The sequence below is a fragment of the Taurulus bubalis genome, assembly GCF_910589615.1.
Source record: "Taurulus bubalis genome assembly, chromosome: 16".
NCBI classification, from domain to species: domain Eukaryota; kingdom Metazoa; phylum Chordata; class Actinopteri; order Perciformes; family Cottidae; genus Taurulus; species Taurulus bubalis.
In genome coordinates this window covers 16,639,685-16,783,863 of record NC_136604.1, presented here as the reverse complement: position 1 = coordinate 16,783,863, position 144,179 = coordinate 16,639,685, and the positions used below count along the sequence as shown (strand labels likewise).

At 43.0% G+C, this 144,179-nt stretch overlaps 6 protein-coding genes across 6 annotated transcripts; 1 reads left to right on the top strand and 5 right to left on the bottom strand.

Moving 5' to 3' along the window:
• Window positions 1–2,103: 2,103 nt before the first annotated feature.
• On the bottom strand, window positions 2,104–5,639 carry tbxta (T-box transcription factor Ta; the record flags this gene model as incomplete). The annotated part of the gene is made up of 8 exons (XM_079231521.1): window positions 2,104–3,026; window positions 3,355–3,475; window positions 3,644–3,817; window positions 3,946–4,007; window positions 4,091–4,152; window positions 4,240–4,374; window positions 4,819–5,083; window positions 5,455–5,639. The coding sequence occupies 8 exons, from the start codon at window positions 5,637–5,639 to the stop codon at window positions 2,768–2,770; spliced, it is 1,263 nt and encodes a 420-aa protein (XP_079087647.1). The 3' UTR covers window positions 2,104–2,767.
• A 34,276-nt stretch (window positions 5,640–39,915) lies between these two features.
• On the top strand, window positions 39,916–90,600 carry arid1ab (AT-rich interactive domain 1Ab; the record flags this gene model as incomplete). The annotated part of the gene is made up of 20 exons (XM_079232176.1): window positions 39,916–40,815; window positions 58,630–58,905; window positions 62,450–63,172; window positions 63,880–63,996; window positions 77,681–77,921; window positions 79,440–79,529; window positions 80,468–80,638; window positions 81,116–81,419; window positions 82,018–82,163; window positions 82,260–82,360; window positions 82,458–82,667; window positions 82,787–82,991; window positions 84,879–85,011; window positions 85,611–85,786; window positions 85,872–86,001; window positions 86,179–86,298; window positions 86,451–86,547; window positions 86,745–87,564; window positions 88,038–88,168; window positions 88,284–90,600. 20 exons carry the CDS (start codon window positions 39,916–39,918, stop codon window positions 90,198–90,200), a joined length of 7,008 nt encoding a protein of 2,335 aa, XP_079088302.1. The 3' UTR covers window positions 90,201–90,600.
• Window positions 90,601–99,727: 9,127 nt separating this feature from the next.
• Window positions 99,728–104,351, bottom strand: LOC306748511 (sodium-dependent neutral amino acid transporter B(0)AT3-like; the record flags this gene model as incomplete). Its single annotated transcript, XM_079231685.1, has 12 exons — window positions 99,728–99,943; window positions 100,435–100,597; window positions 100,703–100,862; window positions 100,962–101,166; window positions 101,358–101,514; window positions 101,606–101,734; window positions 101,820–101,932; window positions 102,018–102,128; window positions 102,243–102,424; window positions 102,996–103,133; window positions 103,241–103,381; window positions 104,210–104,351. 12 exons carry the CDS (start codon window positions 104,349–104,351, stop codon window positions 99,728–99,730), a joined length of 1,857 nt encoding a protein of 618 aa, XP_079087811.1.
• Window positions 104,352–107,340: 2,989 nt separating this feature from the next.
• On the bottom strand, window positions 107,341–113,266 carry LOC306748900 (sodium-dependent neutral amino acid transporter B(0)AT1-like; the record flags this gene model as incomplete). Its single annotated transcript, XM_079232131.1, has 12 exons — window positions 107,341–107,481; window positions 107,682–107,844; window positions 108,038–108,197; window positions 108,286–108,490; window positions 108,579–108,735; window positions 108,913–109,041; window positions 109,136–109,248; window positions 109,326–109,436; window positions 109,527–109,708; window positions 109,808–109,945; window positions 110,025–110,165; window positions 113,068–113,266. The coding sequence occupies 12 exons, from the start codon at window positions 113,264–113,266 to the stop codon at window positions 107,341–107,343; spliced, it is 1,839 nt and encodes a 612-aa protein (XP_079088257.1).
• Window positions 113,267–116,016: 2,750 nt separating this feature from the next.
• Window positions 116,017–121,533, bottom strand: LOC306748510 (sodium-dependent neutral amino acid transporter B(0)AT1-like; the record flags this gene model as incomplete). Its single annotated transcript, XM_079231684.1, has 12 exons — window positions 116,017–116,175; window positions 116,300–116,462; window positions 116,686–116,845; window positions 116,978–117,182; window positions 117,266–117,422; window positions 118,797–118,925; window positions 119,069–119,181; window positions 119,259–119,369; window positions 119,460–119,641; window positions 119,746–119,883; window positions 119,963–120,103; window positions 121,335–121,533. 12 exons carry the CDS (start codon window positions 121,531–121,533, stop codon window positions 116,017–116,019), a joined length of 1,857 nt encoding a protein of 618 aa, XP_079087810.1.
• A 2,647-nt stretch (window positions 121,534–124,180) lies between these two features.
• On the bottom strand, window positions 124,181–143,082 carry LOC306748508 (uncharacterized protein; the record flags this gene model as incomplete). Its single annotated transcript, XM_079231682.1, is given in 24 exon segments — window positions 124,181–124,339; window positions 124,463–124,625; window positions 124,829–124,988; window positions 125,120–125,331; window positions 125,333–125,563; window positions 127,575–127,703; window positions 127,847–127,959; window positions 128,039–128,149; window positions 128,236–128,417; window positions 128,522–128,659; window positions 128,734–128,874; window positions 129,833–130,047; window positions 131,969–132,120; window positions 132,239–132,401; window positions 136,867–137,026; window positions 137,163–137,367; window positions 137,450–137,606; window positions 138,517–138,645; window positions 138,785–138,897; window positions 138,975–139,085; window positions 140,312–140,493; window positions 140,597–140,734; window positions 140,817–140,957; window positions 142,884–143,082. Coding segments are annotated over 24 exon segments (3,804 nt in total).
• Window positions 143,083–144,179: the final 1,097 nt, after the last annotated feature.

The window sequence follows — 144,179 nt, the reverse complement described above, 5'->3', positions numbered from 1 at the left end:
TGGTTTGTCATACAAAACATACTGTATGAGGGAGATGTGATACTATTTTATACATTAAACTACCCAAGTAGAATGACTCCACCAACTACAATATTTAAGTGCTGCTGTACCAGCAAATCACCTGTAATAAGATATTAATAACAATGGAAGAAAATTATACAATAATGAAACACTAAGAAAAGATAGCACAAGAAATGATTGTGCAAGAGATTGTTCCAAGACAGACAACAGAAGAAAAAGAACATAGAGTAAGAATAAGAGAGCGATTCATATAAGGTATAAAAAGTAATACTAATACCAGTACAAAATAGAATAGCAATAAGAGTAAAATCAATTTAGTAGAATAAATAAGCTCAAATAAAAAAACTAAATTACAACAACATGAGTGAGTAAAATAGTGTATAGGAGGTAATAGATGTAATACAATACAAGTAATTATAATGTAAGTAAGAGACGCTAAAAAGGACTTCTGCCTTCTTCCATGAAGAAATAAATACACTCAAGGTTATTTTTTCTCATCTGAATGGATATCCATAATCTCAAAAGTGAAATATCGCATCTCATTTGACAGTTTAAACAAGGCATCTACTGCATGTTGTTTCAGCTAACGGAGGACAAATCCTAAATTTGGAAAGGCAGTAAAGTGGAGGTATTCCGAGATGTCGGCGTTTCATGAGGGGACCTTTGCTCCGCTGTGATCGGCCCCGCCAGCTGCAGGTCACATTGCTGCTTCATTACTGTTTGCCCGTGGCCCCGTGACCCTCCAGCCTTCATTTGCACCTCGGTGAGGACCACTCCATCACTGCTTGGGGGCCGAGCCTCTGTGGGCCCGACACACACATCACACCCCTGACATCATGAGTGCACGGCCGAGCCACCGGCCTCAGGTATGAGGTGGGGACAGAGCCGATTCAACCATAAAGTACTTAAACTGTTTCTTTTGGATGTTTGGCCTCTGTGTTTTCTCTCTCTTGTCATTTGGGCTCTGTACTGCAAATGCTGATTTATATTATTACCGAATAATAATATGTATTCCTCTTGCGTGCACTTTTACCATAACATCGTATGTTTTGGTAAATTTGGAAAAATACTATATATATTTTTCCTTATACATTTTAACAAATGTAATAGGGTTAAACACATTTTTTTGTAAACTACAACCTCCAGTCAGTGAGAATCAAAATGTAAATAATCACCATTATATACAAAAGTCTGTTCATTTCGAGCATCATTTCAAGACCGTATGCATATGATTCTTTCTCTTGACAGATCCTTTCTTCATTTAACTTTTACACATTATTTGACTCTGCTCATAACAAATATATAGTATACATTATATGACATGTTAACAAAGTGTATAAAGTAGTGTTGTGGAAATAAAAAGGTTGGTAAACTGAGTAGAGTTTTGTTTGAATCCACTATGTTCTCGCTAATAAAGCAAAGCTGACTTTGGAGCAATAGCTCCTCTTAGTTTATTGCGTTCAATCCCAGGTGTTGGCATTTTGGGTTCGTATTCAGTGCCTTTGACTTTCCTCACATGCAGATCTGAATGTGTTGGCCGTACGTCGCACCATAACGCAGATTGTAACGAAAGGGTGCCAGTGATGGAAACGTACCCCGACCGATTTCTTAAAGTGGACATTTCTCCATCACCTCTCATTTCAATTACATGTCAGAGAAGCCACATTCACTTAGCGCGGCTGTGCGGAAGCTGTTATTTAGAGTGAGCTTGTACTGCAGGGCCAAAAGTTTGATGAGGTTTGCTGCACGAGGGCAACATGAGAGTCACAACTCGACTCTAAACCCGTGGGCTCCAAATGAGAGTATAAGAAATGATATTGATGTTCTTCTTCTTGATTAAACCAGTGGCCCTTGTTTTCCCTTTGACCTGACACATTGTACGACCTTAGTGTTAATGTACATGATGTTTTATGTTTTCGTTTTCTCTCTCTCTGTGTATTAAAAGCTTTGTGTCAAGAAGATAGCTAATAGTTGATACCTTATATAGTACTTAAAGGTAAACAAATCCTTGAGTTACAATTATTTGACAAGATATGCAACAAGCAAGACCAAATTTGAGAAAACAAACATTTTTTAATTTATTATTAAATGACATAAATAAAACTCACAGCGAGTTCAAATACAAATAGATAGTTATGTACATGTGTTTGTCTTGACAACACCCTGCCAGGATACAGAAGGCACTTGGAACATTTATTGCAATCAGAAAAGGCACATTTATATGGAAAACACAGGACGTTAATTTATTCTATTTACACACATATACACATTTATGTTAGCAGAACCATTTTTTCATCTTATATATTTCAGAATAAAAACAATAATATAAAGGATTGCTTAGTTGAGTTTGGTTGTGTGGCACTAAAGGGAGTTTTAAAAAGGTGTAATAGACATGTTATGAATGGGTAATAAGCATGTTGGGACGTACTAAGAGCAGAGAGGGAGTTCTGATCATGCAACTATTCTAAGGCGTGTTATTCTAGTTTGATATTGTCCATCATGGAGATGATTGTCGTTCAAGTTCTGTCTTCGCACATCAACTGCTCAGCATGACTCCAGCCTATAACCGAACACCTTTTTTTTTTATCAGAGGCTATGGAATGACTAATCAAAGTTTGTTTCACAAACAGGAGCCAGAAGAGATCCTTGCAGGTGTCACGTTTCATCTTCTCCAGGACCTTTTATGTGTGTCTTTAGTCCTGCTGTTAAAGCCTAGAGACGGCCGCGAGGCAGCAGACTTTATATCTCAGTAGCTCTGAGCCACAGGTGCCCAGGACGCGGTCAGCCTGGCGATGGAGCTCTCGAACTGGGCTTCCCCGACCCCAACCTCGCTCAGGCTGGGGTCATACATGGAGGATGGCGAGGAGACGGGCAGCGAGGAGGTCAGGCCTGTGTATGAGGAGCCCCTCAGGAACTGTGAGCTCAAACCTCCGGGTATGGAGCCTGAGGCCGAGCCTGAGGGGGTGAGGGTGGTGCCGGCTACTGACCAGAGGCTGGGGTACTGACTGTGGATGAGAGGGACAAGAGGGTTCTGTTATTGACATGGCACTTAATATTGTTTACTCAAAAAACAGAGGGTTCAAAGATGGCCGCCACAGCAGGGATCATTGAGCCAACCCAGCCCATAAAATGTACCCAAGACTATTTCCATGTGGACAAGGAGCATCAAAGACACTGAAGCACATGAACAAATAAGATAATACTGCAAAATCAAAATGCTTTTATGCTGATGATATTATTTATTTGATTGAAAATAGAGCAAGACATTCTGGAGCCGTACAAACAATGCAAATGCTCGGCACTGGTTAATCTGCGCCTGGTTAAGAGGCCTACCTGGAATTAGATGTGGAGTTGGTGTGGGACAGAGGGCCCATGCCCGTGGAGTTGGGGATCTGGAGAGCAGACCAGCTGTCATGAGAGGGCAGCGTCCCTGAAGTGTTGTCCATGTAGTTGTCTGAAAAAATAAGAAACAGACTACAACTTAATGCAAATTCTCTCATTTACTGTTTGTTTTTTTCCGAACATGAGGCCGTGGGACATCTGTTGAATGCGTATAGCTGCATAAGATGGGGTCAGAAAGAGACACTGAGGGGGCCGGTACGGATGGTCCGAGTGGACTTACTTGTGCTGGAGGTGCGGTGGGGGTAGTGGCTGGGGTACGGAGCCGCTCTGTGGCTCCTCAGGCTGGAGTATCGCTCGCAGTAGGAGCCGGAGGAGTGGCCCGCTGAGCCACTGAACTGAGGAGGACTGCTGCTGGGGCAGATGGGACTCTGTCCTGGGAGGAACCAACCTCCAACTGTGAAATGAAACAGAATGAAGTCATATAACACATCACAGATCTCTTAGTGAAAATACAGAAAGCATCACTATTTTATCATTTTTTCATTTCCCATATCCAGTAAAGTCTAAAGAAAGGAAACTCACGCTGAGAGTAGCCAGACTGTTGGCTGTCTGCACTGTGATCGGGGATGTCTTTATGGTCGCTCCTGCAATCAAAAACAATATTAGATACCGTGCCGTCAGCCCAAAAACGTGATCATTTGAGGAATATCGAGGTTCAAGCCTTCACCTTTCTTTGGCATCCAAGAAGGCTTTAGCGAAGGGATTGTGCTTTATCTTCAGAGCGGTGATCTGTGAGGAGGACATGGCAGCTGTGAGAATTTCAATCAATATTGGAGACACGTGTGTGTTAATAAGGTTTCTTCTTGCGCGGCTGACCTCTTCATTCTGGTAAGCGGTGACAGCGATGAACTGTGTTTCGGGGAAAGACTGGCTGCTGATCATCTTCTGGATGCCTCCGACCTTCACGATGTGTATCCTCGGCTCATATTTGTGCAGAGAATTCAGCATGATCTACAGAAAAAAATCACAATCAATGTTACGATTTATAATTATAATAAAAAGCAGGACTAATGCTACACACACAGTCAGTTTGATACTTTTCTCAGATCAAGAGAAGTAGCAGCAGTTAAGTGATATTTATCCATTGCTTCCTAGAATTAAGTTACTTTCACCACATATAAACTATCCACATAGTTGTCATATTTCATAATACTGAAACAAATCCTACAGTTATTAAAACACGTACAATGTAGTGTTTATTTCATATTCCAGAGGTAAAGTTAAAATAATATTTGAATATAAGATAGCCTCTTTAATAAATTAATACATCTTGTTTTTTTCTGCCCAAATGTCGCACAGCTGAAATATGATAAAAACAGTGTCAGAAACGCTTTTCATATCTCCATAGTTTATGATATTCCTCGCGGATGCATCCTGCATATTAACACTCCTCACCTGTCCGCCCCCGTTGAGTTTATTGGAGAGTTTCACTTTGCTGAAGGAGACGGGCGCTTTCATCCAGTGCGCTCCGAAGTTCGGGGAGTCCGGGTGGATGTAGACGCAGCTGGGGCTTTGGGGCTCCGGTTTGCCACCGGGGACCCACTCCCCGTTCACGTATTTCCACCGGTTGTTGTCCGCGGCCACGAAATCCAGCAGCACCGAGTACATGGCGTTGGGGTCGAGGCCGCTGACGCTGGCCCTGAGCACCGGAAACATCCTCCTGGGAAACAACAAGGACGGAACGTGTAAGCATGTATACACGGCGTTTGTCAGAGCATTTCGCCAAGATTTTAAGCACATACTTGTACACATTTAACTCAATCACATATCCAAGTTTCGTTAGTTTTTGAAAACGTCCCATGGCCTCCAAGGCCTCAGGAGCAGCACTTTTGACAGAGCACTTACGCGCAAGGCGGGGTGATATCGAAATAAAATTAATACAGCTTTTAAAATCACCAACATTTTATAAAATAGCTTCTACACTCATCACACTAAAAACTCCCGTGCGTAAAAAGCGCGTAAATGTGCCTGGCCCGTGCGTAAACGGCACCACCTCGGCATCTCCAAAGGCTGCTGCTTCATCGGACCTACCTTCCAGTTTTGGTGACAATCATCTCGTTGGTTAACTCTTTGAACTTGTTCCACAAATCCGCATCATCCAGGGTCAGTTTAATATCCCTCTCGGACGCGTCGCCCTTCTCGCTGCCCTTCTGGAACTCGCTCTCCACGGCGCTGAGGAGATGCTCCAGGCGCTGGTCAGTGTTGGAAGAAGTCATTATTTCCAAGTAGAGTAGTAGATAGATCTAGATCCAAGATGTGTAGTGCAGGGGCTCACAGAGACACCGCTGACAGAAGGGAAGGCCCGAGTGATACTGCTTTCTAAACCTTGAGGCCTCATCATTTAAGGGCCCCCAGGGACCTCATGGGGATGAGGGGCGTGGCCTGTGCGCACACATCTCGCCTCTTTGACCGGGTTCAACGTCTCCAAACGCCGCCCCCACACCGGGCTGAGCATCTCTCCACAATATAACAGTTTCTTAGAATTAAACATTTTCTAAGAAACCAAAACTCCAAACTCTATAATATATATATATATATATATATATATATATATATATATTTCAGATTTTATGGACGTTAAAATAATGCATTTGCTATAGCCTTTGGAACAAACGTTGGGATTATTTATAATTTGATACCTACAAATCTATTACAGTCTTTTGCAGTTGATGCCCTACTCATTCAAAGCTTTGCTTTCAGACAAAAGAAGGGAAGCGAGGGCACAGAGCCGTGCCTTTGAACTCAGTTGTATATTTGCAAATAGTGCTAATCTTTTGTTGTCTCAAATCCACATGTGTTTACTGAGTATGGGCCATTAGGGCAGACTCTGTGTTCCTGTTGTGCCAAAGTGTGGACGGCACACAAGTGATGCCCAGATTTGCATAATGGGCCCGCATGACTCCCCTCCGAGACTCTGATATTAAACATTTCAGCCAGTTGGAGGCTGAGTGCTCGGCAGAAGCTGTTTCTACCAAACCAAAGATGTGGAAAAAGTCTCTCTGTCTCACAACCTTCACCAGGAAAGCGTCTCTGTTTACTGGATACATCTCAGGCAGAAAGGGGGACTGTAGTGTCGTGGAATATTGACGCAGAATTCTGCAATTAAATGTGACTTTTTTAAATAGATTCCTGTCCTGTTTATTCTCGTACTTTCCTCAAAGTACAAACACATATTACCTTTCTATTCAACAGACATGTCGGAGGGAAGTATTTAATTGTTATGGAGAGAATATAGTTCATCTGTTTAACAGTTTGCATCCTACTCTTATAGTGTCTCTCGGTTTTCCTTCAAAGTGAATATGCACACAACTGGAAAAAGATCATGAAAATGTTACTACATTTATTTGACAATTACAGGAATATATATTTTGTATTATTCAGCACAAATTAAAACAGTGTGAGTAACAACTTAGCAAATTAAGATGTTATAAACAAAACCTGTGGAGAGTTTATACATTATTATGCATTGTTACAGATGTATTACCCTACCCAGGAATTAGCTTCACCTCAATCTGCATCTACTTTAGCATGCTACCTACACACTGATGCATCCGTAACAATGATAATAGCACTGCAAGGGGACATTTTGCTGCATCATGAGCATGTTTTACTTTTAAATACTTTAAGTGCATTGTGTTGCTCATACTTCTACATATGTGAAATATGTAATGAAGTATTTTTACTTGATTATATAAAAAAAAATGCAAAGTGGATCTGAGCACTCTGCAATGCAACCTTTGTGCCTTTTTTTTTATTTGAGAAAATGTGCATTGTTAATTTAACCTTATATTAAAATAGATAAATGAGCTTCACCTCGGTCTGCCGTATAATCAAAATATATCATATGCTTATGTATTTATTTATAAAATAAACTAATATATTAATTTGTGAAAAGTTTAGTTTGAACATCAAATGAAAAAATAATAATTCAGGCTACCTGCAAAGATTAAAATCGCCAAATTTTGACTGAGAAAGTTTCCACTGGACATGGATGATAAGTCCTGTGTTGTAATAGCATGTCTACATAGCACCGCCTCCACAGGCCACGGCCATCACCTGCATTACAGTATTCATTATAATGCTCCCCATTGATCCCAAGAAAGGTTTTAATGTTTCACATCTGAGCCTTCTGTCTTTCTCGCCTCCGATTCCGCTGTCTGTGATGTACTTGGAATTGAGTGAGGGCTTTGGAGCGCGACTCCACTTTACTGCACTACTTCCTCCAGTTCTACAGAGGCCATAAATGTAAAGGGGTTCTCTCACACCTTTCCATCCCGTATCATTCAGCAGTCTCTTCCTTCTCCCCCAGTGTGTGTGTGTGTGTGTGTTTTTAAATTTTGGCGACTGGGAGAAGGCCACAGAGAGTGTTAAAAAAGCGGCTGCATACAGGACCAAACCCCCGCAGACCAGGCGGGCCTAAAGGCTCCGCTGACCCCCGACATGACAGTCAGCCTCACAGGGAGCCGCCTCATAACTCCACATTAAGATGGAATTCACTCATCGTGCCTGCTTGATAAATCAGAGATGTCTGTAGCTGCAGCAACACAACACTCTTGGCTGAACCTCAGCTGTGTGTTGTGTTTGTCAGGTGTTGCCTGGTGAGAATTGTGAAAGCAGAAAGCAACACAAAACATCCGCACAGTTGGACTGACGGCGTGCAGGAGGAGCGTCTCCGTCCCGCGCTGTGAGCGAACGTCTGCTCTGAAAAGTGGAGTTTACTTGAAAAACCAGCCGAGGGTTTTCCCCCGTGGGCTTTTCTCCCGCTGGCCGCCCGGCGAGCTGAGGGTTAACCGACGCAGGCCTCGCTCTGGCATCGGCACACACTCACCTAGGTGAGAAATATTGCAGAGGTCTGGTGCTTCACAAAGGGACAGTTATAACGATGCATATTTTCCAGAAGACTTCGCCGGGCCTAAATAAGTAAACACAAGGAGGTGGATGAGTCAGCCCTGGGAAGAAAACACACTCACACACACACATGTACAAACAAACTCATAAAGTCTTTTTTTATTATTTTGTATTATGATATGACATAAGCGAGTTACTGAACAAAACAACACAATAACTGAAGCTCCAAGGACCGAAACTAAGAAAAGTCTCAGAGGTGTAAGCAGCCTGAAGGGATATAATGCATCGAAGAGTGTGTTTGAAAATAAAGACCAAGCAGCTTCGTGATGGATAATTTATTTAAAATGTGAAATATGGAAGACAAACAGTGAGTAGGGTACACAAACATCCCAACACTTCTACAGGTGCTGGATTTAACAAAAAATCCAATCTAAGTAAGAAAGAAACAGAAGATCCACATGTTGTGGTAAAAGCAGGCCACCGTTTTTAAACTGTGCAACGTTTCACTCGATCAGAGAGCTTCGTCGTTATGACATCATCATCATCATCATCATCATCTCAACGCAGAGCAGCGACATGTAGACACAAACACTTTCAGAACTCAGGGGATTGAGATCTGCAGGACTGAGAGTCGATCTACCCTCGAGTTGTCCAAAGGACGAGGACGTCAACAACCGCCTTTTATAAAAGAGATGCTTTCTATATTTTTACCCCTTAATACTTCAATTTTGATGTCAAATCTTTTTCTGTAAGTGGTTATAGATACAACAATTGTCTTTTTCAAAGTATGAATGACAGACTTTCCTTTTACGAATATCTTGGTTTATTTCTGTTGATGAAACATCACACGGGTTCCGTTTTTGTTTTTGTTGTCTTTTTGGGCGAGTAATATATTCCTTTTTTTTCTCCACTTTGTATTTTTCTTTGTAGTAGTTTCCATTTTTGGGTTGATTTATAAACTCTTATGTATTATGTTTTACGTGATTTATGTTTTATATTTGACAATTTGTTCATGTTTTATTTTATATGTGCCTTGTGTTTGTTTGTGTGTGCCGTGTTTTATATTGATCTTGATGTTTCTACTTCATTGGCTCTGTCCCTCATGTACAGCTCTGCTCTGATTGGGCCAACTTGAGAGTAGATTGACTCTAAATCCGTCAGATCTCAATCACCTGAGTGCTGAATGTGTCTGAGTCTCTATATTGCTCGCTCTGCTTTGTGATGCTGATTTGGTATCAGGCCTAATGAAGATGGATTGAAACGGTTTAAATTGCTGCGAGCTTTTAAGACAGTGTGCGGATATTTAGTTTGGATTTTGGCCAAAATGTGAAAGACCAAAACAACGTTTCATGAGTGCTCCACTTCTTTCTGTCCATCCTGAGAGAAGGATCCCTCCTCTGTGCCGGTGTGAGGGTCCTGAGACCGAGGATGACGAATGTGGACGGATTGTAAAGTGATTTTGTATTAATGTGATTTTGGGCTACACAAATAAATGTAGTTAAAAACAAATGTAATGACATAGTCTTGCTTTTAGTAAAAGTATTAATACCCTAGTTTAAAGGCATGTCATCACAAGTACACATACTTAATTCAGAATCCTAATTATTATTACTTATTATTGAAATAAAAGTAAATAAGTAAAAGTACTCATTGCAGTGTTGTATAGTAATGAAGCTAATACATACTTTAAGGCAGTTTCATCCATAACAATCCATTATAATTAGTACAAATGTTGCATTCAAGATTAAAGTTAATATAAATCCCTCTAGTAGAAGGTAGACAACACTGCAAATATTCAAATTTAATATCTTTGTTCAATTCATCCGAGAGTGTGTTTTGATGTCTGTGACCTTTGACCTGTGTTGTTTTTCTTTAAATTATTAATGTTGCATTGTGTGCAGCCAAAGACAGAAAGACAGAGCGGGTGAAACAACCAGCAGCTACCACTTTCTCACATCCTATAGTAAGCCTACCAGTAAACACACACACACACACACACACACACACACACACACACACACACACACACACACACACACACACACACACACACAGCCCCAGCCCTCCGTGATGTGGATTGGGCCCTGAGCTTCGTCTGTCACTTTTGCGTTTCCACTTCAAGTTCAGGAAATCTAAACTTTCCTCTTCTAATCACCCGTCCCTTTGAAAGGGATAAAAAGAATTAGTGGGGACGGTAATTGCCCCCCCCCCCCACACACACACACACACACACCTCGGCCCCCCCGGGCCCTCATCTGGGTGCCCTGCAGTAGACCTTGTGGGACCTTTGGCATGCTAATGACAGGAGGCTCAACTTTGACACTACAGGGACTGAGCCAGCCAGATCTGGAGAAACAGAAATGCTGAGGAGAACACGGCGAGGACAAGTTGTGAGGTCGCCACCAAGATGTGTCAGTTCAGAAAATGAACTAGAAAGAAAAAATGAAGGAGACTGTATTGAACTGTATTATGAAGCAAGGCATTGCTGATGTGAAGGAGTAAAGGTTGAAGCTTGTCAGGTTTCTAGAAACAACTTTAAAACAGGAGGGAATTGATGACAAATGGGAGAAGTTTGAAAATACCCTCAAGGAACTTCTTTCCATTGGACATATTCATTTTGACTGCCGAGTAAAAAAAAAAGAAGAAAACATAAACAGCTTGGCTGGATTCAACAGATTAAAAAGAAAAGCCTTGAAAAGGTAGTGGAGTAGACAAAGCAGCATGGAAATATTCAAGTTAACTACAAGTCAGGGTTGTTTTATCAAAGCTGTGTTTAGTGTTTGCATTTGGGCCAGTGTGTTATGTTCATATCATGATAAAAATGAATCCAAAGCAAAGCAGAAGAAAAAAGCAAAATAATACACCAAGATTAAGTAGGGCCGGTATGACTCCTATATAATCAGTTTGATACCCAAAGGTTGTCTTATCTGGTTAATGTGTCCTAATATGTTTAATCATTCACAGTTTATCTCAGTAATGCACTACAGGTTTTATTCATGGACGTATCCAGAGCTCCGCTTTGCTTTTACCCTTTGATTCATATAAATTCTGTACTATATACGGGAACCAAAACATTGTGACTGATTCATGGTTCCCCCCGTAGTAGATAGTGAAGTTATATTTCACATTAATTTTCTTCCTCGCAGGTTTGTTTTCGCCTGTTTCCTCTTCTCTTTTTCCACAGCGATCGCTGCTGCTGCCTGATGTAAATATGAGCAGCTGAGGTCAGCAGACACCAGTGTGTGAGAAAACACAGTTAAACCTCCGTGCTGCTGCAGCCCCCAGCTGTGTGCACATGCACCCACACACACACACGCACACACACACACACACACACACACACACACACACACACACACACACACACACACACACACACACACACATTAACAGTAGACCCCGTTGAGTGAGATCAGCCTATCTCTTTCTGACGTGAAGAGGGCTTGTGGCTGTGCTGGGAAGATCGAAAGACATTAGCAAATATTAGCAGATATCAATCATAACCGTTGGGTGGATCTTCATAACCCGGCCCCGCTGTCTGCTCGGGAAGGTCTTCTTATAACCGCCTCCGTCTGCTATAGGACGCTCTTTCTGCTCTGACCTGGGTGGCTGGGTTTTTTAGTGGGAGGGTTGAATGGGCAGGGTGGTGGTGGTGGTGGGAGGGGGTGGGGGGTGAGATCAAAAGGAGCGAGGCCAGTTTCCACTGACAAACAGTAAGTGTTAAAGACAGAGGATTAATGATAGGTGCAGCCAGGAACATTATTTACCCAGAGTCAGAGGACGTGTGACTTCAGAGCTCATCACCCTCTTCCTCTGGCGGCACTTCCTCTCTCTATAAATGCACAATTAAAATGAGATGTTCACACAACACCGTGTCACCTTCAAATGCATTACCAATGAGCCATCAGCGTCTTACTTGCTTACCACTTTGCCAAGCCGTAATATGGATGACTAATTAACCGGGAAAAGTATGTGTTAAATGAATACGCTGCTAAAAGAGCAAAATAAGTGCTTGTTATTTACTACAGGTGCCACTGTGAGACGTTAGATGCACTTTGTGTTGCCGTTGCAGCCACAACGTTTCTATCTGAACCTGTGGTTGTCAACATAGGGGTCGGGGCACCGTTAAGAGACGCAAGATAGATCTGCAGGGTTATGAGATGATTAAGAGATTACCTCATTACCTTGTCATTATAATGGAGGAGTATGGGGCCGTAGTTGCCTGTTCAATAGAGCCAAAAAGATAACAAAGACAAAACTTTGCATCAAAAGTTGCAACTATTGTTTATTATAGTCTGTTGCTGAGATTGTGATAGATAGATAGATAGATAGATAGATAGATAGATAGATAGATAGATAGATAGATAGATAGATAGATAGATAGATAGATAGATAGGGAATTTTTTTTCCGCTACAGCAGCATGTATACATACAATTTATGTGCGTTTTGCCATGCGTATACTGTACGACTATCAATCGTTTGCACAGGTGACTCTCAAAAAAGAGCTCTGGATCACCTGATTATGCCGAGGGTTAAATAGATGCAGCAACAGTAACAATTGGCTGCAAATAGCTGTCGTTTCTTTGAAAACGATTGGGATCCACTGATCCAGGTGTTAAACATTCTTGTCTGAATGGAAGCTTTTTAAAGGACAAGTTCAACCAAATATGTCTTTCTCTGTTCTTGTGGCCATGTAGATTGCTGTACCCCCCCCCCCCCCCCCCCCCAGAGCAGTGTAAGGTAAAGCTCGTTTCCTGTTCTACTGGAAGGAAGCACCGTTGCTTGTGAGGAGCTAGACCTCTACGGGTGTCCAGGGGCCCCAGAGAGGCCGCCAGCGTCTGCCTGCAGAGTCTGGGGGACAAGCAGGACTATAGTGATGGGGGTCGGGGGGCTCCACTGCACCGTAAACTGGAGGGGGGTAAACAAAGGGGGTCGGGCAGCTTTTACTGCCTTCCCACGCCAAGCAGCAGCAGCAGCTGACTGGAAAGTGTTACCTGGGATATGCCGAGTCGCCCCCTCCACCAGCAGACAGCCAATCTGAATGCAGGCACAGCGACCCAGGTGTACAAACAGCAAACAGTGGGGCCACATCAAAGGCTCTCATTAAAAGACAATAGAAGCGGCCCTCCTCCTCATCTCCCCGGCCTCCCACCCACTCAAGGCCAGTCTGCCAGGGCTTTGACCACAACACACGGCCCTTCCAGCTGCAATAGCCCCCCTGACCCCCCCCCCCCACACACACACCAGCACACTGCCCCCTACTGCCCAGTGTGGTGGTGAGAGGGGAGGATTCAGGCTGCATTCAGGCTCCAGGCCCGTTATGACAAGTAAATTATCAAGGACCGTGATCAATGATAAGGACCATTATCAAGTACTTTTCATTAACCCATCACTGTGACATCAGTTATAATGGGAACAGTGTGTTAAAATGCCTAATTTATACAGCTACTTACCTTGAAGGTGATATTATACTATTGAATATAATCTCATGTTTCAAAGCCTGATGAATCTGATTCCACTGTGCAATAGAGCTCCATTGTAAAACATCTCAATGTTGCTTCATCTGCTGCTGTTAATACTCACGAGAACAAATGTAGAATGTAGAATATTTTTGCTTAAAATTACAGTAGTTTTAGGAAATGTCTCCACAGAAAGTATATATTTGAGAACCTGTTTTTAAAAGTGCATGTCTTCATGGGGCTGAGAAAAAAATTCTGAATATTGCCTTTAGCCCTTTTATATCTTTTAGCCCATTTACTTCATATGATCTATGCTTAAAATCAAAGCTTACTGTATTATTATGCAACCCACACCGCAATACCATTCAAGGCTTCCATTGGTTTCTATTCCACTTCTATCAGCGAGCAGACTCGTGAAATTGGTGTGTAATCAATCACAGCGAATATGAAGTCCACATAAATGTCAAAGTTGCATTATTGAGGTTGTGTATTTTACTGTGCCTTTCATGAGCCAGCTCATAGATTTACAAATCATGTGGAAATAAATGGAAATCAACGGCTGCCTAGAAAAAAGAACAATTGTATAACAAACCTTTCAAATGGTCAGAAAAAAAGTAAAATATACCTCAATTGTTGATAAAAGAGCAAACACATACAAATACACTCTCATGGTCCTTCCAACATGATGAGAAAGGAAGGATGTATTCTCCTCATCCTTCATTTTAATACAGTGGTTTCTCATATTATTTTTTACTATTATTACATGTATCTGATTGTTTCTCAGATGTACAATGTACCTGTTGTTTTCTTGAGGGTTTTCCCTCTCAAGTCAGTGGAAAATAAATCTTCCTCACAGGTTAAATATAGAATAAACTTGAGAGCTCCATTCCTATTATCACAATATCTACCTCATATGAGCTCAGTGTCATTTCCAGATGCGCAGAGGCCTGACAGATGTGCCGTTTAGGCTTATGATACACAAAGTAAACACCTTCTTCGTAAAGTTATGACAATTTGCTACAATAACTTCTTGTTTAGCAGCAATCATTGTAGGAAAACACCTTCAAATCTGTTACAGCAGTGCTTACGCGTCCCCATCTCCATATAAACGACACCATTGAGCGTCTCTTGTGCAAACTTTGAACGTTAAATTGGTTCCCAGGAGTCACTGGGGATTACTTGCGCAGGCATTTCTGCACCAGTCAGAAGATGTGTGACGCGGGAAGACGTCATCACTCATCCCAGCAAAAAGCAAAACAACACACACACACACACACACATTTTAAGAGCAGCCCCCTAAAGGCCTGCGCTGCGCCGTTAGATGTGAGCTGGCCTGGGAACAGCCTATCTGGACTCCACAGACAGCAGCAGCCTCCAGCTTTGATGGGGAAGCCTCTTTGTAGTTGGCCTGGAGATGGCTTGTAAGTCAGTAAAAGTGAGGGCTAAATGGCTCCCTAACAGGAAGCAGTTTACACGGTGACGCTCAACCTGACTGTGGCCCTCTATTGTCCCGAGCCCCATGTCCCACTTCATTACCATTTCCATAAGAAAGGAACAGTAATTGCCCCTTTTCTTCTGCTGCCCCTTCATCTTCGAGTGTTTCTTCTTCTTTCTTTTTTTTTTTTTTTTTACCCCCCTTCCCTTTTTCTCTTGCTCAATCCCTCTCTATCAGGCTCTAAACAGGCTGGAAAACACATTTGATACACTTTATAATTTACATTGCAGATTATTTAACACCAGATGTTTTCTTATACTCTCTCATCTCCATTTTTTAAAGTACATGTTTGACAAAATGAAAATGGTGTCAATTAATATTTCCAATAATATCATTTCCTGTGGCCCCACGACCTTCCAAAAGTACTCAAAAGGTCCAAAGTATCAGATCAGTGTTTGTGCTGGAGGTCCTGAGACTCTCCTGACCTTTGACCTGACCTTAGACGGAGGACATGTCTGCTTGGGCAACTGACTGATCAATGCAGAGGATTACTGCCTCCATGGGCTCCTTGTAAAGACACAACGAGAAAAGAGAAATGACATGCCTTGTTATTATTCATCGTGTTCTTACTTTGATTTGTTATTTTAGCACACTATTGCCATACTCATGTATTTAATTCCCCTGATGCCATTTATGCGTCAATGAAGCAGCCCATTTTCACGTGTATTCTATACATCATATGTGCTAATGAGAAGAAGAAAAAACATTTGCTGCATTTGTCTCTCCAAAACATCCCCAACATAATGGCTTATTCACTGAAGGAAGTTTGAGTTTTTCTCAACATTTTAAGGAGGATTTAATCTTCTGAAAAAAAAATCTAAATCACTACATTTGGAGAAATATGGTTTTCTTTGCAGAGTGATGAATAACACAAAAAAATGCCCTTTTCTCTTTGTAGTTTTGTCTGTAATGTAAATGCATCAATACGTTATTGTACTGGAATGCTTTCCCGCTGATGCTTTTTTAATTTGAGAATTCAGCCCCCATCTATCACAGATGTGTGCTGAGTGCATTTATTCATTATTATCTGTCTGTAAATCATCCAAGAAAATATATGGAATCTTTCGCCCTGTAGGGAGACTGGAGCCCTGCCGGGAAGAAAATAGACGATAGAACCGATAGAATAAAGCAAATGCCTGGAATCAACACTTGAGACAAGGTGGCCAGAGGGGATACACACTCATTCTCACTTTCACACTGCGCCCCCATCGCCGGCCCTTCTTTGCCTCACTTTGAACTTCCGAGGTGACGAAAGGGTAAATGCAGCGACAACAGAATTAATCTATGCGGAGAGAACGATCAACAGCCTCCGTGTGTCTGTAATCCTATCAGGAGCAGCGGGGATACATGCAAACAACCAAAGTCAAACATGTCGTTTCACACTGGCTCCTGGTAGGATACCTGGATCCACTCTCAGAGCCCACTCCTGAGACGACGGAGGATTTGAAAGGCGAAGAGTCGTCCGGCTTATACAGGGGTTCGTGTCATTTTGTGCGTGAGATTTAAAACGCTCGTGATGAGGGAAAAAAATTTGGGCGGAAACACTCGCGTCTCCTCAGTTTCCTCGAGGCCCTCCATGGGAAGGCCGCAGGTAGTGCTGCTGTCGAGGGCCGGGGAGGGGCCACCGGACCCCCTCGGTGGAGGAACTGTTTTAATCATGGCCCCATGTGGACCCCGACAAAAGAGCCAGGTCGGAATCACCGTCTGCTCTTTTGTTGCAGGGGGAGCCACCGAGGCTGGGATTGGGCTGCAGGGCCCAGTCGCTGCTCCCATCACCACAGCAGGCCTCCTGTTTATTTGCTTTGGAGATTGTTTTATCCCAGGTGACAGTAAAGGTAGCAGGTTCCCGGGATGATGTATTGCACTGTAATCGTCGGCCGGTAACGGTTGTGAGCAGAGCCGCCTCACACGCTACATATTAACGGCCTTCATTCGGTCACATTCGGAAATATTACAGTTGTTATTATTGATTACACGTGAAGCACACGCGTCTTGATGTGTAATCTAGACATTCATGAGCAATGTGTATTCAGACGTAGTTCATTTCTCAGAGTCTATATTACAGCAGCATATATTATGTTGACATAACCCCCAGATGTTTGCAAAGTATATTATTATTATGTATTTATTGATGCATTGTTTTGGTTTTAATTCAATTTACTTTATCTGTTGATATTAATAATACAAGATTTGAGTTGAGTATTTAAAAACCTGAGATAAAGTTCAACACAGCTGATGATTATGAATATCCAATTATATTGCAAATGTATAAATATGATCTAAAAATACATTTAAAATATAATTATATAATTGAAACCATTAGTAGTGTTTGATTAGTTGTTTATCACAATATTTGTCAATTTTGACAATAAAGAATTATTAATTAAATATTAAGTTTTTGTATTAACATAAATGTTGACAACTTAGCAAACTCCACCCAGGTGTAGTTGAAAGCTAAAGTAAAGTGCACATTGAAGATATATATAGTTGTTAATGTCAAGATCAAGAATGAAGTTTTATAATGTTTCAATTATTTAAAAGGAATTATTATAACAAGTTACTTGACAATGAAAACATTGATTAGTCACATGCATTTAAGCTCTGGTCTCATCCTTACATGTCTTAAAAGTCAGCCTCTTAAACATTTTCTATATTCTGTATCTCTTCCTCTTCAACATTTATTAGAAGTTTTACAATGCTTACATTGAATAAAAATATTATAATTCATGTTTTTTTCTTCATGACACCACCATTACATCAAATAGAGACATTTGAACTGTGAATGTCAAAACCCATACAGTCTACGGTCAAAACAACCTAATGATGCACCCCCAACAGGGCAACAGTTTGTTGCATCACCAAGACAAATGATGGCGGATTAATATTGATCACCGAGTTCTTCTAAACGTGAACATGGCCTCTGCTGACTCTCTTGTCGATCCTCTGCTTTGAAGCGACACAGCTGCCGATACCCTTTCAACGTTTGGTGACATTTTCATTGATCCTTGCAGTGATCTCTGGCTAAATGGCTCCCCATGGTTTTTATTACAGAGGAGGAAAACATCTGTACAAATGAAGGGCTCGGAGAGGAAAAGTCTACTTAGAGCTCAGATACAGCTATCTGTGCGCAAAATTTCCGTAAAAACGGGTAAAAAACTCAGAAGGAAGATTTGAACAAGAAGTCTGATCACATGTTGTCCTGGCGGCTGCTGCTTGCTGTGACATCATGCTAATTTGCAATTGGTCTGCCTATTGAGTTTTCACTATATGGACCAGTTTAAATAAAGCATGGTCACCCTCTGGTGGCCACAGCAGTCACCGCCGTAGTCCATGTAGCAGTGGATGTATCCTCTCGCATTAACCTTCTATTTTACTGTATGCCGTGTTGGATAAAATAATGTAATCTCCTCTGAATGTAAACTCAAACAATGCACAATGGGTTTCGTTTTTTTTTTTTTTTCAACAGCATGCACAAGATGGGTGATGAATAAGCCACAAATCATATAGAGAGGTGACAAAAACGCACGTCTCCACAGTTTCACTTTCCCAGGCCTGCTTTTGTTGCCATGAATATTACACTGAGAATCAAATTACAGGCACCGGCTTTGTGAATGATTGATATAATGCAACAGCATGCAGTAAAAATGACTACGGCATGTTTTATTCATGAGGTGGGGTTAAATAAACAATAAAATCTCGGCGGAAACGTGAACACCAAAAGAACAATAGATTCATGAGAATAGCAAACACATTAGATAGTTGTATTATCGTTCACTGTTAACGTTATTGCATGAAAATGTGTAAATTTAGTCTGCATGTAATTTGAATTCTGATGTCAGCAGCAGCGGAGACAAAAATATCCCTCTCCGCTTTGAAGATTTGGACTTCGGAGAGACACATTTGTGAACACATCTCATCAGGCTTTATGGAATTTAGATAAGTGAGTTTGCATTCATGTTGGCCCTCTTTTCCTCTTCCCCGCTCTCTGAATTGGACACTTTCATTTGCACCAGTGTCTTTCACTCTCTCCAAACCATGACAAACAGATGCATTAGCTACCCTAATTGCCGAGATTACCAATGAGATGCCTTATGAGTTACCAGGGTTGCCTCCTAGAAAATGAAAGCCCCGGACCAATTTGCATGGGCGGTAATTGAATCGGCCGCAGTGAGGGAGAGAGGGGACGTGCCACGCATTACAGTCCAATTGGCTTCCCTGAGAGTGTGGCATGAAAAGCCATTTTCGAGCACTGGGTGCCAAGGGTTTGCTCTCTCATTCATGTAGAGTCCACTTCTCTGCAGACTTTCCCATCCACTTCAGTGTTTCAACCCCCGGACCGGTTGATGGCTGTTGAATGGGGTTGCGTTCGGAGGCCCTGGCTCTTATGGGGAAATGACCAATCACTCCTTCATCTGGTGAACAGTCACGGAAGAGAGAGACAGAGAGAGAGGGAGGGGGATGACAGTCTGTGGGAATGTGGAATAAGATTAACTATTGCTGCACAATTCTCTAAAGTGTATGTGGGGGCAGCAGTGTGGTATCAGCGTGTGCAGAATGATTGGACAGACGAGATGAACAGCTACACACACATACACGCCGACATTTTTATTCCCTGTTAATGCGATATACTATAATACACTTTTTTTACACAGGAATCCCTGCGTGCTGCAACTGATGCGTTTTCCAAATGTTATTCATTGACATTTTGATGCATTGACATATTTGTTTTGCTCCAATCTTTCATGTTTGTCTTATTTGCATGTTTTGTATCCTTTTTCCTTCGTCTCATATCATAATTATGCTGACATAATAATCTCAAAAAGCTTGTCTCGTACCTTTTATTCAATTATTCTGTTCAACATTTTTTTTTATGAATTGACGTTCACATATATGATGTGGCCAAAAGTTGGTGGAGGCACGCACTTTTGATCTGAGGCGGGTTTGGACCCCTTTGTTTTCATGAAGAGAAATCTTTATGTTACAGCATACACTCATATTTGAAACAATATGCACGCTTCCATCTTTATGATAACAGTTTGGGGACGGCCCAAAAAGTAACGGTCAAAGAGACGGTCCTGGGTCCACATCAAGCCAACTTCTCCAAAGAGACAACTTTGCCTTCATCGATATTAAGGAAGGAGACGCATTTATTACTTCATGTTCCAACTTCTGGCAAAAGATTAATATTTGCAACTTGCAAGTGATCACATGATTAATCACGTGTATACCCACAGCAGGAACAGCCAATCAGAGACAAGGATTGACCTTACAGCTGCCATATTGTTCATGTTATCCTGAAACATAAAGTACGTAAAGAATGTTGAAGTTCTTAAGATATCGTCAATAGAAGATAAGATCTAAAAATCGGATCCAATATCATAAACTAAAATGTTCAAATAAAATCTGTCTCTGCAGCCATATAGGATCTACTCGTATTTGTATCTTTTACTCTAAAGCTGGGGTATGTTTTTGGTTTTATTGTATAAAAATTCCATAACAACCCTTCGGCATATTGTAAAACAAGTGATACCCCAGGGTATGCTGCTTTCTGGAAAAAGTAAAAAAAATCCTGTAACACATTTATTTTCAAACAGCATCCCGATCTTCATTGTGATCCATATCCCGTTTTATAGCGGCAGTTCTATGAGAACTACCGCCTTGTGATCTTTGCAAACTTGTGGGCTCGTAAAGCCTTTGAGCGGACGCACCGCGCTGCGAGGCCCTAGTTAGTACAATATCGGTGAAGCGTTTCAGAGATGGAGGGAAAATGCTGCGGCTCCTTGCTCACGCAGAAGGCCAAACTATTAGAGAGATGGAGGGAAAAAAGTTTATACTTCTGCAAGCCGGCTAAATGTTTTGCCCAATGGTGCCAACAATATACCGCTGCTACCTAACCCCAGCTTTATGTCCAACATTATACTTTCAGCAGATCCAAAAATATGCATCCAGACCTCAACCCATCCAACACCTTTGGGATTAAGTGAAACACCGACTGTGAGCCTGACCCGCAGCCAAGGCTGTTAACAGCAGCAGAATCATACTAATAGTTTTGGATGGTGTAATGTTCATATTTTCTACATACTTTTGGGCATTTACTTTAAACCCCATTAGCTGTGAGCTTATACTCAACTTTTCTTCACTGTATCCCGCAACGTCCCAGTCTCAGACGAGGAACTGTGTCCTTCCCATCCGCTGCCTCTGCATCTCCTTTGTCTTCAGACCACAGTAAAGAGAAACAACTTGTTTATTTTTAGTGCTGGCCTCAAATGGGAATGAGGCCGATTACACTTCCAAGATTGACAATTTTATGCTGCCAAATTAAAAGAACCCTCTGAATTAGCGAGATAATTGCATGCAATCTCCCTTTAATGGACCTGTCAGTGATTACTGGCTGCCTCGACCAACGCTATCAGTGGCAGGGGAGGGGAGTGTGCTGAAATGAAATGTCAATCATATTAGCATAAATGAGTAAATTAGTGCGAGTAGCTCATTGTCAGAGCGAATCAGTCCTGACGTGTCACCCTCCAACCCACGGTGGGGACTGACTGACACTGTGAGGAAGGCAGGATGAAGGAGAGAGAGAGAGAGAGAGAGAGAGAGAGAGAGAGAGAGAGAGAGAGAGAGAGAGAGAGAGACAAAGACATTACATGTGAGCACATGCTGACAGCTTATGAGATGTACAGTCATTATCTTCTACTGGTGAGGCGCAGCGTTGTGACAAAGAACTCATTTCTCTTCATCTGCCCGTGTGTTCATTCGGGCGGTGCTGTGTGCAGGCTTTCACAACGCCACTACTGGACAGGAAGACATTAAAGGAAGTTCTGAAGAGGGCTTTTCAGGGCAGTTCCCCAATATTTGCTGAAGATGAGTCTCTTCTCCTACATACCCCTCTTTGTTTCTCACAGAGGAATTTCTCAATCACGACCTCACCTTGTAATAGAATCAAGAGGGGCTTCCCTCTCTGACTGCAACCCAACGTGCGTCCATGTGGGTTTGGATCGTGATTTACTTAAATAAGTTACTTTAAGTCTCAAATATTGATGATTTCAGCATTTTGGCTGGGTTTTTTTTGTGTGTGTTTTTTTTCTTCACTTCTGTTTTTGAGATAAGGCAGCAAAAACAGAAGTAAAACGCCTCAACAGTTTTTACAGTAACTTAATTTGTTCTCATGCCTTGTCAAAACATGTTTTTCTTTAAAGCTGCATTCATGGATTTGTTGGCCACTTGAAACTACAACATTTGGCTTGTGTTGCATTTATGTCATAATGTCCAAGTTTGAATATGTGACTTAAAAAACATTGGGCCTCCAGGCTGTGTTTACTAGATCAGAGATATCAAGGATTTGCTACAACTATATCTCCATCATGGTGGGAAGAATCACAAGTCAACACCTCTAAATTTACACATCAAGCAGAAACATGCTGCAAACAAATTCATCTGTCGTGTTTTTAGCCACGTAACGTTCACATTCCTTTGAGTTCTGTTTTAGACTCTCAAAGAAATATCTAGCTCTCAAGCTTCTAAATGTTAGCAATGCTGGTTGACATTTTGGGCAGGTAGAGAGGAGGTTTATCAGAACCTGAAAACAACTACCTGATGAAAACATGACTGATTAAAAGTCAGTCTGAAAACCCAAACAATGAGCGAAAAGAGGCTATAACGCTTCGTATCGCCCATGGGAAAAGAAAAAAGTTGCACAATAATTCTCTGTGGGTTTGTCATTATGGGCGACACTTTTCAAATTCAAGTCATTCGATTAACATAAAAATGTTGACTGTATCCGTTTCGAGAACATCGTCAACTTCCCATGAGGACACAACTGAAAAGTTGGAGTACTCACAAGACACTTCCTGCCTGGTGAACGCCAACGTCTCTCAAACTCCCTGCTCTCCCAGTTTGTTGCATTCGCTTTCTGTTTTCAACCTCTTTAATCGCAAATTGAGATAATGACATAAATGACTCAACAAAGATGCTCCAGAGCCCTAGAAGACATTACACAACCGGGTAGCACTCATCACGACAAGTAAAACACAAGTCAAGTTGCTGCAGCTCTCCTTTAAGACATTTCTTTAAAGAAGTTTGACAAAGCGAACACTTAATCAAGTTTTTATTATATTTTTTGGCTTCTGGTGAACAAAATATCTATACACTCTAACTTCCATCCCTTTGCTTCTGTCTTTCTCACACATACACTCAGCCTCCTTCCCTTACAATTTCCCACAGGCACTGGGAACAGAGTGTAAATCAAGACAAAATTCCTCCAGTTCGACAATTCATTTGTCCACAGGCTTGTTAGGCAGGAAGAAGGAGGAGAGGGAGCGCGTGTCAATAAATCATCTGACGCCCGGCTATATTTATGCCCACAGCAATGAGTTTAACAAGGAGAGCAGTCCTTGAAGCAATATCCTAAGTGGCACTTCATCCCTGTCTCCTTCTTCACCCCCTTCCCTCCATCCTCCCCCTCCTCCCTTCTCATCCCTCAGGAGCCTTCTGATTGTGAAGTGGCAGAAGATGCTTCAGCTATATAGCGCGCAGACACAGAGAAGACGGACCCCAGACACCCGCTGCCGTCTCTCAGGCTAAAATTATCCCATGAGCCAGAGATTTGGAGAACTTCATTTCCTTGTTCATAATTAAACTGCTCAACCTTAATCTGACCCAGTCATTCTCCTGCTGGAGCCGAGCCGAGGCTTCCTGCGGCGCTTATTGAGCTCTACTTATTGAAAGGATCAGAATACATCCACCACTTCAGCTGCCAAGTGTGGGTCACCCTATTCAATTATTATTTTATTTATTTATTTTTGTGCCATTCACAGTGTAAGGAGACGATAGATCTTGGAGATCCTGCCGGTCGGTTGCTTTCACATATGAGTGAGGAGCGAGTGCCGGGTTCAGGAAAGGTGACTGGGGAGTTCTGCCTCGACCGTGCACAATATCACTGCACAATCATACTCAGTGCATAATACTGTACCTATACAGGAAGAGAAAAAAGCCACAAAGCAAAAAGACCTTTCCCTGTCTCACCCTGCATTATGCCTGCCACCCCACTAGGTGGCAATCTTCAACCAGCCCTCTTCAGCGCCCTTCTTTCCCACACTCTCCCACCCACTTCTGCTTTAATTACTGGCTTGAAAGAGGGAGCTGTTTGTTCTGTTCTCTCCTCATGGCCCATCATCATTCCTCTGATTGAGATAGCCACTCTTGTTTTTGCTGTCAAAGCCGTTCCCAAATAAAGAACAGCCCGGGTAAATCATTTGAAAACGGAGCTCGTTGCAGTGAACCGGCACTGGAAATAGCAGCTTTCCTCTTGACCTTCTTCGCCAATTATTTTTTTTCCCTTTCAAAGCGTTCTTGTTATGAAGAATGAAAGAAAATGAGGGAATCAAAAGCGCATCTCCGCTGTTTTTTTCATCCCCTGTTTGAATACACCAGCTCATTGTTTCCACTCCAAGAAAAGGACAGCTACTTGTTATTCATTTTGCAGGTAAACCAAAGGTGTCACAACCACCAGGCAGCGTCGACTGCTGCTGCTGCACCTTTTGACCCGTGTGAGCACTAGACAACATCTGAGACGAACGGGAGCATGTAGGTTATCACACACTTTCAGCAGCTGTGACAGAGAGATAGCCTGGAAGTGTGTCTGACACCGTGGCAGTATTAGTAGATTTGTCAGTGTCACCCCCGCTCCCCCAGCTGGGTTTAATATCATGAGGGGGTGGTGGTGGTGGGGGAGAGGAGAGGAGAGGAGAGAGAAGTGTGAACCCTACAACTGTGTGGGAAGGGAAACAACAGCAGCCAGATGATCAGCTCTGTTTCCATTGTGGTGCCCCCTTTATGAAGCTGATTTAGTGTGAGCCCAGAAGTGTGTCTTGTGCCGGGGCTACATGATTTGAGTCGGGGTGGAGAATGGGATACAAGCACGGGTCCTTACAAAAAGCCCCCCGCGTTCGGGTCGCAGTGGTGAGCCTCTGACCTCTCCCTCTCAATGGGTATTGTGTGGCCCCGTGGATCTGAGGGTAAAACAATCCATATAGGTTTAACAGGCATGAAGCAGGACGAATAAAGCTGGGGGGACACTGGAAGGATAGGCTGTCGTCCGAGCCTAAAGGGCCTTTGCCCCTCAGTGTGCCGCGGGGTCAAGGGCAGTGGGGTAATCCGCGGCGGGGGGGGGGGGGCGAAAAGGTCACCGGCGTTCAGACGGGAGGCCGGCTGAAGCCAACTCACCTGAATCAACCTGGAGCCGCGATCACGTGTGCGGCTTTTTGGCCTCGGCTCTAATTAGTCGTATTCCTTTGAGTGCGTTGTAATCCATCTCAGTTTTATAGTCTTCTGGTTGTGAATAGCCATGTCTACATGGACAGCAAGGAATGGCCGGCATTCAGCCCCCAGACAAGGGGATTATATGCTATGACCTGCTTTACAGCACAAACAACAGCTTCTTCTTTGTTTTTCATTCGTCATCTCAAAGTTTCATTCATCCCAGCTTTGTGGAAGTGTTTTTTGTTTGTGAGTACAGTGAAGACGCGGCCAAGCATTGCGCTCAGTGTGCGTCCGTGTATCACCATTCCTGTGCTCTTTAGTGTAACCTAGTTTTTTTATTGTTTTCTTTTTTTTTGTCATTCTGGTCTAAAAAAATCAATCTACAGCTGAATTCCAGGATTAGCCCCTGTGTCAAATTAATTCAGTTTTACCGGGCTTTGGAACAGATGGCTGTTTCATTCGGGACTCGGGGTAGTTTTGTTGCTTGGCAATCTCCAGCCAAACCAAATCAAAGACCATAAACTGTCACTTAGGGGCAGTGGAATCTGGTTTTGCGTGCAGTCCGACTGCAAAATCATCCGTCATCATCATACGACCACATCAAGCTACCGCTCACAACCTTGTCAGAAATTAATTGATGGTTAAGATACAAAGCCGACGTCGAGGTGCTTCTTTTGGGTATAGCTCCCAAGAAGAAACACAAAAGGGAGGCTATGACAAATTTAGAGCGGGAAAACTCGCTATAAATCCCGATGTTATGGGAATATTTTAGTGACATAGGTGATAAAATATATAAGACAAAGCCACTGCACACCCACATTTGAGTGGCACAGATGTACTTTAAAGGCCCTGCAGGAATATGATTGGAATATCATGGAGTGTCTTTTTATTGGAGAGCCTTATTTTTGATAGCTCACCTACTTCATCCAGGGTTTGGTTTCCAGAATTCATCAAACTACTCAGAAATTAAATGATTTCAGCACCGAATAGCTACGGTTTAGCTTTAAATGTCAGCTGAAGGGCATGTTGACTTTGTAAGAATAAGAATTAAAATAATATTCTATTCAATATCCACTATATTACATGATATCTTATACAGCTATGAAACATGACATATCCCCGTTAATAAAGGGGCATTTTGTTTATACATGCGTACATGCAGTAAGCACTATTTTATTAGCACTTAATGTAGTGGGCATTGATTTTGGAAATAATTTGTTATGTAGCCTGTTTTGTTGAGTGAATTGATATTTCTCCACTCTGAAATGTGTGAGTCATTATATTATTATGTGATAACTGTGTTCATTATATTCAGCAAACTTGATGCATGCTCTAAAATGGAATATGAACTCCAGTGTGGGTGCTGTGGGCCTGCTTGCTTTATAGGGCTTTTCCACTCTCTCTCTCTCTCTCTCTCTCTCTCTCTCTCTCTCTCTCTCTCTCTCTCTCTCTCTCTCTATCTATTCTGCCTCTTGTGTCTCTCGGCCTCTCTCGCTCATTTAGTCAAGGCGGGAGTTTACAGGAACAGCAGGCAGGCAGGGCCTTGTCACACCGCGGAACAACACAGGAATGTATTGTATGCGTTAGAAAGACAGGACAGCTGGGGCGAAATAGTGCGCCAAGTTCCATAAACCTGGACTGCAGGTGTTGGGACGCATTCTGGTAACTTGCCCGCGAAAGGACAATCGGAATTAAGTATTACAGTTTGTTTTTCGCGACGTTACGTGTCTCCTTGCGTGTCGTTTCGTGCTGTAAAACAAGAGTCACATACAAGCACACGCAAGTGAGCCGCGGAAGGATCCTTAAGGTTGCCAGTGAGTGGTGCGGCGCTGAAAGCACACACAGTAAATTGAGGCTTGGGCTGCGTGCAAAACCCGGACTGGAGTTTGATTTTAATCTGAAGCAAAAACACATTTTAAAAGTGGAAAGATAGACGAGAAAAGTGTGATAATGTTTAACTGTGCCGCAAAGATATATTTGACTAACATTTAGATGGGAAAATGATTCGTATTTTAAAACATATTTGCTGTTTTTAGCCTCTGTGTGTGCTAATGAAGTGCCTGTGTGTTGGAGGGAGCGGTTGCTGTACTATGACCTCTATCTAGACGTGACAATCTCTGTCTCAACTGTGAGAGCCCAGACACCAGCTACACAGAGACTGGAACTGGTTATACTGGTGGTCGGTTACCTGGGACTTCAAGGGCCAGTTTGCAGTCCACACAATGTCCCACAGAAATAAAAGCCGGACGGTTTGTCTGGATCAACCACTGCATACACCTCTGAAAACTCTGCACCAGCTCGGCAGACATGTTGTGGAAAAGTTAGCGTGATGTTAGCACATGCTATAACACATGGTGATGCAGTGAATAGTTTTAAAAACAGATATCTACTCATTAGATATTCTTCATATAGATACATGCATTTCTCTATATGAATGCCACACTGCTTTGGAAAAAGACGGAATTTATAATTTCACTTAATTTACTTCACAATCAATGTGTGAAGACTTGCTTTGCCTTCACTCTACTTAACCCTTGTTATTGTAATTTGTGAATTTCAATATTAACCTAGTTTTGCCCCATTATGCTGCTGCTGCAGCAGTCCACTTTCATGTCAAGGATTTTATGGTCAAACAGAAGTGTCAGTCATTAATTTTGCATGGCATAATCAAGTTTAAATGCATGCCGAGCTGCTCAGGCAGGCATATGACAAAACCAGAGCCAGTTTGGCTGAAGAGCATGTTGAAGGCCAGGTCTGCGTGACCACAGACATGTTTAGATCTACCATATCTAGACGGCGGCCCTCATACCGTACAATCTCTCCAGCCCGCCTGCCCTGGAATGCCGCCACTGACAGCGATTCTTCTCTGAAACAACAGGGAATTATTTGGAAAAGGGTGGCAAAATCAACACACCGTCTGTCAATTATCCCCCTGCTATTCTGGGTCCTTTGGCTACACTGTGTGTTCGGAGCATCAAAGACCCGTCGGAGACGTCGGCCTAAAGGGAGGCAATGCACAGTTTAATCAAACATTTGGGTACCTCTGTGTTTAGTGTCATGTGCCACCGTTTCAAAGAAATGACAAATTAAGAAAAACCATGGGGGGAAGTCACCCCCATTGGAGCAAGGATACTTCAAACCCATGCACATGTGCCTGTTCACACTTCTTTTTTTGTTTTTAAGACAGAGGAATCTGCATTAAGGTGCAAATTGGTTGAAATGCAATCAAGAACATTTTTTGGGTGCACTTAAAAGAGATAAAATCCTCTCATCCGGTTCTGCTTCACAGAGAGCCATCATTTCTGTCACCCCCGAGGATGAATGTGACGCCATAGCCAAGAAAAAAATATGTATTTTTGTTTATATTATTCCTTAGATCTGATGTGCCAGCGCTTGTTGTCAAGTGTCAAACAGTTACAAAGAGTTACATGACATTTGATAAGAGATCGGGAGGAAATGTTAGAGTCGCTGCGCTGCTGTTTTGATTCGGACTCCATCACTCAGTGTGTTTATTATTGGGACTGTGTGCTTCTGCCTGGCCTGATAATACCCTTTTTCTACCCAGGCCCTTTCTTGAATATAACGTCTGGTTGACACAAAGTGCTGCCACGCGGATGGGGGTTCACCCATCCCTTGAAAGCCCAGCTGTCAGTGGTTACATAATAGCAGAGCCTTGTTGGGCTCGCCGGACGGCTTTGTGCGCCTGTCACTGAATGTGATTGTGGGAAAGATTAAGCGGCGGATGAGAAGCCACAGTTAAGGGGTTCCTACCTGGTCTCCAGCAGAGACGACAGAACAAACAGAATCGGAGGTTTTGGAGAAAGCTTTAATGGGGCTCGGCAAGAACCGTTTCCCCCTTCTCACAGGGCACATTGTGTCGATGCACAGTGCCTCTTGCTTACATGCTTGATGTTTTATGTATTGGCTCGCTAAAGACCTCCAAGGGAGAATGTCAGCTGAACTGAGCACATGGATTTGAAGCTGTAAAAAAAATCATCTGCACAGATTCAAAAACCAAAGGCTGTGCTGAAATTCTGTAGCCCACAGCTACAATCAATAACTGCTTATGAAATATCATGTAATGTAATGAATTCACCCAAAAGGGGGGGGGGGGGGCGCTCATCTGAAATCACAACCCAACAGTTACAGTCAAGACAATGACATGCATGGGATTCCAGTAAACATGATTTAATAATACATGTGTTATTGAGCTTGAAACCATAAAAATCATGGATAGTTAGTGGGTGGAGGTATGGGGGGTGGGGGGGATTTATTGTAGGGAGACCTGATTTCCCTAGGGCTCGTGCTGTTAATTTAGTGTATTATGCCACTGTTGATCCAAAGAGGGGGGGTACTTTTCTCTCTCCCAGAGAGAGAGAGGGTCCGGCCGGTACAGGGCCAAGGTATTTGACTGCATCCCTTCAAAGGCTCCATCTGCGGGCTGACAGGCGTCCCTTAGGCCACTTGATGAGACTCTGCTTCCTCCTCCTCGACTCTCTCGGTCTCCCTCTTCCTGTAAGTCCACGCCAGCTTTTTCCTCTCTCCGCTGCTTATAACAGAGAGCCGAGCCTTACATTAAATCTGTGTTTCTGCATAACCGGCCTTGTATGTTTTTCTTTTTTTTCTTCTTTTTTCTCTCTCAGTCTGCTCGGCCCTCCTCTGTCTCTCTCTCTCCTCTTTCTCTTGCAGTGGAAGCAACGCAAGCCAAGCCTCCCGGTGCCTCACTATCAGCGCTTTCTGCACAACCTGAATTCTTCCAACACAACAGCAAATAAACAGTGTTGCAGAAAGGGAGGGGGTACTGTGTACAGCACGACAGTGCCATTTAAAGCTGTGGCTATGGAAACCCCTCTGTCTTCCCCCTTAATACGTGTTCACGTTGCTGGGTTTGACCGACAGATAAAGGCACACTGGGGGAAGAGCCTCTTTTAAAATGCATTGTTTTCAGCACCTCCCCCCTTTTTATTTTCTCTTAAAATAGGCTCTCTGGCAGGTTAAAATGAGGCAGAATAAATTACTTAAGCTTTATTTTGTCCTTTCTTTCCCCACTGTCTTGATTTGTACCGTTGCAGGGCAGATATTGCTCTCCTCGGTGCCTGAAATTAAACATTTCTGTTGTCCCTGCCTATGTTCCTAGAGCTCTTTTTATTGGAACAAACTCAGTGAGGATTGTGTATATATATGTCGCCCGCTGCTATCAAACGAGGGATATCAAAATCTCATGGAGAGTCATTCAGCCAAATCTTTCTGTTAAAAAGGTTCATGCCAGAGGCCTGTCACACTGGGTTAATAGTTGAGGGTATATTGTGTATTTATTTTACTTTTCCTCGTGAGTATAAAGGTGAAGAAACTTTATGTTAAGGACACTTTTATTTTGTTGTGAATCCATATTATAAAATCTGTTCTTCCTTATTGATTTTTCCCAGTCCAAACAGACAGTGGAGGATAAAGGTGGCTACAACAGGAATCAGTCCACGATGTTGCACCTTTTCGGGTTGTTTTTAAGTGATTTCCATTCTTTCGCCTCGTCTCACGCGGCGACTGAAAGCTTTTTAATGAATCACTTTCAGTTTGTAATGCTTCTGTAACCTAATGCTAAGTTGTGTTTGGGCCAGTTGTCTGGAGGAGACAAGCCATACTACAGAGACACATGCCAAACAAAACCCTTGGTTGGCACTATGATGTGGGCATTATGCCTTTGCCAGCCTTCACTCTGTAGGGCCTGTGCCAACCTTTTATAAATGCCCTATTTGGCAAGAGCTGTGCCCAGCAGTGTCTCTTAAGGTTCTGGTTCAAATACCCTCTTCAAATGTGAACCTGATCCAAATCCTAAATGATCCAAATGATGCGTTCCAAATTGTAAGCTCTCATATCATATTCAGAGAAAACCGTGGATTATGTTTTATCAACTCGACTGGCAACAGATGGAGAAAAACTGGAAAGTCATATGCACGGCCTCGTTTTACTTTATTGTCACACATTATAGTAGATTTTGTTCGTTAATCTCAGCATCCTACTGCCTCTCCATGCGTGAAGAAAAAGGTGGCAGCTGCAGCACATCGGCGTTCACGGTTTGTTTTCTTGGTTATTCAGCTTGGAGGTGTGTCACCAAGAATTGCAGCAAAAGAGCAATTACGGCTGAATGTCCTCTCTTTCATCAGCATTTCAATGCAAGGATTTGAGATCCGACCCCCAGCCAGTGCCACTCCTATCTTCAAACTTGCCCTCGAGCCAATTATCAGTCCCATAGAATGGTTTCTGCCCTCAAAAGCCTTGTAGTCCCCTATCTTTCAGCCTCCCCACCGAGTTAAGATAAAGTTTTGTTTTCACAGTTGACTCGTGGGTGGTGCTGGACCCCCTTCAGCCCCTAACCCACTGTCTCGGCTTAGATGCAAAAGGTCATTCCTGAAGTGTGCTGCCCCACATGGGGACAATTCCCATCACAACTGAGGGGCCCTTGGGTCGTATTCGTGGCCATATAGGTGCCTTCACTTGGAGGCCCTGTCTGCAAATATAGCTCCCGTCCCACAAAACCCATTTCAGCCTGTTGACACCATGCAAAGATTGTGTTTTATATGCTAAAGTTGATCCTCCAAGCAGAACTCTCTGTTGCTGTTTCAACACCGACTCCGCCACCTATCTCACATCAAACTGCTATGCTAATGTATTCAAATTTCTCTTCATCGTTGCCCTTTTATAAGTTAAGGCACTCATGCTTGAAACAACACAAACATCAGCCTCCGTAAGAGGGAAGAGTTCAGGCACAACAAAAGGCGCATCTGTAAACAATAGGCTAAAATAGTGGGACAAGAAAATGATTCAGACGGTAACAGCTGAAATACATCCAATTTCAATGTATGAGAAGATTGGTCTCTTGAGCATCTCAGGGGCCCAGGGAGTGAATTACATCAGCCGTTTTTCAATATAATGCCTTGCATCAACATACTGATATTACACACAGAAAATGGTTTCGCCATAAAATGCTCCTTTAGTTTCTACATAGACTCTATTTTCCTTGCTGGATAAGTACAGCTGCTTGCTATTCTTTTTTCTTTTTTTTTCATATCCATTCATTCGCATCCAATTCATCTTCTCAGCCTGCCACAGTTCATATTGATATATGCTCAGGGGCTGTTCTGTAACAGGTAACTTAATCACTCCGTCTTCAACATGTCAATTTCGTCCATCTCTCTGCCAGCCCACTCTGCTGTTCATCATGTCTGCATTACAGTTAGCTATTTCACCTCAAAACAAACGCAGGTCCCCTGACTGCCACCATTGATTGCCAACCTATGGCTTCTGAATCACTAATTCAAACGCGCATATTTGGTTCAATTATAGTTTTAAATATTCATAGCCTGGTCTATCTTTCTATCTTGAATGAACTGCATGAGCAGAATCCAAAGAACCTTTCTAACAACCTCATATGGAGGGCAGCATCTTAAACATAATACTCAATTGTCTTTTATTGTCACCTTATTATTCTGAAAAATATAAATATATTCTTTAATGACTTGTGATCTGCACCCACACAAGTTATTTTATGAAGCATTTTGAAGTTGTGGCTCAGGGGGAAGAGAGGCCCATCCTTATTACCTTAAAACAAAGGGTTGGTGGTTCGATCCCTGGATCCTACTGGTCGCATGTCGGAATAGCGAGCTGTAGACACTAAACCCCAAATACACAGCAGCCCATTGCTACCAAAATACTTAGGATGGGTTAAAGGCAGAGTAAAATTGTATGTACTGTATGTACCTGTATAATTAAGTTTCAATCAAGTGTTTGTGAACACAATACAAAGTTTGTAGAGATGATAAGTGTTCAAGATTTTTTTAAATAGATAAAAAGATAAAAATGAATAATCACCTATTAAATGGTTTATTTGATAAGGGGACAGTGCACATTAATAAAAACATTTCAGTAAAAGCACCAGAGTTAGCCAAGAGGCTTATTTTCATCTGTAGTCCCAAGAGGCAGATGTTAAAAAATAAACCTAAAATATTCTACAAAAATTCTACAAAATATAATATAACCACCACCACAAAAATATAATATAACCACCACCACATTTGAAAAAAATAATTATACATATTCAAAAACAAATTAAAGTTGACTATGATAAAATATATTGCGAGTCATTTTCATGTCCATTCCGCCAATATCTGTGATTATATTTCACAATGCCAATTGCAGGGCCACTTTTTGTGATTGGCTCAGAGGGTTGGCTATATTACTTGATTGACAGGCAAATACTTTGTTATGACAAGTGGTATTGAGAAATAAAAAGTCAGAAAAAAACTTTTTGAAAAGGAAAAAAATCTGGATAAAAGAAAACATAGCATTAAATGAGCTGAGTTTGAAAGATTATCTTGAATTATTTCTTATTTTATATTAGCCTACATATTTTGTCTGTATTTACAATCTACTCATATTATCATTGATTATATAATTTAATTTAAAAGTAGCCGTATGTATAGTGATATTTTTGCAAAGCTCTGGAAAGGCTTTATTAATGAAAGAAAAATCAAAGAAATTAAGACAATTGCCGCGATTGGGAACCAATCTAGTTAGCTGACAGTTGGCAAGCTAACTAGCTCAAAGAAACTTTCACCCTGCCCAATATTGATTTATGATAAATGATTCAGGCGGGGAATCAAAAGCACAAGGAGGAAGAGGAAGGCGGTAACTGACTTAGTGCATGTTCCTTGCTTGCTTGTTAGCCCTTAGCTTGACAGCTAGCACCACCTGTTTACAAAGACTTAAGGAAGACTTTTCATATATGTTATGGCCCAAAAGATGTTAACAGAAATGATGAAAATATATTTAAAGATCTATTGCATTAAAATCACAGTGAAGTGGATGAATACATACAGGAGCTGATGTTCTCCCATGTGGGGCCAATAAACGTATTTTTCTCTCCTCTTTATTTTAGGTTCTGACAAGATTCTGTGTGTGATTTGCAGGGATGGGACTGTTTGTCAGGCGAGGAGGAGCTCACATACTGGGCTCTGTGACCCACAATGGAGCAGTTCCCAGTATGCTCGCAGTGATGAGTCTCCTCACTATAGAAATGATTCCCAGCACAGTTTCTTTTCATGCCCACTGGAAAACGGAGGGAGCACTTCTCTGTCCTTGCAGGGTGCACGCCATAGTTTTGACTGCTCTTTACTTCACCTGGCTTTGATGAGATTGGGGTCCTTCCTTCACTTCACTTGAACACGCTGCAAGAAAACACACACACACAGACACACAAGGTAGATACAGCTCCAGTGTAACCTGAATATGTCCCATCAGCTTTGATTTGAAAGCCTGTTTTGGGGCATCAAGGTCTCTCGGTCTATTTTCACCGAAAGAGCAGAAGAGAGGCTTTCTCTCCTTGGGAGATAACAATACAAGGAGAAAGGAGCAACTGATTGAATGTCTGCTAAGCAGTTCAGGGTGAGCTGTGGCTCTTGAAAAGTTTGATCCCATTGGATCAAATCAGGTAAGAACAATGGCTGAAAGATTAATCTGAAATATGACCTTATAAGGCAGTGAAATAATTCCACAAGTGCTTTTTAATATCCTTTCATCTATCAAAGCTGTACGTCTGGATTAAACGTACGCTGCGGCCCTGACTGTGACGAGAGACTATGTGTTTTTTGTTTGTTTTTCTAAGGCCAATAGTAAACCGATTGTCCACATTTATTAAGGAACTGCAGGAGGAAACCACGTGGGGCTTTTTTTATTGCACATTCCTTATTCCTGCACTGTTTACAAAGTGGTGGGTGTGTGTTTGTCAGGTGTAAGTTTAAACGGCGTGTTCCACACACGCACACACAGTGTCTGGGAACAAGCCGGATGCCCATTGCACTTCGCAAAGTGGCACTTCCTTCCTCTACACACTCCAGACTATGCGTTGAACTGCTGCCTGGCAACCATCTGGACGAGACCCAACTGTGGCGATTGTGTATGTGTGTGTGTGTGTGTGTGTGTGTGTGTGTAAGGACAACGTCACTGTGGGATTACCACTGATGTTTGGCCCAAGTATGCCTTAATGACGGACTCTTGACGGTCATAAATTCTCAGTGTGTACGTTATTGTCAGGTATGAGCTGTGTTTGGCTGTTGCACACGTGGGTGTGCATGCCGTGCAACCGCGCATGTGTGTGTGTGTGTCTGTCTGAATTCAACTCCACTCTTGTTAGAAAATTCCACGCCACATTATTGGGTTGTCTTGGTGATTGCATGGCTCCATTCCCAGACTGGATCCCAAGGGATTAAAAGAAAAGAAAAACTCCTGAATGATCAGTCATCAGTTAACATGCTCAACAAAAGTGACACTTTTACTGTTCAAAGCTGAGATTAATTGAAGAAAGTTACTACATTAAAAATGCATATTTAAGAAAATCAAAGGCTTACATAAATTAAGAGAGATGGAATATTTTGGCTTAGTTAAACTAGTTAAATATTTATGGCCCTAGCCTGTCCATTGATATTGGTGTTTTGCATTCATAACTCTGTGACATGAATAATGACCTCTCTCCCCAACTCTTTACATCTCTACACGTAGTTTGTCACCACAGCTCTCATTGTTACTTTCTTTTCTCAAATATCAATTTAATAATGATTACAAGAGAAAAAAGGACCACCGGACGAAGTACAAGCTGCTACCTTGGTGACGGCCGGTGGAAGCCGCGGCATCGGGCCGAAGGTGATGCATCATGGTCATCCTCGCAGAGAGGCGGCAGTGGGGCACAAGTAAATACTCTTAAATCATCATCCTGGGACAGAATGGGAGGGAGGGGGGGGTGTCACATGATCTCTCTCTCTCTCTCTCTCTCTCTCTCTGACACACACACTATATCAACTGTCAGATTAAAAAGCCCAAATGTGACAGATTCCAGGCAGAATTTGTTCCACAATCTGGAAGTGAATTCAGATTTTCTTCTTTGTTTGAATGATTCTCAATAAGACAAAAGACAGGCACGGGGCACCATACTATGAGACCATGTGGGAATTGTGAATCTTATGCCACATGAGCCAGACAAGATTATGACAGAGAAATTCTGTGAGAGATTTTCATGGTAACACTTTTTCATCAAGTCATGGGTGACTGATGGGTGTTAACAGTTATAGTACAGTGACGCCATATGCAAAACAATTGTAATATTGACTGTAAACTAATGTCGGCACCCTTTTTCCGATTCAGCTTCAGCATTTCACAGTAAAGGGCCCTGCTTTTCAAGTCATATCAATGGCAACAACCACAGTGTCCCTAATAATTCTGTGTTAAGGAGGTCCTCTTGCTTGCTGTCGAGCTTGTCTGGACATGCAGAATTGCATTTTAGAGCACACCATATCCTTGTAAAACAAGAATCACATAAATAAATGCATGAAACTCTTAGCTGCACAGGAGGTCTTTAGCATCATGTTGTTGCTCTCCCACAGAGATGTAACATATGATCTTGGTGCTTTTAAGTCACTTTGCAGCTGCACAGAGACCTGCAGACAGCTGAACAGCATATACATATTTTTCAAGGTGAGCGCTGAAAATACAGCACATTTTTTTAAAGCCATGTCTAAAATAAGACCCGCAAAACTGAGTATTGAAAGCAGATTGCAGGGCTCTGTTTTTAAAAAATAGGAAAGAAGGAAGAAGAGAGACTGCACCCCTTGATAATAAACAGCAAGTTTATGCTAAAAAGAAAAAGAAGCTCCCTACCCCCTCCTCCCTTACAGCCTAGTCTCTGCGCTTTCTGCTACACGCACATACACATGCACACACACGTACACACACTCCTCCCATTTAGCCTATATAAGCAGACAGCAGCTGAGCTGACCCCCTCCACCCTGCATACTCTCCTTTATTAAACATACAAAAGCTGTCTTTGCAGCTTTAAAATACATGTGGATATTTTTGTTGGTTTCTAAGTAAAACTTAAAGTAAAAGAGGATCTCTTTTCCACAGACAGTGTGAGCAGTGTGAGCAGAAAGCCCCGCATTATAGAGAGAAAGGGCTGAGCAGAGCAGAGAGCTGCTGCTTCCCATCCCCCACATTCACATAGCAAAGTTCTGCTGCTTTTGCAAGCGGTGATGCTGCCTTCGCGTGCTCAACCCGAGGCTCGGAAACGCACAATGTCGCAGCATTCTGGTGCTTGGAAACAACACACTTTATGCTGAAATATAAAAGGGAACTTGTTCTCTCAGCTTGTTTCTTGATTTCTTTGTGTATCTCAGAGCTATTTATCTAAATGAAAAGCATGGAATAGCCCATGTCTAATGTACTATACTAGAAAAGAAACAAATAGAAAATAATATGTCATGCCCTCTTATTCCTCAAGAATTGGGTGCATATACTGATGATGTATTTACCCTTCATACTTTTGTATAATTTTATTAGCATATATACGTCACATGATCTTGTGTTGAACATATCAGTTGTGACTATAGCACTGTTTTACTAAATTATATAATAATCTATATGCTTACATGTTACTTATTACATTATTGTTTGCTGCTGAATTATAAGATGTCTGTGTGGAACTATCAGTGGTTTCTAGTTTACCTTTACATTAGTGTCTAATGCCATTTGTGTGTTTTGATGTATGTATCACAGAGCTCTCGGACGCTGCAACCAACTTTGCCACATCTCACCGGCAAAATAAGGCAGGCTGTGGTCGACAACGTCAGACTTTTCCTTCCACTGGTTTAATTTGATCCTGTTATGTGTCATTCGTTTCTGACTCAGGGCGTGATTCTAAGAGTTCCGACCGCACATGAAGGCAACACGAAGGCTGCTGCTTCTGCTGCTGCTGCTAGGAGAGCGCGAGGCAGGCAGGCAGAGAGCACGAAGAAAGGGGGTGGGGAGCGCGCGCGCGGAGAGAGAGGGAGAGAGAGAGTGTGGTGGAGAGACATAGAGTGTCTATTCCTATTAATTGTATGAGGCGACTTTATGCTTTCTCCAAATCTCCTCTCGCTCTCGTGCGTTGGCACGAGATTTCGCTTTTAACAGACAACATCTGATGTGTTGGGTTTCAGTGGCCTGTATCTACGCTGTCACTTTTCCACCACCACTGTTTCTCTTTTTGTATCTTCACTTCCTGCTCTGTGACTGGCTCAGTCCATCCCCCATCCTTCTTCCCTTTCTACCCTCTCTCTCTTTCCCTCTCTTTCTCTCGCACACACACACACACACACACGCACACACTGCACAGGTTGTGATTTCATGCTTTCCTCTTACTTTCCTCCGCTGTACTGACTCCTCTCTCATTTGCTGTTAGTCGACACATGGAAGCAGTCACTTCCCACCCATTAGCCCACTCTTAACAGAAGATGACATTGTAGCCCTATTTTTCGTCCCCTCCACTCCTTTTACGAGCTAATCAGATAAAGTGCACAGATGAATGTAACACAGAGGAACACACAGCTCGTGCATTAAGCTGTTCTTGTAATCAGAACAGTTGTGACATGACTTCAAGGCATAATGGTATGGGGGGAAAACAATGAAAGGAAACTATTTTAATTCTTTAATAGTATAAAACCGTAGACACAAAGTCTGTGGCGTTTAGCAGCCTTGTATGTGAAAACATGTGGCTATTTTAAAACACGATTGGACTGAAGTTAAATATGTCAGACTCCCTGATTCTGTTTACTTCAAAGGACAGACATGGCTATTGGGCTTTGGGACTTCCTAAGTGTATGCCCTTGCAAATGGCACAAGAGCACACATTATACACACACAGCGTGGGTTTAAATATATCTATTCGGGAGAGAGAAGAAAAAAATCCCCATGTGCATGCATGTGCTTTAATATATATATTTTTGGACACCCCCCATATGCAATACTTAATTAGTCTCAGAATGAACAGTGCTTTACATTAACAACAGGGCTTTTGTAGTACGTCGACATTGTTGGATGCACGAGCTCAGTTTAAGGCGCATTAAGACCGACAATAATGTCTCTTCTTGGGTATAAACAATGTTGTTATTGGAGAGGGCAGTCCGGATCCAGTTTTCACCGCGCACTCCGCTCCGGGTTTTCGTTTTCTCTCGACATGTCGGTAAGATGGCTGTGTCTCGCGGAGCCTCGTGCTGGTTTGGTTGATTTCTAGCTCGCGCTCTCGTTCTGTAACAGAAGCCCCCCCCTCCAACACACACACACACTCACTTGTGTCGGCGAAAATTCATTTCCCTGGCTCTGTATTTATATATTTTTTCTTTCACGAAACTTTCCCCTCTCTGTTTTTGAGTTTAAACGGAGTCGCGGTGGATTACCGGATACCGGTCCGGGCGGAGGGCAAAGGGGGGAATGAACCGGGACAGCGGGTACGTTGTTACAAGTATAATTGTATTTATATTCAATGGTTATTCGGAGTTTGATTGTGAGTGAGTCGCCGTGCTGAGAGCGAGGTAGAGAACGAGTGGGGGAGAGAGAGAGAGAGGGATATCATGGCCGCTCAGGTCGCTAGCGTCGCCACTCTCAACACTAGCCCGCCATCCGAACTCAAAAAGCCGGATCGGGACCCGCAGGAGGAGTCGGTACCGGGAGAGAAACAGCATGAAAATAAGGAACCGGGACCTGACGGCGGATCTCCCGGCCAGAAGGAGCTGCAGGACGGGACCGATGCTTCAAATGCTGGGGGAGGAGGGGATCCTGACATGAAGAACGGCAACGGGAATTTGCCGAGGGTAAATAATAATAGCAGTAATCAGAATGATTCAGGCGGGCCCGAGGGGAATAACCATCCCGGAATGGGACACCACCACCCGGGCCCCTTTCCTCCACCTCCTTACGGTTACAACCAGCACTACAGCCGGGCCCCTTTTCATCAACATGGCGGACAACAAAGCCCTGGCATGGCAGCTGCATCGGGGCCGGGCATGATGGACTCGTACCCCCCTAATTCACACGAACACGGCTACCCCAACCACTATAACAACTACAGCCCTTTCCAGAACAGGACTTCTTATCAGGGCCAAGGATACGGGGCCATGAATTCCCCGCGTAACAACCAGCCTCCGGCGGCTGGGGGGCAGCCAGGCAAGCAGCAGCCAGCAGGAGGAACCACTGCTATGGCTGCCTCTTACAATAATCAGAGGTATAACGTGGGAACCCAACAACCTACGTCCACGCCAACTTTAAATCAGCTTTTGACATCCCCTAGCTCCGCGAGGAGCTACCCGAATTACCCCCAAGGAGACTATAACAATCAGGAAGGGGCCAGCAAGGGGCCAGGAGACATGGGCAGCAGTCAGTATGGTGGGGTCCATCCGGGTTGGCAACAAAGGGCCCACCATCAGCCTCCCATGAGCCCGGGAAACACTGGACAACCTCCCAACAGAAATCAGGTAAACTCCACTTACTGCACCGTCACAGCTCGACTGAGTTAAAGTCACCAAATAGCTCAGAAAAAGCACAGCAGAGTTGCATATTGCATTGGACCAGCCATTGTCTATGTAGCAAGAGCTCTAAAATGGCTGCCTCTCTCTTTCTCCCAATACCACCCCCCTGCAACAGTGTTTAGGCAGAGAAAGAAGCCACATATTCTGCTAGAAACAACTTCCCCGAGTTGTTGGTGTTTGTGTGTGTGTCCCCGCTGGGTACAGGGCAAGAGTTTGACTAAGTAGAGCAGGAGTTTGTCAGGAGAAAGTGTGCGTGTGTGTGTGTGTGCGTGGAGAGGGAGATAAGGCGATACGTCTTCGCAGTGCTTCTTCAGCCTCATTGTAGCTTTTAAGTGCTGTGTAACCTGTTTTATTTCTGTGCGAATCCGCGGCGAAATAGCGCCTTTTTTTTTGGTGTTGTGCTCCGATTCAGTGCTATCAAAGTTGTGTCAATAGCTGTCAAGGAGCAACACAAAAAAAAGAGATGCAAATGAACCCCGCGATAGCCGTTAAGTAGCATTTGCATAATCATTAAGAAGAAGGAAAAATACCCCTCTTTTCGGTTAAAAAAGAGCCGCTGCACGGTGTCTCACAGTCCGCCGAGTGGCAACAAATGCATCCGCTGTAAAGTGTTTACTCGGATCAAAGTGCGATTGTGGCCGCGATTGATTCATCTCGACGGAGGTTTTTTTTTTTTTTTTTTTCCTTCATTCATTTCGGGGCTCGGTTCGGCTCCGGTCGGCCGTTTCCCTCGCGGCTCTGCTCGCATGTGCCGGCTTGTAAACACGGCCCCGCTGGTTTGGAGTTGGCAAAGTGCAGATTGCCTTTGCTTTGGGATTTGAATTATGGAGGTAAAAATCCTGCTGTCAGAGCCAGGAGACAGTTGGTCTTAGGTTGACATGCGAGCCGAGATCTGATTGGCTCCCCCATCCCTCGGCTCTCGGCCATTTATAATTGCATCTAATGGAGGGCTGCAGAAAAAGAAAAAACAGCCCCCCTTCTGCCCGGTTATGTGTTCCTCCACCGTGTATTTTCTTCATTTTTTTTTTTAAAAAGGAGAAAAAAGATGTATTCTTATAATATCATAATTTTTCTGTGTGTGCATAAATGCATCTGGATGTTCTCCCATATCAACAGGAGTATACACCAGAAACCACAGTATTTATTTCACAATATTAACTGGCTGGTTGTATCTATTTAAAGCATTTTGAGAACACATTTTGTTCAGTTCCACCCACTGCAGTAATTTGCATGATGACTGTACTCATGAAGCTCCACCATTGTTTTGATATGTTTGAGTCTCACTCGTAGACTGAATCACATCTCTACTGTCATTTTTAGCTGCTGACCTCAGACACGCTCAAGTTTTTTCTTATCCCCCCCCCTTCTCTTTGCTGTTGGGTACACTGTGTGCACGGCTCGTTCAAGTTGGCTGACTCTGGTACAGCAGATAGAGTAGGTGTGGCCATGGAGCCTCGTTGTACAACTGTGTTCTCCACTGTTTCCAGATCAGGAGTTGAGGAGACTCGCACGCTCCAATGTCTTGTGGCCATGTGAGAGGGTTTGACTGGCTACAGTTGTGTTTACAAGCAACCAAGGTGTCAGCAGAGTGTCACTGCATTTTTCTTTTCTTTTTTTTGCCAGGTTACATTAGCTTAATTTGCTTCCACATGCTGAGAGCGTTACCATGTCAACAGTGCTCACCTACATTTCTCTCGCTCGCGCTCTCTCTCTCTCTCTCTGATAAACAGCCACATGCGTGGTGTTTTTGCGCTCCATTTAAGTCATTGCCTATGTCATGTGTCATAGGCAACATATGTTGAGTGTGCAGCGCTACCTTTTTCAGGAAAAAGGACTATTTTAAGATGGATAGATACGACTATGTTAAGAGTCACGCCGCTGTACACGGCATTGTCCCAAGTAAGATATTCCTTTATTAGTCCCTCTCGCTGTGGTATGCAAAACATATTTGTATTCACTTGTCTTAATGACACATTTTGCATGTATTCTCTCAAAATAGGAAAATGATGTTTTGGCATTGCATGTTCCCGCAATTTTGGCAAATGTTGTGCGAGGCATCTACTAGTCAAAGATGATCAAACTATCATAACAAAGATTGTGCTTAGACATGGGACGATATGAAAACTTCATGTCACAATTATCATGGCCAAAAAACAGCTATTACAATGTCACTAAACCGTACGGACATCACTTAACCTTACGTTTGACACAACTATTTGTTATTGCATAACAGGACATGTTTTTCTTTTGCTAATATCCTTTTTAGTGAATAATCATAAAGCCCCCTGCATAAATATAGGATACTTGTATTTATAAATAGTATTATTGTCTCCGACTGCTCTTTTTGTTACATGCCAACTTCTGTATTTTTTATTTCTCCACCGTGTTTGTGAGCTACTCAGCTTTTTCAAGTAAACCCGTGCCGATACTCGCGGTTATCCCGATTATGGAAATTCACCGCAATCGACCCATTCTGAGTTTTATTTATCCCAATCCAAAGTAAAATTCTATATAGGCATGCTGTGCGTGTTAATTATATTGTTTTTTTCCTGCAATATGGTAGACGTACATCACTTTGCTACTTTAATTCCAGCAAAAGGGAGGTCGTCAGGGACAGAATGTTTATCTAGAGAAGTGACGCCACCACGTGTTGCTTTAAACTTTAAGGCGCAGGCGTTGATTGCTGCTTCACAACAAGGTACACTTGGGTAAGGAAGCTGCACAACACGTTCTATATGCCAGCAAAAGGATTAGGTTCAACATGTTTTCAACTAAATGTTCAGATATTCTGCGACTTGACGTCAGCGGCTGTAAACATCAGGATCGTATTCAACAACAAGGATGATGAGCGATTTGAAAAAAAAGAGAAGAAACATTTCCCGGATAGGAAATGTCATGTCTGGTTCTGTACTGCTGCTCAATGCTGCTTTGAAAGTTTTTTTCTATAAATTGGTCACCTCCTGTCTGCAGAGAAGTGTCCATACTCTCCTTACATTTAGGTACATTGGGTACATTGACAGCATCTTGGTTGGTGCAGGTGAAGCACTTTGCTCAGATGAAGCTCCTTTTAGGCCATCAACACAGGCACATTTTCTTTTACAGTCAACCTTTACAAATCTATTTTCATGCTGTGAAGTGGATTTGTTTTTACATCACTTCAGTCAATATTACCTATGATGCACTTCTTTGAAACCACAGTTTTTTGTGACACTCCTGAGATGACCACACGTCTGGGCAATATATCTGTATTATATTCATATTGTGATACGAGACTAGATATTGTCTTAGAGTATAAATATTGTACTGCGGCATACGTGTTGTCTTTCCCGGCTGCATTACAATGATGTCATTTTCAGACTGTTCTAACTGTTATATTATTTACCTTCACCCACTTAGTCATTATATCCACAATACTGATGATTATTCATAAAATATCTAAAATATTTATTGAAACAACCAATGGTCAACCCTAAAATATCGTCGCAATATCGACATTGAGGCATTTGTTAAAAGTTATTGTGATATTTAATTTTCTCCATTATTGCACAGTGCGACACACAGGGGTTATGGTCTTATTTATTATTACTAATTACTTATTTTAATGATATATTTCATTTATTTAATACATTTGAGTTAATAAATGCTAATTTGTTATGTCTCATTAGAATCAGTGTTTCTAAGTTGCACATATAATGTTACATTTGTTTCATTTCTTAACTCTGAGCTTAGGATGTGGACCAACATTCATCTCATTGAAAAAATTGCATAAGCACTGTGCAGTCAAATAATCATTTTTTTCTAAATTGTGAACAAAACAATAGCGGACATATTTCTTTAGTATTTCAGATGTCAAATTAGCGTCTGACGTGACATTTCCTGTCTTTGCTGGAACGTCTAAACGTTGTAGAGTAGCATGCAAATAACTGCTGTCCCGTTTCCTGACTTTATGGGTATAATGCTCGCTGGACGTGACAGATTGTTAATGACAGCCCGGTATTCCCATTTAAAGCACACATGCATAAGTTAAGGCGGAAACAGTGTTAGCGTAGTTTGTAGTAGGCTTTGTCTCCTTTAAGCCATACACTCGTATAGCAAAAAACGTCTCAACAATAACACTTTTGCATAACTAGATTGCCATGCAGTCTACTCGTTGCGCAAGTAGAAGACGAGTGCATGGGAAGGTAATTGGGCATTTTGGTTGTTAAGCACACTTAAAGGTAGAAAGAACTGTATTTGTGCAGAAGGCAAAAGGGCAGTGTCGAAATCTCATCAGTGTCACTGAATCAGGATGAATTTGAAATGCCTCTAAACCGGGGCTTTTGCAGGAGTTTAGTCTTGTGTCAGCGGTGCAGGTCCAGAGAACACATTACTTTAAATGGATATGATCCCGGGCTTGGTACCTGGACGACGGGACCTCTCATACACACATGGACAGATGGATGAAGTGAAAAGTTTCCACACGGTTTGTCTTGTGTGTTTGATGTTTGACTGACAGCGTTGGCGAGATTTTCACAGACAACCCTCTGCAGAAGCGCTGCCTATGATTAAGGGCTGCTGGCTATATTTTAGCAGAGTTTATTAAATGCTTCAACTCGCCAGTCATTAACAGCGGCGCGATTGGCCTTTTTAATTGGTGGAAATATCGCCGGTAATGATTCGATGGATGGTTTTGATAGAGCCGTTCACCTGCCTGGGGCCACCTGCTGAAGATGAATTAACGTGTTAATTGAGTGGTGGGCGAGGGGTAATATTACGGGGTTTTATTATACCTCGCACACAAACAAATCCTCTGACGTGGACCGTGGTGGGGTTGTTTTGGATGGTATAACGCCAGGTGTTTCCTCCGCCGAGCACATGGGAGTGAGCCATTAGGGATGCCCCCTCGGCTCTGCAAAGCTGACTTCCCAAATTGAGTTTGAATTCAATCATAATCGAAGACACTTTGGAAACATTTCTTTGAGAAAGTCCCACAGTTGAAAACATAATGGAAAAACCCCAAACCCAGGGTGTTAAAGTGGCTGCCGCTAATAGACGCACAGCTCCGCTGCTGATGTACAAGGGAAGCCCCGCTGCAAATTGGAAAGTAGCGCATAAATAAACTGTTTCAGGAGGGCTTCACTGTGTCAAAAAACTGTGGAGTAATGAAGATGGAATATGTTTAACTGAGCAAACACCTTGCCTGTCTCCGCATTGTTATTCAAAAGTAAAACTAATTGGAGCATTAAACAGACTACTGTGCTCCTATTTAACACACTAAAGCGTCGCTAACTTTGTCGTTTGAGGATGTACTGGACATTTTATTTGAGATCTCACAATTTAAATTTCTTAAAGCCCAACATAAAGTCTTTAAATGCCTTGGTCTGCCAAGACATAATACTCCGAATAATACTCCAAAGAAGTGTCATTTTAAAAATTAACAAATGATTGATTGATTTTTTTTTTTTTTTTTAACAATACATTAACCGAGTAATCATTTCAGCCGTCTGCACAGCTTCTGGTTTTAGCTTCTCAAATATGTAGATTTTATGCTTTTCCATGCCACATATGATGATAATGAAATGATAAATGAATCGGCAACTGTTAGTTCGGTAATAGATTGATGCTTAACTAATTCATTGTTGAGTTATGTGAAAGCATGCATGCTAAATACTTCCTGGTTTCAGTTCATCCAATGTGAGGACTTGCTGTTTCAGTTTTATATCAAACTGTGGCGATGAGCCCTTTTTTCAATATTGTTTTGTCATTTCATAGATTAAACAATCGGGAAAATAATCTGCAGAGCAGGCCTAATCAATAATGAATGCAATCATACATTGCAGCCTTGGTGGTTATTGATACGCAACAACTTCCAGCTATCGTTTCTCTGTTCGGTGGGTTGGTGGCGCGCAGAAGAGGAAGCCCGACCGTTCAAAAAGGAAGTTCACTCTCAGCTCTTTAGTCTGCACTGCTGAGTAATGATTCTCCACAGGCCACATGGACAGCATGCTGCCTCCCGGCAAGTGTGTGTGTGTGTGCGTGCGTGCGTGCGTGCGTGCGTGCGTGCGTGCGTGCGTGCGTGCGTGCGTGTGTGTGTGTGTGTGTGTGTGTGTGTGAGACTGGATTGTGTGTGTGTTTGTGTATGAGGGAGAAACGGTGTCAGTGATACCCGGGGGAGGGGGGGTTGGGTGTTTTTGTGAATGATCTTCGTCTGCCCCTGACAGCTGTGTGTATTTGTGTATAAAGTGCAGCAGTTACTTGGTAGTCGTTGCGTGTGTGTGTGTGTGTGTGTGTGTGTGTGTGTGTGTGTGTGTGTGTGTGTTTGCCGCTGCCTCAAAAGCCCCCCTGACCTGCTCTTACTCCACGTGTCACCAGCCATCCGTCTTTCTTTTATAACGTCGCCCCTTTTCATCCCGCTGACGGCCACAGACAGCGACTACGTTTACATGCACACTAATATTCCACTATTGTTCCTAATTAGATAAGGGTCACGCAAACCGCACTGTGCATTTTGGAAAGTAATGTCTTACTGAGGCATTATTCAGAGTGTACCATTTTTTTCCCCTGACTAAAACGTGAGATATGCCAAAGTCATTACAGTTTTCGGAGCATTCTTTGGACATGTGTACAGTATTTAAAATATGCGTCTCAATTGAGGTTTTTCCCACAGTTGGAAAAAGAAAGGAAATTTAAGTTTAGGATGTGCGTCGCAGGGACATTTTACATTAATCGGAGTATGCACTTCTGAATGTAAACGGGAATATTGGTGGAATATTCCTTCTTTTTTTTATTAGCCATGTAACAGCTTGACTGTTGTGTTTTTTTGGAATATGTAGAAATAACGGAATATTTCTGTGCACGTCAGCGTTGCATTTTCCAACCCAAGACTTAACTGCTTTTCCCTCTGTAGCATCATTCATGAGACCCCTTAATTATTCCTATTAATTTGTCACAGAACACATCAGAAGAAAATGACTGAGCAAGAAGCTGGCTGCCATGCAAATGCTGATCAATTTGACCGAGTGCCTCAGGGTTTTATTGACTTCCACAAACTATAGCAAGTTACTGTATTCAGACAATATTTGGTTTGGGGGAAATATTTGGTTTAATGACTGAAATAGTTGATTTACATCCCTGGCGGTGACAATTGCGTATCGGAATAATTGTAAGCCCAGTGTTACACATTGAGAGAAAATACACAGAGAAAAACAAGTTCCTCGGTGGACAAATGTCAAACTTGGGCTGTTGCGTCAGGGCACGCTGGTATGTAAAGGTAATTCATTTCTTTTGACATTTACCTTCTAAAATGCTCCAGATTAGCATAGTAATATCCTTCTCCGAGCCTGTGTGGGACTACAGACTTCATTTACATGACGTATGGTGTGTGTGTTTTTATAGAATAAAGTGGTTAACCTTTAAATTGGTGCAGTTGCTGATAGTACAGGGTAGAGAATGATGCTTCCTCCCAGCTCCCATACAGCTCTCACCTTTGCTCTCTGCGGGGCACACACACACATACACACACACAAGAGTTGAGTTATGGAACTCAATTATGAGGTCTGTTGTGGATTGTGTCCTCTAGTCACAAACTTGCTTTGTCTAATGTGGTTTTCACCATTTCAGCCTTTTTTATTTTATTTTTATTTTTAAAGGCTAATCAAACCAAAGCTGTGGAGTGCATTTAGGGAAGGCATGGGCTGGTTTAAAAAAAAAGATGTCATATTAGCAAAGCAATGGTGGCTCAATACTCAAATCTTGAATTCAGTGTTAGTTTCAAGATCTTTCCACGAGCAGAATAGGAAAACAGTAATTAGGGCAGAAATGGTTAATATATTTATGGATTCATTGATTAACAGTAAATAAATGTTGATGTGTAAGTTGTTTTGGGATGTATTAATGCTAATCCCAACGCTTTCCAACGCAAGTGTATATCAATGTGAACTGAATCCTGCCTTTAGTAATATGCTGATCAGTTGATTGACAGAAAAGTAATTGGCAACTATTTTGGTAATTGCTCAATTGTTTGTCTTTTTTTTTTAGTTTAATTTTTTAACAAAAATGCCAAATATTCACTGGTTCCAGCTTCACAAATTGGAATATTTTCTGTTGGTCTTCAATGATAAAAACTAAATATCATTGGGTTTTGGACTGTTTGATGAAGAACAAAACAAACTACTTCAATGTGTCCATTTTGTTTTTTGGAGATTATTTAATAATAATATTTAATATATAAATCATAGACCGATCTATAAAATGACAAATTGATGGAAGGATGAATCAATGATGAAAATAATCTGTTACGGCCCGAGACTTGTTCAATCAACAGAAAATCAATGTGTAACGATATTCTTAACTTCGTAAGCAAAAATGTCCCCCAAGACGCCAACGGTCAAACAAGACGTTGGAACTTTTCACTCTACTGTAATAGGTTATTGACCAAGCAACCAATCAAGAAAATAAAAGGTACGTTAATCAATAAGGAATTTAATTCTTAATTGTGACCCAAATTTAATTTGGGTTTTGGACTCTTTATTAGATCAAACTTGTTAGGGGCACTTTTTTAAAACTATTTTCCCAGACATTAAAATCACAAAGGTTGACAATTGATTAGTTGACTTCACCTAAAAAAATAATTACAAAACCATTCGACTAGTTGGAAAATGTTCAGTCCAAAATGAACTTTTCAGCTCTTTCGATAAACGTATACGTGCCAGTGCTTATTTTTAACTGGCCTGAATAATTAATGCTAATTTTTCATAGATTTAGGCCACTGTTTACACAAGTATAAACGCCACCTCTCTCTGTGCTACAGTGTACCAGGTTAGCAGCCTGATTGATACCATTGTGTGGTTTTGATTTGGTCGGCACATGAAAACAAAAAAAACAAAAGAAAGCTACAGCGAATAGGCCGTTTAGTGCTATTGTTTATGGCTTGTGTGACAGGTGACTATTTTATCCACCAAAGACGAATTTGAACAGTGTTCGCCGCCTGTCTGACGCTCACTTTCTCTCTCGTCGAGATACTTGAAAGTGTGGCGGTAGAAAAAGCAACGTGGTCCTCTTCTCAACCTGAAGAAAGAGTGCAAATAAAAATAAACAAACCCAACGATCTGTTCCTCATTTGTCTTGTTTGTCTGTTTTGGAAATTAAAAGACTGCGCCACCGTGATGCGCACATTTATTATTCCATTTAAATGACTAGTCTGTGATTCAGATTATGAGCAAGCATGTTTTCCCTCTGGCTGTGTGTGTGTGTGTGTGTGTGTGTGTGTGTGTGTGTGTGTGTGTGTGTGCGTGTGTGTGTGCGTGCGCGCAGAGCAGTGTGTCTGACGTCAGTGTTAGCGTTTTGACTCTGACCATGAGGCAGGCAGTGACCCAGCCAGGTCCTTAAGTGGCTTCGCCTCATTCAGCAGCCAGGGTATTTTTGGCATAGTAGTGAGTGACACACTTATCGTAATGGGTCGTCCAGGGTGCCAATGGTCAGCCTGAATAAGCATCCTCCGAGCCTCGGCAACGCGATGTAACGGATCGCCGTATTGCCTCGGAAGCTGACGGGAGAGTCGCTGCCCGCTAACACATCAAGTGGCTTATCGCCGAGCGGAGGCCGCTTTTTCCTCCCGCGAGCGGCGGGCCCCGGCGAAGCGCTCGTGTAACCTGAGCGGCACTGCCGCTCCTGCACTGTACTAACATTGTGGCCTTTAACCAGCCACGTGCTGTTTATTATGGGATGGCAGTCGACCGTAACTGTAAACACTCTTTGCGAAAGGTAATGCGTTTCAACAATTAGCTGTGGAGCATCACAGTGGAAATGGATATTCAGTATACAGTTGAGTTGAAGAATTGGTACGCGACTTACGATGAAAAGAGGTCAAATACAGAAACCGGTCATTCATTCATGTTTTAATATGATAGCTTAGTTTTGTTGCTAATACTGAAACAATACTTCTTCTTTTTTTTAATACATTAATTAAGACAACTCCCCTTTTTTCCGTTCCCATTCCATAAGAAAATCAAAGCACTTAAACATGAAATAGGTTCTGACAAACAGGAACTTTTCCTTCTACCAAATAGTCTCAAATGAGCAACATTTTGATACTATTTAGATTTTTACTATCGGTACCTAAAATGTTCTTCTACAAAAAGGTTTTCCACCCTCTAAAATTGTGATTATTTCTCGTTCAATTGTGAACATATTTCGCCTTCTTAACAAACGGGGGAGAAGATAAACCCTTCCAGTCTGCAGGTGATTATACGTCACTCTTGAGTTTACCATTATTCCTTCTGCTTAACGAGGAACATCTGGTTAGTCTTCTACCGCTTCCCACCACAATGTGTGCTCTTACCCACTGGCACCGCTCTCAGCCCCTACCTGAGCTCCAAACACCCCATCTCACTCCTGGGAATCAGCCACTGTCACCTGGAAATATAAGTTTGGCCTGACAGGTTGACAGCCGGCAGCCAGGGCGGATGTTCACTCTCTTGTACCGCCAACCTGAACATCACACTGACAGGTCAGGCAGCAGCAGACGGCCCTCTTTTTTATCTTCTTTTTTTCTTCTTTATATCGGGCAATAACTGGACGGTCTCAGGCAAGTTTCTCTGATTTACCCAACAGGAGATTCTTCTTCTTCTTCTTCACAAAACACACTGGGCTTGTCAGTACAGTCCTGGAATCCAGTTGACACCTTGCAGCTGTGTTGTTATTCATCAGTAAACGTTTATTCATCAGTAAACGTTCACTCTCCTGCTAATCGCCACCGTCAAATGGGTAACGAATCAACTCAGGGAAATCTTTTTTTGTGTGTGGAGTTTTTAAGTAAATTACACATACTGATCTAAAATGCAATTTATCGTTTTTTGTTTTTATCTTGCAATGTTGCGTTACTGCATGTCCTTTCAGAAATGAATGCCCAATACAATATAGCTGTTTCTTTAACTTTTTTTGTGATTGGGATTCACTGAAACTGATATTGGGCCAATACTGTATCCAGGGAAATTGGGACGATCTATTCATTCAATTCTATGACTGTGTGTGTGTGTGTGTGTGTGTGTGTGTGTGTGTGTGTGTGTGTGTGTGCGCTACGTCAGGCTGCATAGTGGAGGGAGCCAACAACAAACAGAGAGAGAGATAGACACAGCGGTCAAAATCCCAAACTGCCGAGGTCAAGATATTCTGACATTTGGCCTCCTGGCACGGGTCAAATTTGTACACAGTGTGAGCATGAAAGTTCATTCCTCACCTTGGAAACGGTAGTTGGACACAGAGATTGTTTTCTTTAAGGGGAAACTTTCACTGCATCTCTCAATATTCCTCAGAGGATTGAGTTTGCTCCAGTTTATTATTATTTTTGTCAAACTACACTGCTTTTCAACTGAATCAAAAGTTTTTTGTCGACGCTGGTGTCTGTTTCTGCTTGGATGATTGCTGGAATGTCAGTGAAAAAGGAAAGCTATAAAAATAATCCACTTGTCCTTAAAGATTTTCTACAATACCTCTGCCATCAATTTACTCTAACCAGATCTTTGGAGCATGACAACTGCTTGTTGTTGGGAACAAGGTGCTCAGAAAATGCAAAAGACCATTTCGGCAGCATTGTTTTCCATCTTTAAATCATGCAGATGCAGAGTAGTGTTTTTCTTTTTTGTTGCTTCTGTTGTTCTTATTAGCCTCGTTTTTTCTCCCTCGTCTCTCAAGAGATGTGAAAAACGATTTTGTCATCCAAGTGTGCGAGTTCCCATCTCCCGCTCCTCCCTAAACATCTTTTGAGTTCTTTGGAACAGCTGGGGGAACATCTGGGTGAGTAGGGTGTAGTTTCCTCTGCTCGGTGTGGATGATCGCACCAGCAGGCGAAGGACCCCCCCCCCCCCCCTTCTTGCTTTTATCCAGAGTCATGCAGCGGTCGGCTAAAAGTCGTAGCTTCTCCGATTGATGCAGTGGGAAGACAGATTTATTGCTTAATTGAGAATATGGCTGTTTCCTCCCCATAGCGTATTGGGTTCTTGTTTACTCAAGCTCAGATCTCTTGTCCTGTACTCTAGTTCAGATCTTTCCCCAAATACACCAGTTGGCCACTTCTAGCTGGATACTAGAGCGTTCTTAAGAACCACATTTGATAAAGTAGTCTATGGATCGTTTTAATGCTACGAACAGTAAGAGTACCTGCTGGGATTCCACTGTGTGTTTTGCCCTCGGTGCATTTTGATGTGGTGGTTATTCATCAAGAAGGGAAATGCTCACTCAATGTGCAATATGAACAAAATTAATTGCTAAAGTAATAGGAATTGGTCATTAGTTAAGACGAAGTCGGTAAAGGCGGCATGTCAGGGCTGAAATATAAAATTCACGGGTGGCATTCAATACTTTTTGCACACAGTTCCCTTAAGTGCTGGTAAGAAATCAATACTAGTGCTGCTATGGTACCTAAGTTCTGGTATCAAAACAATACTGTTTTAATGGTGTCTAAACGGAAATGATGATTTAGATTTTTAAATTCTGTTCCCACCTAACAGCCATGCAGGAAGCCCTGGTAATCAAATGCAATCGAAAAGATTGCAAAGTCAGGAACCATCTGATCAAAGAATAAGTAAAGAAGACCACCAAAACAGAAAATTAGCATTCTGACAAAGTAATCGATAAAGTTGTTTTTAAAGCAAAAATATAGCATGTTAGAGAGAATTTAGTCGGCCATTTCCTGTCTTAAAGTTTTGGATTGTTCAGATCTCACGAGACCATAAAAGTGAATACGGCTGGTTTTCTCTAAAGATCATTTTTAAGTCACTCTACTTTTTAAGTCTTGAAGACGTGCAGACATGTGAGCAGGACTCTTCGCACAGCTGGGAAAACCTCAGCGGAGAAAGTGGCCGAGGAACACCGCCGCTTGTCCGTATCTCACCCCTTGAGTTGACACTGGCGGTTAAGTATAGGACATCCTGTGCCTCTCTTACATGTGATGTGTGCGACTCCGCCACCATGCGAGGGCGGCCTCCGTCGGCGTGTGTTAGCGCGGGTGTGTTGTGTGTCAAAGGGCTTTAACGCAGAACAATGGTGTGTGCGCCGAGGCCATGTGGCCGTGTGGCGGATTAAATTAGCAGCAGTTGTTTATCGTCCGTCCCCCCCAGTCCATCTGCTTCGCTCGGCCCCGTATACTCTAGTTCTGCTCTCAGGCACTGCTCCAGACACCACCCTCCCCAGCCCCTTTACAAATCCCTATCCCCATGTCACACACGCACATGCACACGCACACAAACGCAGTTTTGAATAAGTGCAATATCCACCAGCAGCCCAGTCATGACACAATATACTCAGTTCAACCTCTTCTGCCAAGAGTGCTCTGGCTTTCCTCTATGCAGATTAGCCATGTGCTAATTGTGGTTATTTATTTATTTTTATGGAGACGAGGGAGGAGGAAAAAAAAAGGGAGGGGAAGAGTTTCCTCCAGAAATTGATTAGATGACAGAGCAGAAAAAAAGAGAGTGAGGTGAGTTGCCAACCAGTGTGCATATCTGAGACGACGTCGTTTTCTCTGGAAAGTTTGTTATAAGTCTGTTTTAAGCTCTGACTGAGTCGACATGTCGGAAACAATTTGGCCTTTTTAGTAAAAAAAAAAATCTTGATTTTAATTAATGGTTGGTCCCTGAATTGATTCTCCGAAAGGTTTTTAATGGAAGTGGATGTGTGGCCCTATCCTCAGTTTATTGGGATCTCTAATAATCTTTGCTAAAATCTGTTTCCTAATTAAAATTATTAAGGATTTTAATTTAATTTAATTTGTTCACGAGTGGGGACAGGGAAGATGTTGGCTCAAAACACAGTATTGGATATTTTTCAAAGTGACTGAACTTTCTATCTAATCAGCTTTTCAGCTGAGACTGTTTTCATAAACATGCTTTTTTCACTTTTGAAAAGTTATAACAGGCTGAATTGCTTTGTTTTATTTATCAAACTGACTGGGCATTCTCCAAAAGTCTAATTTAGCTAGATTCATCAACTATTGAGGAAACAAAGTACCATGTTGTTGGGCCTATATTAGTACAACACATTGCATGCTTTGGACTGTGACTCCATACATGTATATGTTGAGATGTCGACATGATTTATTTTTATCATTGGGAAAAACAAGTGAATTGAGTTACATGAAAACTACATGAGATATTTATTTATTTTATTATTAATTGGGTTAAGTTGAACAACACACTCCACTAAATAGCTCACAGCAATGTTAGCTGTACCCAGGGGAAGAGGGAGAGTGATTGTATCTGTATCAGTTTTTTTATTGACCAAGACAAACAAGATCAGTAAGTAACAAAACCTGCAGAGTTATTAATACAAACGATTGATTTACTCTGCCTTTTTATTATAGATTTTGAATCACGGTTTTTAGTTCAATTTGGGATTCTTACGCTGGTTTCTCGCTGCCGACAGTAAAGTTAGCCATTGGTAGCCATAATGCTAACGATATATAAATGGATAGAGCTCTCTTCAACTATGTAATCACCTTAAACCAATATGTTTGTTTGGAAACCCATGCAGTGTGTTGCTGGTGGCTCGCAGGAAAATGGAAAGCGGTGGAAAAAAATACCACTTGGATGTCATTTTTGTTCAACCCTGTACCTGCAATATTAAAAAAAAGTACTACTTTCATAATAGTTACATTGGTTGTGAATAAACTCTTAGCTCAGACTTGTGGAACAACGTGGGGGAATATATTCAGACGTCTAAGGCCTTCACTTCACTCACAGAGGCTTCTGACTTACACAAGATGCTAGAGGTTGTTTGGTATGGTTAAAACACACAGACACACACTCCATAGCCAAAGCTCTCTGGGATCTTGGACGATGTGTAATGGTGTGTCAGATGTGAACAACGTAAGCAATGGAAGGAAAATGCTGGTAAACAGATCAATGAAGGCCCGAGCAGCAGACCTGCCACAGCTATATCCCAGCCTGCAGCACACGGATGTGTTAACATGATCGAATAAGGTCGAGGAGTAAAAGAAAAACCAGAAAAACAAGACCCCTCGTGCAGCTTTATCATCCTGGACTCCTGGACTTATATATGCTCGGCTATTTAGAAAAGAGTTTAGTTAATTAGAATAGCAGTGGCTAAATTCTCCCCCCACCCCAATCTGATCCCCTTGTCCGATGACTACTGTCTCAATCTTTACAGTCGCCCTTAAGGGAGACACGAGAGAGGCAGGACGAGTGGTTTGTTTTTGGGATCGTCAGCACGGATTCTCCACGTGGCTCGGGGAGCTGGAAACCCTGATTGTAGTCTACTTCCAGCCCCCCCCCCCACCCCCCACCCCCCCACCCCCCCCACCCCCCCCACCCCACCCACCCCACCCCACCCCCGCGCTGGACCGACGCCTGAGCTGTCGGGCTTTCTTAATGGAAAAGCGGGTATACAGCTTGGTGAAGAAATATCCTCACCGCTGGCGAAGTATCGACTAAAATTGGCGAGAAAAGGGTTGATTGTTTTATGGCTCGGTCATCGGTGGGAGATTTTTGTCTAAATGAGGAATAGATTTCTACCTTTTTAGTGTTGCTGTTCTGTAGTTTGTTAGCACATTAGTCATTTTTCATGTGGATTGGAGGACGTAAGCGGGTGATTCAGGCCTCGATTGCGCACTTTGCGGATGACACAAGAGGCCCTGTCTAACTGCTTAAGCAGCTCATTAGGAAAGAGCTACAGCGCATCTCTATCCAGTGAGAAGTTTTTATTGGTATTGCCATAGTTGGACAAATACACCTGTTTTTGAAATGGATTGGATGACTGGTGTCTGCTTCACCAGTCCTCTTTAGGCTGGGATGTGTGCGGACACGCATGAAGGCAAGATGTCAGGTGGGGGGTGGGGAGGGAGGGATGGTGTCCTTCCTTGCAGTCTGGGGTTAAAAGTGCATTAGAGGTCACAGGAGAGTGCCCACCGGGGCCTGTTACCTCTCCCCCCCACGGTGCGGTTGGTAATTACCCTAGGGAACGTAGTAACCCCCCCCCCCCACCTCTCGCTTTCCCTCCTTTCCGCCACACACACACACAACATAACACACACACATATACTCTCCTGAACCTGGAGGAGCTCAGGAGAGTGTGGCCTGGGGGAAGCTAGAGGGAAAACCTGGAGTGGAATATGTTATCTTGGATAATGCCGGTTGACCGCCTTGACAGCCTGTTGATCCCTCCCTCCTCCTCCCTCTCCCTCAACACCTACAGTCTCCCTCCAACACACACACGCATATACATATTTTCTCACACACACGCACACAACACTCTCCTGCTGAGCCACCCCCACCTGACCTCGTCTTTCTCATTGCAGCACTGTCATTCATAGAGTGCCAAAGCCTGCTGCTTTATTAAAGCCCAGGAAGAGCAAGTTCTGGCCCAGGTTCAAACAGCAGTGCAGCTGGGACCTGTTACATTTTCGGCAGACTGCCCTCTCCGTCTCGCTGGCTATAAATAGCCCTGGTGGTTGTCTCCCTTAACCAAGGAAAATAGTTTTTTTTGGGAGGGTGGTGGTGGAGGGGAGGGAAGAAAACACACACACACACACACACACACACACACACACACACACACACACACACACACACGGATTAATAACCGTGGGAAGCAATGAAAGCTTTGTGTCTGCTGCCCGAGGTCAGCAGGCCAGGAGGTGTTGCTACTTCAAAGACCCCATTGTCGCGCGCACTTTCAGACGCCGCTGCGGTGGGTTTTGATGGGAACACACAGGCGGCCAGCGGTGTGACGAGTTGATGGCATCACGTTGCGCCACCCACTCCCAGCCCTGGCGTTTAAGTTTTTATCCATTTATTTTTCTAGCAGTTGACCAGGACATTATAGTTCCAACTTTTTTTATTGTGTTTATTTTTTTGTTACACTGGAGGGGTGTTGTGTTTTGGTGGGGGGATTCCACCAGGCTCATCTCTTATGTATACGCACACACACACAGCATTAGACACTTAATGACCTTGGCTACAGCTGTTGACAGGCGAGGCTACCTCATTATGAACCCGCTCTGCTATTCGTTTCCCTCCACGGCTCTCCAGCCAGAAAGTCCGTCTGGCGCAGTAACATTGCCGCGTGGATCTCCCTGAGTCCAAGCCGGGCCAAGGTCAGCCCCCACCACCCTGGCCTCCATCCTGACGGGGCTCCAGCTGAGGGGTGGGCCAGGTCCAGCCACCGCAGACACTTCCACTTCCTTAAGCTTGTTTTCATAGAAACCCTCCCCGACGTCTCCGCCGTAACAGTATCCACCCACTGGCACAATGATCTCCTGGGCAGGGAAACGCTCCTGGCGGATATAGTGGGCTCATTCATTCATTCATGGCCAATTTTTTCCCTTTCTAGTAAGAAAGTAAATCCACTACTGCTTTTTTTTTTTTTCTTTTCTAACCTCCCCCTTCTACTTTTTTGTTCCATATTTGCGTGATTATACTGTGACTGGTTTACGAGACGATGCTTCATTTGTGTTCATTGCTGAGTAATGCCTTTTCAAGAATATCCACTGAAAACTAAAGCTTCCAAAAATAACAATGTCTTTCTCATGTTTTCCTGTCACATCACTGGAGTCTGAAGAGTATCTGTTACATCATTAGAGTTTTTTTCTTTTTATAGCTTGTTGTGTGACTGCGCAGCAATAGACCCACACCATAACAATCAAACCCCAAATCAAACCCAAATTACCTCCTCAAGTCCCTTTTTTTTGTCCAGTTTCAGAGCCAGTCCATCCATCCACTGTTTCAGCTCACTGAAACATTGCAAATTATGTCTGTCTCTGTCCTCCAGCCTCCAAGCCCAATGGACCAGGTCGGGAAGATGCGCGGGCAGTCATATGGAGGAGGACCCAACCCATACTCGCAGCAGCAGCAGCAGCAACAACAACAGCAGCAGCAGCAGCAGCAGCAGCAACAACAGCAGCAAGGGGCTCCCGCAGGGCCCGGACCCCAGCAGGGAGGCTCTTACCCAGGGCAGGTCTACGGACCCACGGGCCCTCAGAGGTATCCTATGGCGATGCAGAACCGAACACCTGGCGCTATGGGCGGCATGCAGTACGGACAGCAGGTCAGTAATGATACATTTCGACGACCGTCCTCGCATTATCATTGTCACCTAGCACAACTTTCTCTTTGACGCTACAGATTGACTTTAAAAGGCCAGATACGTTCTGTGATGGACGACATTTCTGTGTTGTGGAACTTTAAATCACAGCTTAAAGCCTGTTTCTGAGATAAATGGGATGAACTTTTGAAAGCTATTAACCACGTCATTGTTTAGATAAGGAGTTCTTCTTTTGGCTAAATCTGAGAATTTTGCTGACATTTATTGAAAAGATTGTCTGTTGCTTTCCCCATCTTAAAGCGTGGGCAGGTAACTTTAGAGAAAACGGCAAGAGTAAGCTAGATTTTTAAGAATCAACGGATTTAAAAACATTTTTTTATGATAGTCGCCACCCTTTCAGGCTCCCATCTAAATCTACTCCCCACATTTCTTCATTATGAATGTCAACGTATTAAAATAAACAACCTCGCAGCTTGTGGAAGAGTGCTGTGCAGAGTGGGTGCAGGCAGGGAAACCATGCCGATCCTTTTGTTTGAGCCAAATGAAATGATCGGCTTATACGTTTTTTAAATTTATTTATTGATTACATTTTTTTATTGATTGCTTTCAGGATGTAAAAAGTATTTAAACAAAAAAAGGTTTCTAAAATACTTAGAATCAATATTTAAAACCTTTCTAATTGCAGCAAAATAGAGTAAAATGAAAGTTGCAGCATGTGACCAGGGTTATGTCTTGAACCAGAGACATGACCAAGCTTAACAGATGAAGTCAAATCTATCTGACAAATTATCATCATGAGCTTTACAATGACCAAATATTAAGTGTAATGAGAATGTGAAATGATGGTTTGTCCAGCCCCTTCAATAAAAAAAGTACTGTTCAATATTGACAGGGAGGCACTTTTAATAAAAGAAACCACGTGGTGGAGCTGGGTGAGCTGAATAAATGATGGGTTTGCATCACGAGACTCGAGCCTCATTTCTGTTGTTGACAAAAAAAAATCTAAATCAGGTGAAACCCGTAGGCTATAAAAAATAAAAAGACCTCCTGCCTCAGGAGAGGACATTTAACGGGGTCGCTTTGAGTGCCTGTGGTACTTAGTCATGATGCAGGGCATGACTTGAAGTCCAGCCCGCAAGTCCATAAGTATTTTTATATTCCTGTTAGTTGAGGCAGTAGAGTGTTTGTTTGGCCGGTGACTTGCTGCTACAGGAATGGTGGAAATGGTAGCGTACAGTAGATGAAGTGACGTAATTTAGCAAACTCATCGAAAGTTGTGCATGGGGAAGTTTGCAGGCATCCAAAGCCAGAAAGAGTACTCAAGATAAGGATATGTTGGGGTGTAATCTGATTATTCTATTTATTTTTTTAAAGGCTCGTCATGCTTTTAGCTCGAGGAGGAGCCGATAGATGTAGCTGTACTGAAAGCTTTGGTTTGACATTTTGGGAAATGCACTTATTCCTTATTGAGTAAATCAACAGCGCTGTAATCGTTCCGTTGTCTGTCAAAGAATTTGGAGCTACAAGAAGGTTAGCATAGCATTGACTGGAAACGGGGGGAAACTGCTAACCAGGTTCTGTCCAGAATTTTTTCAACGAATGAGCTGCTTGCTGTAGTTTAGTATTTAGCAGACGGGTATGAAAGAGGTATTGATCTTCACATCTTCTCCACAAGAAAGCAAATACGGGTATATCCAGCTTGATTAACTATTCCTTCGCGGCCTCTCTAGTCGAGAGAGCACCATAGATTTATTTAATTTATATATTTTGTGTTATTTATTAATTTCACAGGGACAGTGAACAGCTTCTTAGCTGCACCAGACTATGAGCTAATTACCATCTGCAGTCCCTGAGCAGGAAGCAGAGAACATCTCTGAAAATCTGAAAATGTTTGTATAAAAACACAATAACGAGACGGTACATATTCGTCAAACAGTGGCAAGATTCAGACACCGCAACAATATTTCGCAACATTAAGACGCATTAAGTGTTTGCGGTTACGTGGGATGGGTACGTGATTGTGTTGGTTTCAGTCATGATTTCATCTTGAAAATTTTAATTTAAAATCGGCAAAGCTATAGCACTTTTTCTATCTTGGTACTGAGCACAGTGCACGATGTCCAGCGCCACACATGCAAGTTTTATCTCGTAGTTCCTGCTTGAGAAACTGCATGACAAAAGTATCTTCTTCACTACCAGTAAATTTACATTTAGCATTTCATTGAATTAGGAGCCTGAAAATAGTAAACCCCTTTATATTTTTCGATGGCGTATCAGAGTTTTAACCGATTCTGAATTTAATCGTGACATCAAGAATCGGAATAGAAGCAAACCGTTGGATTTTTTTCAAGATTCCATCAACATGATCCAAAAGTACAAAACAATAAATACAATGTTGCATCTCTCGAAGAGAGCGAGCCATCAATTTTTCACCGTCGGGTTTGTTTTCTCGCTCAAAAGTGAAACTCGTGTGCACGGGCACAGTGGGCAGCGCTTTCTGACAGCGTCGTCCAATTGAAAACAGCAAAACATAGTTTGCCATCGCTACTTACTCTTAGCTATGGATAAGACCCTTGAACTCTCTCAGCCAGGCAGTCCGTCTTAACAGACAAATGCATGCAGGGAATCCCGTCGAGTGAAGCCTTTTCTTCCTCGTTCGCTGTCTGTGGTCTTGTGCCCATTGTGTGGTGTGATTATCTCATACTGGCCTGCCTGGTGTCTGACCGTGGACTCGATAAGTGCCCTGCAGAGAAGAAAACGGCTTTCCCTCCTTTTGTCAGACGGATACAACACGGCCACTTCACGTTGTTTTAAATGTGTGGCAATTCTTCGCTGTCTTGTATTTTCTTTGAATTCTTGAGTAGCTGAGAACAGCCCCCCTCCCCCCCAGCAAAAAAAATAACACGTGGCTTTTCTTTCCCCTCTGTTTTTTTTATTTTTTATTACTGTGTTTCCTCACAAGGTCAGTGCTTTCTCCTTCCATGCTCCTTGAGGGTAATGAAACAAAATCGCTGTATTGAAAGGCTTTCCGCTCGCAGGATCGGGTAGAATATGAAAAGCCTCGTATTGAAGTTCAAGGAGATGAAGTCAAAACTCAATTTTTATTTTCACAGCGGTAATTTGAAGCGATACACGGCAGAACACTTTGACTGATCAGGTTATATAGCGAGGAACACAGTCGCATCTTACAGACCAAACAGTTGTCTCTCTCTTTTAATCAGTGAGTAAGATGAAGAGATGCTCTGATTACTCCGCTGAGAATGAAAGGTAAAAGAAAATCAAAGAAGTTACTTAAGACATTGGGTTATTTATATGTATTTTTACAGGGGTAAAAAGGATCCTGTCAGTATTCCGGTTGTAATTGGTATTCCACAGAGAGGCTCAGGATAATAAACCTCTGGTAAAATCTAAGTAAAAGAAAGGTGTTTATTTTTCGAGGCATATCAACTGTGCTGGGTTATATTTACATATATTCACTCGCATATCTGTTCGCCCCTTTTTCTAAAGGTGAGCTAGTTTTGACCAATCTTTCTGTTTTCACATCTAGATGTCAGCTTATGGACAACAGGGGCCTGGTGGCTACAGCCAGCAGAGCCAGGGCTACTATGGTCAGCACGGCGCCCCCCCTCACCCTGGCCAGCAGCAGCAGCAGCCTCCATACGCTGGTCAACCCCAGGGCAGTTCTGGAGCTCCCTACCCCCAACAGGGCCACCCTGCGCAGCCCTCTGGCCAACACGGGCAGCCTGGAACCCCCTACCAACAATCCCAAGGTCCACACGGTCCTTCTCCAGGTCAGCCCCCCTATAGCCAGCCCCCACAGTCTCAGCCAGGACAGCCTCCCTACGTCCCTCCCCAGCAGCAGCAGCAGCAGCAGCAGCAGCCTCAACAGCAGCAGGGACCGGGTCCCCAAAATCAGCAGGGCCCCCAGGGCCAGCCTGGCTATCAACAACCCCCTGGACCGGGCCAGACGCCACAGCAGCAAACCCCGCAGCAGCAGCAGCAGCCGCAACCGCAGCCACAACCGCAACCGCAGCCGCAGCAGGGACCTCCACAACAGCAACAGCAGCAACAACAACAGCAACAGCAGCAGCAACAACAGCAACAGCAGCAGCAACAACAACAACCAGGAGGTCCATCTCCTCAAGCCCAGCAACCTCCAGGTCACGGCCAGCAGGGTCAGCCGTCACCTTACTCTCAGACACCTCCACTGCAGCAACCACCACAACAGCAGCAGCAGTCACCATATCAGAGGTTCCCGCCTCCTCCACAGGTAATGACACCACACAGAACTTAGTTTTTTTGCACTGTAGCTTTAATGAGATGTGTCGGGGCCCATCTATGTTTCCATTACTGTTTGCAGCAGGAGGTTCCTGAGCTGACACATGCTCTTTATGTTTGCTGCACTTTATCAGTACCGTAAGATGCATCCGTGCCGCCTCTACAATGTCAATGCAAACCGCAAACGGTCTGCAGCTGCTTCACAGTAAACACATTCCCGCCTCTCCTTGTTTCATCATGCCTTTTTTGTTTATATTTGACTTTGTCGTGGAACAGGCAGTTCAACTCATTATGCACCCAGTTGTCCATAGTGTAACCGGTCCACAAAATGATTTGAATATCTAGAAATGCTTGTTAACTGAGTAGTAAGAACAGTAGGATTATACGGGAGAAGAGCTTTGCTGTTTATTTTAGGATGTTGGTGGTAAAACACAAAGATAAAATGAAGATGAAGCCACAAGTGAGCTACTCAGGCAAATAGCTGTAAATTAAGCAAGGACTTCTCCTATTGTGACACAGAAATGCCACACAGGAAGTATTCAAATCACAGTTTCTCATGGCATGACACATTTAACCAGCCCAGTGGAGATCTGTGGTACTGCTGTACTTTGCAAAGAGCCAATGAGCAGTAAAGGCTCGGGATCTGTTTTTCATGTTTTGAAAGCCATTGTTTTCTCTACTTCTTGTCCCCGTAATCAGGAACTCTCCCAGGATTCCTTTAGCTCCCAGTCCAGCGCTCCTCCTTCCAACCAGCCCATGGCTTCCAACAAGAGCAGTCAAGAAGACAGCATGCAGGGCCGGCCATCCAGTCTGCCGGTGAGCCCTCCGTCTCTTCATCTATACTTCTGACTTGTAGCTCATTGTAGCTGGGTTTCATGGTCCACCGGCCTCCTTGGGCACCAACCACCGTCATGGGCTGCCTGGTTAATGTGTTTTTATGGTGTTCAGACAACGGCAAAGATCCCACTAATATGTTAAAACCATTCATTTCTGAGTTGTTTTTAATCTTGACCAGTTGGTAATGGGCTTCAAATTCAGCCATGGCCAGAAAAGACAATAATTGCAATAATAGCTTCTTTTTTTTTTTTTTTTTTTTTTTTGTTGAAGGTGAGCAACGGACTTAAAGCTGGGGTAGGCTGTTTTTTTTTCTTTTTTAATATAGAAATAAAAAAATAAATAATAATATAGTCCTCATCCACAGTTTTCCAATCTCTGTACTAATCCACTCCCATCACTACAATTTGTTGAAAGGTTATTATGATTTTCTTACCCAATGATGCTGCCACCCCCCAAAAGAAAACGTGGCAGATCTCAGCTTCAACTTGGATTCTGAATTTGTAGACCCTTTTATGTGTCAAGATTTTGACAACCAGCATGTTACCCCTCGAAACATCCGATGAAAGGTAGCACTGTTACCACCAGAACAGATTAATCTCATTCAGATGTTTTCTAGATCAGCACACAGGTTCAAATCATCGGTTGCTTTTTGTTAACTCTAAATAGTTTTTGTTATTTATTCACCCGTTTTGTGCCAAGAGAACAAAGAAATTATTTTTTTAAGTTACTGAACTCCTTCATTACATTATTTTCAAATGAAATCATACAAATGTATGAAACAGCCTTTATTAAAACCTCTGTATAAAATCTGCTTCAAATGCATTTTTATCTGCTATACAACTACTTACTCAATGAGCAGAATTTTTCGGCACTGCCCAGTCCAACACAACGCATTATTTTTGTGATAAGTTATTTAATAATGATAATTAATAAATATAAACAAGGGCTATCTTCCACCTCTTGTATTTTTCATACAGAATAAAACCTTATTGTGTTTCCATTGAGCACACACTAGAGAGGAACATGGACGGATCTTTTTACAAAACACAAATTGGCCTCTTTGGCCTACTTCTTAGTGAGATGCATGACAAAAAAAAAGAAAAAAGATGAGCATCAGTGCCTTGTTGCAGCTCGCTTACATCGTGCCAGATTCGCGTCCAGCCGGTGGCTTCTTCTTCAAATCAGCAGCTGAATATGCTTAATACTGATTTCAGAGTCCAACCGTGAATAAACATAAACACAACATTTAGCCAGCGCAAAAATGATGCGACACAACATCGGCCACTGCCATCAGTGAATGTCATCTCATTTGCCGATGGGCAGCTGCCAGTCATCAAGGCAAACATCAGCTGATAAATCTCTGCATGCCTAAAATACACAGTTCAAGTCTGATTCCTGGTGTCACAAAAACAAATAAAAAAAATAATTGCTCAAGCAGTTGATTTCTCAAAATTGTTGCCCAATAATGGCATCATCTGGCACCTGGATTTGTTCTGTAATGCAGCAAACATCACCCTGCAGCAGTAAGATTAACAGCAGTTAAACCTAAGAAAACATACTAAAAAAACATTGAAATGTCGGTTACAAATTTGGTTATTGCTGCTGTGCAATTGACTGACTACCAAACACTTGTATTCAGGTGCACCACCTTTTTACAGTAATGTGATGGCCATTTTATGTATTTGAATAGCTATAACTACAGTCTGTATTGCATGCTTTACTAGAGAACGGGGAATATTCAGTACTAGGCAGACTAGTGGATTGCCAGCTTTGTTTACTGTTTCTGTTGCCATGCCTGCTGAATCACTGACGTTATTCAGAGCATACGATTCCAACTAATCCTAAAATACTGTAAATACTTTGAAATCAATTGGCATATATGTTTTTGACCCAATATCTGTATATTATTCACTTAAATTTGGACCCCTTCTCTGCTGCCTCAGACTTCAGCTTACACACAACAAGCTGATGCCGAGAGTGAGTAAAGCTCGCTCAAGCAGTGCAGGTTTCTCCTGACTTGAAAAAAACATTTCTGCCAGGAAAGGGATTGTTGGAAGTGAAGTAAATCTGCTGTCTGATTGCCCTCTGGCTAAGATAAAGGTGAGAGAACCCCCTTCCCCTCCCCGACTCTCACCCCCCCCCATCCTCCCTGTTAAAGAGGTGTCTCGCTATAACACGTTGCAGTTTCCATGGCAGTGTTTATAGGTCAGACTTCGCAGCTAACCTCATTCTGGGCCTCAGGGAAGGAGAGTGAGAAATGAGATCATTAATGAGAGAGAATGAAAGTGAGAGAGCGGAGTCGGCGAGGAAGGGAGGGAGGTGGTGGTGGTGGGAGGGGTGGGGGGGGGAGTGCAAGCAAATAACTTCAAATAGTGTGAGTGATTGGTTGGAGTGGGAAATTCTGAGAGGGAGGGATGAGAGGCAGCGCTGTCTATGCCAGTAGGGGATGCCCTCAGGATGTGTTTCCCTCCTCATTTATTTATTTCTCTTATTTATTTATACATCTCTCTGCGGGCTCAGCCATTGGCCGAGCAGGCCAGGCCGGGGCTATTTTTATTTATTTCCCTCCGACTTCTCGGGGATTCCCTATTGGAGCCTCGTGATTGGCTGTGAGATTAATCTGGCTAAGGTAGAGATGAACCAATCTCCTTCTCCTTCCCTCAGCACCCCCGTGGAGTACACATAACACTGTGTTGAGATTAGTCCATGCTAGCTGCGAGTGTAACCCTGACAGCCGGTGTCAAAGCAGCTGAATTGACTCCTACAGGTGTTCCCGAGTAGATACGCATCAGTAGCATCTGTTGTGTCGGGGAATTAAGCTGTTTTGATAGCCCGACTTGCACCGCACAAAATGTAGGAGAAATGTTTCTGATAGACTGAGAAGTTGCTCTTTGCCAGTTGAGAAGAGGATCCGTGGCTGTGAAAGCTAAATTAAACCGTAATCCTGTGGCATATCTGTCGCCGTACTCTGAATTAGTAGCAGGGCTCGTTGTCAGAACCCATCACCCTTTGTCAAGTATCATAGACTTCAGCAGGGTAAAGACGCTACTGAGGCAACTCTCCATTCAATACCACGCGAGTCTGACTTTACTTCACTAAGCGTTGACACAAACAGACTTGGAGAGGGAAACGTAGTGTTAAACTCGTAAATCCCAAGTGTCTACATTTGTTAGGGTTGAAGTCTGTGTCTGCTCTGTGACGGATGTCGAACGCGCTCCACAAAACTTTTTTCATTTAGGTGCACCTGCACGCAACTTGGGTGCACCGGAAAAATAAATTCACCGGGCCTTTTGTTGCTGCAGTAAAGCATTTTAAGTGTCACATTTAGCAAAGAAGCATGTTTTCTAAATCACCTGACAGGATGTGCGAGACAGATCTACAGGTTTAATTAGACGGAGTAAAGGCATTTATTTCGTAAGCACCTGCAGCGATTTGTAGAGACGCGTTTGTTTTAATCTGCCTCCGTACATGTTTGAATCCTGATCCAACGGCGGCTGAGAGGTAGGCGCCATTCAGCTACTTTAGTAGCGTTCGCACAGAACCAGCCAGACATCACCTCATCCACAGCACAGATGGGTCTGTTTGAGCCAGGTGCTTAAAACCCAGCGTCTGTTAGGCCGCCGTTGAGGTGGGAATAAGGAGTACAGGAGGCTCAGCGCATGCTGGAAGGCGCAGGTAGGAAAGCAACAGTGAGCTTGAGAAAAGGGCTGTGGATAATAGGTGGAGGAGGAGGAAGAGGAGGAGGAGGAGGAGGAGAAGGAGGGAAACAGGCAGCCAGGCAGCCAGACAGCCAGAGTGGAACTAGCTGAGCAGGTTGAGCTGGTTCCTGGCTCCAGGACACAAATGCAGTTTAACTGCTGAGTATTTACCACGCTGTCGGTTCCCCAGGGCTGTTATGGTCTTCATAGAAACCTCTTTGCAACTTACAGTGAGTACAGCACAATAAACAAAAAAATTGGAAAGTACAAGTCTGTGGAGTCTTACAATAATAACTAACCACAATAATGTCATTTCTAGAAAAGGAAATGAATTAAGCACTAAGGGGACGGAGAGAGGGGAGACTTTTTTCTTTTTGTGTACTCTTCGCTTTCAAATGTGTCACATTATTGACTGAGTATTTAATGAATAACCATAGTTGCTGATTAAAGGGGCACTCCACCAATTTCACACATGAATGAATTTACTCTTCAGGAGGAGTTCAGATTCAGACAACTTTGTTTATTTCAAGAAGGGCAATTCATTTATCACCCAGTCCATGTACACGGCTTCAAAACTCACAGGCAAGAAATGTGTCGGAGGCAACGGATCAACACACGTGTGTCGGTAAATAGATGGGCGGCAGTGAATACAATGAATTATTTTGCTATAGTTTCACACACACTAAGTTTAAAAGAAGATTTTTTTTTTAAGGACATGACCTGGTGCTTTGTTCTAGGGGGAACATTGTATTTTTCTGTGGCTCTGGAGAAAAAATAACCCCGACGATGTCACATGGGTAATCTCCGTTTGGGCTCGAGATTTTAAATTTTTGGTACAAAGCCTGCGTTTCAAAACGGGAGGTGTGGCGTTTGTAACGCGAGTGTTGAGGAGGAAGGGAGGGATCTAGTGAAATAAACTAATGTTGCATTATGGGCAATGTAGGATCCTGTGTTGGTGGAGTTCAACACAGCTGATGCTTACATTTTCACCATTCATCTTGAAATCTGTCCCTCACAACGTTACGGAAGTACAATACCTAATCGCTTGAGTACCCCTTTAATGACCAAACCAGTTGATCACATTCAGTGTGGTTCTGCTCAATTGATGTAGTGAATCCAGTGTATTCTATTTTGGAGGAGAATTATATTACCCTATGGTATGAAAGCTCCTTGCGGCTTATACAACCGGCCTACCGCCTCTATTGTGGCTTCAGCAGAAGTAAAGCAGGCCAGAGTCTTTGCTGTCACTGACTGGCTTTCATACTCCCTGGAAGTGACACTTCCTCTCCATGTCAACCCCTGGGAATGGGAATAACTACCAGACCACCACCAACTTCCCTCCCACCTTTCCCCTTCTCTTTAAAAAAAAAGAGAAGAAAACTCTCCTTGTCCTTTTTCACGTCTTTTGTACACCCTTTTCTCCACTGTGGGACTAATCCCACTCAGAGCCGCCCACTGGTTGTGATGCTCCTCTTTCCTGATGTGTCTGAATGTGCTCCAGACCGACAGACAGAGAGAAAGGTCACATGTTGTTCACACACTCACGCCCGAGTTTGTTTTTCTGTCTTGCATCCTCATGTTCATCCCGCCTTTCTAAATACGGGGCTTTATCTTGAGGGGTTTTTATCTTTAAAGGAAAGGGCTAAGGGTTTATATTGTGTACTTCATTGTCACATATTTATATTCACCTTAAAACAATGTTGTAATGGAGTAAACTCAATACCTTTTTTTTAATTTGTATTTACTTTAAATGAACAACTTGTGTATAATATGTGGCCGATAAGAGGCTTCTATTCTGGGTATTTTTAATGATGAAAGGCATACAGCAATGCTTTTTCTATTGTATGCCTCATGTTTTCTTGATTTGACTGGAGGTCCTAGTTTTCTCACCTTTTTTAAATGTATCACTAGATCTTAAATGTATCACTAGATCTTTGCCTATCAGGACCCCACCCCTCGCATGAATCCAGTCTTATCCAGTGCGTTTGCAAAGCTAAGGGACCACCCACGTCACAACAACAGGCACCCCCAACAACCCCCCCCCCCCCCCCCCTTAATGACCTTTAATGTTATGTGCCAAGCCTCCTGATCTGGAACCGAGGGATCTTCCAGTCTTGGTGCTGATCAACTCTGAGTCCCCCCGCCCCCTCCGCCCTGCAATCCCCATTCCCCGCTCAGCCCAGCCCAGCTCTGCTCTCCTGCTGCAGCTAAGCTTGTTTTTGCGACATAGCTCTGGAGCAATCAGCCTGACAAGGCCGGCCCACTTTTTTTTTTCCTCTCCTACACAGCCCAACCCCCTCCGTGCCTTTCTCAATATTACACTCTGTTTTTTTTGCTGCATTTCTCTCCTTTTTTCTGTTTTTATAAATATATATATTTTTTCACACTGCCTCTTTCTCGTTCCTCTTTCTGCCTATATTCTCGTTTTCTCTTTCCATCGCCTGCGCCCTCCTCCTCCCCCTCCTCCTCCTCTTCCTCTTGCCTTCCTCGCTCTCTCTCCTCTCAGTAAATCAGCTTTCATAACGCTGTGCAGCGCAGCCTTGTTTTGCGAGCCTCTGACGCTGACGGTATTCAGAGTCCGGGGCCAGTTTCCTGTTGCTATTCTGGGGCCCTTGCTTCCTGTGTGTATATGTCTTATTCAGATTCCAGGGTGCCTCTCACTCGCTCTCACCCCCTCCCTCCCTCCCTCCTCCTAGCTTGTCTGTTTCTCTCCCCTGCTCCCGCTCTGTCTCACCCTTTTCTTTCCTCTATGTGATTTTTAATTAATGTACTTGAGAAAATTCAATCTGCTGACAAAGTGTGTTGTTTTGCATTTGCTTCAGTGAATTGTTTCTCAGCCTTCTAAAACCCAAGCACTGTTTTGCTCTTGTGAGCGCGCACACACACACACACACACACACACACACACACACACACACACACACACTCAGAGAGAGAACACTCTCCCTCTCCCTTTTGCTCTCTCCGCTCACTCACTCCACTCTCGCACACACACTCTCCCATGCCCCTCCCCTCTGCCTCCATTTCTGCTGGGCTGAGCTAGTTTTGCAGCACAAAGACTGTGGCTGACTGCAGCACTGTTTGTCCTCTGCTTTCTCCTGCTCTCGCTGGAACAAGCTGCTGAGCCTGGATGGATGAAACCAGCCCCACAATGAAATTAACTCACACTCTATGAAATAACCTCTACATTATTACCCTCACCCCCCTCTCCCCAGTTAATTCCCTGCTAGTTTCGGTTGCTTTGGTAGCGCCCCCTAGACGTGCTGTTTGTGTGTGTTTGTGACTTTAGGAGGGGAGGGGCGTCGCTGCTCTGGAAAGCAGGCAGACTGGCTGTAGGGGTCTGGAGACTCCCTCCCCACCTCTCTTCTCCAGCCCCCTCGCCCTCCGTATCCCCGCACCCCTCACCTCGGGCCGGGCAGCTGCCTGCCTCACTCGGGCATCTGTGCTCTGCCCTGGGACTCCCTGCTACTATTGTGATCTCTACAAAAGGCCCCCCACACACACACACACCATCTCCCCATTATTCACAGCAATCAGACTCCCCGCCCTCCTCCCCTCCATCACCTCCCTTCATCTACTGTGTGTTAGCTACACACAGACTGCTGCAGTGTTTGTGTGCCTTGCACACCCCCCTTTTTTTTGTTACCCCCAACAGAGAAGCTCAATTAGGCAAATGCGGAGCGTTTAAAAAAGAACTCCCTACGTATTGATTAAGATTCATAGTTGTCCTTTATTTTCTTTTTTTTGACTGTGAGTCTGCATCACAGAGGAATGTTAAAGCAGACCAGTATTGATCAGCGTCAAATGAATTGTGTTTTCCGTGCCTGGGCAATACGAGACTCTTTTTCAGAATTAGGCTGGTTCACTCTTTCATCTTGTACTTTTTCTTTTTTTGACTCTGTTATTATCCTTCCCACGTGGCTGCTGGTGATGAAGTAGCGGTGTAATGCTGATCTCCGGGGAGCTGGAGGGTAGCTCGTCGTCACAGACATCGTGTCTGTGGCGCTGATACTCCAGACGAGATATTTAACCCCAACAGGGCGCTCCCAGGCTCTAAGCCTGCTGGCTTGGTCGCTATCCATGTTTGCTGTTTTCCTGCATTGAAGGGAAATGAGATAACAGAACTCTAGAGATGTTAATTTCATCCACTGAGTAGTTTTTGAGCCATCTGCCCAACGGCTCGTGTTTACGTCATCGCGTGGATTGGTTCAGAGTTGATGGCGCACCTATAGGTTGCTCCTTCTGTGTATAGAGAGTTTCTCGTCAGCCCTGTGCTCTATGTGAAGCCTGTAATGGCTGCTGCTGCTGCTGTATGAGGTAGGGGCCTGCCTTGCTTCTCCTCCTTCCTCCAGTTCTTCCCTCATAGTGGGATGGGAGTGCCCCCTTATGGTTGAGCTCAGCCCTGCAAACCTCGTGCTGGGGCTGGAGCTGCCTCTCTCCAAGCCATCAGTGGACTTCCCAGAAGCTCCTCGTAGCTCGGCGCGGCCCCCGGGTGCAAGTAGGACCCTTTGGGCAGGTGGCTGAGGCGTCACCCACCTGTCCGTCTGTCTTGTGCAACGTTTTTCTGCTGTCGTCCCATGACACTGCAGCATGGAGCCATTACAGGTGTTTTCCGTAGACTAGAAGGCCTAAATAAAATTTTGCCTGCCTACTCGGGTGACGTGAAACCGTACGTCTCCTGTGCGTGGAGATTGAAGCGCTCTGACAGTGGTGGTCCGGGGATAATATGCTCCTCGGCTCAGTTAAGTCAAGTCGGCGTGTTCGGAGGCCGAGCTGGGAGAACGGGAACAGAACCCCCTTCAGAAACTGTGCGGAGGAAATATCACTTGATCTCAGGCTTTGAAGGGAAGAGATGGCTTTTCCCATGACCCTGCTCGGATATCAAAAGCCCACTTTTCCCCGAGTGAGTGGCGAATGTGCGGCGCTGCAGTGCCGTCAGTGTCAAGGCCGTCTGCATGTAAACATAAACATCAGGGGGCTCGAAAAAGACGGCGAAGAAGTTCAAGATTCTGCTGGTTTGTGTTTGTCCACTGCTCTGTGTTAGCGTGCGTGTGTGTGTGTGTGTGTGTGTGTGTGTGTGTGTCTCAGTTCTCCTCAGTGCATAGGGCCTGGAGGCTGAGTGTGTAATTAAAGCGGTGGTGGAGCAGAGGCAGTGGTGGCGGTGGGGGAAGGTGGGGGAAGGTGGGGGGGTTGAACACAGCTTTGGTGCGTCTGCGTTTCCTGTAACAATGACGGGCTGCTTCTTTTGTAGTAGCTGACTGCACCGTGACCCTGCCAGGCACGCAGGGAGGCCGAGAGAGAGAGAGGGAGACAGATAGACACACAGAGAGAGAGAGAGAGAGATGGCAGCAACAGGGGGGAGGGACTGTGTCTGCTCTAATGTGTCAACCACGTGGATCACAGTAACCATGGCAGCCCTTGAGATGTAGCCATTTCTTTCCCTTCATCGCCCCCCCTTCTTGCTCTCTCTTCCTCAGCTATCACCTCGCCACAGAGGATATGTGAGCGTGAGTGCAAGCCAGTCGGGAGTGAGCGAGCGAGCAAGCAAGGTTTTTTTCTTTCTTCTTCTTTTTCTTCTCTCCCTCGTCTGTATATTGTGTTTAGCATCTGGAGGCCTGGGAATAGGGAAAGCTGTGTGTGTGACTGAAGGATGAACTCTGCCCCTCCAATACACACACACACACGCACACACACCTCCTCTCCTTCCTTACCACCACCAGATCTAGTTACACTACTGGCCAGGGTCACACATTCCAGATACGTTTCATTATCTCAGGGCTGCTACGCAACCTCTCTTCTTCCACTTTCTGTTTCTCATAACCTTAAAAAAGAAAATTCGGCTGGCTTGGCAGACTAATGGCTCTGGTTGGGCTTGATTGATTCAGTGAAGTAATCTGCAAATGGAATACATTAGGACAGCGGAGAGCAGAGCAGATGACTCAGAGACGGCACAGGCTCACTCGGAGGAGCAGTGGAGAATATGGGAAACATGGCAATGGGGAAGACTTTTTGCCTTTTTTCACATTTCATAAACAATAATATAAGAATAATTGCATTAGAAGATATGCTTTTGAAAATTGTAGGATTTTTTTTTTATTGAATTCTTTCACACTGCACTTGTCTTCAACGCTCAAACATTGTGAACACGGTTCTGCAGTTCTCAGCTCTGAAGTTCCATGTTAGGCGGTGCTGGGAAAAACACAAAATGGCTGCCATAGAGAGGAGCTTGAAGCTCCACAGAAAGAACTGCATCTCTCTCCTTTTCTCCACAACACAGCTCTCATATCTTCCCCCCTTTTCTGCATGTAGAAAAGTGCTGTCTTCTTTTCATATTATCACGTTATCAACTGTAATTGGCACATATAATACTACTGTAGCCTTCCTGCAAGCTCACAACCCATCATACTCCAACTTAGCAAACCCACCGTCCCTCAACTCCTCCTCATGCTTGATCCATGTCCTCTTCTTCATCTGCCTTGTAATAATGAGCGTGTTGAATAGCAGAGCCACACAGCATCAGTATCACCAAACTCCCTCCCCCCCTCCTCCTTCCTCTCTTCTCCTCTCACTGTCCGGCTTGTGCAGTCAGCAGAACAGGCTGGTGCTGTGCAGTATTGAGCCGGGAAAAATCAATGACTGCAGAGTGGGAGTAGGTGTGTGTGTGTGTGTGTGTGTGTGTGTGTGTGTGTGTGTGTGTGTGTGTGTGTGTGTGTGTGTGTGTGTGTGTGTGTGTGTGTGTGTGTGTGTGTGTGTGTGTGTGTGTGTGTGTGTGTGTGTGTAATGCTTCTGCCTATGCAGGCCGAGAGACCAGAGCTGTCAGATATTTACAGAATGGTAAAGAGCTCGCCCTCTATGCTGCATGGCAGCTGTATGTGTGAATGTTTCTGTAGATTTATATTAGATTATGATTATTTAATTTTTTTGCAATTATGCATTAATGGTTTTTAATTTAATTTTGCCACAAAAAAACCCATTCAGGAATATTTTAGTTATTTGTTTGTTGAATGTTAAAACCACACACACGTATATAATATATATATATATTTTTTTAGATACCTGACAGGAAAACAAACTTGCTTTTTCTACAAACCAATTTTTTTCCTTTAACAAAATAAACAAGACATACATTAACACTTCATTATTTAAGCAGGCTCTTAAATGTACTGTCAACTGATTCAGAATCAATTATCCATCCAAATCCTTCATCGAGTACTCTGAGTGATGTAGGCTGTTGTGTTGATAGAAACGTAGATAGCCTGTTGATAGCAGTCCTCCCCAAAGACAGACACACAAAGTGTTTTCCTGAATAAAATTGCGGTCTACAATTGTGATTTCTCATCAAAGAATAAATACACAGGATTACATGTTTGAGGAAAGTTTTTATGCCAGTTTTTGATACTTTGATACATCAAAGCGCCCCACATAAAAAATTAAATTTGCTGAGGGCCGTGCACGAAGGAGTGAATTTATCTTTTTCGTCTCGAGAGCCGCCACTCCGATGCAGGGAATCGCACACTTTGAGATATTGCTGTTTTTTTTCTTCCCTTTTGACTTGGCACTGATCTGCTGTGCTCATGAATGCCTTCACCTTCAGTTTATCTTAAATTACTCGATAAACGTTGCCATGTTTGTGGACTTAGTGTAGCATACTCTAAGTTCTCTTCGGCCCCAGACGTCAAGCAAACATTGGCCAGACACTTAACCCCAAGTTGCTCCCGAAGCTGTGCCAGCAGTGTGTGTGAGTTGTGTGCATGAGAGTTAGTCCTGATGGGCCACGTTGCATCAGTGTGTGAATGATGACATGTAGTGTTGAAGCGCTTTGAGGGATCCGAAGACTATAAACGTCCATTTACCAATGGGATTAAAACGCCCCTAAAGGCAGCCTTGTTCATACTTCCCTTGTCTCGTCTGGTGAGCCAAGTGTGTAGGTCTTGTGCCGCCGTCCACAGTGACCTCCTGCCGAGGTGCGACTCCCGCGCATAACCCCCGGGAATTGACCCCCTAACCTTTTCGCCCTGTGGTCTGGGTCAGGGAGGGGTTTGTCGTGCGAGGCACGACTCTGTGCAGTGATCTCTGACGCTCTGAGTACGGCAGTGTCAGCTGAGGTGGTCATTGTAGCGGCGGGCCCAGCGCCTTCAGACTGAGCCCCGTGTCAGATGACCAGTCTTGTGATGTCTGAGCAGGGTGGTGTGGTGCTGGTTGGGAGGAGGAGGAGGAAGAGGAGGGGGTGTAGGTCATCTGACGATGCTTGCTGCTGGAAAAAGGATCCCGCCATGGTTGTTTAAGCAAGGAATGTCATGCTGTTTGATCTCTGCGCTCCACTCCAGAGCATTAAGAGTCCACCGCTCTGTGTCGCTCCCTCCGAGTGGCTCTCTGCCTTGTTCCGAACCGTTTTAACATCTGCGAAAATGAATTGGGTAGCGGCCAAACAAAACGCTCAAGTGTGTGATTCTTAAACGTAAAGCCCTCGCGGTGAGCTTCGCATAGATTTCCTATGCAGGTCAGAAAGGCCTTGGTTTGTGCAGTCACCAAAAACGGAGGAAAAGATTGGAGGGAGGGCAGAGGGAACTGGGTGGGGGTGGATTGAAAGCGGGTTGAGGGGTGGGGGGGGGGGATTCTGAATCAGCGTTCTCCTCCTGTCACTCCCTCTGGGGTTCCTCCATCAGGTCACGTCCCAAAAATAGCAACGGGCGCTGTTTCAAGTGCAAAACCGCCGGCTTCGGGGCTGCAGCCAGCCTGCGAGTGTGAGATTTCTATGGGAATAGTTGGCCACCTTCCAATGAGTGCTTTTCTTTTTTTTTCTTTTTTTTTTTTTTTTTTCTTCCCTTCTCCGATGTGACTGGCAGATGAGCTTGCATTTTTGAGCAAGCACATGGGCTCCACGTGAGTGGCCAGTGTGTAAACATTCACCTTCCCTCAAACATAATCATCGCCGGCTGCCTTCCTACCTTCTTTCCTGCCTGGCTGTCTTTGTGTCACAGCCAGCGCGGCTCCATAACAACACCACATGGCACTCGAGCCCGGTGCCCAGCACCAATTATTCCAACTGCCTCCCGAGATGACTTGCTTCAAATATTATCATTTTTCTCCCCACTTTTTCTTTGCAAGCAACACAAACACAGTTCCGCTTGCCAAGATGGATCATTATCAGCATTATGGGAGGGATGTAGAGTTTTTTTTAAAGTCATTGCACCTGCTGGCAGTCCTGTGGGAGAGATTAAAAGACGCAACCCGGGGAAGGTAAAGCTGGCTGTGACACATCACTGGCCATTTGGATTTCCACTCACTTAATTTGACTTCACTTGACTTTGACACGACTCTGAAATAGAAAGCTCTCAACCACTTGGTTCAAGTAGGCCTATGTGCAGGAAAAAAGCACAAATGCATCACTTTTTTTTTTCTTTAGCTTCAAGAGTCAAGCTGACTGACACACACGCCTCTCATATTGTGTGTCATTTTGGCTTTCCCACTCATTTTCCATCATATTCCTGGTTTCCTCAAAGCCAGAGATTTAGTTTGATAGTTTTTGTAACGGGATGGGGTTGGTTTCTAAGAATAAACGTTTCCAAGACAAACCCATAGCACACTTAGTTGCCATGAGTTGATTTGAAGTGAATGAATTGGTTGTTGAAAACAGATGATTAATAATCAAAGGAGAGTCGTTGGCTTCAGCTAATAGTAGCCATTTTATTTTTTATCTGTTTTAAATAAACAGGTTGGATGTTGGAACTTAAATTAAGATTGTCTGTATTTATTTTTTCTCTAAATTTGCATTTGTTTATCAGCCCAAATAAATGTATTTGGCTGAATTCAGCCCTTCATTTTCTTAAATGCATAGAAAATCAAATAATGCCATGTTTCTTTCTTTTAAAGTCCACTAATAGAAACTCAAAGTGTGTCAAAAGTTGAGACTTCATCGTCCTGTAAAAAGCCGTCACTAACCCGCAGCGTTGCTCTTGTTTCAGGATCTGTCGGGCTCGATCGACGACCTGCCCACCGGTGCAGAGGGGGCCCTGAGCCCCGGCGTCAGCACCTCAGGGGTCTCCAGCAGTCAGGGCGAGCAGAGCAATCCCGCCCAGTCGCCCTTCTCGCCGCACACGTCGCCCCACTTGCCAGGCATACGTGGGCCCTCGCCATCACCCGTGGGTTCCCCCGCCAGCGTCACCCCCTCCCGCACCGGCCCTCTGTCCCCTGCTGCTGTGCCAGGTAAAGATGAAACTAAAAGCACTCGCTGAAGTACAAGGTCCGAGTGAACTGGTCTTTTTGAATGCAATATCACTAACATTATTATATTCATGCCGAACCAAAAAGTATTGCAAGCACGAACGCGTTTCATGTATTACATGTGTTTTACCATTCTATAAACAAGTGAAACGTAACTGCCAAAAAAACATCATCAACATGACCCAGAACATAGAAAAGGGGGTCTGAAAGCAGAACTTTATTTGGTTTTGCAAAATGACCAGGACTTGTTGTTAAAGAACAGATGTAGAGTATTAACAAGAATGTACCAAAAGTAAGCAACAGGCAGAATGACATAATGGAAAACAATACTATTGGCTCACCTAGTAAACGGGGCTACACATGAAATCATACCTGCAAAAATATTTGCGAGCCAGTTGAGACTAAAATGTAGTTTGAAAAACAAAAACCTAACAAAGATCTCTTATCTGCTCACCTTGCACCTCTCTTCCCATTTCTCTGACACACGCACATATGTGGGCTATATTGTGTTCAGTGGGTTGATTAATGCATATTGTTACATGTTGGGCGGATCGGCTCTCACAATGAGACGGGTGGGTGCGACTGGACCGTGCTCATCAGTGATGACTTCATCACTGATGAGCACGGTCGGGAGGACTCAGAGTAGAAAAGCTCCATTCTTCATCATTCACCCTGTATTTTTCATCAGATAATGAGGAGAGGAAGTCTGATGTGAAATCAGTTGGACTACAACGACCGTCGTAAAGTCTTGCTTTTGGTTAGAGTAGATTGAGTAGTCTTGCTTTTGGTTTGAGTAGATTGCCTGAAATGTTCAATATAGTCTGAGGACAAAAAAAAGGACATTTGACAAAAGACTTAAAAGACTGAGACTGAATTATGAAAGAGCTGAAAAAGTTCTGAGTAAAAACATGTATTTCAAATCTTACTATTTTTCTTCCGCTAAAACTGGACCTTTTTGAGTCGTCGACTGAAACTATGGGGGGATGAAAATGACTAACTAAAAACTAATAAGCATTTTCATCAAAAGAGTAAGACAAAATCTGAAATTGCTGCCAAAATGAACACCGCTTACCAGGAAAAAAACGTTTTTCATATAGTGAGTTGCTGTGAAACATCCAGTGAACGAACAGCTGACAGATTTAGAGATTTAATTCAACACTTGCTCACTCACAAATACAACGAATCCCATTTGTAATTCATGAAGTGACTTGCCAGATGGGAACATTTTCTCCTAACATGATGCTAGTAAACCATCCAGACGGCACAGAAACAGAAGTTACGATGCCACCAACAACTCATGGTGGAGAGCAATTTAACAGGCAGCCAACAGGACACTGTCATTGTCTTTCTTAGTTTTTTTTCCGTATTTTATGGCTTTATGGTCCTTTGATGGCCAATATTGTGAAGTTTAAGACTGATGATAACTAAGGCAATCGGATTTCTGAAGTCCTTTTTTCCCTCCGAGTTGCTGAGCCCCTTTGTGTTGTTGCTGTCCTGCAGGTAATCAGATGCCTCCGCGGCCGCCCAGCGTCCAGTCAGACACCATCATGCACTCTTCCATGAACCAGTCCGCCATGGGCCAGGAAAGGGGTGAGTGTTGTGACGTGGTTCACGTGGTTTTTGAATTAAAGGCCGGCTCAAATTCGACCGTATGAGGAGCCTTTTTAAAAATAGCAGCCAACCACTCCTCCTCTGCTCATAGCCCAAAAAATAATGTGCAAGAATGTGTGCCCAGCAGCATGTAGGTGTGTCTGTTTGCATTTGTATGCATTCTTCCCTCCTGTAAACACTCCCTCTGGCTGTATCTTTTAAATAAGAATGTGCCTATAGTCTACTTGCCAGGTCAAATGAGGGTTACTGGAGGCAGACACACTGTACCTCTGTGTGTTTGTGACCAAGCGGGGAGCTAGATTCTTCACACAGATACACGATGTGTTACGGTACCATATAAAGTTTTTTTTTTTTTTTTTAAGTGAAAATTCAGCACTTTTTGTTGATGGTAAATATTTACGGACCTAGAAAGCTGATTTCTCCCCCTATTGCTATGCTAGCACTGCCTGAATGTACCAGAATGACGCAGCTCATTTTCCTCATATCTTTATTTTTCATATAAAGTATATTTCAACCCAAGGCTGAAACGCCTCACTGAAACAATCGTCCCTGTGATCAATGATCATGCTCCAGCTGTTGAGCAATATGATATGATATGCTTTGACTTCTCTGTTTTAGCCATTTTGAGGCTTTGGCTGAAATAATTTGTAGTTTTTCCTTTCCTCCACTTACATCACGGTCGTGTCAAATGACGCCGCTGGATGCAGGAAGAACAACCGATCTTGCAAGCCACAAAATTCAGCTTTCCGTGTCAAAGTAACACGCAACGGAGAATTTGTTGCTTCAGTCGGCTACATTTACCTTTAACACTGAATACACACCCACATACAGAGCGCAGCATTTTCCCTTTTAAGTGAGGTGTCGTGCAAATTATGGATTGTGTATCTGATGATGCTCTCTGCCAATCCTCCCCCCAGTGTACATGCGTAACCCTCAGATGCCTCCCTACGGGTCCCCTGGTCAACCTGGCTCCGCCTTATCTCCACGCCAGTCCTCGGGAGGCCAGATGCATGCTGGAATGGGGCCGTATCCTCAGAACAACTCAATGGGGAACTACGGGCCTCAGGGGGCGCAGTATGGTCCACAAGGTGAGGCCTCAGGGTAGAAGTGTTGGCAGGGGTTGCTTTAACGGGCCCTCTTCACTGTTTTTGTTTTTTTTAAATTCTAAAAATATTATGAATGAGTTTACAGTTGTCGTCCTGCGGCCATCCGAGTTTCGTAGATAGTCTAGATAAAAAAAAAGGCTTTGAAGTGTCCTCTCACTTCATATACTTATGAAATTCTATCACTTTACTTTGAAGTCTCGATGGCTTCTGTGGGCTTTGAAGAAGTTCTTCTATGAGTCATAGCAGCGATCAGCGAGGGCCAGAAAAAGTCTGCTTCATCAGGCTGCTTGTCAGAACAGGCAGCGCCGAGGTAAATTTAGAGCTGGCCTGCTGAAACTCTTTATCTTGTCAGAGTGATGAGTCCTCACACAGTTTTTAAAACACAGTAGGCTGGCATGGATTGATGATGGTGAGAACCAGGCTAAAATCTGCATTCCTGTCTATTTGTGACCCTTCCAGGTTACCCCAGGCAGCCCGGCTACACAGGGATGCCCAATGCCAACTACCCCACCGGCCCCGGCATGAGTGGCTCCATGAACCCCATGCCTGGTCAGGCAAGCGGGGCTCCGTATGGCAACATCCCGCCTGGCAGAATAGGCCCGGCGCAGATGGGTGCTCGGCCCTTCGGTCCTGCAATGGCCTCAAACATGGCCGGCATGCCTCCTCAGGTGGCGTCCGGGATGTGTCCCCCTCCGGCCATGAACAGGAAGGACGGCGGCCCCTCCATGCACCACGGGGGGCCCACAAACTCTGTACACAACAGGTGGGTGCTTCCAGCTACTGGCTGTATTAGTGTCTCAGCGAAACACGAAGGAGCAGTTAAATGTCAAGGGTTGGACTGCATTGCATTAAGACTCTCCAGCCTGAAGAGGCTTTTCTTTTTTTTCTTTTTGCGGAATTTTTTTTTGCTGAATCTGAGTGTGTCCCTTCTTGTATGTGACCAAGAAAAATGATTGGCTCTTCCCACGTGCAAGCCGGTCTACTGCGTGTTGTGGTGCCCGAGTGTGCCGCAGAGTTGATGGCAGTGGACCAAACACTTATCTATGAGAGAAATAGGAGGAGGAAAAAAAGTGGATAGAGTGAGAAAGCATTCTCTGAGCTCAGTGAATCACATCTTTCCCCTGCAAAGATGCCAGCTCAGCCTACATAGAGACACTCGTGGGCTCGGCAATTGCTGGTGTCATATGACGTAAATTGATGTTTCCTACAGAATAAGCTAAATGCAGCAAACACAAGATAAGGGAAATGCATAGATTTGTTGCAGGATCACAGAAAGGATGATGTTTCTTCGAGTTCCTTTGGGTCAGCTGATTGTGTCTTTTTTCACAAGTATTCCTACTTAACAAGCATTTCTTCTCTAGGCCTCCTGGCTACCCTAACATGTCCCAAGGCATGATGGGAACAGGCTCTCCATACGGCCCTGGCATGAACAGCATGCACGGTATGATGAACCAGGGAGGGCCCGGGCCTTACCCAATGGGAGCAAATATAGCCAACAACACTCCTGGTGAGTAACATCTACACTGAGCAGTGGTGGAGTGGTATACTGTGCCCATGGTAGGCTGGTAAAGACTGGTAATCATTTGGTTTTCGGTCTTATTAGGAATGGCTCCAACGCCGGAGTTTGGCGTGGAAAAAATGAACCCTACGCAGAAGATAAACAACAAAGGGGAGGGGACTCTCAAGCCTGAAACAACAAAAAAGGTAGAGTTCTAAATCCATGCAATGACATTTTTGACGCTCATCAGAGCTTCTTTTATTTTTCCAATCTCACGATATTCTCCCGTCATCTGTCCTGTAGAAGTCGAGCTCTTCCACCATCACTAACGAGAAGATCACTCGTCTGTATGAGCTTGGTCCGGAGCCAGAGAGGAAGATGTGGGTGGATCGATTCCTGGCCTTCGCTGAGGAGAAGGCCATGGGCATGAACAACCTGCCCGCAGTCGGACGCAAGCCTCTCGATCTCTTCAGGCTCTACGTGTCTGTCAAAGAGATCGGCGGCCTCACCCAGGTATGCCTGGATATCGCCTGAATTTGTTGGGGATCTCGCAGATTACGACAGACGGCATCGTGATCCCTATAAGGCTGTTGGTGTGCAGCTTTCTGAGCTTGCCTCTTATCGCCCACCAGGTGAACAAGAACAAGAAATGGAGGGAGCTGGCCACCAACCTGAACGTGGGCACGTCGAGCAGCGCAGCCAGTTCACTTAAGAAACAGTACATCCAGTGTTTGTACGCCTTCGAGTGCAAGATTGAGCGCGGCGAGGACCCGCCCGCAGACTTCTTCAACACGGACACCAAAAAGAACCAGCCGAAGGTCCAGCCTCCCAGCCCAGGTGAGCACATGCCATCCTCCTACACCCCCCACCCCCGCCCCCCCTCTGAGTTTAATCATGAAATGGATAACAGCGTCTTTAATTTTGGCCTCTCTCCCTTGGCTGCAGTGTGGTTTCCATGCAATTCATCACATCCTCATTGCTCTCTTTGCCTCGCATCATCTGTCCTATAAAGTAGTGTATTTTATTGTATCCTATTAATTGCAGTGTTAAAAGCCGATCTCATACCGTCGTTTGTCATCTCCTGTACGGGGCTGTCGTCCTCCATAAATCAATGCCAATTTTGGCGCATATTGGAGGAGTTGTAATATCGGTGTAGCTGTAAGTCACAGAAGTGCGCCGCATCCTCTGGACAGTTCCACGAACACGTCTCTCGGGGGAAGACTCAGTGGCATTTGCACAGGACACGACCAAAGACTTGTCCTTTCAGACTGACCCCGTTGTCTTTTTGTTGTTATTCCACCAGCATGCCAAATCTTTCAATGAGCTCTGAATGGTGGGTAAAAGTCAGTGTGTGTATACTGGCAGTCAGTCAGAGGTTAAGGAGGAGTGGGGGGGGGGGGGGGGGGGGGGGGGGGGGGGGGGTCACGTGACAAAGTGTCGCCTGGAAGCCGTTTGTTTTGGAGGGAATCCGTTTTTAGCTGCCAGGAGCAACCACACCAGGAGCGACCACGTGCTGCTTCAGTCTGGCCGAGACCCATGCTGTCAGACACGGGGCACTGAGTCAGCGCCGGGGTGTTGTTACAGGAGACATCAGGGTGCTTGTCAGCTGGCATCAGCCCTCTAGTTAGTTCGAAGGAAGAGCCGAGGAAGCGGCGGCGAGGGGCGGGAGGTGATTTGGCGATAGCGGTGCCCTGTCAGTGGCGTGTCCTTGCTGCCTGTTGCACCGGCCCAGGGCTACAGAGGCAAGGCAACGCTCCCTGGAGATTAGTACTGAGCCAGAAATGATGAATGGGGTGAAGAGGCTTGAATGTGTGCGTATGTGTGTGCGTAAAAGTAATGCGACTCTCTCTCTCTCTCTCTCTGACTACCATGCTATTTTTTCCCTCCTCATGAGATCCTCCCCCTCCCCTTTCCTCCCTTCATCTTTAGTAGAGGGAAATCCCTGCCCAGAGGGAGGAGGGGGAGGGGTAGCCGGTTAGTGTGTGTGTGTGTGTGTGTGTGTGTGTGTGTGAGAGCTAGAGAGGCGAGAGGGTGATGTGCGAAAATGTGAATAAATGTGACCTGCCAGTGACCTCGGTGTGTTTTGTGTGTGTGTCAGTTTAATGAATGGGAACCTGTGAGTCATCAGACTGGCGTGCTAATGGTGAGAAGTCCTGAGCTGAAGTTAAGGATGAGCACTGCTATGTCACACACGGACACAATGCAAACAATCACTCACTCTCATGCACACTTGCACTACTTGCTGTCTCCTGTCTCTACAGGTCAGGGAGTAATCTGTCAGAGTCAGAGGGTTTAGATCATTGTTTCCTAGAGTCTCTGAGCCCGGTGGTGGTTGAGGAGAAGGGTGATGGAAGCGGTGATGCGTGGGGTGTGGGGGTGCTGTGATGAGCTGGAAAATTCAACATTTTCACTGGCTGTGCACTCAAAAGCCAGTCAGCTTGACACAAACTGTTTTCCTCTGTGCAGCGCTTAGGAATTTCTTAATGGGATTTAGGATTGCCAAAAGCAGCATGTGTTCCTGAAAGCCCCCAGCAGTGCTCAGCCTATCCACAACACTATCCCGCCTCACTATCAGCTATCAACTCTTGCTTTTATTCCTGCAGTAAAGGGAAGAGGAGGCATGCTCTTTGAATTCTCTAGAATCTTTTCAACCCAGAGGACTTTTGTCGTTGACAAGCACTCAGTCTGCGTGTGTGTGTGTGTGTGTATATCGTTGTTTTACAGCTGGTTCTGGATCCCTGCAAGGACCCCAGACTCCTCAGTCCACCAGTAGTTCGATGGCAGAAGGTGGAGACCTGAAACCCCCAACTCCAGCCTCCACCCCGCACACTCAAATGCCTCCAATGCCTGGCGTCAGGTACGAGTTAGAAGCAACGATATCAAGTTTTCTATGATGTCAGCAATATCAGGAATCATCACAATAAAATGAAAGTGATCCCTGTGGCGGAATTGAATCATTGCAGCAGAAAATGGGAGTACAACAAACAGGAAAAAGTTATGTAATGTGAGGTCATGTAAAGATAAACACACAACCAACCAGCCTGTGGGGTAAAAACATGTTTTGTTTGAATTCTGTATTTGGGGTTTGGAAAATTACTGCAGTAAAACATGTGAACACTATACAATTGTAAATATTTTAATATGAATATCCTCTAAAAAACAGTATAATAAATAGAGTAGATTTTCCCTATGCAGTTTTGAATGTTTTGAAATCAATGGATGTGTTTGGTTATAAAAAAATATCTGATGTACATATTGCAACACAGTTTAGTTGGTTATAGACTCCTAGCATCTTGTAATTTTTTGTTGCAATACTTCATCTTAAAATTGTTAATAGGTTCAAGAATCCCAAACTTTAAAAACAAGAAATTATCAAGAATGTTGAATAACGTGTACAAAGCAAAAAAAAGTAAAGAAAATCGATATTTCAATAACACGCCTCCTTGCCTCATATAGGAGTAGCGTTAATCTGCAGGACCCCTTTGCGGATGGCGGAGACCCAGTGTTTTCCAGAAGGAACGCATTGACTCCCAATTCACAGGGCTTCCAGCCTGGGATGGGTGGGCCGGAGATGATCGCTCGAATGGGTCCCTACGAGTCCAACAAGGACCCCTTCGGTGGCATGAGGAAAGGTGAGCGACCGCCAAACCGACGAATCAGTTGCTGTAGGAGATCTGTCGGTTTTAAAACTAACAACCGTCTTTCTCTTTTCATAAGCTGGAGAGCAGTTCATGCAACCAGGTCCCAACAGTGGGATGGCAGAACAGTATAACCGAGGCCCACCAGGCCCTATGGGCAACATGCAGATGGGCCAGAGGCAACCTTACCCTTACGGATACGACAGAAGGTAAACGAACTGCATCATTCTCCCGGTGTTCTGAACAATTTTTAATCGTATGAATCTGGAAAACATGTGCGGGTTCCAAAGAGCTTGACAAGATTGAGGGATCAGGCCTGTGCTTTTTCAATGTCTTTTTGTATGCAAGTCAAATTAACTGATGAGTGTTGTTTGTTGTGTTCACAGACCGGAGCCGGGCATGGGCCCTGACGGCAGTATGGGACCAGGAGCGCCTCAGCCCAACATGATGCCTGCTGGTGCCGACACGGGGATGTACTCGCCCAGCCGCCCTCCACCACAGCAACGGTCAGTACCCATGCAGTGCTAAGATTGGTCTGTACTGAAGGAGACATTTGGTCCACTGAAGGATTCCCAGTGTTCCAACTGTCGGTGGACTTACTGTGTGAAGAAGAAGAAATGGGAATTGTAATGGTGTGAACTTTTGTTATTGTTTTCAGGCATGAATCCTATACCAATCAGTACCCTGGCCAAGGAGCTCCCCCTGGTGGCCCATACCCAAATCAACAGCCAGGAATGTATCCACAGCAGCAACCGGTAAGAACATTTTGTTCGGCAATTGCAGTGGTCTTATTGCAACTTTATTACTCTTCTTTTAGTTTTGTTTCATGTATTAAAGGAACATTAAAGGATCTGTGCTGGTATGCTATGGAAGAGATGCAAGCCATACTTCTGTTATAATTGTTATGGGTTCTCAATTGTTAAGTATAATGCTGAATCGTGTCTTCTGACAGAACTACAAGCGTACCGTGGATGGAGGGTATGGGCCTCCTGCCAAGCGCCATGAGGGAGAAATGTACAATGTCCCCTACAGTGGTCAGCAGCAGCCAGGACCCCAGCCCTCGGGACCCCAGGGCCAACAGGAAATGTATAACCAGTATAATGCGTATCCTGGAGGTGACCGCAGACCACCAGGCCCACAGAACCAGTTCCCCTTCCCCTTTGGCCGGGACCGAGTACCGTCATCTGCAGGCCCCAACTCCCAGTCTCCAATGCCTCCCCAAATGATGTCGAGCGCCATGCCTTCGGGTCCTGACGGCCCCCAGGGCCCAATGTGGCAGGGTCGCAATGAGATGGGCTACCCTAACTATCCCAACAGACAGGGACCTCCCGTACCAGGCCAGGGCCCCGGCTACCACGGCATGAACCGCTCGGAGGAGATGATGCCCTCAGACCAACGCATGAACCACGAGGGGCAGTGGCCTGGCCACGTCAACCAACGGCAGCCACCGTTTGGCCCCGGAGGCTCTGGACCTCCCATGACCAGACCCCTGCCATCCACCTACCAGACTTCCCAGAACCACATTCCTCAGGTGTCAAGCCCAACACCAATGCCCCGGCCCATGGAAAGCAGGACGTCACCCAGCAAGTCCCCCTACATGCATCCGGGGATTAAGGTGCAGAAAGCTGGACCCCCAGTACCCGCCTCCCACATTGGCCAGGCCCCAGTGCAGCAACCCATGATCAGGCGAGATGTGGCCTTCCCACCCGGCTCTGTGGAGGCCTCCCCACCCCATCTTAAACCTCGCAGACGGCTCACCATGAAAGACATTGGTACAGAACCTTTATGCCATGCCTCAGTATTTATAGAGAAGCAAGTGACAGCAGTTGATTGTATGTAGTACAACAAGGACTAGAAGACATAATTTTACAGAAGTCCTAAAAGGTTTCGAACTCAAACACATCTTGTTGAGAACAGTGTGACTGCTAAAGGTCTTAAAGGCTGTCCATTTCTTTAAAGTACTTATCACCACCAAATATCTGCGTGCCTGACCTGGATTAATAACCATGGGAGGCTCCCTCCTTGGCAGTGGGAGAGCTTTTTTTCAATCGTTGAACAGTTAAAAGCTGCTTATTTGGAATTGGGGAAATTAGTATTGGTTTAAGGAGAAAAGTAATTAGGAAGGACGTATATAAACGCCAATCCTGATGGCACAGATCAGTGAACCCCTTCCCTTCGTTCACAGCTGTAATAACTGAGCATGCTTAAGTTGGCTCGTATTCATTCAGTTTTTGTCTTTTTACAGGCACTCCTGAGGCTTGGAGAGTGATGATGTCACTAAAGTCAGGCTTACTAGCTGAGAGCACCTGGGCCTTGGACACCATTAACATTTTACTGTATGATGACAATAGCATTACTACTTTTAACTTATGCCAGGTAAGCTCCACAAACCGACATCTGTTAATGTGCATGAACAGAACACGACTTATCTTGTCACATTGTATATGAGTTTACGGGAGTGTTTTGATCACTATCTTCTTTGGCTTCTCAGTTGCCTGGTTTCCTGGAGCTGGTGGTGGAGTACTTCAGACGCTGCCTCATCGAGATCTTTGGCATCTTAAAGGAGTACGAAGTCGGAGACCCCGGCCAGCGCACCCTCATAGACCCCAACGCGGCTGAGGATCCTGATGATGACATTGTTATGCCTGAAGGCGAGGGCATGGACGTGGACGAAGAGGACGAAGAGGATGAGGAGGTAGAGGAAACAAAGGCCACTCCTGACATCCTTACACTGGTCCAGGTGAAACAGGAGGAGGACAGCTCACACAAACACACGTCTTCAGAGGACGAGGATGAGGAGAAGGAAAGGGAGTCTTCTATCAAGGAACCCAATACCTCTACCTCAGGGTCCTCCCAGGATCCCAACCTCCACTCGGAAAAGCCCAAGCAGGCCAGCAAGTTTGATAAACTCCCCATCAAGGTGGTGCGGAAGAAGAATCCCTTCCTGGTCAACCACTCGTCCAAGCTTGGGCAGCGGCAGAGCTTTGACAGCGGCCTGACACACTGGAGCATTGGTGGCGGCGACACCACCGAACACATCCAGACACACTTCGAGAGCCGGATGGACCTTCTCAAGCAGCGGAAGCGCAAGCCAACAACCACTGAGAGCCGCAAGAAGGTCCAGGCGACTGAGACTGTGACAGACCCGGATAAATTCAAGTCCAATGGGGAGAGTAGACCTCGGCAGCAGCCGCCAGAGTCTTCTGAACCTCAGAAGTCGAAGACTCCTCCTCCTCCTCTTCTTCCGATTGGTGCACCAGTCACTGCCACAATCGATGATGTACTATCTGCCCGCCCGGGCTCGGTCACAGAGGAAGTGGTTCGCGGAGGCGCAGAAGAGCAGAAGGAGAACGGCAAGTACCTGTTCAGCATCAACCCGGACCTCCAGAGCCGACGCAACATCAAGATCCTGGAGGACGAGCCTCACAGCAAGGACGAAACGCCGCTCAGCACTCTGTCGGACTGGCAGGACTCGCTAGCCCGGCGCTGCATCTGCGTTTCCAACATCGTGCGCAGCCTCTCATTCGTTCCCGCTAACGACCTGGAGATGTCGAAACACCCGGGCCTCCTGCTGCTGTTGGGCCGCCTGGTGCTGCTCCACCACAGGCACCCCGAACGCAAACAGGCCCCGGTCACCTATGAGAAGGAGGAAGAGGAAGACGAAGGCGTTAGCTGCGAGAGAGACGAGTGGTGGTGGGACTGCCTCGAGGTGTTGAGGGAGAACTGCCTCGTCACTCTGGCGAACATCTCAGGCCAGCTGGACCTTTCTATCTATCCAGAGAGTATATGCCTGCCGCTGCTGGATGGCCTGCTCCACTGGGCCGTCTGCCCCTCAGCAGAGGCCCTGGACCCCTTCCCCACACTGGGGCCCCACGGCTCACTTTCCCCCCAGAGACTGGTCCTCGAGACCCTCAGCAAGCTCAGCATCCAGGACAACAACGTCGACCTCATACTAGCAACGCCACCGTTCAGCCGCTTGGAGAAGCTGTTCGGCTCGCTGGTGCGCTTGGTCGGTGAACGCAAAGTGGCCGTTTGTCGAGAAATGGCGGTCGTCCTGTTGGCCAACTTGGCCCAGGGCGACAGCCTAGCGGCGCGGTCTATTGCTGTGCAGAAAGGCAGCGTGGGTAACCTGTTGGGCTTCCTGGAGGACAGCCTAGCTGCCACACAGTACCAGCAGAGCCAGAGCTCCCTGCTACAGATGCAGGGAGGACCTCAGTTTGAGCCCACGAGTGTGGACATGATGCGGCGGGCGGCCCGGGCCCTGCACGCGCTGGCTAAGGTGGAGGAAAACCACTCGGAGTTCACGTTGTTCGAGTCGCGGCTACTGGACATCTCAGTGTCCCCACTTATGAACTCTCTGGTGTCCCAAGTGATCTGTGACGTACTGTTTCTGATCGGCCAGTCATGACAGCCGTGGGGAGGTTTCAGCTCTGCCTCTTTCCGTTCCCTCTCACCCTCACCCCTTTTTTTTGTGTGTGTGCGTGTGTCTGTTGCGTGTGAGTGAAAAGAGCAAAACTGACTGTCCTTTATTTTTTTTTTTATTTATGCAAAATCACCTCGGATTCCACTGTCTTTCTACCCCTGCTTCTCACTAAAGGAAGGAATATCATGAAGTAGCTGTGGATTTTAAACGTCTAAAAATGGAAAGATACTGACATAGAAGAGCAGATTGGGACCCAGGCATAGGACAGAGCGCGCTGCCCTGCGGAAAGACTTGTTTTTTAATGAAAAGAAAAATCTCCAGAAAAAAAGAAGAAACTGTAACCAAAGTTGCTGTCTCGTTTACAGTGAGTTTGGGGGATACATGTGCTCGCTTTCTCCCTCGGGGGGGGGGGGGGGGGGGGGGGGGGGGGTGGGGGGGTCGGCAGGGGGAAATGGGCACGGACTAAACAATATTATGGTTCATGTTTGGAGGCTACATAGACTCACGGACTGTGGTGTGGTATAATTGCTGTAACTTTGGATGCTATATACTCAGCCCCACAGGAACCACATTATTGGCTGTGAACAGACAATTGTCATGGGAGGCCTGTGCAGTAGATTGTAGGACTTTTTTTCTGTACTGTACACCTTTAAAAACTGTAAACATACTGTAATAATACTGTTTCACACTGAGATACGCTGGCTTGGCAGCAAACTGTAGTTTTTAAAAACAGTTTTAGTTAATGTCGAGAGAGAAAAAGGCTTTCCCCCCAAAGTATGGTGAACCTACAACACCCCGACCTCTTCTCTTTGTCCCTTGATTGTATGACTTGACCCTTATATTAAAAAGTCACCTCTTTAGGACTGGTCCTCAACTCTAGATGCAGTCCAAGCTGCAGTGTATATATGATGTTGTACATTACACTTCTCTCTCTCTCTCTCTTTCTCAACTTCTGTTGCTCTTCACCATTTTTAATCTTTGACGATTACAAGTTCCCCCTGCATCAAGTACGCCATGTGATTACTTGACGCCTACCCTCTCCGTTACCTAGGCGCCTCACCCTGCTCGTATCGCTCTCCGGGGGTGTTTAGCTGCTGTCCAACGCCACCCCCAACAAACACAACTTCAAGTTTTCAGTTTGTCTCCGGTCCGGGTGTAGAGAATATAACAAAGATCATGTCTGCGGTTCCATTTGAGCTCCTTCATAAATGACAAACTAGACCTTGATGAAGAAAACCATTTTTATTTTGTTTATTTTTGTTTTATTTTTATTTTTTTCCAGTGATGCGGATTCTGCATATTTGTATTTCAGATGATGTAGCTAAAAACTTGATGTAAATTCCTCTTTTTTCCTTTTTTTTGGCTTAATGAATATCATTTATTCAGTATGAAATCTTTATACTATATGTTCCACGTGTTAAGAATAAATGTACATTAAATCTTCGTAAGACGTTTGCTGTGGATTTTTTATTTTTTTTTATTACCCTCATACATGGTGGAGGCAGCAGTAAATAAAATCATGAATTTTCCATTCGGCTCGCACCTCATCTGCACACAGACAAGTTGACGCGTCTAAAAGCTCCATGTAGAGTGTTGTGCTGACGCTTCTGATATTCACACATGGAGGCGGAGACATAACACACATCCAGCTCTGTGGAGAACGCCGCTTATCAAATGCACAGCCATGTTTTCCAGCCGTGCATTGATCGACATCTCACCCAAACGTCTTTGTCCCCGGATCACACATGCCGCTGATATTTACATATATGTATTTACAGTTCAGGGGGATGTGAGCAGGCAGAGTCTGTTTGATTCATACAGATCATGTACAGCAGTGGATCTCAACCTCTTTGAGTTGGGACCCACCAGACTAATCCGTTTGGTGTTCATAACCCCGCTAGTTTGGTTTCCTTTGCACAGATCGCTCCTCGTTATCTAATGTGCTGCTGGCACTGCATGTTTGAGTCCTTCCGTAATGGAAATCCCTCCTTCAGAGAGATATATATATATATATATATATATATATATATATATATATCTCACAAAGTGATGTAATGTAAAAAAAAAACGCCAGACGTCGTCTGCACATAGTCCATTCTTGTAAAAAAAAAATATATATATATATATATTTATATGTGTGTGTCTGGAGGGAGTTTCTTAAAATGTGGCAGAAACATCCACTTCAAATGTTGAACCGTTTATACTTTGTAGGGCAAAGGTCAAGATCTGAACTGGTTTGAATTTGCTTGTCAACGGTCACTGTGACCTCACAAAACACTTTTGGCCATAACTCAATAATTCATATGGTGATTATGACCATTTCTCACACATTTCTATTTGGATGAAGTGACGACATCTTGGACGTGCATGTGGAAGTAAGCTGCAACATGGCTGGTTGGCGGAGGCATGTGACCGCATGGCGATAATTGTAGTTTTTAAATATGTTCTTTTATTTTCTCCGTAGCCTCCTGAAATGCTTTCCCAGCCCATGAGGTGCAGAACCGCTGACTTTTTCCACAGGGTGAATATTGTCTGAATTTAATTTGTGATATTGTCACTCCATGTCCAGCAGAGAGATACTAGCTTGTGAGTTTCTTCTCAACCCAACTCTTTTACCCTAAACCCCAGCCGCACGTAAAACAAACCATCTTGCACGCTAACAGGTAACCAATGTTAATTTGGGACGCACAAAACAACCGTTTCACCCCCAGAAGATTGCATAATGAAGTTTTTTAAATATTTATTTCAATTGCAGTCCCTAAATAGGGAGATGAAATAGCATCCCTAAAAACAAAACAGCCAGCATAAGCTAAATGTGGCACCAACTAAATGTTCAAAGACCACGGCCACCTCTGTATGTGGTTTCACTTGGTTGAGCTTTATTTATTCAGGAAGTCTCACTGAGATTAAGATCTGTTTTTGTAAATGAGACATGAAAACAAAGTAATCCAAAACTGAGTCCTCGCTTCCTTTTCACAACATTGACTTGTTATTATGGCGCATGGGTCTCCTGGAAGATAAGTCCTAATTCTCCTAATATTAGTTAGAAATATACATTCATATAGCACCTTTTCATATTGACGTTACATAGCATAAGCTAAAAATGGGAGTAGAACATCTTAATGTGATTTAATTTTAATTTTTTATTTCATACATTCACAAATCCAGCTCAATGAGTCTCCGGCCATGATAGCTGCTTTGAGCTACATGATATTCAGGTATACTGTTCACTCTCGGAGAATAGCGTGTTGGCACACTTACAGTTACTAATTAGCACAAAACACAAAGTGTAGCATTAAGGGAAAGATACTGGGGGGGCAAGACAAAAAGGAAACTTAACTGCAGGGGCACGAATGAGGTCTTTGCACTGTTAGACTCCAAATACGTCATGTTTTTCAATTGGATTCAATGTGGTATAATTGGCATTGAAGTTTCAGGAAAAAACAAAACGATGTTGCCGAAGCATCACAAGCATCACACTTTTTTTACGGGGGAAATTTAGATATATATATCCAATCTTAAGTGGAGCCTGACGGTGTGCAGACCTCCTTTGTGCCAATGTCATTAGTTTAGCATTTGTATTGGTCATATTAAAATATTGACCTTATTGCAGCAGCACAAGTTAGGATTTTTGCCATTTATCCTGAGGGGAACTTACATGTCTGCACTACATTGTATGTTAATCCATCCAATAGTTGTTGAGATATTTCAGTCTGGACCAAAGTGACCAAGGGACGGTCATTCGCATCACTAAAGGACTGCTGCCTGTGTGGCTAACATAAAAAGGAAAGAAAAATGCACATAACAATATGGCAGTGGAGCGGTAATAACGGATTCCAAAAGTAGGATGCTTTTTAAAATCCTGCGTTGATGAGGCTCTTTTGGAGCTCAGGGACACAGTTTGGAATTTGAGGTCCAAAATTGCAGAAACATTTCATAGTTTTAAGAGAGTCACAACATATGGGAGATGGGTACTTTTTTCCCGACCTGGTTTTCATGTCCATATTGCAAATAAAACACTGGCTTTATATTGATATGCGAGGCCTCTCCAAAGTGGTGTTTCCATCGGCTGCCCCATTGCGCCCTCTACAGGATATTTGGTGGTAATGGCTTAACCATACAGGCTGTTGTGGAGGGCACATGATACTGTACTTTGTTTTGTTCATGACGTAGAGGCACACAATATGGATATGAAACGAATGGATGGTTGTTAGAATAATTATTCTCACTACAGCCACTCAAATGATACTTGAAGCAATCTGAAGATGATTAGTGGAACCTTCCACACACACACACACACACACACACACACACACACACACACACACACACACACACCTATGTATATTTGTATCCAATACACTGACAGCGTTGACTACAGTGCATTCACTGGAACGTTGTCAATATCAGTCAGCTCAAATATTGATTTCTGCTCATGCCAGAGTCAGTGATCACGAAGACTTGCCTTATTAGGTTGTAAATGAGTCATGCATCACTGGACATTGTATTTATATGTCCATGAGCGGCGTATAGAATAAACTATAGGAGAAAAGTTATGGTGATCTTAGATGTTTTTGTGTATCAACTGATGAGCCAAGGACATGCTTTGCTCTGTTATTCAATACTAATTGTATTAACATACAAATGGTATTTCATTTGTAGCCAACACTTAACTGTATTAAGTGTTTCATCTTGTACTTCAGAAGGATCCTCTTTCTACTCTGAACGCATGGCGCCCTCATCTGGTCAGAACAGCACAGTGCAGTGTGTCCATGCACGGTAACAACGCTTCACCCCAGGTAGTGTATCTACAGTATTGTGTGTTAACATTTTGGTTTCTGATTTTTCAGTCTAATTTTTGCAGCTGCAAATAGACTTAATGTAGAAGATATGCAAAGAGTTTAAACCATACCACCATATTATTAGGCTTAATTTTAAAGGGTTCTTTAGTGATCATTATTGCACTTCCATGACGTCCGGAGAAGAACTAATAATAACATAAAATAAAAAGTTCAAAAGCTCAGCTGCAGAGGCTGAAATATTCTCCTGACTTTTAGACCCCAGTCTGTATCAAACGTCAAAAACTGTGGATCCTACATTTCCCATGATGCAGCTTGATTACTAGACCGGTCCTGCCTGGTAAATGCATCTAAATGCATCTTTCTTGATAAAGGACTTTACTCTTCAAGAACAAGCAGACTTATGAAACAAAAACAACAAATCTAACTAGTTACAAAGATTGTTTATGGGACCCAACAAAACTGACACAGTGCAGTTAAATATTTACAGTCAAGTCAAAAGTTGATCAGTAAATAATATTGTTAGATAAATAGAACATAGTGTACAAAGAAACAACACTTAAATTTTAACCTGCAATTAGTTGGTTGTAAAATGATTATTAAATGCATTCCATGTACGTAATAAAGTCACAAAGTTATACAAAGAAGTCATAGTGAAGTATGTCAAAAAAGGAATCATAATTGAATATAAAAAAATAAATAATAGTAGTATATTATCTAACTTCCGGCGCCGCACGAGTGGCTGCCCTTTACAGCAGCTCCTGCTCACTATTGAGCTTTTCCTATATTATGTTATTTTTGTTTACTTTTGTTTACTTCTTGTCGCTTTTCTGCTACCTTTCTTATTCTTCTTACTGTTTTACTACTGTTTATTGTTATTTTGTTATTTTATTTATATTACTTTTTTTACTATGTGTCTCTATTGTATGCAATGCTGCTGTATTCCCACAATTTCACCACTGAGGGACTAATACAGGATTATTTTATCTTATCTTATCTTATGTCATTAAAAAGTTAAATACATTCATAAAATGTTGAATAGTATGATTTAAAAGTATAGTTATCGTAACACGTCATACAACTTCAGAGTATAGTATGCCACAAAAAATCCTTGATATACAATGTCATACTACAATATTTCATGTAATGTGTAATGAAAGTATTTTTTTAATGCCATAGTATGAGTACCTTTTACGAATAAATCTATTATTATTATTATTATTGTCGTTAAAAATTCACAGCATAGTAGTGTCGTATGTTACAAATATAAAAGGAAATTGTGTAGTATGTAACTTTTCATGACTTTGTATGCCCTTCTCTATTCTGTGACTTTATGTTTTACTTTTTATGACTTTTTCGATGCACTATTTATGACGTTTCTCATTACTTTTTTCGATATACGATACTCTGACTTTTTTAAATACTGTAGTATGACTTTTTCTTTAACCATACTATAAATTAATATATTTCCACATACAATAATATCAGTAACGTGCTTATCTTTTGACCTGGACCCTGTAACCTGGTGGTCTGGCCTTCAGCAGAACTTGGGCATCAGATGAGGTTATGAATGTATTTCAGCGGCCTGTGGGTCATTTCTGTCCAGATGTGGTCTCGTGTGAAGAGGTCCGGTATGTGGACACACTCACTTGACTGCTATATTCTAGGGGAAGTTTCCGGTCAGTTGTTAATTTTTCTGTAGAATTATTGCCTACTTGCGCAAGTTACTGGACTTTTGGCAGTCTTTATAGTTTCTTATAAGAGTGAAAACCTGTACTTTGTACTTCAACAACACCCAGTAAAGTGGATGATTAACGAGCTTGCATAGAACACAGTATATAGCCACATATCCATTTGAAATATATTTTATGGCAAATTCAGATGTAGTTTTTGCAGTAAGACAGTAATGTTTTTTTAACTATTGTTGCTTTTTCTCATATTCCATATCTCACAGCAGACCTTCTTTAGGCTTGTTCTATTCAGCTGGGCAGCAAATGATTAAAAAAAACAAAACGGATGGCTATCGTCAAGACTCCAGTCCCATGCCTTGTCTTTAGACCTGCAAGTTAGGGAAAGAACATTGCCTGCATTTAAACCAAAAAAATGAGCATTTATTTGAAGAGCTTGGTAAATAACAGGTCCGCTAAAAAAGTTAAAGTCTGTCACTTCCGCTGTTCGAAAAGGCTCTTGACCCCAATGTTTGTTAAAATCTGCTGCATGACAATCATACAATAGCTGTATGCTTCCTTTACTGAACAGGAGCTGCTCAACTATTCTGTCAATCATTTCATCTTCCAATCTTATTTATTATTCATTCTGGTCACATGACATCTGGGAGGGATCCTCCTCTGTTGCTCTCCTGAAGGCTTCTTCCCTTTTTTTCCTGTGAAAGTTTTTTTTTTGTTACTATCTTTTTCCTGATCCGATGTGAGGTCCCGGGACAGGGATGTCTTATGTGTACAGATTGTACAGATTGTACAATCGTATTGTTGAAGTTTACCTTTCATGAAGGTTTTTACATTTCAATGAGATCAAGGAGGAGGAAGTCCCACACATATTTGTCCTGTTTTATTTATTAATTTATTTTGAACTGTGCTTTTTTCGCTGATCCTATAATAATGGTTCTTTTCATTATCAGACCAATTATCTTAAGGCAGTCTGCAAGAACACCTCCAGCTTGGTGCTGCTTCATGCATGCAGGTAAAGAAAGGCACCTTACTTTTGTCTCTTTTTCAAACCTTAAATGCAATCTTAATTTTTTACTGCAAGTTTTACTGTAGTGTTGACACATGGTATGCTAAGATAGCACTGTCTATTATTTAGGTTAAATAAAGGCAGTGGGCACTGCAAACTATTTATTTCCTTTTCTCACCTGAAATATTGAAAATACAGTTCCGAAAAACACAAATCTTCACACACTATAGTGACTTCCCCTCTCGTATGGGCTCTCCGGCCTTGGCTTATAAATACACAGGGCTGTAAATGTAATACTGCTATAAAAGTAAGCACATGGAAAGTTATCAATCAATAATTACATTGAGCTGAGAACTAATTGGAACGCCTTTTATCTATTTTTTTTAGGGCTCATTTTTGTATTCTCTTTTCTCTCCATCTGTTTTCTTGTTAGTTTTTCTCTTTATGTCCCATCTGTGTGCTCAGAGTTCGCCCTTTGGTCAGACGGTTGCTAAGAACTCAGCCTACTTCCTGCAGAGGATATTGAATATGACCGAAACTCATCAGGCTCAGCAACAGAGGCAACATTTCTCATTAAAATATCTATATTAAAATTGTTTAAGTATGCTGTTCAGTATTATAAACTTATTTATTTTAATCTTTCCCTTTCTCCAGGACTGATTTTTAGAACACACCAGCTTAAACTAATATTGATTTAGATTTACAATTAATATTTTATAATATTTTGATTATTTAGTTTGGTCTATAAAATGTAAGAAAATCATGATTAGAAATCATACGTTCCCATAGCGCAGGGTTGAGTCAATAACTCAAATATACTTAGGGAACAATCAACTAAGACAAGATAAAAGAAGCAAATCTGCACATTTAACTTTCTGTAAGAGCTTGACTATTTTCTTGGGCCCAAGGTGGCCATCTTTGTTAAAAATGAACATGACATAATCTGTCGCATCAAAGTCAAAACGATGTCGGACGTTGGAAGGTGGTTTGATTTGTGTCATAACTGCAACTAAATGAAAGAAAATTTTAGACCGGTCCTGTCGCTATGTCGGGAGATATTATTTTAATAATAAATGAGCTATAAATGCAGCCTCTGTCTCAAATCATATTCTATTTCATCAACTGTACAGAAAACGTCTGTTCGTTTAGAGGCAGGAAATTACTCACCAGCGAGGAAAGTTAAGCCTTGTGATGAAAAATCACAAGGCTCAATATGAAAATATCATAATTACAACTTGCATGAAAGGCCAATCCCTTTAAATGTGGACTTTGTGAGAAGTACACCCAACCCAACAAATCGAGATACACCAAGATCTTACATAAGTCCGTTTATTGCCACCTTTTAATTTGATTTTTACAGGTGCTGGAAATAGTTCAGGTGGGTGAATTTTACAGTTCACCATCGTCATCGTCCTCACAGGAAAACACAGCAGCATCTGGGGGATCTGAGGCTGGCCAGAGTCCGACAGCTCACTAACCCCAGCCGCCTTCTTGGCTATCCAAGTATATGTATATATATATATATATATATATATATATATATATATATATATATATATATATATATATATATATATATACACACACACACACATCTTGTTTTTATTCACTGTTTTGCCTCATCCTCAGGTTTACAATCAGTGATTTGGATTTATCTGATCTTCAAGTGTGCCAAAAATGTACAGTGTTAGGACACTCTTGATAGCGAAACAGTGATGAACCACAATCTATAAAACAAAACAACAACCACATGATCAATAAAATCATCCAAATACTGTACTAAACCACACCTCATCCAACAGCCGTTTGTCTCTGGACTTTGATTTACACAAAGAGGACATGACGTCACTTTGAAGATCATTTGTATGTAAATAAGTTCACATAAATATTATTTCTTTTTTTTTTTTACATCGCTCTCACAAATCAAAGTCTCTTTATGAATAGCAGGAAGCTGATCTCATGTAGTAATTTTTACAGGATGCTTTTCTGTGCAGTAACATTTGTTACCTGCAACATTTCTTAAGCTCTGTGGTTCTTCCGGTCCTGTGTTTCAACCTCAAAGCCTTCATTGTAGTAGGGATTTAGGTCAATGCGAGCAGATTTCTTGGTCCTCGAGCAGATCAGTTTGTAGAGCGCCACCAGAGGGATGAAAATCACAGGTAGTACACAGAGAAGGATGATTATGGCAAACACCCAGTCGGGATACGGCTTCAATTCAGTTTGAGGGAATAGATCCTGGAGAAAAAGACAAAAGCATAACATGTAATATATAGATTATTGTAACATTATTTGGAATTTTGTGAAATTGGCTGATTCTCTCTCTTGAAAACATGTCTACTCTCTGTATCTATATCTATCTCTGTGCACTAAATATGATGCTACACCTAGCAAGGGATTATCTTATTTTAGCTTAGTTTAAAGTCACTTTGCTCAACTAACATAACTCTTTAACTCTTTGAGCCCTATAAAAGGGTCCCCAAAAAGGGTCCCCACTTTCATATCACATCACAAGGTAACAAATTAGACATAAAGATCAGGGCTACAATAACATATAATCCCCATGTACAACCTCTAAACACAACTCAAACAATAAATATGATTAAGGGTGAGGGCTTAAAGGGCTACTGTATTCTAATATAATACATTTATTCTTATAGAACACATTAAAGATTGGACTCAGGACTACTACATTAATGTTTCCATGTCAGTACAGCCGACTTGCTTACATAGGCCGGGTTCCATGCGGGATAAGATGGGTGTTTCTGTGCCTGGATGGCCACGTAGAAAACCAACACCACCAGAAGCAGTACAGGACTGATCACCAGCCAGCATGCCTTCCAAAAAATGTTGGGCCTCTTCCCAGTCATGAAAAAGATGTCATCACTGAAACTGCCAGAGGGAACCAGAGAACATGTTTAACGCACTTGGAACTCAATCGTCATAAGGCTGCAGAGTAACACTACAGGGCATCAAAGAAGAGGAGAAAAGGGTTACGTTTTAATTCCACGGCCATAAGCGACTGCTATAATCTCAAAGAAGGCAATGATGAGCAGAGGTACGGAGCCCACGTAGCTGTTAAAGACCTCCACCCAGTAGTTCCCCGAACCCAGGGTGAAGATGAGAGCCATTAAGAAGGCTACCGAGCAGAGGATCCCTAAGGAAGTGAGAAAAAAAGTTTTTCAGAGAGGGAATTTAACTGGAAAATTGTATATCCCTTTGACTTGAGAACAGCTTCGGTTGATTTTGCAAGTACCGGTTACGAGTTCATGAGGGATCCACTTGGGCACTAGTTTGAGGTCCTTGATGGGCGTGAGGACACCCTCTAACATGCCGAACATGGAGGACAGACCCAAGCTGAACAGCATGACGAAGAACAGTATGGCCCATATCTGCGAGCCCGGCATCGCTACCACTGCTTCGGTGAACACGATAAATGCCAAGCCGGTACCTGAGGCGCTCTGTGGGAGAAAGGTCAAAGACAGGCAACAAAGTAATGAGGGAGCATTAACTGGATACATATTTGACCGGTACATGATGTGCTGCATTCCAGGGAAAGGAAGGGGAGGCAAGAGCATAACAACTACTAGGATTTAAGGGGAGAGGGAAATGAAAATGAAACTCAGGCAAAAATAATTCAAAGTTACAATACCTGGTCAAGGAATGTTTGCAGGTCACAGTGCCTCAGGTCCAGATTGGCCAGCTCACCTACAAATGTGCGATTCAGATACTCCAGCCAGTCATCATAGTTGTCTGCCGTTATGTTCTGGTCCGATATCTCAAAGTGGTTGGTCAGAGCCAAGATGTTTCTGTGGATGGATTACAAAAAAACGTCTCCTCATGAGTATCAGCAAGCCAAAACGATTTATTAGAATTGAGCAAATATGTGAGTGTACATACTCGTTCTTGCAGGCGTTGCAGGCGGTGTTAGCTTTAAATCCCAGAATGGCGAAAATGGGAATGGAGGCGTAAATAGATGTGGCACTGTTTATCACTCCTACTAGAATAGCATCCCTCTCACAGTTGTTTCTAATTGACACGGAACAGAAAAAAACAGTCACACACAATTTATCAAAATGTTTTAGCGAGTGAGTTGAGGAGCTTGAGTCCTTACTTCTCTGCATTATAGCTGGAAAAAGCTATGAGACCTCCAAAGGCCACGGAGAGAGAGAAGAAGATCTGGGTGGCAGCGTCCAGCCACACCTGAGGGTTCTTCAGTACCTCCCACTGCAGTGTGCGTAGACACAGAACATCAGGTCATTGTTACCGGTTTACAATCCGGCATACAATAGCAGCGAGTGGTCAAACTCACATCAGGGGTGAAGAGGTACAATAGTCCATCCGTTGCTCCAGGCAGAGTGAGGGCACGGATCAGGAAAATAGTCAGCACCAGGTAAGGGAATGTGGCTGTCACATACACAACCTGAAGCATACAATAATACCCGTGTTTTTTTGTACGTCTTACTGTAAATGTCAGCACTGATGTCAAATGTATGTGGCTGATATTGAAATAGGACTTTTAAGCAGATAAACAGACCTTTCCAATAGAAGAAATGCCTTTGATGAAACAGATGTAGACCACAGACCAAGCGCTGGCCAGACAAATGACCAGCCACCAGTTTATGGAGCCATTGATCTCGATGTCAGGTGTGATGTTCAGGGTCTCGCGGTACCAGAAGTAGTTCGATGGAGTACTCTTCACACACTCCACATTATAGCCTGTATGGATGCATACAAAACAAAAAGTAATGATAGCATCTATGAAATTCTACAAGGGTTTCATCATAAAGTTTTTATTTTGGTTGAAACATGCATTAACTTTTGTAACTGAGTTTGGTATTAAAATGTATTTTAGTTTTACACAAGAGAAGTGTTTCTGCATAGTTTCATTTAAAAATTTGGAAAATATGTATTACAAAAAATGTATCACCATGAAACACATTTTAATATATTGATATGATTGTTGAAAACGAATGAGAACACAATTTGTGCTGTTTACCTGTCACGCATTTCACTATCTGTCACAAAGCAAAGGCAAGCTCTTTTTTATTTTATATTGTGCTGCTGGATCCCTTTGTGCCATAAAACAATAACATTTCAGAAATTGTCCTATTAAATGTGACCTGAAATGCCATATAGAGCCTGATAGTTAAGAGTTAAGAGTCCTCTTGCATCTTGTAACTTTATTAGAATTAAAGCAGATTCTCAAACTAAATGTGATACATTAGAATCTTACATATACTATTACATGTATATCAGTTTCATCATTCAGTTTCATCAGTTTTGTTACCTGTGAGGTTATCATTGAGCGGACACTGGCTCCACGGCAGGGGGTTTTGGAAGGAGTGAAAGAAGTACCAGAGCACCCAGGCAAGGATGGTGTTGTAGAAAAGGCCCACCAGGAATGACACCAACATGGAGGCAATTCCTACACACATTTTCCATAACACACAATACAAATTCTGCCCATGAAATGATGAAGTTCTGACAAATATTAATGCTGATAAATGTTACTAATAATTCTAGGGCACCCACCGATTCCACCCAGTAGCGGTGAGATGGAGTTCCAGACACCGATGCTGCCCATGCGGAGCCTCTGTCCGATAGCCAGCTCCAGGTAAAGCAGGGGGATGCCCTCAAACACCAGCGCTATCAGGTATGGGATGAGGAATGCGCCTGCAGACACAAAGTTATTCAACTCGCAATTAGACGTCAGCCAGACTAAACTGTCTTCATTAACTGACTTTGCAGTCAACATTTTAAAATAAGTTTTATTAACATTAATGGCTGTTTGAACCATGTTAGTGAAACAAACGACAAATACTTTTTAATTACACTAATCAAGCCGTGATAAAGGAGATTTCAGGCCATGCTAAATAAGTGCACTGCAATACTGAAAGACCAGAATTTTAATATATTTAAACAATAAGTGGTCACTAGAATCATATTAAAACCACCATTGCTTCAAATTACACAGATACATGGCTAAACATATTTAAGAAAAATGTGTCAAATAGAGTGTCAGCTGACTGCTTCACAGTCTGTGGGAATCAGGAATCCAAGAATCAATATGTGAAGTTGATGGACACTGTGTACTCAACCTAACCCTGAATCGGGTCTTTTAGGATTCTGTGGGTTTGGGACAAATAAAGAGTGCTCACTGGGGACTATGAGGAAGTAAAGGATTTGCTGCATTTAAGCCAACATCATTCCTGATGTTCACCATGATCAATAAAACACAGATAAGATAACTATTTTGACAATAACTGGCCTAGTCCATTTGTTAATGACAAATAATCTAAAATGTGGTTGAAATTAAATTCAGTATCTCGTGATTGGATAATATAGCCTAAAACATTTTTTTTTTAAATGTATAAAACGTATAATTCTCAAACAACAAACGCATACATCTCCAACAGCAAACTTAATTAAACTATGATGTGATGTAAGATAAGAGTAAAAATAATGCAGCTCACAAGTTAGCATCATATGATAGCATCTCACCTCCTCCATAGATTTGGCACAGGTATGGAAAACGCCAGACATTTCCAAGACCCACTGCAAAGCCAATACATGTTAACAAGTACTGGATCTTGTTGTCCCATGTGGGTCTCTCCTCCACTCCAGAGTCTGTTGTTTGGTCCATTCTCAACTGCCAAAAAAGAGTTTATCACAATTCCAGTTATGTTGCAAAGATCCAACACTCCTACTCGTACACTTCAATCAGGTATTATATATTCCTTTATTTACTCCAGAATTCTCCAACTGTTTTCAGCTCAGTGAATGTCAAAGTGATGTCCAGAGCTCCCCTCTCGTCCTTTGTCTTTCTCTCTTCAGTAGGCTGTATTTTTCCAATCAGTTGCAGCTTAGAGTCAGGGTTACAGATTTATTGTTTTATATGAGGAAATCAAGCCATCAGGAAGAGAGCGAACACATCAGGCATGATGATTTAGTAGTTAAACCTCCCTGTTTTTGTGTGTGTGTGTGTGTTTTAATGGGAGTGTTCTCAGCGTCCAACAATGGATAACCTGGTGATGCTGTTTCAATGTTACACTACCCTAAATAGGTCAATAATAAAGACACCATGACAATGATGTTTTATCATAACATATATCTTTTTTCAATTAATCAAACTTTTCTTGTGTGCATTTTGTGCATTGAAGTGGAAATACCTATAGGGGACAAACTGAGGTAAAACAAGTGGGTTAAATTGTAAGCCTATTTTTTTAAAGAAATATTGATTATTCACAGGGTATCAATAATTCCTTAATAATTTGAAACAATCAGCATGTGACAAATAGGGTGTGCAAAGTGGCAGCATCATTTTCAGCTAAATACAGTATAATTTACTTCTTGTTGAACTGAACTTGATAATTTCAAGCACAATCATTTCTGCCACATACTGGTGTTAACCTGTTCTTTTTTTTCAGTGCTGCTGTCGTCTTAGTTTCTGAAAAGATCTAAGAAATGCCTCTGTTTTCAATGTTTAGAAGGGGGTGTTGAAGTTAAATGGAGCCTCTAGGCTTGGTGTCAGCTTAAAGCTCACAGTACAGGCTTGAGGGGCTTCATGATCTCTTTGGCTTCGAGGCTGTAGGTCAAAACCCGAGAGAGGGCAAACTCAAATCGTGCCACCGGCACCTCGTAGAGGCCCTTCCTGCGGCACCTCTCAGGTGCCGGGGCACCTACGAGCTGCCACGGCAGTTGCCACTAGTTGCCACTAGTTTTTGCGGCAGTTGCCACAACTTTACGAGCTGCCGCGGCAGCTGCCACTAGTTTTTGCGGGCTGCCACTACTTCAAATGAAGAGGGGCGGTGTGAGGCCTCAGGTTGTTTGGAATGCAGCCCCAAGAGGGTGGTAAACTCCATCTTGGGCAGTATACCACTGCAGTCAACTGAGCAGACACTCGGATCTCCAAGTGTCTGCTGAGTTGACTGCAGTCGCGAGGGGGCTGTTACCAGCGACACTCAAACAGAACCTTAATGTACTGTCACATATTGTCAAATTACGAAAAATAAAGGGTAAACTGTCACGGAACCTCTCCAAAACAGCGGCAGCTGCCTTAAAAACTAGTGGTAGCTCGTAGGTGCCACAGGAAGTGCCTCTATGAGGTGCTGGTGCCACGATTTGAGCTTGCTGCCACTGCAAAACCCTCCTAATACGATGTTCAGGCCCTCTCTACTTAGCCAGGTGATGGGCAGAGCCTCACACAGCGGCATTGTAAGTGGTTGGCAAGTTTGGGGCTCAGTTTAATTGAGTTCTTTGGGTCCTTGAGGCGTTTGGGGTTCTGAGGATTTATTATTTCTTTACCTCCTTTTGCAGCGGGTTAGACTGAATATGCTATACCATCTCGTTCTCAAAAGCATGGTTTTTGTTGCAGTTTGTAGAAGTTCTTGCCATTAAATAATTCCACCAGGACACTTCTGATGGTGGATTCTTTCACCAAAGTCCTGTGATCTGATTTGCTCTGTCAGTCATAAACCGAAGAGGACAAAGCTGAGATGGTTTTTGGCTTTGAATTCCAGCTTTAGGATGTTTCCCCTCAGGACTGGAGGTAAACTCCTGGTCTCCACTGCGATCAGTTAACGACCAACCAGCCAAACTAGTTGTGACTCCAATTGGAGGTAATGTTTTTTAGATCTCTGCAGTGAACATCTTTTAGAGGGAACTAAACACACTAGTGTATTCCCTTGTCTTTATTGAGTGCACGCAATTTAGAGATGTGGAGTTGATATGAGTGCTAACTGTTTCTGTCGGTTACCTGCAGCCGACGATCCTTCAAAGAGACTGGCACCGACTGCTATATACCCTGCCGTGGGAGATGGCTCGGGAGTGTCTCCTGCGAGACCGCATTATGTTTGTCTTGAATTCTAGTTTTTCGTTATTTGTCACTTTGTTAAGATTTTGTTCCCCATCCTAAAACTGTACATATTATTGGGGCAATAAAAGCCTTATTTTTCACACCTTACCCTGACTTCCCAATCTTTGCTTACCCTGGTCCTTCACACTAGTCCAGAGCTGCTCCACCTCCTCCATAGAAATCAGTCAGGAAGTATCTTGTGTCCAACCACACAACATCTCCGTTGTATAGACAAGGCACAGCAGCTTTCCATCTGTTGCATGGAGGAGGAAAGAGGACTCCATCCACAGAGACAAGTGGGCTAGAGCTAGGCAGTGATAGCTTAGCATAAAAAAATCCTTTCAAAATAACTCTGTTAGAACAGATGGACAAGGGGAAACAGCTGGCTAGTCTCTTTAGAACATCTACATTTCACTTATTAGCATGTTATATTTTGTTTGTTTAATCCATACATATAGGGTATCTTGCTTGCTCCATTTGTTGTGCCTCGTTTGATCTGGTTCACCTGGCTTCTACTTCTGTGTCCTGTCAGTGTGAGGTCGCCCTCTTGTGGGTAGTTTAGCTGCTTTACATCTTTTGTCTAAACATGTCAAGGCCCAGAAACACAAAACTGACAACAAAGCGCTAGTGCAGACAAATACAGACTAATGCGTTGTTTCATGTCACCTCATGTCTATAATTAAAAACATCGGTCAATGTGTTTCTTTTAATTTGAAAACATGTTCTAGTTGAAACACAATATACATTTAAGAGACATGGCACCTTCTTTCAATGTATTTTATTTCTTCATGCACAAAACATAGACCAATCTACATAATGCATAGACAGGCACTGCCAGACTGGGGACTCCCGCCAAAAGAAAGACAACCGCATTTATCCATGAAGGGTACGGCACTGTTGCCAGAGATGGGAACTCCTCCTGTAAACCACAAAACAGTATAATTTGTTACAACTATATACTTTACTTTAAACAACTTTTACCATACATTTTTTTGCAAAGATGCATTATTAAACAAAGAGGGAACCAAAAGGGTGATGCTGTTGCTGAGGTCAGAACTGATACACCCAAAAATAAATGAACACTTTATTTAAGATTATACTTGTAGTTTGTGTGCTTACAGAGTTTGGATCCCAGACTTTGTAAGTGAGCTTTTCTTGGGTTTGTGTCACCAGGTAGAAAACTAAAATAACCAGAACGATTAGAGGACTAATGAACCTCCATGTAACCTGCCAGAAGATGTTGGGTTTATAACCGACCATGAACTCCAAGTCTGCATTAAACCTGCCACACAAGAAGGGTTTGATTAGCTTTGAAAAGTTCATCCTTGTTACACAGGGTTTAAATAGGTCAGCCATCTCCATAAAGATTTAATCAATAACAGGCACAAATTTATTTTGCAGCAAATATCAAGAAGAAAGATAACAAAAACACAGATCAACAATGTGTTGCTATAATAGTCTGAGTAAGAACTAACCTGTCTATACCGTAGATGTACACAACAGCTATCATCTCAAACAATCCAATGGTCAGAAGTGGAACTGATCCAGCAAAATTGTCAAAGAGAGTTACCCAATAAAGCCCTGAATACTGGGCAAACAGGAGACAGATGATGAATGCGACAGCGCATGTTATTCCTGAAAAACACATGCAGGAATCAGACAATCAATAAATCCAAGGTCGCGAAGCCAACGTGTAGATTGATTTAACGACAAAACAGAATACCAGTCAGTGCTTCCTGGGGCCATTTTTTCGGTAACAAATTCAGATCTTTCAATGGGACCACCACTCCCTCAATGTTGCCAAACAGGGTTGAGATGCCCAAGCAGAGAAGCATCATGAAGAAGAGAACAGACCAGACAGGAGAACCAGGCATCTTGGTGATTGCTTCTGTGAACACAATGAAGGCCAGACCTGTTCCCTCCACTCCCTGCACACACACAAGTTAGTAACAAAGCAAATAGAGAAAACTGTTGAATAACTTGGTAATTTGATAGATATTCATCAATAATAGTCACCTCACTGAGAAGTGTCTGCATGTCACATGTTTTGATGTCCAATCCAAGAACAGTATCAGGAGAGGAGCTGTTGAGATGATTAAGAGCTGCCTCGTAGTTGCTTGTAGTGATGCTGTCTTCAGGAAGCTCAAACGCATTTAATAATGTCAGGATGTTACTAGGGAGAAAATATGTAACAGATTAGTGACTCTGGATTACTGGAATTCAGATTTTTCAAATTGATCTTAATACAATACTCACATACATACATTGAAAGTCACTTAAGTGCTACCTTATTCCATGCAGAATTGTATTCAATGTAACGCATAAAGCTTCAGTAGAACTGACTACTCACTCACTGATACATATGTCATATTTCTCTGTGGCTCTGAAGCCAATGATGGTGTAGGTGACTGTGGCAGCATAGATTGAGGTGAAGCCAGTTATTGCTGTCAGGATCACAGCATCTTGCATGCAATTGTTGCTGGGAAATCAGGGAAAAAAGCAAAAGATTCAAGACAAAGCATGTTTGAGAATGACTACTATCTCGTGACAGGGCTTCTATAAATGCCTCTTACTGAACAGGGTTGTAGCTTGAGAAGGAGATAAGGCCTCCCCAACCTAAGCTGAAGGCATAAAAGACCTGAGCACCTGCATCCAGCCAAGTTTTTGGGTTGATCAACTCATTGACCTGCAAGAGTGAGGCGTACATTGTGAAGTGACGCTGTTAGTTTTATCTTTTTTTTACGATAACGATTTGAAACATACGTCTGGTGTGAAAAGAAACGTTATTCCACTCAGGGAGCCTTTAAGAGTGAGTCCTCGAATCAGGAAGATGGCCAGCACTATGTACGGCAGAATGGCTGTGACGTACACCGCCTGAGGTCATGACAGGAAAAGAAAAATATGAAATTATTTGAACTATGGTGATTCAAGAAAGCCTTTTGTTTTTGTGAAGGTTTGACAAACCTTGCCTGAAGTTCCGATCCCCCGTATGTAGCAGACACACATGACTGTCCAGGCTGCTAGCAAGCAGAGTACTATGGGCCAGTGGATTCCTCCAGAGTCTGCTATAGAGGCCGAACTATTCAAAGTCACTCGGTAAAAATAGTAATCCACAGTAGAGCTCCTTTGACACTCTGGAACAAATCCTAAAGGGGCAAGAAACAGTCATCTGCAAGTGTACAAGTTTACATCTGCATTCTTGTAGAGTTTGAGTGCTTAATGAGCATCTGTGTATATTAAAATACCTGTCCCATTGTCATTGAGAGGACACTGGGTCCAAGGCAGTGGGTCCTGAAAGGAATTGAAGAGATACCAGAGGATCCAGGCTATTAAGGTGTTGTAGTAAAGTCCAACCAATAAGGAAACCAGCATGGATGCTATACCTGATCAATGAAATCATAATCTGATGTTATTATATTGCCTCTGCATTGGCCAATTTGTTCCAGAGAATATTGTACTTACCAACACCAGTTAAATAAGGGTTGATGGCTCTCCACACTCCTACGCTGCCTTTCCTTAGACGCTGGCCGATGGCAAACTCCAATAGCAGGAGAGGCATTCCTTCCAGCACCAGCAGAATCAGGTAGGGAATCAAAAATGCACCTGAAAAAGTATAGTCAGAAGTACAATTACAAATCTATAGATAATGTTGCATTTATTACAGTAGTATACCTTTGCACCGTCATAAATAGGAAAATGTTTTTTTAATGCAATCGACTCGCTCATCCTGCCTACCTTACTTAATTACTCTGCTGTGTTTACAAATCTATAGATATTGTTGCATTTATTACAGTAATATACATTTTGTCAGTGGTGGTCCGTCAGGGACAGCTAAGCCTTCTCTGCTGGCCTAAACAAAACAAAGTCATAGCTATTTTATAATTTAATTGTTCACAAATGCACTACATGTATTCTAATTATTTTTTCACTATTAGCTTATTTTCTCATCGAGCTCCTGTCTTCCTCTGTTGCTCTGCTTCCAGCCTGCAGCGCTGCTTCTAATGCAGCTTTTTTTGAAGGAGAGCTCTTATCCAATCAGATTTCACCTCTATGTCTCTATCGAAGCAGAGCCGCCCGAGGCCTTCTAGCTGGCCTTTGCAGATTAAAGTACATGGGGACATTATCATTGATTGTCATTAGTCTTTAACCAATCAGATCTTTAGTTTGACATGCTGGGCATATTCTTTGGGGCCAGCGCCTGCAAGTTGTCCTGGAAGTACATCAGCATTAGCATGCGCTGTGATTTGTCAGTGGGCCTGCGTGACTTTAGTCAACAGAAAGCTACCTAGCTGCTAGCAGGAGTAAGAAGAGTTCAGGCTGAAACATAAGAGAAGTTATGACATGTTTAGTCTGTTGCTTGTTTTAACACTCAATGGCTGAAGGAGGAGGAGAAACAGACTTGTTGGCAGATTTAATGACAACGCCTTTCTCACGGAGGGTTATGGGCATGTTTGGCAGTGACGATCCTCACTGGCGTCCATGAAGCGCACCGATAAACTGTACAACCACGTAATTGAACTATTTGTTAACAAAGAGAGGCGGATGGACTTTGTCTTTATTAAGTGAACAGCAACTGGTGAGTGAACTGCTTTTTGTGTTGAGCGCTTGGCTCTCCGCTTCTTCTGTGCCATCTGATATCATATACATAAATACGCCGCAGCGCCTCTCACCCAGTGGTGGGTCGTCAGGGCCTGCTAAGCCTTCTCTGTTGGCCTAAACAGAATCACACAGTTATAGCTATTTTTACTATAATTAAAAGTTATATCTATTTTATAATGTAATTGTTTTTCACAAATACACTACATGAATTATATTTATGTATCCCTATTAGCTTATTTTCTCATTGCACAGCTCCTGTGTCCTATCTGTTTCTCATGCCTGGGCCCTGTTTCTTGTACCTGGCTAAACAAAGTCAAGCAAATGTCCTATTATCCATCTTAAATTAGCGAGATGATTGACATCAGGCTATCTGGGTTTCTTCATGGCTGATCCGCGCTGAAGCGGTCTCATTAATTCTAGCCAGACGTCAGTCATCTGGATAAATGCGGGCGCCTACTCCTCTTCAGAAGGGATAATAATCGAGCACTGACACCACGATGTTCTAGCAGTACAATGGCAAATAAACTCAGAGGAACCTCTTTTTATTTCTCTGCTGAGAAGCAGGAGATGAACATGAACGCATATGAGGAAGTCAATACCGTATTCATTCACAGCAAACGCGTTGCGAATATTCCAACGTTTTTGCAATGTTTTTGCCGTGAACGCAACTTTAACAGCGCCCCCGCTGCAAGACATAAGCGTCGCTAATATATCAGACAAGTTAAATGCGTCAGTGTTGGGAAAATGTATCGGCAAATTTTAAGTGCTTCATCAACCAAATCAATCAGATTATATTTACGAATAAATATATACTTATGAGGATATATGTACTGTATGCGAGTATGAAACATGTACTATATATGTGTATATACATGTATGTGCAGATTACCATATAACTAGGAGTTTGAATATGTGTATGGGCGGATCAGTATGTATGTATTATTCATAATCAGAAATTCAATCAATTGAAGCAGTGAAAATAAATTGTGTGTGATTCTCTGTATTCTTATCACGATCACCTTAATCATGTTCTACAATAATGATATGTATGGTGTACTAATAACAGTCATATAATTATGAGTGCTTTCAACACGTCCATAAGTTTCTTAATTGACTGATTGATGTCACCAAACAACTCCTCCTCTACCAAGGATCTGAATTTCTCAGCGGGTGAGAGTCTGTGTCTGTGAGACGGGCGATCGGGCCTAGGTATAAAATGCACGGCCCGCCACTGCCTTTTCTCTCATAAATATGAACTTTTTTTCTTTGTAAAGATAATGACCTAAATAATCAGAAACTGCAAGAAAAATCACAATAAATCAAAGCCTTGGGGAATTACCATGTAGTTTTAGTCACAGGAAGGGCGTCTGAATGACTGATGCTTCCAGCGCTACAGCAGCAGCAGTTTGATTCAGCAACGGCAGGACGGCAGTGATGACGGGCGAAGCATCTCAACGCCGATTGGCTTTCGCAACTCAGCGTCACGCAACTTTTTTGCCCGAGTTAAAATATTTCAACTCGCACAAATGAGGTGAATTTTTCGTCAATGATGTCGCAACCATTCGTGTCTGTGCATTGACTTTGCATGCAATCTACTTTCGCAACGCTTTTGGTGCGAATGCAGCATGAGGACGTAACTTTTTTCCTAAACTTGATCTTCATCTGTACACTTTCTTAAAGCGAATACAAATGTGTGCTATCAGATTTCTAAACTGAACGCAATAGTACTTTTTCAAAGGTACAATAAGTCCTTCAAGGAAAATCATATATGAAAGGTATAAAAATACCCAAAAGGTACAGGCTATTCATTATTACCTCAACCACACTATAATTTGTTGAATAATCATTCAAGAATTGACTGTCCATAATAACATGATTTCCCTTCCTCTTTTTGATCTGAGCTTACCTCCTCCATGACTTTGACACAAGTAAGGGAATCGCCACACATTGCCAATCCCAATGCAGAAGCCCACACAGGTTAGGATGTACTGGGCTTTGTTGTCCCACTTGGGCCTGTCCCCTGCCTCCTCCTTCTCCATCCTGTCCAGGTCCTCATGAGAAGGGATCCTATTATCCAGTCCTGGGTTAGGAAGTACCAGTCTCATGGTCACCAGACTGAAGCTGAGAAGTTACACTGTCGGTCGTGGAAGTCAAAGTGAGCTCTTAGTGTCACGCTGCAATTCTAAAACACGTTTATGGTCTTTTACTTTATCTAGTGCAATTCACAGATAAGCTAATGCACACTCTGCGTTTCTGTTTTCACACTACCGTTTAGTCAACCGGTTTAATAATACATTATAAAAATACTGTGGAATCCGGAGATCCATTCCTGGGTTAAGAAGTAACAGTCTCATAGTAACTGTGTCTGTGACTTCCTGTGTATTCTTTGAAGGCAGCTGAAAACTGTTCGACTTGATCGCAGTTTTTTGTTAAAGCCCCCTGATAATTCCACCTGCTCTCGTCTACTTTCCAGGCGAGTTGCAGTTCATCTCGAACAAACCTAATTGTCTGTATGATCGATATGTAGCACAAAGCATTCCTGTAAGAAGTTTATGACCTTTACCTTTATCTGTTGCTGGCCATATATTAGCCAAGTGCAAACTCAGCCATTCATTCAAATGCAGAAAATGTCATGCCAATCTGCTTTCAAACTGTAAAATAAGTAATTCTCATGCTTAATCATTCACCTAATTTGTCTAAAAGGTTAAAAGGGATCCCTCCCATTGCTTTGTTAATTTGTTACTCAAGTGTTTTATTTTGAAGAGGTTTATTCATAATCATTGTCAGTGTTAGGACCAGCTATGTAGAAAGAGACTTGGATACAGCATTGGAAGTTTATGAAAGTTAGTCAGTGGCGCATAAAGCAAGAAGATCAACTGCAGATAATTCAGATACAAATTACCCAGATCTATTGACAATCTTCTGCAACCCTGAGCCCAAAGAGCAAACCTACAATAGCTTTCTTTCCACTGTGGTTCATGGAAGTCAAAGTGAGCGCTTACTGTCATTGTACAATTCTGAAACACGTTTATGATCTTTTATTTTATCTTGTGCAATCCACAGATAAGCAAAAGCACACTCTGCATTTCTGTTTTTACACTACCGTTTAGTCTACCAGTTTATTAATACATTATACTGCCAGAGTTCAGTAGCAAGATAATTAACACTTTCCCCTTACAACAAGAAGAGCCTGGATTTGAATCCACAGTTACAAGCCATTACAGACTGAGGTACAGGCATTGTTGATATTGAACGGAGTCCTGCTCACAGTTGTTGGTTCAAGAATATTACAAAGATTATGTGAGAACTATTGAACTGAGAGTTTTCCGAATTGCCTCTAACTGCACAGCTGGCAGTTGCTTACTTAATAGATTTTCACCTGGAGTAGGCGGTGAGACATCCAAGGGGAAGAACACCTGTCCACCTGCCTTCAACCACATCACAGGATTAATGAAACCAAGGCTGGATTACCATCTGGGAAAAGTGGGAAACTGGCCTAGGTACCCAGAACTCCAGATGCACTCAATAAAGGTGTGTTTCGACAGATTGTGCAAATTTATTTGCTGCTTTGCTTGGGATTCAGCACTAAAATACAATACCTGAACTGATGAGGGCCTTAAGGTGGGTCCTGCTTCATTATCTAATCTTGAGGCCCAACCTTGAATCAGGTATTTGTGTTGAAGACTAGTTTTAGAGCTTAATTATTTCAATTGTGTGTATTAATGTTGCGTATTGGGCTGCACGGTGGTGTAGTACTGTCACCTCACAGCAAGAGGGGCTGGGGTTTCATTCCACGATATCGGATGAGGGGAGTTTGCATGTTCTGCCCGTGGCAGCGTGGGTTCCCTCCGGGTTCCTACCACAGTTAAAGCAAATGGGAGACTCTAAAATTGCTTCTGAATGTGAGCGTGAATGGTTGTCTGTCTCTATATGTGACCTGTGATGAACTGGCAAATCATGAGACTGATATTTTCTTTGAGTAAAAGAGAAAATGTTTATGACTCAATATTTATAAACTCCCTAAAAAGTGGTTTTCCATGAGTATATTTTAAATTATGTCATATGTAATTATGTGTCCTAATGCCCAGTACCATTATAGCTGTACCCAGTAATTATTAAATAGGTACTCAGTAATTTTAAACAATGGTTTCAGGTTAGTGTATATGTAGTCCATTTGCAATATACAATTGTTAACCCCTTGTTCCCTAAATTATTTCCCTTCTCCCTTTTTTTTGAGAACCTAGTGGTTCAAAAGGATGTACCAAGCTGACTTAACAATGATCTTTTAAAAGGACTCAGTCATAATAAGCCCTCAGTACATGGAGAGGTATATGTTTTGTGAATCATTAGAGGTACATTCATTGAGCAATAGGCAAAGTTCAGTTCGCCTGGGACATATTCGCCTGGGGCACGTCATTCCATTGTGGCTATTGATATATTTACAAAATAATAATAATCGAAAATGACTTTGATTGAATGAACTACAACTGAGTGCTTGAAGCAGGGATTTATTATTCTAGTAATAGTAGTCAGTTAACATCTGAACAGCTACAGTCTTTTAAACATTGCTGGGTGGTGTCTCCCTCTCCTGGGAAATGTGTTGCTCTACATCTTCTGCTTGTTTAAACATTGATACAAAGAGCGTTGCATTAATTTATATTGTGGAGCGTACTGTTCCTTAAATGGAACAGTAAGCTGTCTTGTCTTTAAATTTGGAGGAAATACAATTGCACAAAACACACAAAATATGATCAGAAATATAGTACTTTACCTAAGTGCATCAATACAACATCAGTATTGTACTTTAAGATCCATGCATTTTGGTGTATTCTGAAACATATTCTTATTAAACAGTTTAGGACTTATTTAACACCATGGTTTTCTTGCAGAAAATAACAAACAGCCTACATAATGCATAAACAGGCACTGCTAGACTGGGGATGCCCGCCAGGAGAAAAATGATCACGTTGATCCATGAGGGGTACGGTACTGATGCCAGAGACGGGAATTCCGCCTGTAGACCAGAAAACAGTATTAGTGCATTTGGTATACAATGACTGTCCAACCAACTGCTGAAGTATGGTTTTAGACTAACTAGTTGTTTATTATATGCTGTACCACAGCGCTTGTGTGCTTACAGAGTTTGGATCCCAGACTAAGTAGGTGAGCTCTTCTTGGACTTTTGTCACCAGGTATAACACTAAAATAACCAGAAGAATGAGAGGACTAATGAACCTCCATGTAATCTGCCAAAAGATGGACGGCTTATGTCCGACCATGAACTCCACATCATCGTTGAACCTGCAACACAACAGAGTTTTGATTAGCTTTGACAAGTTTTGAAATGTGTCATGAAGTGATCCATGCTACACTGGACTTAAATAGGTCGGTCACACAGGCCCAGCCTTATGCTGCTCATGCTGTATGGTTATTTGCAGCAAATATCAAGAAGAATGATAACAAAAGATGAATAATGATAACAAAAACATATATGGTTGTTAAAATAGTCTGAGTAAGAACTAACCTGTCAATACCGTAGATGTATACAACAGCTATTATCTCAATCAATCCAATGGTCAGAAGTGGAACTGATCCAGCAAAATTGTCAAAGAGAGTTACCCAATACATCCCTGAATGCTGCGCAAACAGAAGACAGATGATGAAGGCGACAGCACATGTTACTCCTGAAACACACATGCACAAAAACAAGGCAAATTGCGTTAAAACATAAGCCAGAGACAAACACCACAGATGTTTATTCATTGAGGAATGAAAAATTGGCAAACTGATCGAGTTGATTAATAAAACCCAATTACCAGTGAGTAACTCATGGGGCCATTTTTTTGTGAATAAATTCAGATCTTTCAGTGGGACCACCACTCCTTCAATGTTGGCAAACAGGGTTGAGATGCCCAAGCAGAGAAGCATCATGAAGAAGAGAACAGACCAGACAGGAGAACCAGGCATCTTGGTGATTGCTTCTGTGAACACAATGAAGGCCAGACCTGTTCCCTCCACTCCCTGCACACACACAAGTTAGACACAAAGCAGAGCAAAACAGTGAATAACTTGGTAATTTGATAGATATTCATCAATATAGTCACCTCACTGAGAAGTGTCTGCATGTCACATGTTTTGATGTCCAATCCAAGAACAGTATCCGGATAGGAGCTGTTGAGATGATCAAGAGCTGCCTCGTAGTTGCTTGATGTGATGCTGTCTTCAAGAAGGTCAAACGTATTTAATAATGTCAGGATGTTACTAGGGAGAACATATGTCACAGATTAGTAACTTAACATTACTTTACTGGAATTTACATTCAGTAATTCATTTCACTTGTTCAATTCAATTTAATACAAAACTCACATCTCCATCCATACATTGAAAGAGTTAACTATCTGGTTGCTGTAATCATTCCTCCAGTCAATACTCACGATACAGTGGCCCCTTCCTATAGTGTGACTGCAATGTAAAAGGTGGGGGACAACATCTGCAGACCTTACCAAATGCAGAAATGCATGTCAAAGGTTAACTAGAGCCTTTCCATATATGTCCCACTTGCTAGCTAATTGCTGCTACTCTGACAGTGTGGTTACCACCAAGCCCCCAGAAAGAGCGCCATATTTTAAGCATATTTTGCATAGTGGACAAATAGTGGAATTACAATTTCTAGATCTAAAGGTTTTTTCCCCACAAACTTACATTGGGAAAGAGTCATATGTAACTCAGCAGATACATTTTTTGGGTCAATCGACTTCCTATTACAAGCACATAAATAGCCCTTATTAAAACTAATAGCCGAATCGAGTTATCGTGCCAAGTCCCATCCTGTGCAGCATTAAAGCGCTAGGATTGGCCAGTCATCCATTCTTGCAGTGGTACTGGTGACCAAATTTGTTAGTGTCATGAGTCATGGCCAATGACCTATCCTGACCCTAACTACTCAAGGTCAATGCCTAATCTATCCTATCATCTCTCCCTCAACCAGCTACACAGGGTGGGTCTTACCAAGAAAAGCAGTGGGATTCATAATAACGCATAACTGAGCCGCAGAACGAGGCTGGACTGCAGAAAGCTTGACAGAGTATGCCAGGCAGACACTCAGTTGACAACCTCGTCAACCAATCAGCTAAACTGATTGATGCTAGCTAGGGAGACTTACTGGAAAAGTGGCTGCCTGTGTCCAGAACAATGCACGCAACATTGTGGCTGCTAACTCTCTATTGCCTGTTTGGCACAGCTGGCGATAATGATGGATTCAACCTGTTTGTGTAAAGGGTTATTGTTGCAGCTAAGCAGTTTGTTGTGCACTTCCGCCACAGAACTAATCTTAACTGAACTTAATTTGTTCTTTGCTAGATTGTCTTGTCTTGTTTTTTGCTAATGTAACCTTGTATGTGTGCATCGCTGTCAAGCCTTTGGAGTATCTGTTTCCCGACTACATCTTGTTTCCCTCGTGTGTGTACTTTGTCAAGTAAATTCTCCTTACAACTCTCTCTAGTAGTCGTGCTTTTGGGTTCAGTTCCCCGTACTTGTAATTCTCACAAAAGCAGCATTTTGGTGTTTGGCAATTACTTGTAAAAAAAAAAAAGGCCCACCTAATCTTTTGACATTCCACATCCTGTGAATACTTACTCGCTGATACAGTTGTCATATTGCTCTGTAGCTCTAAAGCCAATGATGGAGTAGGTGACTATGGCAGCATAGATTGAGGTGAGGCCAGTTATTGCCGTCAGGATTACAGCATCATGTATGCAGTTGTTGCTTGAAAAAAGAAATAAGCAAAAAAACAAAGACACAAATTGACTTTGGGTCTGAGAATGGCTATTACCTCTTTTCAATAAAAGTAAGCAAAGTGAGACTTGAACTGCAAATTAAGAACCATAGGACCTTTCAATGTCTCTTACTGAACAGGGTTGTAGCTTGAGAAGGAGATGAGGCATCCACACCCAATACCAAAGGCATAAAAGACCTGGCCACCTGCATCCAGCCAAGTTGTTGGGTTTATCAACTCATTCACCTGCAGGAGCGAGGTATACATTGTGATGTTGCTTTGAGCAATGAGATATAACTTTTCAATCAAGATTTGAAACATACGTCTGGTGTGAAAAGGAACTTCATTCCACTCAGGGAGCCTTTAAGAGTGAGTCCTCGAATCAGGAAGATGGCCAGCACTATGTACGGCAGGATGGCTGTGACGTACACCACCTGTGGTCATGACAGGAAAATAAAAAGATTTCATTATTTGAACAATGGTGATTCAAGAAAGCCTTTTGTTTTTGTGAAGGTTTGGCAAACCTTGCCTGAAGTTCCGATCCCCTGTATGTAGCAGACACACAAGACTGTCCAGGCTGCTAGCAGGCAGAGTACTATGGGCCAGTGGATTCCTCCAGAGTCTGCTATAGAGGCCGAACTATTCAAAGTCACTCTGTAAAAATAGTAATCCACAGTGGAGCTCCTTTGACACTCTGGAACAAATCCTGAAGGGGCATGAAAACAGTCATCTGCAAGTGTACAAGTCTACATCTGCATACTAGTAGAGTTTGAGTGCTTATTGAGCATCTCTGTGTGTATATGAAAATACCTGTCCCATTGTCATTGAGAGGACACTGGGTCCAAGGCAGTGGGTCCTGAAAGGAATTGAAGAGATACCAGATGATCCAGGCAGTTATGGTGTTGTAGTAAAGTCCAACCAATAAGGAAACCAGCATGGATGCTATACCTGAACAATGAAATCATCATCTGATGTTATTATTTTGCCTCTGCTTTGGACACTTTGTTCCAGAGTATATTGTACTTACCAACACCAGTCAGATAAGGGTTGATGGCTCCCCACACTCCCACGCTGCCTTTCCTGAGACGCTGGCCGATGGCAAACTCCAACACCAGGAGAGGCATTCCTTCCAGCACCAGCAGAATCAGGTAGGGAATCATAAATGCACCTGAAAAAGTATAGTCAGAAGTACAATTACAAATCTATAGATAATGTTGCATTTATTACAGTAGTATACCTTTGCACCGTCATAAATAGGAAAATGGTTTTTTAATGCAATTGACTCGCTCATCCTGCCTACCTTACTTAATTACTCTGCTGTGTTTTTCCCCTTCAGGTAGCATGCAGGTGGAGTTGAGTTGGTCATTTGCCTGTGCATCCAACATCTGTGGTGGGCCTTGAAGGACGTAATGTTTTTCCTTAAACCAAATCTGTCCTAAACTTGTACTGTGCACTGATCTGTACACTTTGTTAAAGCAAATACACATTTGTGCTATCAGATTGCTGAAGTAAGCGCAATAGTGTTTCAGCTATACATTAAGTCCTTCACGGAAAATCATAGTTGAAAGGTATACAAATACCCAAAAGGCAATTTATTAGTACCTTGGAGAAACTTGTCCATGCATTTATCTTCAGTAGACTTGACTACTGTAACGGTGTGTTCACAGGCCTCTGTAAAAAGTCAACCAGAAAGCTGCAGCTGATTCAGATCGCTGCAGCTCGAGTCCTCACTAAGACCAGGAAAGTGGATCACATCACTCCAGTTCTGAGGTCTTTGCACTGGCTTCCTGTCAAACAAAGAATTGACTTTAAAATCCTGCTGCTGGTTTATAAAGCACTGAATGGTTTAGGGCCTAAGTATGTTTGTGATCTGCTGCTACCTTATGAACCATCCCGTCCCCTCAGGTCGTCTGGGACGGGTCTACTTTCTGTCCCAAGAGTCAGAACTAAACATGGAGAAGCAGCGTTCAGCTTTTCTGCTCCACACATCTGGAACAAGGTTCCTGAAAGCTGCAGGTCTGCTGAGACCCTCGGCTCCTTTAAATCCACATTGAAGACTTTTCTGTTTGCTGTTGCCTTTAATTGATCCAGATTCAATTGCTGCATCTCACTACTATATTTTATTTCTCAAACTGCACTGCACTTTTTGTTTTTTATTTAGCTTTTTGACTGTTTTAATGTTTTCTCAACTGTTTTAAATCCTGTTTTCCCTGCATTATGTTTTGATGCTTTTAATGGTTTTATGTGAAGCACTTTGAATCGCCTTGTTGTAGAAATGTGCAATACAAATAAACTTGCCTTGCCTTGCCTCAACCACACTATAATTTGTTGAATAATCATTCAAGAATTGACTGTGCATAATCACAAGATTTCCCTTCCTCTTTTTGATCTGACCTTACCTCCTCCATGACTTTGACACAAGTAAGGGAATCGCCACACAACGCCGATCCCAATGCAGGCGCCCACACAGGTTAGCATGTACTGGGCTTTGTTGTCCCACTTGGGCCTGTCCCCTGCCTCCTCCTTCTCCATCCTGTCCAGGTCCTCATAAGAAGGGATCCTATTATCCAGTCCTGGGTTAGGAAGTACCAGTCTCATGGTCACCCTACTGAAGCTGAGAAGTTACACTGTCGTTCGTGGAAGTCAAAGTGAGCTCTTAGTGTCACGCTGCAATTCTAAAACACGTTTATGGTCTTTTACTTTATCTAGTGCAATTAACAGATAAGCAAAAGCACACTCTGCATTTCTATTTTTACACTACAACTTAGTCAACCGGTTTAATAAAACATAAAAAATACTGCCACAGTTTAGTAGTAAGATAGATAACACTGTCCCCTTACAACGAGAAGGATTTGAAGCCACAGTTAAAAGGAGCACTCCACCCATTGCCCAGTTTGAAACGCTACGATGTTCATATAGTTGTATGGCACTTAGGCTGATAATGAAGCAGATAGCCATTGCAGACTGAGGTACAGGCATTGCTGATGACATTGCACGGAGTCCTGCTCACAATTGTTGGTCTAAGAATATTACACTACTGTTGTCTTTAATTGTCTTTTGTCTGTGCTGTCTTTAATATTTTTTTTTTTAAATATTTATATTGTTTATTGTATATTGTGTGTGTAAGAGCAACGTGTAACCAGAGTCAAATTCCATGTGTGTGTAAACACACATAGCCAATAAAGCTGATTCTGATTCTGAAGATTATGTGAGAACTGTTGAACAGAGAGCTTCGCGAATTGCCTCTAACTGCACAGCTGACAGTTGCTTACTTAATAGATTTGCACCTGAAGAAAGCGATGAGCCACCCAAGGGGAAGAACACCTGTCCACCTGCCTTCAGCCACGTCACAAGATTTTTTTAAACCAAGGCTACCAACTGGGCCCAGTGGGAAACTGGACCAGGGGCCCAGAACTCCAGATGCACCCAATACAGTTGCTTTTCGACTGGTTGTGCAAATATTGTTTCAGCTGGTTGTGCAAAAATTGTTTCAGCACTAAAACACAATACCTGAACTGATGAGGGTCTTAAGGTGGGTCCTGCTTCACTATCTAATCTTGAGGCCCAACCTTGAATCAGGTCTTTGTGTTGAACGCTAGGTTTAGAGCTTCATTATTTTAATTTTGTGCATTCATGTTGTGTATTGGGTTGCACTGTGGTGTAGTGGCTAGCACTGTCACCTCACTGTAAGAGGGGTTCAATCCCCGATCCAGCACGGCCGTACTGTAGGGAGTTTGCTCGTTCTCCCACTGTAGGAGCGTGGGTTCCCTCCGGATTCTTCGGCTTCCTCCCACAGTCCAAAGATATGTAGCTTAAGATAATTGGGGACTCTAAAATAGCCCATGAGCGTGAATGGTTGTCTGTCCAGGGTGTACCCTGCCATCGCCCAATGTCAGCCGGGATTGGCTCCAGCGCACCCCGTGACCCTAAATAAATTAAGCGGTTTGGAATGGAATGTTGTGTTGTGTATATGTTTCATCCATCAACAATGATACAGGTCAGGAGCACATATACACATTTTGTCCTGAGAGGAAAAGTTTAACAATCAGAATCTCTACCAGACTCTGGTGATGAAGACAGTAGATTCTGATGAAGACATGTTGTTGAAACATGCTCTAGACATTAGTCAGATCATGAGCCTGATGTTTTCTTTGAGAGTAAAATGGAAAGGTTTATGACGGTTAGCTCAACAGATAAGTCCTCAATATTTATAAACACTCTAAAATGTGGTTTTCCAATAGTAGTTTTTAAATTATGTCATATGTAATTATTTGTCCCAATGCCCAACATATAGCTGTACCCAGTAATTATTTAATAGGTACTCAGTCATTTTAAACAATGATTTTAGCTTAGTGTATATATATATATAGTCCTTCTGCAATATACAATTGTTAACCCCTTGTTCCCTAACTGATGTCCTTTTTCGCTTGTACCTTGTGAAAGTTTGTGAGCACCACCAGGTAGGTTGTACCAAACTGACATAACAATGATCTTTTAAAAGGACTCAGTCATAATATAAGACCACAGCACATGGAGAGGTTTATGTTGTGTGAATCATTAGAGGGTTATAGTCGGGAAGTTGATCAAGTGCATTCATTGAGCAAGAAGCTAAGTTCAGTTTGCCTTGGACATACATCAATAAAACATTTGTAATTAATTTTAATTGTCAAATTACTTATTGTTAGGTATTCTGGTATTTAGTACATAATGTATTCAAGCTACACACTATATACGTTGATCCATTGTGGCTATTGATATATTTACAAAATAATAATAATCGAAAATCGAAAATGACTTTGATTGAGTGAACTGAGTGCTTGAATCAGGGATTTATTATTCTATTAATAGCAGTCAGTTAACATCTGAACAGTTGCAGTCGTTTAAACATTGCTGGGTGGTGTCTCCCTCTCTTGGCAAATGTGTTGCTCTACATCTTCTGCTTGTTTAAACATTGATACAAAGAGCGTTAGTGCGTTGCGCTCTCAGGGCCACGGGTATAAAACCTTGATGGAACAGTAAAACTGCCTTGCCTTTAAATTTGGAGAGGTCCAACATAGCAAGATATCATTAGCAGGCTATGAATAAGTTTGAGTATAATGATACGTTAGAAATACAATTGCACAAAACACACAAAATATGATCAGAATTATAAGTATTTTACCTGAGTGCATCAATACAACATCAGTATTGTATTTTAAGACTCATGCATTTTGTTGTATTCTGAAATATATGCTTATTAAACAGTTTAGGACTTATTTGACACCATGGTTTTCTTACAGAAAATAACAAACAGCCTACATAATGCATAAACAGGCACTGTTAGACTAGGGATGCCAGCCAGGAGAAAAACTATCACATTGATCCATGGGGGGTACGGTACTGATGCCAGAGACGGGAATTCCTCCTGTAGACCAGAAAACAGTATTAGTGCATTTGGTATACAATGACTGTCCAACAATTGCTGGAGTATGGTTTTAGACTGACTAGTTGTTTATTAAATGCTGTACCACAGCGCTTGTGTGCTTACAGAGTTTGGATCCCAGACTAAGTAGGTGAGCTCTTCTTGGACTTGTGTCACCAGGTATAAAACTAAAATAGCCAGAAGAATGAGAGGACTAATGAACCTCCATGTAATCTGCCAAAAGATGGACGGCTTGTGTCCAACCATGAACTCCACATCATCGTTGAACCTGCAACACAACAGGGTTTTGATTAGCTTTGACAAGTTTTGAAATGTGTCATGAAGTGATCCATGAAACACTGGACTTAAATAGGTCGGTCACACAGGCCCAGCCTCATGCTGCTCATGCTGTATGATTATTTGCAGCAAATATCAAGAAGAATGATAACAAAAGCATAGATGGTTGTTAAAATAGTCTGAATGAGAACTAACCTGTCAATACCGTAAATGTAAACAACAGCTATTATCTCAATCAATCCAATGATCAGAAGTGGAACTGATCCAGCAAAATCGTCAAAGAGAGTTACCCAATACATCCCTGAATTCTGCGCAAACAGCGGACAGATGATGAAGGCGACAGCACATGTTATTCCTGAAACACACATGCACAAAGACAAGGCAAATTGCGTTAAAACATAAGCCAGAGACAAACACCACAGATGTTTATTTATTGGGAAATGAACAATTGTCAAACGGATTGAGTTGATATTAAAACCCAATTACCAGTTAGTAACTCATCAGGCCATTTTTTAGGGAATACATTCAGATCTTTCAATGGGACCACCACTCCCTCAATGTTGCCAAAAAGGGTTGAAAGTCCCAAGCAGAGAAGCATCATGAAGAAGAGAACGGACCAGAAAGGAGAACCAGGCATCTTGGTGATTGCTTCTGTGAACACAATGAAGGCCAGACCTGTTCCCTCCACTCCCTGCACACACACAAGTTAGACACAAAGCAAATAAGAGAAAAAAGTTGAATAATTTGGTAATTTGATAGATATTCATAGTCACCTCACTGAGAAGTGTCTGCATGTCACATGTTTTGATGTCCAATCCAAGAACAGTATCAGGATAGGAGCTGTTGAGATGATTAAGAGCTGCCTCGTAGTTGCTTGATGTGATGCTGTCTTCAGGAAGGTCGAACGTATTTAAAAATGTCAGGATGTTACTAGGGAGAACATATGTCACAGATTAGTAATTAAACATTACTTCGCTGTAATTTACATGAAGGAATTAATTTAGATTGTTCAAGTCTATGTTAATACAAAACTCACATGCCCATCCATATATTGAAAGAGTTAGCTATCTGGTTGCTGGAATCAATCAAGTCAATACTCACTATAAAGTGGTCCCTTCCACTAGTGTGACTGCAATGTAAAAGATGGGGGACAACATCCGCAGACCTTACCAATGCCCCTGCTGTTTTCCAGGGGTTGGTCAATGATGTTCTCCGAGACCTGCTCAATGTTGCTGTTTTTGTATATCTAGACTAGAGATGACATCCTCATCTTCTCCAAGTCTCAACAGGAGCGTCTACATGTACATCTATTCGTGAAAGGCGAAAAATGCGAGTTCCATACCTCTGAGGTATTCTTTCTGGCATTCGTTATCAAAGCAGGTAACATCCAGATGGACCAGAGCAGTTGCGGAATGGCCTCCACCATCCACCCGCATTGAATTCCATGCGCATTGAGCTTCGCAAACTTCTATCAACGGTTTATCCGTAGCAACATTTCCGTGGCTAGCACGCTCAGCGCTCTCACCTCCCAGAATGTGGCCTTGCAGTGGACCTCCGCTGCGACAGAGGCCTTTGGTGAGTTAATGTCACGCTTAAAGTCTTCTCCCATCCTAATATTCCCAGATCCGGCCATCCAGTTCATCTTGGAGGTGGACGCCTCGGACACTGGGTTTGGGGCTGCCGAGGGTCAGAAGGTTCATCCATGTGCCTTCTTCTCCCGGAAACTGTCCCCCACAGAGAGGAATTACGACATTGGGAATCGGGAGTTGGTGGCAGTAAAGCTGGCACTAGAGGTGTGGAGACACTGGAGCGGCTATAGCTCATGGGGAGAGTGGTCGTCCTGAAACCACAAGGTAGCTGGTTTGATCCCTGGTCTCCCAATAGCTAGTATGTCAAAGTGTCCTTGAGCAGGACACTGAACCCCAAGTTGCTCCCTGTGCGTTTCAAAGCAGCCGGCTCTTTAAAAAAAAAACGTTTTGAGTTTGCTCTCTCGTACAGACCCAGCTCCAAGAACATAAAACCTGATACACTGTCTCGTCAATTCCAGCCAGAAAGCTCCCCTGCCCATCCTCAAGGCATCCTCCCCTTGGAGTGTGTTATTGGTGTTATTGCTTACCAAGTCTGCAGTCAGCATAAATGCTTCTGCAAAGCCCCCTCTGGTCTTCATCTTCTGCCAGTTCCTCATCGCCCCTAGTGCCATATCGCATTGGCCTACCCCTTCCGACGTTGAAACAGTTATTCTCACGGTCATTGATCGATTTTCCAAATCTGGTCGACTCATCCCACTAACCAAATTACCTACCGCCAAAGAAACAGACGAAATACTGTTACAGGAGATGTCCTGCCTGCATGGTCTGCCCACCAATGTGGTCTCTGACCGCGGGCCACAATTCCTCTTTCACTTTTGGTCCAAATTTTGCAGACTACTGGGGGCCACAGTCAGCCAGTCATTAGGATTCCATCCGCAATCTAATGGGCAGGCGGAGCGCATGAACCAGGAGATGGAGATTGTGTTACGATGCCTCTCCTCCCGCAACCCGCAATCCTGGTTTAAACAACTCCTGTGGGTCGAATATGTCCACAACACCCTTCCCAGTTCAGCCACAGGGCTCTCACCCAGTGTGACACCAGCCTCCACTCTTCCCCGTGCAGGAACGAGAAGCCAGTGTACCTTCAGTCCAGGCGCTTGTCCAGCGGTGCCGACGCACTTGGAGGCAGACCCGCTCCACGCTCCTGCGCACCTCAGAGTAGAGTCCAAAAAATTGACCCCTGCCTGAATATCAGTAAAATAATTATCCTTACAACTCTCTCTCTCGTGGTCGTGCTTTTGGGTTCAGTTCACAGTACTCATAACTCTTAAACAAACAGCATTTTGGTGTTAGAAAACATATTGTAACTGAAAAAGGCCCACTTCATTTTGTCACATTCTGTGAATACTCACTCGCTGATACAGTTGTCATATTGCTCTGTAGCTCTGAAGCCAATGATGGAGTAGGTGACTATGGCAGCATAGATTGAGGTGAGGGAAGTTATTGCTGTCAGGATCACAGCATCTTGTATGTAGTTGTTGCTTGGAAAAAGAAATAAGCAAAAAAACAAAGACACACATTGACTTTGGGTCTGAGAATGGCTATTACCTCTTTTCAATAAAATTAAGCAAAGTGAGGCTTGAACTGCAATTTAAGAACAATATGACCTTTCAACGTCTCTTACTGAACAGGGTTGTAGCTTGAGAAGGAGATGAGGCCTCCAAACCCAATACCAAGGGAAAAGAAGACCTGGGCACCCGCATCCATCCAAGTTGTTGGTTTAATCAACTCATACAACTGTAGGAACGAGATATACATTGTGATGTTGCTTTGAGCAATGAGATATAACTTTTCTATCAAGATTTGAATAACATACATCTGGTGTGAAAAGGAACTGTATTCCACTCAGGGAGCCTTTAAGAGTGAGTCCTCGAATCAGGAAGATGGCCAGCACTATGTACGGCAGGATCGTTGTGACGTACACCGCCTGTGGTCATGACAGGAAAAAATATAAAATTATTTAAACAATGGTGATTCAAGAAAGCCTATTGTTTTTGTGAGGGTTTGGCAAACCTTGCCTGAAGTTCCAATCCCCCGTATGTAGCAGACACACAAGACTGTCCAGGCTGCTAGCAGGCAGAGTACTATGGGCCAGTGGATTCCTCCAGAGTCTGCTATAGAGGCCGAACTATTCAAAGTCACTCTGTAAAAATAGTAATCCACAGTGGAGCTCCTTTGACACTCTGGAACAAATCCTGAAGGGGCATGAAAACAGTCATCTGCAAGTGTACAAGTCTACATCTGCATACTAGTAGAGTTTGAGTGTTTAATGAGCATCTCTGTGTGTATATTAAAATACCTGTCCCATTGTCATTGAGAGGACACTGGGTCCAAGGCAGTGGGTCCTGAAAGGAATTGAAGAGATACCAGATGATCCAGGCTATTAAGGTGTTGTAGTAAAGTCCAACCAATAAGGAAACCAGCATGGACGCTATACCTGAACAATGAAATCATCACCTGATTATTTTGCCTCTGCTTTGAACAATTTGGTCCAGAGCCTATTTTACTTGCCAACACCAGTCAGATAAGGGTTGATCGCTCCCCACACTCCCACGCTGCCTTTCCTGAGACGCTGGCCCATGGCAAACTCCAACACCAGGAGAGGCATTCCTTCCAGCACCAGCAGAATCAGGTAGGGAATCAAAAATGCACCTGAAAAAGTATAATCAGAAGCACAATTACAAATCTTTAGATAATGTTGCATTTAATACAGTACTATACTGTAGTGACCCTTGATCAGTAATGCTACGAGACGTTATCTTGCTTATTATTGTGTGGTTTATTCAGGGACAATACACAGGCTACTGCCGGCCGTAACCTACACCAAAACAACAGTCAACACCGTTACAACCTCTCAGCATGCTTCACACTTTGCTCCCGGTCATAGCCTAACTCTTAACAGGCCAGCAACACCAACAAAAACATCCCACCTCACTCGCTCTGCCAATCACAGGCACGCTCATGTGTCCCACCCACCCTCGTAGGTAGCCACGATGCTTGACAGGCCGCACAGCCACACAGCTCATGAGACCTTCACTGACCTCCTGAACCCAGTAATTAAAATAACTAATCTTCTCATCTAGAACAACTTCTTCCTGTAAAAAAGTAACACTTATAACATAACAAGTTAACATGTTACTCAGTCCGTTACAATACCTTTTCACTATCATAAATATGAAAATGCTTAATTTAATGCTTTTTTATGCATTCGACTCGCTCATCCTGCCTGCTTTACTTAATTACTCTGTTTTTTTTTCCCTTCTGGTAGCTTGCATGTGGAGTTGAGTTGGTCGTTTGCCTGTGCATCCGATATCTGTGGTGGGGTTTTCCTTAAAAAATTGTCCTAAACTTGTACTGTGCACTGATCTGTACACTTTGTTAAAGCAAATAAAGATTAGTGCTAACAGATTACTAAAATGAGCACAATAGTGTTTCAGCAGAGGTACAATAAGTCCTTCAGAGAAAATCATACTTGAAAGGTATACATATACCCAAAAGGTACAGGCTATTCATTACTACCTCAACCACACTATACTTTGTTGAATAATCATTCAAGAATTGACTGTCCATAATCACAAGACTTCCCTTCCTTTTTTTGATCTGAGCTTACCTCCTCCATGACTTTGACACAAGTAGGGGAATCGCCACACAATGCTGATCCCAATGCAGAAGCCCACACAGGTTAGCATGTACTGGGCTTTGTTGTCCCACTTGGGCCTGTCCCCTGCCTCCTCCTTCTCCATCCTGTCCAGATCCTCATGAGAAGGGATCCTATTATCCAGTCCTGGGTTAGGAAGTATCAGTCTCATGGTCACCTTACTGAAGCTGAGAAGTTACACTGTCGTTCGTCAAAGTCAAACTGAGCTCTTACTGTCAGCCTGCATTTCTGAAGCATGTTTATGATCTTTTACTTTGTTTGGGGCGATAAGTCCTCTGGCATTTAGTCAACCAGTTTAATAAAACATGATAACAAAATACTGCCATAGTTTAGTAGCCAGTGGCAGCCGGCCAATAGAGGACTACGGGGCCTGGCCCCACCCACCTTGCGCCACCAAAAAAAGAAAAAAATAATATTTATAATTTTATTAATTATAAAAAATATAAATAAATTATACAAATTGTCAATATTTGTCTTTTTGAGCTATGGTATGTACCCAGTAATATTTGTAAAATAGGACATCTGCGCAAAATATATGCTTTTCCTGCTCGTCCTCTCTGCTCTCAGTGCTCTGAGCTGCTCACATGCACTTCTCTTCTGGTCTCTGATGTGCGTGCACATGCCGGTGCCGAAGCATTTGGCCCAAGAAAGACGTGTCTAAGTTTTTAGTTTGTAAAAATAAATACATGTGTAAGCAACAACACTTTTTCATGGTATTCTTGAACATACAACATTTTAAATGTTCCTCTTTCTTCAAGTTACTATGACAATTTAAACACCAGAGAGTTTGATCACTTTACAGCAGTTTTCAGCGACGTAACGTTCATAGTTTGCCAGCAGGTTTAACAGATTATTGAAAGTATTTCCAAGTTATGCGAATGATATTTACATGATCTGCGTTTCTCAGTCGCGATCGTTTGTTCTCGTGAACGGCCGAATGATACGTCACTCTAAAAGTTGCCGCCGCAAGGAATTGTGGGTTGGCATTCTCTCCTTTCCTTTCGTAAAGGCAGGTCCAGTGGTTCCTATGCTAGAGGAGCTAATATAGGAAGTCATGCGCGTATTTATGTATACAATATCAGACAGCTGGTCTAGGTAGGTTTTGCACGGCCCGCCACTGGGTTTTAGGTTAGTATATATGTAGTCCCTTTGCAATATACAAGCGTTAACCCCTTGTTCCTTAACTTATTTCATGAATATATTCCTTATCCTGTCACTCAGAACGTACAGGATGAGTCGTTTACTGCACAGACCGTCGGGTGAATGGTTCAGTTCCGCTGTATTGCTTTAGGCACATTCTGCAGCTTCCTGCCCTCTGAGTACTCAGTTATTGTGCAGTGTTTTTGCATAGAATCCTTTGCATGAATCATTAGAGGATAATAGTCGGGCTGTTGATCAAGTACATTCATTGAGCAAGAGACAAAGTTCAGTTTGCCTGGGACATACATCAATAAAACGTCTATAGTTACTTATTGCTAGGTATTGTGATATTTTGTACATCATATTCAAACTATACACCACAGACGTCATTCCATTGCGGCTTTTAATATATTTACATAATAATATCAATCTACAATCGAAAATTACTTTGATTGAATGAACTATAATATAACTGAGTGCTTGAATCAGGGATTTATTATTCTAGTAATAGCAGTCAGTTAACATCTGAACAGTTACAGTCTTTTAAACATTGCCTGGTGATGTCTCCCTCTCCTGGGAAATGTGTTGCTACATCTTCTGCTTGTTTAAACATTGATACAAAGAGAGATTGCTGTTGTATTAATTTATAGTGTGTCCCGTGGCCCTGCGATTTGCACTCTCAGGGCCACGGGTATAAAACCTTGATGGAACATTAAGCTGCTTTGTCTTTAAATTTAGAGAGGTCCAATACAACAAGATATCATTAGCAGGCTATGAGTATGTTTGCGTATAATGATAGGGCAGCAATACATTTGCACAAAACACACAAAATATGATCAGAAATATGAATACTTTACCTAAGTGCATCAATACAACATCAGTATTGTACTTCAAGACTCATGCATTTTGTTGTATTCTGAAACATATTCTTATTAAACAGTTTAGGACTTATTTGACACCATGGTTTTCTTGCAGCAAATAACAAACAGCCTACATAATGCATAAACAGGCGCTGCTAGACTTGGGATGCCCGCCAGGAGAAAAATTATCACATTGATCCATGAGGGGTACGGTACTGATGCCAGAGACGGGAATTTCTCCTGTAGACCAGAAAACAGTATGATTAGTGCATTATGTAGACAATGGATGTCCAACGATTGCTGAAGTATGGTTATAGACTGACTAGTTATTTATTATATGCAGTTCTTGTGTGCTTACAGAGTTTGGATCCCAGACTAAATAGGTGAGCTCTTCTTGGACTTGTGTCACCAGGTAGAAAACTAAAATAACCAGAACGATGAGAGGACTAATGAACCTCAATGTAATCTGCCAGAAGATGTTGGGTTTATGTCCGACCATGAACTCCACATCATCGTTGAACCTGCAACACAACAGAGTTTTAATTCACTTTGACAAGATTTGAAATGTGTCATGAAGTGATCCATGTGACATAGGTCGGTCACAAAGGCCCAGCCTTATGCTGTGTCGAAATGAGTCCTTACTTTAAATCCAAGCCGGTTGTTTATTTCGTAAACTTGTAGAAACCATATGAACTTGAATACAACCGAGAACAACAGGCTAACATTTGAACTTGACGGGAGGTGCATGCACTGAACCCGAACCCCACTGCGCATGTACACTTTCCCGAGTACGGTGTCCCGTAGCGTGCATACAGAGTGCGAACATAATCATTCACCAGAATTATCTACATCCCCTTTCTTTAGTTCGTGCCTTCCATAGAGAACAAATGGAAGGCTGGGCATTAACTAACAAGATAATAACATAGATGTTGTTTTTAACTTTGCGACATTGTTATATAGAATATAAATTAGTAACAGTTTCAAACAACCATCTTTAAATATACTTGAGCGGTAATAAACCAACTTATACATTTATATTGCAAGACATTCCAACATTCATCGCACTTCAACTAGACATACAACGTCCCATAGAGTACAGTGCGGATTCAGCTCTTTTTTTTTTTTTTTAAAGGTCCTCAGTTTCTAATAACTCAATGTTCATGGTTCATACTTTGGGTTTGGCCTGCAAATGCGACCTGAGCGCGTCACATATAGTGAGTTACCCAGTGTGACCTCTGTATGAGAGTGAGCTGCAGGCCTCCGCTGCTCACTGGTGGATCGCTGAGGTGTTGCCGGAGTCAGTTGAGATGTCTGCGGCGTGGAGGGGAGACTGTCCGGTACAGCTGGGTCGGCATATTGACAATCGAGGTCTGCAGGGTCGACCTGTCCTGGTGGTGGCTCAGCGACAGGAAGGATATGACGGCGATTTCTCCTGTAGGTCCCTCCATCGGACTCGATGATGTAGGAGCGTGGTTCCTTGCACCGTCCTTGCACCGCCCAGACGGTCGTGTCCCTTGGTAGTCCGCATCCTGACGACTTGTCCCTCTGCGAGTGGCTGTAGTGGGCGGCTTGACGCATCATAATATCGCTTTTGGGTGAGTCTTTTATTCTGGAGTTGGGCAGTAACCTGCTTTGTGATTTTTGGGGCTGGCTCTAACAGTCTGGTGCTGACAGGAAGAGCTGAGAGCGTCTGTCGTGACATCAGACGTTCTGCGGGTGAGCCCAATGCTTGTTCGCGGGGAATATTTCTCATGTTCAGCAGATTGAGGAAGATGTCGGTCCCGTCTCTGTGAGATTTCTCCATCAATTGTTTGGCACTGAGGACCGCCGTTTCTGCCAATCCGTTCGACTGTGGATGCTCCGGGCTGCTGGTGACATGGATAAAGTCCCACTGTATGGCGAAATCTTTGAAACGTTGGCTTGTGTACTGCCTTGCATTGTTTGTGATGAAGGTGTGAGGCGCACCGTGAACCGAAAAGTGTCTTTTCAGCTTTGTGACCACAGCTGCTGAGGTTGCGTCACGGAGGAGGTCCATTTCATACCATCCCGAGTAAGAGTCTACCAGCACCTGGTATTGTTGTCCGTGCCGCTCGAACATATCAGTAGCCACTGTGGACCATGGCAAGACTGGAACCGGATGAAGATGTAGAGGTTCCTTTTGCTGGTGTGGTCTGGTGCTATTGCAGATGGAGCACGACAGCAGCTCCTCCGCAATGTCATTATTCATTGTCGGCCAAAAGACTGTGCTCCTGGCTCTGCGCTTGGTCGACTCTAAACCTGGGTGACCCCTGTGTATGATGTTAATGTATTCTCGGTGTAAAGAACTTGGAATCACGGTTCTGTGGCCCTTAATACTACTATTCCGTCCTCCACTACCAACTCGTCTCTATGAGGGAAGAATGGACGAATGGAAGGGTGGACGTTGCGTTCTTTGCCAGGCCAACCGCGGTGGATGACTGTGCTGAGAGTCTGTAGCACTTGATCCTGTGCCGTCTAGGTCCGGAGCTCCTCCAGTCTGTTAGTCGAGATGTAGCTAACAGACATCACCTCAAACGTGTCGTCTGCAGCTGGACTTTGTGAGATGGTTTTGTTTGGAGCTTGTGATAGGGTATCAGCTAGGTACATGTGCTTACCCTTCTTGTAAACCAGTGTGATGTCATAGGCTTGTAACTGTAGTAACATCCTTTGCAGTTGGGCAGGAGCAGTGTGGATGGGCTTCTTCAGGATTGTGACAAGGGGTTGGTGGTCAGTTTCAACCACCGTGGGCTTCCCATACACGTAATCCTTGAATTTGATGCATGCAAACACCACTGCCAAAAGCTCCTTTTCGATTTGAGCATATCGTGTTTCTGTGTCCGTGAGCGTGCGAGACACGTAGACAACTGGCCTCCCATCCTGTAGACATGCAGCACCAAGTCCGTAACATGACGCATCACAGGTCAGTGTGACTGGTTTTCTTAGGTCGTAGTAGGATAGAATTGGTGAACTGGTTAAGCATGACTTGAGACGATCGAACGCCTGCTGGTGCTGTGGAAACCAACACCACGCAGCGTCTTTGTGTGTGAGCTGTCTCAGTGGTGCTGCATGGACTGGCATGTTTGTGATCGCCACTTTTTTTGCGGGGTCGGCCTTGAGGCCCTCCTTTGTGAATATGTGACCCACATAACAGACCTGTTCCAGGCAGAACTTGCACTTGAGAGGGTTTAGCTTAAGGTTTATCTCTCGTGCCCGGTCGAGCACTTTTTTTAGTTTGGCATCGTGTTCTGCGGTATCACAGCCTCCTATGATGATGTCATCGACTATGATAGCACACGGATATCCTGCAAACAGCTGTTCCATTGAGCGCTGGAACACCTCGCTTGCTGAGCTTTTGCCGAATGGCATGCGGAGGAATCTGTAGCGCCCGAAAGGCGTACTGAATGTGGTCAGCATTGATGACTTGCGGTCGAGCCGTATTTGCCAGAATGAGCTCTTTGCATCTAGAACGGAGATCAATGTAGCACCTGATATCTGGGTAGCAACTTCCTCGACGCTGCACATTGGATAGTGAGGTCTCTTCAGGGCTGTGTTGAGGTCCTTTGGATTGATGCACAGCCTGATTTCCTGTTTGTCCTTTTTGTGTGCTGCAACCATGGACGAAACCCAGTATGTAGGTTCAGCAACTGTGGTTATGACACCTTTGTTCTGCATGCTGTTGAGCTCAGCTTTGACTCATGCTTGCATTGCCACCGGGATGCAGCATTGCTCTCCGTGCTGACCTGATGAACGTGTGGGCTTGCGACAATTCCGAGTCGCACACACGCGCGGAATCCCAATAGTGGCACCATGTCTCTGTTCACTATGAAAAAAGGTAGTGTGTGTTGCTGTTCATCTAAACAACAAAGCAGTGTGGCTATGCCTATAGTCTCTATTTTGCTTCCTCCATAAGCCAGAAGGTTGATATCTTTACTTTGTTCCACTGGTCGCTTGCCAATTTCCAGCTGTCGGAAAGTGTTTATTGACATTACATTGCACTTTGCGCCCGTGTCAACCTTCATCTCGATTGGCCGGTCGTGTATATGTAGTGTAACAAATCCTTCATCTTGTCCTTCTGTTTGAGGATTGATAGTGTCCTCTATGAGACCATCCACATAGAAAATGTCATCACTGGCACTGTCATCGGGCTCTTGTAGCTCTAACTGGTGCACTGATCTTCCGTAGTCCCCTCTCTTTACGTAGCCTTGTCCGTATGATATGGACTTGCAGCATTTTTTGTAATGATTCAATTTCATAGATGCGGCAGATTGTAATAGCTTTATTCAGGGTTAATTCACTGTCACGTAGCAAAGCCTTTCTTTACTGTCATTTCTGATGCCACACACTATTCTGTCACAAATCAGTTCATCTGTCAGGTCTCCAAAGTGATAACTTCTAGCTTTGATCCTCACGTCAGTGATGTAGCATTCAATAGTCTCACCTTGCTTTTGATTTCTTGAATAGAATTTGTGTCTCTCCATAGTTTTGTTGTGTTGAGGGTTACATACTTCCCAAAATTTCCGTTTCAAGCACTCGGGGTTTTCTCTGGATTCAGCCGGAACGATGACGGCTCCATCTTCACTAGGCACTCTCACCCCTGCTGCGTAAACAAATGAACGCTCCCGTTCGATGGCCTCCGCTCCTGCGAGATTGAGGAGGATATATGCCTTTGTCCAAACAGTCTTGTCTGAGTGCGCCACTGCTGTGAAGATATCATACTCTTGTTAAAAAATCCGCCAATTCAAACATTTTAACTTGAGGGGAGGTGCGCGCACTGAACCCGAACCCCACTGCGCATGTGCACTTTCCCGAGTACGGTGTCCCGTAGCGTGCATACAGAGCGCGAACATAATCATTCACCAGAATGATCTACATGCTGCTCATGGTTATTTGCCGCAAATATCAAGAAGAATGATAACAAAAGATGAAGAATGATAACAAAAACATACACGGTTATGAATAAGAACTAACCTGTCAATACCGTAGATGTATACAACAGCTATCATCTCAATAAATCCAATGGTCAGAAGTGGAACTGATCCAGCAAAATTGTCAAAGAGAGTTACCCAATAAATCCCAGAATGCTGCGCAAACAGGAAACAGATGATGAAGGCGACAGCACATGTTACTCCTGAAACACACATGCACAAAAACAAGGCAAATTGTGTTAAAACATAAGCCAGAGACAAACACCACAGATGTTTATTCATTAATTGTGTTATGACAAATTGTCGAACTGATTGAGTTGATTATTAAAACCAAATTACCTGTGAGTAACTCATAGGGCCATTTTTTTGGGAATACATTCAGATCTTTCAATGGGACCACCACTCCTTCAATGTTGCCAAACAGGGTTGAGAGTCCCAAGCAGAGAAGCATCATGAAGAAGAGAACGGACCAGAAAGGAGAACCAGGCATCTTGGTGATTGCTTCTGTGAACACAATGAAGGCCAGACCTGTTCCCTCCACTCCCTGCACACACACAAGGTCGACACAAAGCAAATAAGAAAAAAAAGTTGAATAATTTGGTAATTTGATAGATATTCATAGTCACCTCACTGAGAAGTGTCTGCATGTCACATGCTTTGATGTCCAATCCAAGAACAGTATCCGGATAGGAGCTGTTGAGATGATCAAGAGCTGCCTCGTAGTTGCCTGATGTGATGCTGTCTTCAGGAAGGTCAAACATATTTAATAATGTCAGGATGTTACTAGGGAGACAATATGTCACAGATTAGTAATTAAACATTACTTTACTGGAATTTACATGAAGGAATTAATTAGTGAATCCACTACCTGTTACAAGCACATAAATAGCACATATATAGCACATTAAATTCACATGTCCTAAAACTGATAAAATGTACTAATAGCCAAATCGAGTTATCGTGCCAAGATCCATCCTGTGCAGCATTGAGGATTGGCCAGTCATCCATCCTTGCAGTGGTAATGTTGACCGGATTATTAGGGTCATGAGCCCTGGCCAATGGGCTATCTTGACCCTAACTACTCAAGGTCAAGGTCTAACTTATCCTATCATCTCTGCTTCAACCAGCTACACAGGGTGGGTCTTACCAAGAAAAGCAGTGGGATTCATAATAACGCATAACTGAGCCCCAGAATTAGGCTGGACTGCAGAAAGCTTGACAGAGTATGCCAGTTAGACACGCAACCTCGTAGCTAAACTGATTGATGCTAGCTGGGGAGACTTACTGGTAAAGTGGCTGCGTGTGTCCAGAACAATGCACGCAACATTGTGGCTGCTAACTCTCCTGGTGAGTGATGTGTGGATTGACTGTTTGGCGCAGCTGGCGATAATGAGATAATGATGGATTCAAACTGTTTGTATAACTTCAGCCACAGCACTAATCGAAACTGAGCATTATCAGTTAACAAGGGTCGGCTATCGGTGAGAAAAGAAAATTAATATCAGCTAGTTCTTCCTTGGTAAATTCTACACCCCTCCATCAAGTTTAATGAAGATCGGACCAGTAGTAGCACCGTAATCCATCTGACAAACAGACAGAGCCGCAAACTCTTATGGGCATGTGAGTGAAGAGTTTAATCACTTAATCTTTCAAGTCCCAAACACGTTGAAATCCACATCCTGTGAATACTTACTCGCTGATACAGTTGTCATATTGCTCTGTAGCCCTAAAGCCAATGATGGAGTAGGTGACTGTGGCAGCATAGATTGAGGTGAGGGCAGTTACGACTGACAAGATCACAGCATCTTGTACGCAGTTGTTGCTTGGAAAAAGAAATAAGCAAAAAAACAAAGACACATATTGACTTTGGGTCTGAGGATATTACCTCTTTTCAATAAGAGTAAGTCAAGTGAGACTTGAACTGCAAATTAAAAACTATAGGACCTTTCAACATCTCTTACTGAACAGGGTTGTAGCTTGAGAAAGAGATGAGGCCTCCCCACGCCAAACCAAAGGAATAGAAGACCTGGGCACCTGCATCCAGCCAAGTTGTTGGGTTAATCAACTCATTCACCTGCAGGAGTGAGGTATACATTGTGATGTGGCTTTGAGCAATGAGATATAACTTTTCTGTCAATATTTGAAACATACGTCTGGTGTGAAAAGGAACTTTAATCCACTCAGGGAGCCTTTAAGAGTGAGTCCACATATCAGGAAGATGCCCAGCACTATGTACGGCAGGATAGCTGTGATGTACACCACCTGAGGTCATGAAAAGAAAACATGGAATCATAGATAATGGACATCATTTTTTTTAACCAATTAATCATAATTGACTATTTGCTAAACCCCTTCTTCAAATATCAATTGTCCAAACATAGCTCACCAACCATAAATAGGTCAGAGGTCCATCTGTCAAGCGTTGGATTTTTCTGCATATGAAAATGGAGCTGTACAATGAGCGGTACTGTGTATCTCAAGAGTTTAGAAGGTGGGTTATTTTTTTGACCCTCTCAAAAAACAAAAATACAAGATCAGTTTGAAGAATGGATTCAACACTGCACATATTAACCAAGAAAACGGAGAAAGGTACTGCACTTTTAAATGGACGTTTTCATTTAAAATCTCCCCCAGACGACATAATTGATAAAAGCAAAGCTATTTGTAACCACTGCCAACTGGAATTATCTTATCAGTACTACGAGCCTGAAGTACCACTTAAAGACGTTACACAGAATTGGTGCCAGCCAACTAGCGTCCTTAGACTCGCAACGAATGATGGCGCATATGAGCCTCCCTCAAGACGCACCGTCATCAGGAGAATACACAAGTTGTTTGAAACGGAGTAGGTTACAAAAGTGACAGCGTTACAACGTGCACCAACTGTTACTCTCACTGGAGACTACTGGACATCGCTGGGTAAGCATCGCTATCTCGGAGTTACAGTTCATTATATTGATGAACTGGGTGCTGCATTCACATGGTTTGACTGTCATGAAAACAGAAGACCTGTGCGGAACATTTTGTTCATGTTGGACAGCAGTGGAACGTTTCTAATAAAGTCAGCACACTTAGCATGGATAGTGCATAAATATGATGCTGGAATGTGTCCCCTGAGTCACGCACACTCTCCAGCGCTCTGTCACAGTGTCTCTGTAGAACAGTGCGTTTGACAATGTCCTGGCCAAATGCAGAAAAGTTGTGGGCCTTCAACCACAGTCCAGTAAGTGCTGCTGAATTAGAACAGCAACAAATTAAACATCGACAAAAGAAGGAGTTGCTTGTCCCTCTAACAGGGACCCTTACAACTAAACATGGAATTACAAGTTACATAAAAAAGAAAATCCCTATTCACAACTAGCACATCCATTGTGTAGTATTGACCTACTGTGTAGAAGCTTTTCATGGATACGACTATATCTGTGTTGAAAAGTGTAGCAACCGTAATTACAGTTGGCAGGGCTCAATTTACTGAAAGTTCAACAAACCTTGCCTGAACTGCCAATACCCCGTATGCAGCAGATTGCAACGATTGTCCAGGCTGCTAGCAGGCAGAGTACTATGGGCCAGTGGATTCCTCCAGAGTCGGCTATAGAGGTCGAACTATTCAAAGTCACTCGGTAAAAATAGTAATCCACAGTGGAGCTCCTTTGACACTCTGGAACAAATCCTGAAGGGGCAAGAAACAGTCATCTGCAAGTGTACAAGTCTACATATGCATACTTGTAGAGTTTGAGTGCTTCATAAGCATCTCTGTGTGTACATTAAAATACCTGTCCCATTGTCATTGAGAGGACACTGGGCCCAAGGCAGTGGGTCTTGAAAGGAATTGAAGAGATACCAGATGATCCAGGCTATTATGGTGTTGTAGTAAAATCCAACCAATAAGGAAACCAGCATGGATGCTATACCTAAGTAAGGCAAAAATCATTATCTGATGTTATTATTTTGCCTCTGCTTTGGCCAATTTGTCCCAGAGCCTATTGTACTTGCCAACACCAGTCAGATAAGGGTTGATCGCTCTCCACACTCCCACGCTGCCTTTCCTGAGACGCTGGCCGATGGCAAACTCCAATAGCAGGAGAGGCATTCCTTCTAGCACCAGCAGAATCAGGTAGGGAATCAAAAATGCACCTGAAAAATGTTCGTTATAAGTGGTTGGGAGGTTGGAAATGTTATAATTATATGCATGATGTCTGTGGAAATGACATTCAGGACATCATAGATACATAAATATCTCAGAATCTGAAAACTGCCATGACACAGGGAGCTCTTATCATGTTCACGGGTACAAAGTGAGTGTTAGGTGCAGGTTGTCTAATATGTTGCACAGTCTCTTTAACAGGTTTCCTCTTTTTGTTGTTGTTGTAATTCTAGTATTTTTACCCATACTAGCACCTTGGACTTACGTGCGACTAACTACTGATGTGTTGATAGACTCACACGACTTAACGAAATACCATTGGTGACTTTTAGTTTTGCACAGGACACAACAGTTTTCAGGATGGAAGTACTAGGTTTGTTTGAGCCATCAAGCTCCTTTTCAACTACGCTGTGTGGACCATCTCACTCTTTATTCTACTGCAGTTGCTCTGACTGTTTAATTATGATGCGGGTGGGTTTACATTGGAGTTATTTGCATCGGTATCAGACATCGATGAGCAATGACAAACTGTCAGTATTTGACAAGTTGGGATTGAGACCGGGTTGATCAGTCGCTACACCATTTCACACTTAAATATCTCAACAACTACAGGATGATTTGCCGAATAAATGTATGCTCACATTCATGGTTCCCAGAGGACAAATCCTTCGGACTTTTGGTCGGCAAAGTTTATGTCACAGATTTTGTATACAATCTAGTTATTTGTTTATTAAAACAAATAAAATAGGTAGCTCTTTATAATTACTGCACACTATTTAGCATTAGTAAAACATTAATAAACACTTAATTCATAATTTATAAAGCATTGTTCCAACATGAACACTCATTAGTAACTCATTAGTCTACACTTTAGATGAGGTCACAGAACATACTTAACTAATACTTAACTAACGAGTAGTAACTACCTGAATTAATCATGAATTGTAGTATTAAAACACGTTTATAAAGTACATATCTAAATCATTATATGTATAAATAAATGAATGAATGCACTACGATAAATTGTTTTAATCATTTTACTAACACATTATAAATGATCTTATTAATCATCTATGTCCTTAATACTTAATTTACAAATGGGAAATCCATCATTTATAAAGTATGAAAACCCAATCATGATATGCATAATAATCAAGCTTATTAATTAAGAATAAAACATTTTTAACTGTGTTTATGAATTGCATACTAATGAGTTACTAATGAATATTCATGTTGGAACAATGCTTTATAAATGATGAATTAAGTGTTTATTCATGCTTTAATAATGCTAAATAGTGTGTCGTTATTATAAAGTGCTACCAAAAAATACAATCTCAAAACACTGCAGATGTTTAACCATCAGCATATTGTCTCATTACTGTGACTAATGATTGGACTATGGACAGGGGTTTTAACGTATGGGCTTGAACCCTTTCGTTAACAATTCACAGAAAAACAACATACTCTACTTTTACACTATGCATGCCTTTGAAAACCTGTCCCACTTCCTGTGGCTCAATCACAATGACCCACTAAACACACACTTTTGAAAGAAAAAACACGACAACACACACATACACACAAATATATGCAGTATGAATTAATTAGTTCAGTTTCAACCTAAACAAATAAACGCCTCTGTCTGTAGCTCATATGTCATGGTAAACTTTAGCCATTAAGGATTTTTACTCTTGAGAATCATTAATGTAACTCATTGGTGATTTAATGACATTGTAGCCATGAATGAGTGATCTATTTGGCTTACCTTCAGCCTTTTAGGTGGTAGTAAAATTTGAGATTATATACAAATACGCCATGAACATGCCATGAATTCCCAAAAGATAACTAAAATTCTCTCCTGGGTACCTCAACCACACTCATTTTTCAAACACTCATGTGACAACTTTTTGTCTTACCTCCTCCATGACTTTGGCACAAGTAAGGGAATCGCCACACGTTACCGAGCCCAATGCAGAAGCCCACACAGGTTAGCATGTACTGGGCTTTGTTGTCCCACTTGGGCCTGTCCCCTGCCTCCTCCTTCTCCATCCTGTCTAGGTCCTCATGAGAAGGGATCCTATTATCCAGTCCTGGGTTAGGAAGTACCAGTCTCATGGTCACCCGACTGCAGCTGAGAAGTTACACTGTCGTTTGTGGAAGTCAAAGTGAGCTCTTAGTGTCACGCTGCAATTCTAAAACACGTTTATGGTCTTTTACTTTATCTAGTGCAATTAACAGATAAGCTAATGCACACTCTGCGTTTCTGTTTTCACACTACCGTTTAGTCAACTAGTTTAATAATACATTATAAAAATACTGTGGAATCCGGAGAGCCAGTCCTGGGTTAAGAAGCAACAGTCTCATAGTAACTGTGTCTGTGTATTCTTTGAAGGCAGCTGAAAACTGTCAGACTTGATCACAGTTTTTTGTTAACGCCCCCTGATGATTCCACCTGCTCTCGTCTACTTTCCAGGCGAGTTGCAGTTCATCTCGAACAAACCTAATTGTCTGTATGATCGATATGTAGCACTAAGCATTCCTGTAAGAAGTTTATGACCTTTACCTTTATCTGTTGCTGGCCATATATTAGCCAAGTGCAAACTGAGCCATTCATTCAAATGCAGAAAATGTCATGCCAATCTGCTTTCAAACTGTAAAATAAGTAATTCTCATGCTTAATCATTCACCTAATTTGTCTAAAAGGTTAAAAGGGATCCCTCCCATTGCTTTGTTAATTTGTTACTCAAGTGTTTTATTTTGAAGAGGTTTATTCATAATCATTGTCAGTGTTAGGACCAGCTATGTAGAAAGAGACTTGGATACAGCATTGGAAATTGGGCCCAGTTTATGAAAGTTACTCAGTGTCGCATAAAGCAAGAAGATCAACTGCAGATAATTCAGATACAAATTACCCAGATCTATTGACAATGTTCTGCAACTCTGGGGCCATAGAGCAAACCTACAATCACTTTATTTAATCCCACCTCCAAGCCCCTGGTCCAACCTTGTTCTCATTCACATTAACTGAGGTAGTACAATAACTCTGGATTCGACTATTAGTGCATTCTACAACTTTTAGGACCTAGTCATTTAAATCAGGTTTTCAAAGTGTTCGTAAGTTGATTTGCATTAAAAAAAAGAGAGTATCTTTTCCAATGCAAGTCCAAGGGAAAAAGTATTTTTGGACTCATCATCATGGCATCAGGTGACTG